This window comes from Pholis gunnellus (assembly GCF_910591455.1).
Source record: "Pholis gunnellus genome assembly, chromosome: 22".
Taxonomy (NCBI): Eukaryota; Metazoa; Chordata; class Actinopteri; order Perciformes; family Pholidae; genus Pholis; species Pholis gunnellus.
In genome coordinates this window covers 17,103,666-17,247,844 of record NC_136549.1, presented here as the reverse complement: position 1 = coordinate 17,247,844, position 144,179 = coordinate 17,103,666, and the positions used below count along the sequence as shown (strand labels likewise).

General features: G+C 40.6%; 9 protein-coding genes across 9 annotated transcripts; 5 read left to right on the top strand and 4 right to left on the bottom strand.

The window, feature by feature from the left end:
* Positions 1 to 10,853: 10,853 nt before the first annotated feature.
* On the top strand, positions 10,854 to 13,630 carry LOC306714137 (uncharacterized protein). The gene is made up of 4 exons (XM_079184089.1): positions 10,854 to 10,953; positions 12,116 to 12,190; positions 12,989 to 13,192; positions 13,325 to 13,630. The coding sequence occupies exons 1-4, from the start codon at positions 10,918 to 10,920 to the stop codon at positions 13,439 to 13,441; spliced, it is 432 nt and encodes a 143-aa protein (XP_079040215.1). The 5' UTR covers positions 10,854 to 10,917; the 3' UTR covers positions 13,442 to 13,630.
* A 5,894-nt stretch (positions 13,631 to 19,524) lies between these two features.
* On the top strand, positions 19,525 to 24,037 carry ifng1r (interferon gamma related; the record flags this gene model as incomplete). Its single annotated transcript, XM_079184192.1, has 4 exons — positions 19,525 to 19,644; positions 20,388 to 20,459; positions 23,036 to 23,308; positions 23,894 to 24,037. The coding sequence occupies 4 exons, from the start codon at positions 19,525 to 19,527 to the stop codon at positions 24,035 to 24,037; spliced, it is 609 nt and encodes a 202-aa protein (XP_079040318.1).
* Positions 24,038 to 34,241: 10,204 nt separating this feature from the next.
* Positions 34,242 to 50,787, bottom strand: dyrk2 (dual-specificity tyrosine-(Y)-phosphorylation regulated kinase 2). Its single transcript, XM_079183869.1, has 7 exons — positions 50,670 to 50,787; positions 44,659 to 44,762; positions 42,469 to 42,808; positions 42,200 to 42,363; positions 41,467 to 41,856; positions 41,298 to 41,388; positions 34,242 to 40,670 (listed from the first exon to the last, which is right to left on the bottom strand). The coding sequence occupies exons 1-7, from the start codon at positions 50,707 to 50,709 to the stop codon at positions 40,018 to 40,020; spliced, it is 1,782 nt and encodes a 593-aa protein (XP_079039995.1). The 5' UTR covers positions 50,710 to 50,787; the 3' UTR covers positions 34,242 to 40,017.
* Positions 50,788 to 53,047: 2,260 nt separating this feature from the next.
* LOC306713872 (F-box only protein 15-like) lies at positions 53,048 to 59,480 on the top strand (the record flags this gene model as incomplete). Its single annotated transcript, XM_079183712.1, has 9 exons — positions 53,048 to 53,271; positions 55,213 to 55,317; positions 56,199 to 56,423; positions 56,869 to 57,069; positions 57,299 to 57,422; positions 57,504 to 57,586; positions 58,014 to 58,159; positions 58,458 to 58,582; positions 59,214 to 59,480. 9 exons carry the CDS (start codon positions 53,048 to 53,050, stop codon positions 59,478 to 59,480), a joined length of 1,500 nt encoding a protein of 499 aa, XP_079039838.1.
* Positions 59,481 to 59,856: 376 nt separating this feature from the next.
* On the bottom strand, positions 59,857 to 72,637 carry LOC306713871 (uncharacterized protein). Its single transcript, XM_079183711.1, has 7 exons — positions 72,523 to 72,637; positions 71,417 to 71,506; positions 70,760 to 71,045; positions 69,264 to 70,348; positions 64,065 to 64,344; positions 61,675 to 62,891; positions 59,857 to 61,643 (listed from the first exon to the last, which is right to left on the bottom strand). Exons 3-7 carry the CDS (start codon positions 71,034 to 71,036, stop codon positions 61,062 to 61,064), a joined length of 3,441 nt encoding a protein of 1,146 aa, XP_079039837.1. The 5' UTR covers positions 71,037 to 71,045; positions 71,417 to 71,506; positions 72,523 to 72,637; the 3' UTR covers positions 59,857 to 61,061.
* Positions 72,638 to 75,517: 2,880 nt separating this feature from the next.
* On the top strand, positions 75,518 to 88,505 carry LOC306714187 (tetraspanin-8-like). The gene is made up of 8 exons (XM_079184144.1): positions 75,518 to 75,661; positions 82,751 to 82,813; positions 82,987 to 83,106; positions 85,440 to 85,514; positions 85,619 to 85,714; positions 86,475 to 86,585; positions 86,767 to 86,850; positions 87,658 to 88,505. The coding sequence occupies exons 1-8, from the start codon at positions 75,605 to 75,607 to the stop codon at positions 87,727 to 87,729; spliced, it is 678 nt and encodes a 225-aa protein (XP_079040270.1). The 5' UTR covers positions 75,518 to 75,604; the 3' UTR covers positions 87,730 to 88,505.
* A 315-nt stretch (positions 88,506 to 88,820) lies between these two features.
* On the bottom strand, positions 88,821 to 95,576 carry tmem19 (transmembrane protein 19). Its single transcript, XM_079183578.1, has 8 exons — positions 95,366 to 95,576; positions 94,352 to 94,504; positions 93,863 to 93,976; positions 90,799 to 90,936; positions 90,640 to 90,716; positions 90,315 to 90,492; positions 89,405 to 89,614; positions 88,821 to 89,194 (listed from the first exon to the last, which is right to left on the bottom strand). Exons 2-8 carry the CDS (start codon positions 94,479 to 94,481, stop codon positions 89,034 to 89,036), a joined length of 1,008 nt encoding a protein of 335 aa, XP_079039704.1. The 5' UTR covers positions 94,482 to 94,504; positions 95,366 to 95,576; the 3' UTR covers positions 88,821 to 89,033.
* A 3,210-nt stretch (positions 95,577 to 98,786) lies between these two features.
* kics2 (KICSTOR subunit 2) lies at positions 98,787 to 101,187 on the top strand. Its single transcript, XM_079183581.1, has 3 exons — positions 98,787 to 99,226; positions 99,861 to 100,149; positions 100,249 to 101,187. Exons 1-3 carry the CDS (start codon positions 98,986 to 98,988, stop codon positions 101,066 to 101,068), a joined length of 1,350 nt encoding a protein of 449 aa, XP_079039707.1. The 5' UTR covers positions 98,787 to 98,985; the 3' UTR covers positions 101,069 to 101,187.
* Positions 101,188 to 103,267: 2,080 nt separating this feature from the next.
* On the bottom strand, positions 103,268 to 127,154 carry LOC306714162 (SLIT-ROBO Rho GTPase-activating protein 1-like; the record flags this gene model as incomplete). Its single annotated transcript, XM_079184117.1, has 23 exons — positions 103,268 to 103,690; positions 103,780 to 104,194; positions 104,294 to 104,434; positions 105,260 to 105,440; positions 105,806 to 105,885; positions 106,862 to 107,086; positions 108,308 to 108,413; positions 109,650 to 109,784; positions 109,864 to 109,941; positions 110,297 to 110,357; positions 111,115 to 111,148; positions 111,246 to 111,273; positions 112,642 to 112,726; positions 112,856 to 113,053; positions 114,656 to 114,757; positions 115,270 to 115,491; positions 115,764 to 115,892; positions 116,027 to 116,224; positions 116,311 to 116,373; positions 118,728 to 118,835; positions 118,944 to 118,998; positions 119,081 to 119,276; positions 127,088 to 127,154. The coding sequence occupies 23 exons, from the start codon at positions 127,152 to 127,154 to the stop codon at positions 103,268 to 103,270; spliced, it is 3,330 nt and encodes a 1,109-aa protein (XP_079040243.1).
* Positions 127,155 to 144,179: the final 17,025 nt, after the last annotated feature.

The following is a 144,179-nucleotide window of genomic DNA, read 5'->3' as shown; positions in this document are numbered from 1 at the left end:
ATCAGCTGTTCAGTGTCAGACAGGAAGTGAACGTGTGAAAAACAGCAGTTTTTAAACCAGATCAAAGCTTTTGATCAGATCAAAGACTTTCTGATTGAAGCTCTTTTATTTCACTACCAGAGGAAAAAGAACATCATTTAAATATTGTAATACTACTAATGTTATTACTGCTACTACTATGGCCACTAAGACTAATACTACCACTGCTCCAAAGTACATTACGGTACTCACAAAGTACTGTGTTTCAGTGTAATTTGAGCTAGTTTTTATTCTTGTACTACATTTGCAGTTTTTCTTCCTCTCCTGTAACATTATGCATAATGTGTGATTTCAAAGTACATTTTGCTGATAGTACTTCTGTACTTTAACTTGTACTGGAGTACTTTTACCAAAGGAACTCAGTATTTCTTCCATTGATTAATAACCATTACTTCAAAAACTACTACTACTAATATAACTAATAATGAACATTAGTTCATTAGAATAAAAATCTATTTAACCATAAAATATTTTTTATAAAAAGTAAATTATGTTTAAGGACAAAAAAAGTTGTTTATTTACTTTTCCTGAGCTTTCAACTACATCTCACAGTCTTCATCAGTGTCCTCATCAAGAGCTTTATTTTATGTATAATGGTGAAAATATACCTTATTTTACCGTTTGTGTATTTTATGGATGAAGTTGTATTTTTATTGTGATATTCTAAATATTGCGGCCTCCCTGTTTGGTCTTATTAATATTGTGTAAATGTTTCTTATTATTTTCAAGGCTCTTTGTTAAAGGGTGATTATAATTGTATTTGTCATGTTTCTCTCTCTTACACTTAGATACCAAAAACAGTCAGTAACTCATGATTTAAATATTTATATCTGCAGAAAGAAGAGAAATTCTCCAGAAGACAAAGACTTCTGCCCAAGTTCTGCACCAACTGTCCTGAGGTCAGTAAAGCTGTCTGTCTGTCTGTTAACCTGTCTGTCTGTTAACCTGTCTGTCTGCTAACCTGTCTGTCTGCTAACCTGTCTGTCTGTCTGTTAACCTGTCTGTCTGTTAACCTGTCTGTCTGTTAAACCTGTCTGTCTGTTAAACCTGTCTGTCTGTTAACCTGTCTGTCTGTCTGTTAACCTGTCTGTCTGTCTGTTAACCTGTCTGTCTGTTGACCTGTCTGTCTGCTAACCTGTCTGTCTGCTAACCTGTCTGTCTGCTAACCTGTCTGTCTGCTAACCTGTCTGTCTGTCTGTTAACCTGTCTGTCTGTCTGTTAACCTGTCTGTCTGTTAACCTGTCTGTCTGAACTAGAACACGTCTTTAGAGAGAATAACACAGTTATGATGACATCAATTATTACAAATATAACATTACAAATGGAATTTCTTTGATAATTTCTTTTACAAAAGTTGGTGAACAATAGATGATAGTTTCACAATTTAATGTTTTTACACAATCTGGTTAAAGTAAACGGTTCATTTGATGCAGACCTGTAGAATGAAATGTTGTGATGAAGTATCTCAGTTCTAAGCTTCGTTTCGTTGCGTTTCTCTGACGGAGGCTCAACGAAAGACTTCAAACCTGATGATTATGACCGTTCTTAGCTTAGCTTAGCTTGTGGCTGCAATAAACGGTGTAGTGTTTGGTGATTGTTTAAATGCTTTCCCATCCATCCGGTGGGTTTTGGGGGTTCAGAACCTTGTCTTTGTATTTTGTGTAAAATATAACTTTTTAATGGAATCTGGTGCTGGAGAGCAAAAGTGGAAGTAAATCTTTCGGCCTGCAGCCATAATAGAACCTGCTCGGTTTACCTCGACCTCAACCACAACCGCATGTTCACCATCACCGATCTACTGCTGAACCAAGTCTAACCAAGACCCTGTAGCACCAGCTCTCCCTCTGCAGTCCTCTTCTTCATGTCTGTCTCAGGCAGCAGTGGAACAAGTGAACTACTAACCGCGCTGCCAAGCAAACAGCGCCTTGTTCCTCCTGCGATGTTTGCACATTATTTATTTGGGTGATATGCAGACGTTTGGCGCAAAATTGTCCCGTTTCTGTGCAAATGAGCATCATTGCTAATTTACACGTTTGCACACCGATGGCATTTTCTTTCACTCGTCAAAATAGTTGTTTTTGTCACAACAGAACGTGAATATTACGCACCGACTAAGTACAGGAGGGAACACGGTTGATCTCATCTCTCATGTTGTGTTTTACTTCATTTTATTATCTTTTATTTTATTTTATTTGTTAACCCCTACTGATGACGCTGTGTGCTCTCTCTCCTCAGCGTATGATTGGCTGGCTGGAGATGCGGGAGTTGATTGACGTCTACCAGACGACCGTGTTCAGCAGAGGAGTCGTCCAGAAGCTCCTCCCCCTCCACTACAACGACCTGCTGTACCGCATCCAACACACACTGCAGCACTGTGTGAGTACACAAGTACACACTCCAACACACACACACACACAGATTACTTATGTACACGGACTAATGTGTTTTGTGTACTTTGTGTACCTTGCAGGTTTCTACCTCTAAACCTTCAAAATGGTTCAAAAGCATCAAGAAACTGGAAAGAAAAATTAAAAAGGTAAATATTTACAGATTGTACAACAACTCCTACTACTACTACTACTACTACTACTACTACTACTACTACTACTACTACTACTACTACTCCTACTACTACTACTACTACTACTACTACTACTACTACTACTACTCCTACTACTACTACTACTACTACTACTACTACTACTCCTACTACTACTACTACTACTACTACTACTACTACTACTACTACTACTTTTTATAATATAGTAACTGCCATTGCTATTACTATTACTACCAATAACACATTTACTACTACTACTGCATCTACTGCTACAGATATTGCATGTACTACTACTGCTACTACTAATATTGCTACAATTAATACTTCTCTGCAAATGATTGTATTACTACTGGCACTATTAATACTGCTAATACTACTAGCATTACTACTTGTATCAGTAGTGGCACTAATACTACTACTGTTGCTACGAATACTGTATGTATTTATAAGTATACCACTAATACTACCTGTACCTGTCTGCTGCAGAGGAGGAGAGACGAAGGAGCGCTGAAGGCCGTCGGAGAGTTCACCTTCATCCTCCGGTGGATTGATGAGCTGACTCAGCACCACATCCTGTAGAGCATCTTCATCATCTTCATCATTGTTATTACCAACCTCATCATCGTCACCATATTACCAATCTCATCTTCATCATTAATAACAACCTCATCATCATCATCATCGTTATCAACAACTTCATCATCGTCTTCATCATCTTCATCATCGTTAACAGCCTCATCTTCATCATGGTTATTACCAACCTCATCATCGTCACCATATTACCAATCTCATCTTCATCATTAATAACAACCGCATCATCATCATCATCGTTATTAACAACCTCATCGTCTTCATCTTCATCGTTATCAACAACCTCATCATCATCATCATCATCATCATCGTTATCAACAACCTCATCATCATCATCATCATCATCATCGTTATCAACAACCTCATCATCATCATCTTCATCGTTATCAACAACCTCATCATCATCATCTTCATCATTATTATTGACCTCAGAGATCTTGAATCGTAGTATTTTAAAGTATTGATCCGTCGTTTGAATGTTTTATTTTGTATTAATATAGTTTATTTTCAAAATAAGTTATTTTTTCAGAAAATATTTATTGTATCTGTGTATTCACTGAAGAAGTGTTAAAAGTACTTGAAACTTGTGTGTATTGAGTTTGGATGACGTAAGATATTTTTATATGAATTATTGTTGCTTTATTTTTGTACATTTTTCAAAATAAAACTAGATTTTAATCTTCATCACTGTTGACTGGTGTTGATTTCTAATCTCTGAAATAATCTGTAAATCTGGAGTGTTGTCTCCCTCTGCTGGTCGAGATCAGGCACAACATGTGAATATAAAGTGGGTGTCGTAACGAGGGAAGGAAGGAAGGAAAGAAGGAAGGAAGGGAAGGACGCAATGAGTGTAATAAAAGAGTGAATGAAGAAGAGTGGAAAAGAAAGAGAGCAAACGAGAAGGACAAATTAAAGGAAAGAAAAGATACAGAACCAAAGATGAGTGAAGAAAAGGAAAGTTTCATAAAAGGTGAGCAGAAGAAATGAAAGGAATGCGGAAAGCTAGAATGGGAAACATTTAAAGAAAAGAAACGGTGTTTGGAGTTTGAGGTTTCGGGTTAGTGGAAGAATTAAGAATTCAAATAACGGTTTTACCCCAAAAGCAAAACTGAGTCACGATCCGCTCCCTCAGCGGTCAGTGGAAACTCCGCCCCCACAGCGATGACGCAGCGCTGAACCGAATGCATCAGCAACGCTGAGTCTGCTCGACGACAGCCGAGTCATTTTATTACTGTGCGATAAAATAACATAAAAATGAGTTAAAAGCATGCAAAATACAGATTAATGCAACAGAAAGATCGGATATAATAAGAAAACATTTTACTGATCAATCAATACTTTTACTTATTTAAAGTGACAGCGAGGAACTTCTACCTGGTCCTGAACCAGTCTCAGCATAGTCCTGATCCTCTATATGAACCAGTCTCAGTGTAGTCCTGATCCTCTATATGAACCAGTCTCAGTGTAGTCCTGATCCTCTATATGAACGAGTCTCAGTGTAGTCCTGATCCTCTATATGAACCAGTCTCAGTGTAGTCCTGATCCTCTATATGAACGAGTCTCAGTGTAGTCCTGATCCTCTATATGAACGAGTCTCAGTGTAGTCCTGATCCTCTATATGAACCAGGCTCAGTGTAGTCCTGATCCTCTATCAGACCTCCATCAGTAAAGAGACCATCAGAGAGAAGATGGTCTGTTTCTATAGAGTTATTCTTGATGCTCGTCATCGGAGCCACCGGGTCAGATTCTGGTGAAACCAGATGAACTCATGCAGGTTCACCAGAAAGACTCCAGCAGAGACCGGTCCACCGTGGACAGATCCAGATCCGGCTTCACCTGCAGCCTCGGACCCGCTGGAGGGAAGGGAGGCAAAAAAAAAACAGAACCAGGACTGATCAGGGCAGATTGTCAGACCCTGCTGCAGTACTCTGGTGCTCGGAAACACTACTTTGGTGCACAGGGACCACCAGAATCAACATAAAAAAGAAAGCCCCTCATAGTAACTTTAACTACTTTAAGTACATTTTGCTGATACTTTTACTACAGTAAGGCTTTAAATGCAGGACTCATTCTTGTAGTGGAGCATTTTCACAGCACTTTTACTGCAGTAAAGGATCTGAATAGCTGTTTGTGAACAATTAGCTCTAATGCTAACTGCTGCTAAAAGCACAATATCTCTGTTTTGCTATTTATTTTTTTATTTCTATACATGTTGTCCCCATGTTACCTCAACGGGATCAGAGGTCAGGGGTTAGTGAGGCTCATGGATAATCCAATCTGAGGGTGTGCTGCGTTTGCTGTAGGTGGGAAATTCAACCCTCCACCACATTGAAGAGGATGTGGTGTGTGTGTGTGTGTGTGTGTGTGTGTGTGTGTGTGTGTGTGTGTGTGTGTGTGTGTGTGTGTGTGGTGTTTATGTTGACGGTTGGCCCAGAGGAAAAAAACTGTCTGGTTAAGACTTCTAGGAAACATAGAGGAGATTTAAATGTAGGAGACCACCAGTTAATTCCAGTTGATTAACATTTACTTAGAAAGCCAACCGCCGGTGTGTGTGTGTGTGTGTGTGTGTGTGTGTGTGTGTGAGTGAAAGACTGGCAGAAATTATTCTGCTGGTATAAAAACAAAGCCCTCAAGCATTTTAGCATTATTTAGTTATTTAAGTTATTCAATGTATGCAATAAATGTTTGGTTATGTTTAAATAAAAGCATAAATATATATAAATAATAATACAGCTGACGGCTGAGTGGTGCGCTCTCTTTTAAGTCTTTGGTGATGTTACAGGAACTCTCCTGAGTTCAGGTGGACCTGGTCCAATGGGAGACCAGGATCTGAATTCAAACCAAATCTCACACTCAGGTGAGACCTGCAAGATCTGACCGGGTTTTTGTTCCTTTGTTTTTAAATTCTCAGGCTTTAGATTCTCCACCTAAATAATACTACAAATGAACATTACTGTTAATGCAAAAGATCTGCATGCACAAACTAAATCAAAATCAGGTGCAAACATGAACACTGATCCACGTATTTGTATTTAATCACCGGATATATTACAATATGCAGATGACACACAATTTTACATTTGTGTTTAGCCAGAAGACCCCAGATTGTTAAAGTTGCAATAGACCAGTTTACGACACAAAGAGAGTGCGTCAACCATTGTTCGACCAAACGTTGAAGAGGATAGCGCTTTTGTTTTCCCCCCGGTAGCTATGAGTAGCTATGGGTAGCCATGGGTAGCTATGAGTAGCCATGGGTAGCTATGAGTAGCCATGGGTAGCTATGAGTAGCCATGGGTAGCTATGAGTAGCTATGAGTAGCTATGGGTAGCTATGAGTAGCTATGGGTAGCCATGAGTAGCCATGCGTAGCCATGAGTAGCCATGGGTAGCCATGAGTAGCCATGGGTAGCCATGAGTAGCCATGGGTAGGTAGCTATGGGTAGCCATGGGTAGCCATGAGTAGCCATGGGTAGCTATGAGTAGCTATGGGTAGCTATGGGTAGCTATGGGTAGCTATGAGTAGCCATGGGTAGCTATGAGTAGCCATGGGTAGCTATGAGTAGCCATGGGTAGCTATGAGTAGCTATGAGTAGCTATGGGTAGCTATGAGTAGCTATGGGTAGCCATGAGTAGCCATGCGTAGCCATGAGTAGCCATGGGTAGCCATGAGTAGCCATGGGTAGCCATGAGTAGCCATGGGTAGGTAGCTATGGGTAGCCATGGGTAGCCATGAGTAGCCATGGGTAGCTATGAGTAGCTATGGGTAGCTATGGGTAGCTATGAGTAGCCATGGGTAGCTATGAGTAGCCATGCGTAGCTATGGGTAGCTATGGGTAGCTATGGGTAGCTATGAGTAGCTATGAGTAGCTATGAGTAGCTATGAGTAGCTATCCCCAATAACCAAAAAGTCTCAATGTAAGTTCTTAAGTTAGTATGTAGTGTTGACAACTCTTTTCCAGTGAAAGCAGCTAGCGCTAACTCCAAAAGTTGCTAAAAGAGGCCAAATGATAGATACACTAATTTGCATATTGGTGAGGTCATTGTGCGGTCATTTGCATAAACTTAGTGGTTGTGTTTGTTGCAGCGAGGGAGAGACACACAAGCTGTTGGACCATAGACTGTATAGAAGAAATGGACGTAGTAACCAGATAGCGACGGCGATTTTGCCGTCGCTATCTGGTTACTACTACTGGCCCTCAAGCATACCCTGCTTTATAATGAGTAATGTGTTAAATAATAGTAATATCAATATTGACCAACATAGTCGGATTATGATTGTTGCCACAATCGAGGAGCTCTAACTACTACTACTCTGAGCAGAATTGGGAATAATATGATATTTTTAAACATCTCGGTTCTGATGGTCTGAGTAAGTTGCTAAATTGGTCGCCAATGATAATACAACTTGGAAACTTTAGAGAGGGTGGAAGTTGAAACCTTGTCTTGCTATTTCAAATGCCTTTATAAAGACTATTGTTTACTTTAATGAAACATATATTTATAATGATGTCCTGTAACTTAGGGACATTTAAAAACCACAGACAGAGATGAGCCTCTTGCTTATATTCTGTGGTGTCGTTAGTTTTACTTGAACTGTGCATTGTGCAGCTGCATGATGTTGGAAAATAAAAATATAAAAGATATACTCATGTTGAGTCTGAATTAGTTTATCGGGGGAAACCCTAGGAATATGCTTTCTACTCATAGTGATGGCATTTCTACCCGCAGTGATGATTCAGGTTTCGCTGAACGCCTCGTGGTGGCGTTTCCACGAGCAGCGGTGATGCAGGGATGGTTCTTCTTCTTCCTGCTGTGATGACATTTCTACTCTCAGCAGTATCACTTTTACCTAAAGCCATCACATTTCCACCTGTGTCCCCAACGGTGAACGCACTTCTACCGCCTACGGGCGTGATTCAACCCGCCATGTTTCTACAGCTCAAGATTACCAAAAAGCATGCGGACCAACGAACAATACGTTTGTATGTGACAGTCGAACATTTCATTGCACTGCTACGACAGCCTCCGCTCTGCTGGTGTCAGGCTTCCCACCAGGTGTTGAACCTGACATCGGGGATTTTCCAGCCAAGCTCTGACCAGTTGGCGTATGAAAGTCACGACAATTTGTAAATCGTTATGTATGCAATAAGAACACCTTTTTGCGTGTCATTTGCACGCCATGTAGTCTGGGCTGACTACGATGCCAACTTCTTATGACCTCTTATGGTGGCTGGGGGGGGGGGGGCTGGGGAACAAACCAGGAGACCTAAAGTGTTGTAATTTTTATGTATATTTGAAGTTACGTGAGCGTCGTTTGTGTGTTTTTCTTACTTAGTTTACAGACTTATTTTAAGTCCATCCATAATGTCTTTTCTGAACCTAACTCAGGGTTTTTCGGCCTATAAGCATAACCGCAACTGTTTCACAACAAGGTGGTGTTAAATGACAATGTGTAACAATGACACGTGGAAATGTTGGAAATGTGGTTCTATTTATACGTCTTCTTCTGTGAGATCGGGTGTGGATTTCCTCCCGTTGAGCCTCAAGAGCGTCATTGAGGTCCAGCTGATGTTGGAGATCGGCTCTGGCTCACAGTTGATGTACCGCTTCATCCCCCAAATAGTGTTGGACGGTGTTGAGGTGACAACTGTGCAGACCAGTCAAGTTCTTCAGCACCAAACTGGGAAAAACATTTGGTTTAGAGCTGGTTTTGTGTTGTGTTGGAACAGGAAAGGGACAAACACCAACTGTTGGTATAAGGATGGAAGAACACTTGTCTTAAACTGTGGTTCCCAAACGTTTTCACTTGTGACCTCCAGGTTGGGACGCACTGGTCTAAAGTCCTCACACGTTTGGCCGTATAATGAGGGTACAGCGATGCAACCTGCTTTTAACGTGGATTGCTACCGTCAACCAAAGCTGATTATGGAAAATAAGATATTAATACCAATATAATAAAACCAATGATACATACAACTATATTCCACAAAAATAACGTTAAAAAGGGAATTCAAACAAAACATTACAAAAATCAGTTTCATCTCTGTACATCCATTACAAAGAGTCCAGCATGTGTTTAGCCTAGCTTAGCACAAAGACTGGAAGCAGTAGCCTATCTCCATCCAAACAGGAAGCAACAGGCACTAAATCTGTCTGATTTATTTGTTGTTTATTGAACAGGTGTAGATAAAGAACTGACTCAGCATCCCTCTATTACAGCTTGTAGAGATCATATCTTTGGGGTCCACAGGGTGGGCTGCGTCTCCCCCTCTTACTGCATCGGTTGTGCAGAGATGACTGTGCACTCAAAGACGTTTTGACGTGGTGACACACTTTCATTATTCAGGAAATGCTGCAGCGTTGGTTTTAAATGGTGCGATAAGGCCTCTGCAGCTTAACCTGCTGAAAACAAATGACACGGTATTATAAGAAGAGCTCGACCAGCTGTAATAACATCAGTAATAACAAACCTTTAAAATGATGTAAGATAATAGTAATAATACACGAGGCAGTCTGGTGCATAATGAGTACTTTAAGTATGTGATCCTGATAAAACCTCTAGATTTAAATAGAAATGAGCATGCAGGCCATTAACGTCTATTGGAGGATATTTATTTTGGGGTATTGCTACTAATACTTAAGTAAACGATCTGAATACTTCTTGCACTACTTTAAGCCATCATTCCAATTTTGGGAATAATAATAATAATAATAATAATAATAATAATAATAATAATAATAATAATAATAATAATAATAATAATAATAATAATAATGGGATTTCAAATACATGCAGATGTTAAACACTGCAAGCTGCTAATTATTTTCTCCTTTCATTAGTTAATGATTTGTTCAATAAAATGTCATAAAATAGTGAAAAATGGCAATTTACTATTGGACAGACATTTTCAAATCTTGTTTTGTTCAATCAAAGCCAAAGATGTTCATCTTACACTAATAAAATACAGTGACAAGCTGCAAATCCTCTTCTAGGCCTGTATACTTGCAGACACCGCAAGAATGTAAATGCAGAAAAGCTTGCATACAAAATGCAAACAGGACTGTAAAGTTTCATTAAGTTAGATGTGGTTTTCATGCACTCCTTGAACCACACACACACACACACACACACACACACACACACACACACACATCATTGATGTTACTTGCACATTTGGTTAAACTAAGGGTAGCTTGTTCTGCACTACTACACACTGAATTCTATGTGAAGTGTGACTGGTCTTCCTCCAGTTAAACCACTCTGACCATAGAGTCTCCCCCCTCTGTACATGTGTGTGTGTTCAGTGAATGGAAGTGAATGGAAACCTGACCAGGGAGACTCCTGTGTGTGAGAGTTTAGCAGCAGCAGAGTGACTTTTAGAGGAAAACTGTCGTCGATGCTGCTGTTTGTGATGCTGCTGCTGAAAGCCCACAGACCACAACGATGCACAACCACACCGACACATAATGAGACAGGCAGGGATGCAGACAGCTATATATATAGACCCACAGGTCAACAGATAGCATCATTGACTTGACATCACTTCATCAAACTCTTTAACTCAGCCTTCCCTCGGAGGACGCTCTTTTTTTGCAGAACAATCGACTTTTAGTTTGCGTTGAAGTTAGCGGTCCATCATGTCTTGGTGCTGTGGTTCACTGTGTCTACTGGTCCTACTGGGAGTTGCGGTGGCGTCTACGATTCCTCACAAGTTTGTTTCTGAAACAATGCAACAAAAACACGAGTCCATCGCAGACCTGCTGGTGAGTTTACCTGGCGGTGTCCCACAGGGCGCAGCTTTAGATCCTCTTTAGTTTTCTAGACTCTGCTTCTGACTGAAGGGTTTAAATGCCAAATTGTAGCTTTATTTAAGGAACCTGTCTGTTAAGATAACACAGAAGTTGACATTTGGGTTCTTATGAAGGGTTATGTGCACAAATTCATAGGTGAAAATGGCATTTTTAAAGTGATACTACAAGGCCTCTATGACCTTCTATGTGTAATCACATACATCCTCTGCACTGATAGATGCTTTTGCTTTCATTTATATACTTATGATAACAAATGACTTCACCTTTTGCCAGTTTCATTATTTGCATGCGTTACTTAAACTGATAAGATATTAAAAACAGACCGAAGTGACTGAACGTTGACTGTGATGGTTCAGATCTCAAACAGGTTGAATTTAAAGCAGTTAGTTGGTGGTTTGGTCTGATGTGATGCTCCATCTCTGACTGCAGGTATCACCATCAATTATTCTGAACCTTTAGGAGATGCAACTGTCTCTGTAATAATCATATAGAGAGTGATGGTGTGTCTGTGGTTGGCAACAGCTCAGAGTGACCAAATGATTACCGTAACATTTCTACACATTTATATCACAACTTCATATTTCATATTCAGTGATTACAATAAGACACTGGTAACAATTACAACTAACTCATCCTAAATGCATTATATATATATATATAAAAAACAAAACGTAGTACAAAATGTATTTATTATTCTTCTGTTAAAACCTTAAATCCCACTAGGTGTCCTGGTAATCATGATGCGTGCAGCTGGGCAAATCTTTGAAACTCTTTGGGTCCTTGTATCATTAAAGTACCTTCATTTTAATATAGATTCTGTTATTTACCTAAGAAAGACATAAATACAAAAAAGACTAAAGCTAAGCCAAACCCCTCAAATGCTTATAAAAGATCCGACATGTTTTATTATTAAAATAAGAAGTAAAACTCTGAATAAAATGAAGATAAATCAAAAGAATACGTAAACGTAAAGTGTTCACTGCCAACTTTCAGTATTTGACAGTTTTCCTTATTTCCAGATACTACAGGTACTTTAACGAGTAACACAGTTTGTGTCAGTGGTCGTGTTGTGCTGTTAACCCTTCGAACAATGTGTTTCTTCTTTGTGTTTTAGGGGTTGAAGGAGCAGGAGATCGGCAGTTATCCTCTCTTCGATTCAGTCATCAAGAGCATCAACACCTCCTGCCAGGTACACAAACCTGTCTCTACTACCTCTACTGTACTTCTATTAGTATTCATACCTTAGGAAAATGTTAGAAAAGCATCCGTCGACACACGTGGTGATTTTGAATCTTTTTAACTCAATTGAAGGGTTCCTTAAAGGGTTTGTGAAAAGTTCTCATTGCGGAGATACATGTTCTTCACAGGTCACCGATAATATGTGAGTTCACACTAAAGACACGCAGCAATTTAATAAAAGTATTCCGTGTTGATGCCGATGAACGAGGCAGAGAGGAATCCTCTAAAGGGGGAAAAGAACAGGACCCAGAACGGAGCCTTGAGGAACTCCAGACCCGACTGTCGACAGTGATGAAGGCAACGCTTTAGCTGTCAAATCAAAAATCAATATATATATATATATATATTGTTTTATATTGTAATACACTAAACTATCTGGAAAATCACATGAGAAACTATTTTATTATAAATAGAATAGCGACACAGGAATGTTCGCGCTGAAGTCAATACATGAAATATCAAGATATCACATGGATGCAAAATCATATAAAAATGCAATATTGCCATGAAACGCTCATTAATGACCGACGTATCATAAAATGGCATTCTATGCAGTATATAATATATCCCTTTATGTATCGTCAAATTAGACAAGGTTATATTCAATTTTAGACTTTTTGGACTAATTTGACTTTCTATATTTTGTCCAAGAATCCCGACTGAAGACCAGAGTTGCTGTTAGAAAAGTTCATTTTATTACAACAAGACCGAATCATTTCAGTGAACCGTTCCCTCCTCTCGTCCACAGAGAAATGTTCACGTGGTGAACGCCACTCTGGACGTCTACATCCGAATCTGCTCCAGCTTCCTGCAGAGCAACCAGCACCACGCCGACAAGACCGTGGAGTCGGTCGTGACGTTGTATAAGGAAAAGATGGAGGAGCTGAGGAGACACCTGTGCCCGGTGAACGTCGACAGAGACGACGTGCTCCGCAAGCTGAGGGAAATAAAGGTGAGCGTCCGTCTGCCTCGTAGAATTAACAGCATTTAGGGTCATTTCAAGACTTTTAAATCATCATGACAGAGGGTTTTTATTTCACTTTTATTTTATTTCATTATTAATGAACTGTCTCTCTCTCTGCAGGTGGACAAGCCCTTGGTTCAGAAACGGGCTCTGGCTCAGTTTAAAGAGGTCTTCCAGGCGGCCTCTGTGATTGCCTCCCCCCAATGTGGACACGCCCACTCCTCCTCCGCTGAATGACGTCACCGTCATCAATAGCTCTGACTAAATTAGGTGCTGGGAATTAGTTTTCATGTCAAGTCAAATTGTCTGTCATTAGCATAATGTCATGTTTTTTTTGTGTTTATTTTCTTTTATCTTCAATTCATCAGTCACACTTTTACAGTTTCAGATATTTATTTTGTTATTTAAAGGGTTTACTTAAGGTCAGTTCCCAATCCAGTCACTTCACTGAGTTATATGTATTTTGTAATCATTTAATGTATTCTTTAATTTATGATTAATTTAACTTAATTTATTTTTCTTGTTGTTGTTTTAAAGGTTTTATCTTGTTCAATTGAATAAAAGCAGAAATCAGCACCAAATAAAAGCTTCATTTCTCATTTTTTTACACTTTAAAATACTTTTATTTTTGCTTACAACAGAAGAACATCACGGCCTCCCCTGTTGAGTTTTCACGGTGAACAGCATTTCCAAAAAGCTTCGTATTGCACAGTTTCTTACCTTTTACGCCAAACATACAGGCTGCCTTCTGCTGTAATCTGGTACCAGTGATGAAGATGATGAAGATGATGGTGATGACGCCATTCTTTTTCATCATCTCTTTATTTCCAAAAAGCGTACAATAATCAGCAACTCTCATTTTGTGGTGGTTCTGGCGCCCCCTATGGTCTAAAGTGGTTGTGTCTCTGAGCACCAGAGTCTCTTTAGGAGCAGGTCTGACAGTCTGAACCCTCTCAGTCCTGGTTCTGGTGCTCCCGTGCCTCCCTTCCCTCCATCGGGTCCAGCAATACGTCCTGGGTCTCCAGCAGCGTGGTGTCGGTGTTGACTCCCAGAATGGAGAAGCTCTGCTCCTGCAGGTGAAGCCGGATCTGGGTCTGTCCACGGTGGACCGGTCTCTGGTGGAGGATCCGGGTCTGTCCACGGTGGACCGGTCTCTGCTGGAGGATCTGGGTCTATCCACGGTGGACCGGTCTCTGCTGGAGGATCTGGGTCTGTCCACGGTGGACCAGTCTCTGCTGGAGGATCTGGGTCTGTCCACGGTGGACCGGTCTCTGCTGGAGTCTGAGCTGAAGGAGGTTCTGGTGAACCTGCATGATGTCATCTGGTTTCAGAATCTGACCCGGTGGACCTTCACGTACAAGAATACATCATGATTTGGGCCTCTATGTTGATTATCTTTTAAATTAATAATCTGTAAAGTGAAGTAAAATGTTTAATGTTTGGATGCTTTTGAAGAGAGAAAATAAAGAGAACGAAAGAAAAAGACACAGAAGAAATAAAGAAAGAAAAACTGAAAGAAAGAATTAAAGAAAGAAAGAAATGCAGAAACAAAAGGAACACAAAGAAAGAAAGAAAGAAAGAAAGATTTTCTGTGTGGTAATTCCTGTGACATCACTGTGACATCACCGTGTTCCCCGTCTCCTGCACCAATCACACGGAGGGACTTCCCCTCAGTGATGCAATGAGACACTCGCAGGACGTTTGGTCATTATTTGTTGTAGAAAATGTCACAAATCTCCACATTTGAAAAAAAACAGATAAACTAAAAGTTTAAGTCTCCAACATGTTGAGTTATTCAAAGTTTAAAACTTTCCTTATTTAATGAAAACGGGCACATTTTACAGTTTTCTGTATCACACGTATGTTACATATATTTAAAGCTGTCGGTGTGTTTTATGATTCCACAAGTCGCCTTGTGCCTCATTTTAGGCACATTTTACCAAAATGTAGCCGTCAGAATATCTGTATATTTGTTCTCTGTCAATTTGTCTCCTTTGTGTTCCACAATGTGTTCAATAAAATCTCAGCAATATGGATATAAATGACATTTTATCAAGCAAATATACAAACGAGAAGAAATGAAATGACAAAAGAGGAAAACAGCATTTCAGAAAACACTAAATATTTAGATTTCTGATGTTTTTCTCAGATGTTTAAAAGCTTTTAATTTTCTTCAAACATTCACTTTTGATGCTTTTCTTTACCTGCTGAGTGGATTTGTGTTTGTGACTCAGGTGTGATGTGTCGAGGGGTTTCCCCCCCAAACCAAGACCAGAGGACGGGGCTTTTCTCACAAAAAGGTGACGTCAGATAAGAAAAGGGTCGAGGTTTCTCCAAAAGTTTAGAAGAACTGAATCATCAGTGAAGTTTGGAAAAGTCAGTTTTGAGTCAAGTTTATTCCACTTTGTTTACACACCAACTCAGAAACTACAATAATCATGAACACAGCTGGAAATAGAGCTTTATTTGGGAACTATTTTCAGCAGCGGATTAATCCACATTAAGTCGATCTGTCTGTGAGTTCCAGTATTCAAACTACCAAATATTTAGTGTGTGTTTAAATACACAGTATGTCAAAAATACCAGGATGTTCTGCTACATCCTGTCGCATTTTGAAGTTTGCAAATCAGCAAGCTTTTCCGACCCACAATCCTTTGCGTTACCGAGCAGTTAAATGAGTAGTAAGTCCCAATCAGACGGCAACCTCCGGTTCTTTAAAGAGAAGTCAAAGCATCATGTGTTAAAGCTGCATTCTCTCTAGTGTCCACCAGGGGGCGACTCCTCTGGTTGTATAGAAGTCTATGAGAAAATGACTCTACTTCTCTCTTGATTTATTACCTCAGTAAACATTGTAAACATGAGTTTATGGTCTCAATCTCTAGTTTCAAGTCTTCTTCAATACAGCATGATGTTCATTTAGTAAATGATGGTCCATTTAGAGTCACACAGACCATAAAGCAGGGGATGCTTTAGGGGCGGGGCTACACAGTGATTGACAGGTCTCTACCAGAGACGTATACGCCGTCTCTACGTCACTCCTCCTCAGTCCAGATATGGTCACTTCCTGTTCACTGGTCAAACTACAGTGTGTAAAACCAACGTAAACCCAATTAATTTCACAATTTTTTTTATCAAAACTCATTTGCTTTGAATTTGACAAATCCCTTTTAACGTGTCACTTTAAAAACATTAAATATGGAGTTAAATAACTTTTAAAATAACAAACAAACTCAATGTTGTGTTGTCTATAGTTCAGAAGAAAGAAGGTTAGATTGATTAGTTCACCACTGAAAGCACCACCCGGTCAGGATGCAAAGTGACACAAATCAAACACACCTAAAGATGATGCGCGAGCAACAGGTGATCTGCATGAGGCTAATTTACCTTTTACCTGGTAGACTGTGAGGCCTCACTGCTGGGACCAGAGAGGACCAGAGGACTGGTTCTACTGGGACCAGAGAGGACCAGAGGACTGGTTCTACTGGGACCAGAGAGGACCAGAGGACTGGTTCTACTGGGACTAGAGAGGACCATAGAAGACAAGTGGCCTGGAAGAGGACTTCAGGATGATGTGAGGTGAGTGCAACTACACACCTACACACCTAGTGTGTGTGTGTGTGTGTGTGTGTGTGTGTGTGTGTGTGTGTGTGTGTGTGTGTGTGTGTGTGTGTGTGTGTGTGTGTGTGTGTGTGTGTGTGTGTGTGTGTGTGGCTGGCTGTTGTGGAGTTTATTGTACTTACATGTTGTGCTTCTGTATATTTCTACTACTTTAGTTACTTTCTAACAGATGTTCATAAGAACACTGACGATGGCTTTGTGTGGTCCAGAGCCAATGAACATTTTAAACTGAAATACAAGAACCTGAAAGTTGACGAGGACAAAGACTCTTACAATAACTGATATTTTTTTTGAAGTTCAGACTGATGTTTAAGAAGAAACTGCTGTAAATTCCTCAAAACAGAAACAGAAATCCACGTGTGAAACCTCTTCCTGTTTGTATGTGTGAGTGGGGGATTCCAACTAATGTACAACACCTGAATCTACCTGCCTGTCTTCCTGCTGAGCTCAGCACTAAATTCACTTTCTCTTTTTTTAAGCTGAAGAAAAGTTAAATGAAGACAAATAGAGGATTGGAAAGGAGAGTTTTATATGTTTTATAGTATTTAACTTTCTTTGTGTCCTGACAGCAGTGATGGAAGAAGTATTCAGACTCTTTACTGCCGTAAAAGTACTAGTACCACACTCTGAAAATACTCCACGACGAGTAAAAGTATTATCAGGTAAATATATTTAATTAAAAGTACTGATAGTTCCCCGTCAGTGTTTTGCTTGCTTGCTTCAAACATGACGATAACAATAGAAATCAACAAAAAGACAATAAACTTTGTAGTAGGGGTGAGCTGGAAAATAAGGTTTTTAGTTTTTTGGGTAATTTGGGTGAAAAGAGTCTTTAATTCCTGCATCCAGGTCTGAAAAGTGAAGTCAAAGCTTCATGTGTTAAAGCTGCATTCTCTCTAGTGTCCACCAGGGGGCGACTCCTCTGGTTGTATAGAAGTCTATGAGAAAATGACTCTACTTCTCTCTTGATTTATTACCTCAGTAAACATTGTAAACATGAGTTTATGGTCTCAATCTCTAGTTTCAAGTCTTCTTCAATACAGCATGATGTTCATTTAGTAAATTATGGTCCATTTAGAGTCACACAGACCATAAAGCAGGGTATGCTTTAGGCTACTGCCAAAAAGACTGAATGATTGTGGCCCAAGAAACCAAGATGGCGACCGTCCCGCAGTGTCTCTTTGTTATCTGGTCAGATGGACGAATGACGTTCGTCCAGATTTCTCTCGTTTACTATAAAACTTTTTCTCTGAAGTTCAGACCCTCTGGTTTCACTTTCTTCTTGTCTTTCCTTTCATGCAGCTTGCTGAAGGTTCATCCTCCTCCTGTCTGCTGCCCTGCAGTTCATTTCTAACTGTTTCCAGATAATTACATCACTCTCTCACTCCGTATGTATATATGCGTATAAATAGTTACGTGTAGCTGACAAGAAAAGTCTCATATTTAGTTTCCTATAAACTAAACTGGGGACTGTTCTGGGCATTAAACACTTCACACCCAGCCAGGGTGTCGGCTTCATGGCATCATTTCCTGTCCTCGTCTGGCCTTTCAGTCTCTGCAGTGCTATCATTCATTTTACACCATATAGTTCAATATCTTCTACAATTCAGGCTGTTGTCATGCAGCGTTCACAGCTGTGCCTACGAAAAGGTCAATGAACTGGAACTTGTAGATATCTCACGTAAACAAATCATTCGTAATCCTGAAGGAGGAAGTCTGAAGACCACAAAACCCTCAGCGGGTCAGTGGAAGGTGAGGTGGATGGTTCAGACACAGGTCTGTCACCCAGGAGACCAATGATGAAGTATTTCATCATGTCAATATCAAGACTTAAGGTTTACTTTTAGTACATCTTTAGCATCTATTACTTTTCGCTACTAACTGATTCAAAAGCTCACTTGCTGAGTAGTTTCATTTATTTTTCTGTGGCTCAGTGGGTAGAGCGGTTTGATCCCCGTGCTCCGCTTGTCCGAGTGTCCTTAAGCGAGACTCTGAGCCCCAAGTTGCTTCCTTTGCACTTCCTTCCTTTGCAGCAGCTCTCTGCTGCTGAGGCTGAAGGGTTGGACACAGAGGTAAAAGGTCATGTGTGTGTGTGTGTGTGTGTGTGACGATGAATTAATATAATAAAGGCTTCGTAACGGTTTCCGTTGCGTCTCTGCTGGATGGAATGATTTCCGACGCCGGCTGCGGCATCACTTCCACTCAAACTTCTCTACGCTACGCTGAGGGAAAAAGCAGGCCTCCAATCAGAAACCATTCGTGTTCCCAGTGTGACCAGTAAACCATTAATTACATTAAAAAACATTGAGTGATGTGCATTTCTGCAGGGAGCAGATGATTGGTGTTTGACATGCATGAGTGGGAGACCCCTCACCCTCTTCTATGAAGTTTGGTGATTTAAAGGAAACTGCACGACCACATTTTCACACCTAGATCATCGCTGCATCACACGCTCTCTCGCCGCGGCTCGTCTCTCTCCTGAGTTATAAATACAAGGTTTCACGTCAAGTCAAACAGTTTGAGACAACTTCAGGGTGAGAGACACTCGACTGTGAGACCATCAGACCGTCAGACAGTGAGACAGTCAGACAGTCAGACAGTCAGACAGGTGTTTTCGTCAGGGATTCAGAAAAGGGCTACAGCCAGGCTTGGGAATCGAACCAGCGAGCAGCGAGCAGGAGTGTCACTGAACAAGCGATACGATGGTTGCCACAGCGAAGGCGGTGGTCAGTCTGTCCCTCTGGTTGATCGTCTGTCAGGTCCGAGGCTCCTACATCCCTCCAAAGATGAACAGGACCATCAATAACCTCCTGCAGCACTATGTGAGTATTGCAAGCCCTGAGAGTACTAGTACTACTAGTACTACTACTTGTACTACATCAGTACTTTGCAGGACTTCAAAACGTGTTTCCTCCTGCTGCTTTCACACTCACCACAAACTTTTTGTTCCATTTACTTTATGCACGTTTTAAGGACCTCGTAACGACAAGCAGTCATTATTTTTATTATTATAAATTATCCAACTGTGCACTTCAGGACCAGGGATACTGTTCCTTGATGGTGCATTCAAGGACACTCCGACTTCTGAGATTTAACAGACAAACGCTGAAGGCAAACCTTTTTTTTTAAGTGCAGGAAACGACCGCATTTCCGTTGTATTTGAGGGTCGATTTTTTTTCTTTGTTTTGCAACAGATGTCACATAAATCTCAGATGTCGGATTGTCCTTGAACGCACAAATAAAAACAATAGAAAACCACTAAAATCCATTTTTCTAACGTGTTTGGTTATTATTTGTCTTGTTTTTGATCATCATTACCTTGAATGTCTCTTAAATCTGAAATGTCAGACTGTCCTTGAACTCACCGTATGATGCTTTTAACATTAATGTTTATGATATTTTTGGGATTGGAAATTCAATATACTTTAGCTCATCAATTTAACGCTTTGCAACACACGGCTTTGACGGGTCCAATGTCTGACTGTCCTTGAACTCACCAGTAATTACAATAATTTGTCTTTATCAACATGAAACTTGACCCGAACATGTTTTCTTTTTTTTGCAGAAAATTCCACCGAGAGAGAGATTTGACGGGAAGCCGGTCTTCTCCAGAGATCCACTCGCCGGCCAAATGGAGGTAAATAAAAGTCAATTAAACAATTTAACTTCTATACATCTACAAATATGAACATAAAGACTAGATGGGGTTTTGGATCCATGATTCATCTGTGCACCTTTTAAGCTCACAGTCTCTTTAAACGTCCAAAGAAATGTCCATAAAATATATCAGATATCGTTCGTGGTTCATAGAAAGTTAACGGGAACGTCGACTCAACTGCAACCTTCAAAGCAATAGTTCAATATTTTGGGAGATGCGTTCTGTGTTTCCGAGATCAGAGGATTGAAAGCGCTCGTTAAGTACAAGCTTTAGTTGCTTAGCTTAGCTTAGCATAAAGACTGGATGCAACAGCATAGGTCAGTCCAGCTCCACAGCTGACTAATTAACAGGTATTTGTACACAAAAAGAAGTATATGTGATTTCATGGAAAACATTTCTTAAACAACAACCTTCCGCTCCGTACTTCTGTCCACCAAACAAGACTTTTAAAGGCGTTTGTTGGTGTATTTTTCATTTCATGCTAAGCTAGGCTAATCGCCACTTGACTCCAGCTCTGTTCTTAACACACAGACATGAGATTGATCTTCTCTCTGGAATCTCAAAAAGAAGGCTTCTCAACTGAAATTCAATTAAAATCAGGTTCTCCCGTCGAGCTCCGCCATCTTTATTTCACCAATGATATGAGTCAGCAGCTGGCTGGTTCTTCCTTTTAGGTTTTTCTGTCTTTTGCAATGCAGTCTGACACCGAACAGTTTCTCTATCACACCGTTGAGGTTTCCTTTGTTCCCTGCTTGCTCTGCATTGTGTGCAACACTATGTGTTCAGCTATTCTCGGGGCTCAGAATGAAACTTTCACTCTTCACCAACAATTATAAAAAGCCACTTCATGGTCGGTTTCGAGTGCTGAGCTCCAACACAACAGAGTCTTTCCCTGTTCATGTCTGCAGCACTTCAGTCGGTTGTTTCCTGCTTGTTGTGTGGTTACGAGATAAGATCTAGATAAGATTGATGCTTTGCAGACTCGGCTGCGGTATTTGGGTCATGCTGTTTGCTTGTCCCTATGAAGACAAACAAGATAGAAATCAGATCTAGATATGACGCTTTTAAACTGGACCTAAACCTGTTTGTCCTCAGCTAAACAGAACACGAGATAACCATTTAAAGATAATCAATAATTAGATTGTTCATATAGAGGAACATTTTGTTGCAACAAGATTTTGACTTTTTTGGATCAGCTTATTGTCCCGATTTTGGAACCGGCAACGTGACGTCGTTGCCGGTTGTTATTTAGAAATAAGGTTGTGCAAGTGTCAAAAGAATGTCATAAAAGTCGGAAACATGTTGATGTGAGGATGACTTTTAATCATATTTAGGTATTCGTGGGGGTACAGAAACCATTTTAGCATAAAGGTCACCCACCCAGCACTCCCTTCTGGGTTTTTCCATTTAGTTTTTCCCTCACCACGAAAACACAGGTGTCACCTTTTGAATTTTTTCCAATCCAGCCTCCTCAGTATCTCATCTGAGGTGAAACACTGCTTTAGGCAACAATGAACCTGTTGGGGGAAGATCTCATATGTGCATGCTTTAAGGATTACATGCCTCCATGTAGACTTAAGAGATCCTCAAAAGTCTGATACTCATTGAAGAGAAATAGTCTTAAATCAAAACAACCCGTTCTTACTGCCAGCTCGTCGAATAGAAAAGTGAAAAACTAAGTTGTTTTGTTGTCTCAACTTAACTAAGTTGTTTTGTTGTCTCAACTTTACTAAGTTGTTTTGTTGTCTCAACTTAACTAAGTTGTTTTGTTGGACTTTTGTAGGAAAACGCACAAAAAATGGGGAGTAACTTTACGTAAGATTTCATACGAACCCTGATATGAGGGTACGTTGATATGTTGACTTAAATTACGCCACATACATAACGTAACGCTACAAAAGTCTATTGGACTACCCTCAATGTTGAAAATGTACACTATTATGCCGCTGCGGTGCTTTAAGTGACGGCAATAGCTCCAGAGCAAAGAGCTGGGTTGGTGGTAAGAATGTGAGACCAACTTGTTTTGGCTTCTGGCCTTTTGAAAAACAATTAATAAATACATATATGACAAAGTTTAACACTTGGCTTCTGCAATTTGACAAAGTTTGAACCTGCACGGGTCGGACATTTAATGAGTCTTCAACTTGCGTCTTCACTGATAAATAAAATGTCAGACTTTGTTGACCTTTGACCGCTTTCAGTTGTTGCATCCTAATGAGTTTAAAACCTGTGATGTTGGAGGATGACATTCATGTTTACCAGTCAATGAGTGGCTTTCCCCTTCAAGCCCACCCTGCTCTTAATTTAACTCCTGTGTGGGAAGCCACAGAGCTTCTTTCCACTGTGTAGAAAGGTTTTCAGCACCTTGAGGCTGTCAAGTCAGAGAACACCAGCTTTGTTTTGTTTAAAGGACTATACCACTGATTTTATATGGTTTAGGAAAATAACTACAAATATATACTTTTATATTTCATACCATCTGTTTTAATGTTCCCTCTTTTTTTAAGACATTCGGGATGCTTAAACTATCAAACCAATATTTGTTTCTCTCTCAGGCAAAGAGGGTGTTTATGGGTGGCGTTTTGGAGACGTACGAAAAGCTGCTTGGCCAGATGTTGAAGGAGCTGCCCACCCCGACTCCCCAGACGGCCGGGAGCAACGAGATTCCCGCCGTTGCCGTCACCGCCAGTGGTGGTGAGGTGGGAGCGGGCGAAGACGTCAGGACGGAGCTGAGCTACATCCTGAAGAAGGTCCAGGAGCTGAGGAAACACCGTTACCAGGAGCAGGAGAAGCTTCTGCAGGAACTGAGGGCTCTCAAACACATCCAGGTAGAGTGGCAAATACTCACACTGAGCAAGAGAGACTGTTGGGTTAATGGCGGGTTTATGTAGAGCATACAAAGGCCTTAAAGTCAGGCTTATGGAAGGTGTATGTAGACCGTACTAAGGCATTAAAGTCAGGCTTATTGAAGGTCTATGTAGAGTGTACAAAGCTCTTAAAGTCAGGCTTATTGAAGGTTTATGTAGAGTGTACTAAGGCCTTAAAGTCAGGCTTATTGAAGGTTTATGTAGAGCGTACTAAGGCGAAAACCTTCTGTAGGTTTTAATGTTTGTTTAAAAAGTCTATGTAGGGTTCATTAGAAAATGTATGAATGGATTAAATGAGTCTTAATTGCTAATGCAAGGTTTACGGAGAGGTCTAAATAAGTCATATCACAGGCTGATCCATGAATCTCACATGAGCTTTTGCTAAGTCCTTTGAAAGCCTATATAAACCTTCCTTCCACCTTACTTATTTAAAAGGTTTACTTGAGGTTTTATGGTGCTTTTAATGGGATGCTGTTTAGGGAATTACGTTGTTTCTGACTGTGTGGTTGAAATAATTTAAATAAAATGTCTCTCCGCTTTCTCCAGATGGATAACCTTAAAGTCCAGAGCAAAGCATTGTGGGAGCTGCCGTGGCTGTACGAGGAGGCGAGCTCATTATATGACATCAAGATGGAGAGGAGGCGCCGCCGGCGGCAAACACGGAGGGTCAAGACCCGTCCGAGTGCCTAAAGCACCAACAAGATGTCAACAATAACAGCAACAAGCATATTTAATGACATTTTGAAAATGGATAAAATATGTTACAAAACCAAAAAATATTCTATTTAAACCAGCTTGCAAAGTTTTAACTGTTTTTCTGTATTAAGAGGTTATTTATAAAAAGATAGATATTTATTACAGTGACAATAAACCAGCAGCCTAAGCCTAATATAGATATTGTAATTTTGTAAAATTCATATATTTTCTAAAGAGGTTCGGAGATTCATACTTGAAAGAAGAGAGTGGCGGTTTGATCCTGTGAAATGTTTATAGAAACTAATTGTATTCAACATGGAGTTTAACTCACTTAATCAATCAATTATCACCTGGAAATACTTGATTTCTTGATTTCTACTTATTTAAAAACTGCAGATGATTTAATGCTCAGAGAATTTGCCTAATAGAATTATAATTTATTTGATTGTCGGTGGTGTCATTACTCATATGGTACAGAAGAGTTAAATACTGACATACTTAAATGTACTACAAGTCCTCTGAACATTCAAGTGAAGTACTTCACTGCAGTACAGGTACTCTGCAGCTGTAATAGAACTATTGTACTCTTCAGGGATTTCTGTATTTTACTGACATGTCGTAGTTTTCTACATTTATTTTTGTATTTAATGTATCTATTTAATAATCATTCTGCTGTGACTGTTTATTTATTAATTGTATTTATTGATTGGCACATGCAGAGCAATGCAACTGAATTAAACAGAATTAACTTCACTTTCTGATTGGTGTGATGATTTTAAAGGATAAGATGCACTTATTAACTCTGACTCTGATTACGCCAACATTTAACACTTGTTTTTTGTTTTCTAAGACGGAGAATCAAGTGAGTGATTCTTAGTCTGAATGACGTTCAGGCGATCATTGATTCTGCTCAAGAATCTCGCCTCAACGTTCTACTCAAAGAAACTCACGATCACGTCGCACAATTGTTTTTCTTAATTGTCCGTCGTTGTGAAATTGTAGATGCCATTCACAGATAAAAGGTTCATGAAGGGCACATCAACATCATCTACGCCAACTGGTCTTGTGGTACGATCGAAAGCTACTTGGACCTCGAGTTGCGATTGTTTCGTCAAAGTTCAAATCGTTGGCTTCGTTCAGCTTGCAAGATTGCAAGACCTTGCATGGGTTTCTGTGGTAGCGACGTAGGCGTCGGTAACTATGACATGACTTTCTGACGGGGAAGCGCGAGAAGGAGCTCCATCGTTTCGCCCTCCGTGCAACCAGAACTCCAGGAGGCTGGTGTACATTGAGGTGAATGTATGACGATGGATTGTTGTATCCTCCACAAAGCACTCCACTAGTAGCACCTTTGGATTCTGGTCAGCACTTCCATCCCGCCAGCGCGTCTGTTTGTCGCGTAGAGGGGGGTGCGAAAGACACTTTGAAATCCACCGTCTAGTGTGGTTTGGATCAGATTTGCAGAAACCACATCTCATTTTTTACAGTCCAGATATTATAAAATGAATCTGGATATGCCAAAAACTCATTTCAGCTGGCGGTCTGAAGAAGGCCGTTCAGTTTGTTACATTCCGAGGCCTGTAGTTCTTTGTCAACCCTGCTAGGTATATGAGAGTGTCATCTGCATAAAAGATGATCTCATTGTGTCTTTAACAAATGTATTTCATTTATTCTACAAAACAAAAGAGGCCCAATAATTGAGCCTTGCGGAACTCCGCATGTCATTCTGGTCTGCTTGGAGGCAGAGATGCTTAAGACTAATAATGATTGCAGCATGTCGTCCACTGCGTTCATTCCGTAGATGAAACTCTCAAATGTTCAGTTAGCGGATTTAGTATTATTTCCTAATTTCCAACGTCAACACTAAACATTCAAGCTGAAAACAGCTCCCGTCCTGCAGACAGCATGTAAATCACAGAAGTAAAAGTATAATGAAAACATGTAATGTTGCATTATAAGTCACTTTACTAGCAGACCTAAAGGGAGAGTCAACTATTAGAATAATATATCTTTAATATTCTGTTGCTTCCCAGTGCTTTTCTGTATGTGGTTTGTTTTAGAGTCAAAATGCTCAAACTGTTGTACTACTGGATACATCGTTAACATTGTGTTGTAGTTTATAATCTTATGTGTGATGCTGCTCCTGTTGTGTGGATAATCTTCTGCAGGCAGACAGGCAGGTCGGGGGTATTTCTGCAGAAATTCAACCCTCCCTCCAACCCACAGCTGTGATGTCACTTCCTGTGACATCCCTTCTGGTAAACGGCAGGTGGCCTTCTTTTACTGTAACTACATGCAGCCCCTTTACCCACAATGCACCCCGGTCGCTCTGCTTCTAAGAACCGGAGCTGTGCTTCCCCAGTCTGCAGAGCTGTGTGTTTGTGTGGTCAACAGAGAAACTGAAAGATGAAGAATGTTTTTATTTCATGCAACAATGAAGATGCAACTCTTTAAAAACACACAAATACGTCAATTTATGACTTTGTTATTGAACAGACAGGAGGAAATATACTGTGTGTTTAGCAGTGAAGTACTCCGATTCTTTACGTAACTTTACCAGCAAAAATCTGCATCAAAACTAAAGTACACATTATGCAGAATGGCTCCTTTGATACAATTATTATAATATTCTGTTTTCATCACTAACAAATAAAGGTGAAAGCATGCGAGAGCCACATTAAATACTTTATATACTACTGTGTGGATTAGTAGTAGTACTGCCTCATCATACAAGTATAGACTTACTTAGACTTAGAACACTTTACAGCATGTGAACAATATACGTATTATAGACACATTTAAACATGGAACAATAGAGACAACAGTCACTTATCAATCAGTTGGACATATTTTGCTGATTCACGCCTCAAATCTCTGCGTCCACATGACGTCCTGCTGCTCCTGTGCTGCACGTCGCCCGTACAGCTTCTAGTATATCGAGTTTATGAATGTAGAAAAATAAACTAAGTCACAATAAGTGTAGTAAAAAGTACAATATCCCCTCAGAGACGTAGTGAAGTAGCAGAAAAGAGCAAAGATAAGAACAAGTGATAGAAACCGTGAAGACACGGAGAGAAGCTGGGAGTCACCCCCCCCCCCCCCCTCACCTTTGTTTCTGTGGTTGCTCTGTTAGTGTGTGTGTGTGTGTGTGTGTGTGTGTGTGTGTGTGTGGAGGTTTCAGTGTGAGTCAGCATGTTGCAGAAGAAAGGAAACAAGTATTTGCATGTTTATGAGACAAAAGTATGAACTCACAACTCTGCTGCTGCTGCAACCTAACAACACCAACTGTATATATATATGTGTGTGTGTGTGTGTGTGCGTGTATACATGTGTGTGTGTATACATGTATGTGTGTGTGTGTGTGTGTGTGTGTACGTGTATACGTGTGTGTGTGTGTGTACGTGTATACGTGTGTGTGTAGGTGTATACGTGTGTGTGTGTGTGTGTGTATATGTGTGTGTATGTGTATAGGTGTGTGTGTGTGCATGTGTATACGTGTGTGTGTGTATATGTATACGTGTGTGTGTATACGTGTGTGTATGTGTATAGGTGTGTGTGTATGTGTATAGATGTGTATACATGTGTGTGTGTATGTGTATACGTGTGTGTGTGTATGTTTGTTTATTTTATATATATATATATGTATGTGTGTATGTGTATGTGTATAACTAAATATGTGTGTGTGTGTGTGTGTGTATAATTAGTACCACAGCTGTTTTAAATACATCACTATCTGCTGTATTTGGTGGTTTTTATAATAATATAACAATAATAACTTTATTTATGAAGCACCTTTCACCAGTTTTTTCTACGAGTAGCTTTTGAAAATTTTGAAATTTTGAAAAAAAAAAAGATGAAAAATCATTTAAAATCAAGAGACAAGCGAGATAAAAATCATTAAACGAATAATTAATCGATACAACAATCAACCACCAGCTAATGAAAAGCTAAAGCAGTGAGTCTGAAGACGATGCGGTTCTACTTTGTGTTTGTCAATGAGAGTTCTAAAAGACTGAAACGTTTCTAATAAAATGAACGAGAGTATATATTTTAGATGAAATCTAAATGTGTTCATATTGTGAGAGGGAAGTGAGTCTGTCTCACACACAGACGCTCAGATCGTCATCTCACCACTGAGAGAAGATGAAATGATGAGCGAGAGATAAGAGATGAAAGAAGAGAATACGTCTCAGGCTGCTCGTCTGGGACCTTTGACCTCTGACCTTTGGTTGTAGAGCTCTGAATACATAAATATATATCAATATTCAGAGCAACGGCAGTTTGAATACGATGCATTGATGTAGATTAAACGAGTTAAAAACATGCAGCAGAAACATCAGATAACAAGAAAACAATTCACTGATAATACTTTTACTTCAGTGAGGTTTTGAGTGCAGGGCTTTTACTTGCAGTGGAGTATTTTCGCAGGGCGATATTAGTACTTTTACTGCAATAAAAAGTCAGAATACTTCTTCCATCTCTGGGTGAAGTGAATCGGGGGAACTGGCCCTTTAAGAGAACCGTCATGTGAATAAAAAGATGATTCAGGCATTTTTTTTAAAGCGCATTTTAAGTAACGTTTGTTCTCCAGTGTTTTAAAGTTTCAGTGGAGATGCTGACTGTAGTGGCATGAAACACACACACACACACACACACACACACACACACGCTCGGCTCATTAACATGTCAGACAGAGATGCTCTGTGGCATTTCCACGAAGCTACGAGTTGTTTCCTGTTGCAGAGGAAGCTCTGAGTGGGTTCACAGCAGCCACACAGCGAGAGAAATAAAAGAGAAGAAGACGTTTATAGAGACAGAACAAAATATGTATTTAGACTAAATATTCATTTATTATTCATTATTAAACAAGAATCTTTTTTTTTTATTGATTTAACATTTTTCTCACTATTATTTCTTATAGATGAATATCAGAGATATGCAGAAACTAAACAGAAATTAGAATAATTCTCATTTATTTCATTAAATAATTTACATACAGATCGGATCTGAAAGTGAAGTCAAAGCTTCATGTGTTAAAGCTGCATTCTCTCTAGTGTCCACCAGGGGGCGACTCCTCTGGTTGTATAGAAGTCTATGAGAAAATGACTCTACTTCTCTCTTGATTTATTACCTCAGTAAACATTGTAAACATGAGTTTATGGTCTGGATGGAGGGGTCAATGTGATGCACTTTTTACTAAGAGAAGCAGTAAATAATAATAAAAGTGTTTTCATAATGCTTCACTATGAGGACGTTGAGTTTGTGTTCAAAAGGCTCCCAACTCATCCACAGTTCAAAGCTCTTAGAAGATATTATTAGATATATCACAAGACTAACCGTCATAATAACTTATTACAATAACTTAAAACGTATTTCATGCCTCTGCTCACATCTGGAGGACAAACTGTGCAACTACAAGCAGAACACAAAGGCTGATGGATCCATTTTAATCCAACAGTTTATTTATTAAACTATTCCACAACAATAATGAGAATAATAATAATACTCACGTATATTTATGTAGTTGATTTAGTTTTAACAGTGCTGTCAAGGTGCTTTACATAAACACACGCTGGATGTAGTGACTCCTTTTATTCACTAGGTGGCAGCAGAGTACTCAGATCAAATACAGAGAACAGAGTTCCAGCGGTGGCAGTACTTTGACTGTAGTACCCGAATACTTTAGTATTTAAAGTGCTCCTTCTGTAAAAGTACAATCAGGATGATGTAGTTAAAGACTGTGACTGTGCGTATATGTGAGGTGTAACGGAGTATAAAGTATAAAGTAACACGACAAGAAAATACTCATGTAATCATAATAAAAAAAATAATTATGATAATCATAATTATAATACAAATGATAAAAATGATAATAAAAAAAGAGTATGTAATGATAACAATGATAATAATATCAGTACAATTAATAATGGTAATGATAGTAATAATATTAATAATAAATAATAATGATAATATCTATAACACTGAGTGTGATGGCAGCGTTCTGCCACTAGGTGGCAGCAGAGCAGCTCCTGACGTGTACTGCAGCGCAATTAAACATACTTTTGTACTTTTTGTACTTTTATCTATGAATGGATCAACTCACTAAAGTAACTATAGCAGATCATTAAAGTCAATCTTTGTTTCCTGTATGAGGATGAGGTTAGTTTTACCTCCAACATTATTATTAACCATCACTGCTTATTAACGTGTTATTCATTCATTAAGACTCAAGTCCAGCAGCGAATGACGGACAGAGTGAAAGAGAGCGAGAGAGAGAGAGAGAGAGTGAAAGAGAGAGAGAGAGAGAGAGAGAGATTAAAAGAGAGAGAGAGAGAGAGAGAGAGAGAGAGAGAGAGAGTGAAAGAGAGAGAGAGAGAGAGAGAGAGAGTGAAAGAGAGAGAGAGAGAGAGAGAGAGAGAGAGAGTTGTGAGATGAAGAGAGACGCTGAAAATAAACTGACCTCTGCCCTGACAAATCTGACACCATCTGTACACACACACACGCGCACACACACACACACACACACACACACACACACACACACACACACACACACACACACACACACACACACACAGTTTTCCGTTGGTCCTGAACTCAGAGACCCTGAGAGCAGATCAGCGAGTGCTTGCTGGAGTCTATATTCATTTGTACAGTGAGAGAGACAGACAGGGAGACAGACAGACAGTTTCCATGACTGCTCTTATATTTAGGGTTTCAGATTGTCTGGAGAAGGTTTGACTGGAACAAAGAACCAACTCTGATCTTTCAAACTGGTTCCACTATCAGGCCGATCATTGATTAAGATCAGTTAGAAAAGACGAGAGTGAAAGTTCATTCTCCGTAAATAACTACATGCTGTGAAGCTATCAGAGGTTAAGTAAAAGTACTACTGTCACAGTTTAAAATACTTATAACTTAAAAATGACTGTAATGTTATAACTATTGATGCATTAATGGTAAAAGTGGACAGCCTGGTCTTTAAGATGTTTGTAGAAGGTTGAACCTGGGTTTAAGATGTTTAAACCTTAAAGTTTTAGTTTCTTGTTAAAGCAGCTCAGAAAGATCTGTATTATTATAACCTTTATTTAAATACCATTTTCTACATCTAGTTTTCCAGGATCTCCTACAGATCTGACTGGTTCATGGAGGTAAAGTAGTGTCTGAATTTATATTATACACAATAAATGTTGTGTAGAGGTTGTCATTTGAAAAGCTGCTCCGTTATAAAGTACACAGTCTGCACCGGCAACCTGAGTGAAGGCGGTTTAACATTTGGACAGTAAGTGGATATTAATTTGGACCCATAATCCCTTGCAGCAAGCCACACTCTATCAGGTTACCGGTGTGTGTGCATGTGTGTGTGTGTGTGTGAGACCGTCATGATCTCCTGCTGAGCTAGATCCAGATTTAAATAGAAACACACACACACACACACACACACACACACACACACACACACACACACACAGACATCAGAAGCCCAAACAGACGAGGATCCAGATTAACCTCCACAAGGAGACGTTCACTGACTCAGCAGCAATTGACAACTTTGTTCAGCTCATTTTCTGTAACACACACACACACACACACACACACACACACACACACACACACACACACCCACACACACACACACACACACACACACACACATATGTTCTGGTCACATTTTGGGCCGTAGGTTTTATTGCCTCGACTAAAATGTTTGTAAAACACATTGCTCCCAGTTCCATGTGTGCTTTAAAGTCGTAGTATTTACCTCGTTCTTCTCTCCTGAAACTAACTTTACAACCTGGATTAGAGACGACTTCTTGATCTATCTTTTATTTTATTTTACACACTGCATTATAATGTATGTGCTCCTTCTGTAATTCTTGGTGGGTTTAATGGAAAATCAACAAAAAATTGCCTAACATTTGTTTTTTGGTAGTTTTCCAAAGTGTGAAACGTTTGTTATCTTTAACGTCTCCTTCAAACAACAGACAGCACAGCTGAGGGACAATCGTTTCTCTGTTTGGGTCCACAGTTGTTTTGGAGACGAGGAGGAAGAAGAGAGGAAGTCGCTCACTATCGAATTAATCTCCAAAATAAACATTCCTTGTTTGTTTACACAGCTCCGCCCACTCCATCTCTGGTCAGCCAATCAGAGCGCGAGAGAGCCAGCGGAGGCACAGGTGAGTCAGCAGGTGTTTTTAAACTGCGTCATCGATACAGAACAAAACCTCTTATCTATCTGACATGTACTTGTGATGGAGTATTTGTGGTGTTGATACTTTAAGTGATATAGTTCTGATGTTTTAAAGTGTGATTTTATGAGGTACTCTACATCGTGTATTAGTACAGTAGATGTACTGCTGTGGACGTGTTAAAGACAACTAAAAGAATCAATATCGGTTTAAGTTTACGATATATTTAGAGTATGTTCCACTTCTTTACCTTGCTGACAGACCTTTCTGACGGGAACTGAAGCTGTTATCTAAAGACACCAGACTTCATTCACAAAAACACAAATTTGACCTCTCAGAACACAGGAGCTGCTAGGCTACCGCTGCTTCTATCGGTTAGTTAGTTTGTGTTATTGTGTGACTTTTGTGTTTTAACGAGTTAATTCAGATTCACTAAAGTCCCACAATAACACCAACAAACCAACCAATGGAGGCAGCAGTAGATCAGCAACTCCTGTGTTCTGAGAGGTAAAATTACTGATTTTGTGAATGGAGTCTGGTGGTACACATAAAAGTAAATTAACGTGATACTTCTTCACCACTAACCATGATGAATAAACGTCATGTGCAAAATCAACGTGTCGCCCATTAAATAGTTACATGAGCTGTAAGTTCAGGCGACCAGCTGTCAATCGCCCCACACTGCAGGACTGATGCATTATGGGTAGAACCCGCTGAACCAGCCGCCATTGAGCCAGGCAGCGGCTGCTCCTAAACAAGTTAGCCTGTTAGCTTCACGCTAGCTTCTATAATTAGCAGCCGTGTCCTTCCTGCTAATCCCCCGCCCCCTAATACGGAGCACAGCTGACATTTAATGCTTTAACCAGAACAAACATAGTTTATGTTGGTTGGTCAGTTACTAATTGATTAGTTAACCAACTGAAAATGTATCTGCAGCTATTTTGATTGATTAATCGCTTGAATCGTTTTACAACATGTATTGCTTTTCTGTTTTCTGTCACATTGTAACCATAGCTTGTTAGCTGTAAACGTAACCATAGCTTGTTAGCTGTAAACGTAACCATAGCTTGTTAGCTGTAAACGTTGTAACCATAGCTTGTTAGCTGTAAACGTTGTAACCGTAGCTTGTTAGCTGTAAACGTTGTAACCGTAGCGTGTTAGCTGTAAACGTTGTAACCGTAGCTTATCTGTAAACATTGTAACCGTAGCTTGTTATCTGTAAACATTGTAACCGTAGCTTGTTAGCTGTAAACATTTTAACTGTAGCTTGTTAGCTGTAAACGTTGTAACCGTAGCTTTTTAGCTGTAAACGTTGTAACCGAAGCTTGTTAGCTGTAAACGTTGTAACCGTAGCTTTTTAGCTGTAAACGTTGTAACCGAAGCTTGTTAGCTGTAAATGTTGTATCCATAGCTTGTTAGCTGTAAACATTGTAACCGTAGCTTGTTAGCTGTAAACATTGTAACCGTAGCTTGTTAGCTGTAAACGTTGTAACCGTAGCTTGTTAGCTGTAAACGTTCTATATTAATTTAGTTGCAAAAGAAAACTTGTTTAGTTGTAAAAACGGAACCTTCTCTTGGTAGCTAAAAACATTTTAACGCTGTAAACTTAGCTTGTTAGCTGTAAACATTGTAACGTTAGCTTGGTAGCTGAAAACCATGACTCATGAATGTAAAGTGAAAAATAAAAATGTATTATATTAAAATTAAAAATATATAATGAAATGGATTTAGATGAAATTTAAAAACTTCAAATTCTTGTGCTTTATGCGTTTATTTTAAGCATTGACTCCTTGAAAGAACAATACGCAAAGATGAACAATAAAATTGTTTTATTAATAATAATAATTTTTCCACCACAATAAAATTTAACAAAGGCTCACTAGAAAAGTGTTGACTTCTGTGTTCTGTACAGTAGATACAGTACATTGTAAAACTGGCCGCGGCGTGGCACAGCAGCGCATTCAACCCCCCCCCCCCCCTCCCCCAATATTATTCAAATTATTTTCCACATTATTTACAATTAAAATCCACAATAAAACCCAGCTGGCAAATGTCACAGAAATACAGCGCAGTTTCACGCTAACAGCGACCTCACGATAGAAGTGCGAAAAAATGAGCTAGTAGGCTACCTGGCTAGCATGGTAACGAGCTAGCAGGCTAGTTAGGCTACAGGTGCTTTCACACGTTTTTTGAATGCTACCAAGAGGTCAGTTAAAACCAGACTTCATGTTCCTGTGTGACTGCAGCCTGTTATAATAAACTTTAAAAAAAAACAAATAAAAACACTGTCGCGTGTTCTCCTTCCGTACTTATTGTGTGGAAGTTAGCTTTTCTTGTTGCCCTTCTGTTCACATGCTTTCTGCTTTCTGTCTCACCTTCTGACCCGTCTGTTTGAGCAGCTAGCTCTCAGCTAGCTTTGTAAAGGAATGCACTTTGGTAGATTCAAACCAAATGCCCTGGGTGTTAGTCACAACAATGACAACAGTAATAATCATAAAAACAATGATAACTGAGCAGTCTGAGGTACCAACATGAAAAAAGAAAGAAGTAGGGATGCACCGATTTGAGATTTGTTTATATATAAAAGTGAGATAAAATGTCGCAACGATGAACACAACGTTGTATTCTTTATGAAAAACACAACAGGTGAAAGTTAGCCCTATTTATATTTGTATTCGTTTTTACATTTACATTTAATTACATTTATGTGATAGAAAAAGAGAGTTTGTGTTGGGCTATGCAAGTACGGAAACATTCTTGTCATTAAAAGTTGTGTAGCATGTGAAAGAAGGTTATATTAAAGGTTGGTTTTATAAATTTGTGCTCACTCAAAGATAGTGTAATGAAGGACTGAATTACTTTTTTTTTTCCAATGATATCTTTGTTTCCCCGGCACAATAAGGGGAACAAAATAACAACAAAAACAAAATAAACAACATCAACACATCCCAGAATTTTACAATCGGTGCATCCCCTTGTTTTAAAAAAAACACATTAATGCTAACGGCTAGCAGGTTTAAACTTGTAACGTGCTACTAGCGGTCAGTTAGCAGTAGGCTAGTGTTAGCTTCACTGTAGAGAAAACAAACGTCAGTGCAGCAGCCAGCGGGCGGATGCTAGCGGTCGATCGGCTAGTGTTAGCTTAGCCCTGTCGTCAGCAGGCCCCGAGGCGACAGTTGGCTGATATGTGTCTGTACATTGTGCAGCCATGTTTTACAACCCCGCCCCCTCCAACACAAACGCGCACACACACACACACACACACTTTATGTCAGTGTTAATCAGTTTAAAGCTACAACATGTGGTTGGTGCGTTGGCCTGGTTCTGTAAACAATATGGAAGCACATTTCAACCAGGAAAATACAACATTAATTGTTATAGAGGACATTAAAAAATAATAATGGTAAATCAAAATTATGGGGAACTAAGTGAATATTTTAGGTATAAATGTCAATACATTTAGATTTTCTGACTAAACTATAAGATAGTGGATCAAAAATGATAATTTAGTAATTTATAGTGATGAATTTGTAAGTTAAAACAATTATTTAGTGAGTTGAAAAATCTAAATTTCAACTTATTTTGTACTATATTTTGTTTAATTATGTGTTTAGCATAAAGAGGCTACAACTTGCATCTAATCGTGCAGCCCCGTGTTGGAAACATTGTAATATCGTATCGTTTTATCCTTCCTAACTTCATTAATTTTTCTCTTGTCCTGGCAGTAATGGGCTTCCATACACACCCCCTCCAGCAGCCGCTACTTATGCTGCATTCAAGACAGCTGGGAAAATCAAGTCTCCAGCCTCTTGGCCTATATTGTTTTTATGTATTTTTATTCATATTACATCAACAGAAACAAAGCTTCAGATTTTCTATAATTAAATTCCTCCATTTTTTTATGCGTATTAGTTTGTGTTCAACTGTTTAAAACAGAACTAGATTTAGTCCAATTTTTTTGTATACTTTTGAATAATGAATTAGGTTTTTTTTGCTAACGTGGCAGTTTAAAATGAGCCGGCAGGCAACAAAAATCACTTAAATCATTGATTAACTTCATGGTCACACATGGGTGGGGGTTGGTGAGGTCAGAGGTCGCGAGGGGTTCACATGGTGTCTTTGGGCTTTTTGTCCGCCGAAAACTCACTTTTGACACGAGTTTCAATGACGTCATCGTGAAACGACACTAACTGACTTCACTGTAAATGTTGCTCTGTGTGTGTGTGTGTGTGTGTGTGTGTGTGTGTGTGCGTGCTGGGCGGGTTGTGTCATGGCGACGAGATACTGAAGGCACAAAGTTACGACTCTCAGCACTCTCTTTAAAAACAATTTAAAAAAAACACAATCAACCAATCAAAATCCTTAGAAAACAAACATAAAACGTCAGAGAAGGACCAGCAGGTAGTGTTTGTACATCATCAGGTCCTCCCGTCGTCCCATAGCTCCTCCTCCTCCTCTTCATCCTCCTCCTCCTCCTCCTAGTATGACTCGACTTCCTGTGGGTGCGTTCAGGTACAGTTGTTTTTTAATGTCGATATAGGTTTGTGTGTGAGGGAACAAGCTTTAAGAAAACCCTCTCGTTACGTCGACACACACACACACACACACACACACACACACACACACACACACACACACACACACACACACACACACACACACACACACACACACACACTGCTACATACAACACGCACACACATTCAAGTATACGGTATGAACTGCACATCATAGTAAATATGTAGACTAGATTAATAAATATTAAAATTGTTGTAAATAAATAACTCCCCACCCTCCCCGATCACATTGATAGCTCATCTAAACATTATGTATTTGTATCTCTGTCGTACACATAAACTGTGTGTACTTGTACTACTAGTACTTGTTGTGTGTAAATGGTATGTTTGATAGCATCAGGACCCAGTCACACCAGGAAGTGGCAGAGCGACTCCTTCATGTTGATGTTAGCGATAACGCTAGGAATACTGGCTCCTCCGGTTCAGTTTTCCTTTTGAAGGAGATGGGAGCGGTATCCCAGCATGCATTGCGCAAGACCCAGGCTAAGACAGGGTACAACAACAATGTTTTTTTGTTTACTGACTTCAGCGTTTCCTCTCGATGGTTGGTGAGTATTAATAATTAGGATAAACATTAAATATCTCTTTGCACCTACAATTGTTTAATGACAGCTGACTGGAGAATTAGCGCCATCAACTGGTATTAATATCTGCATGATGGTAGTGGATGCTCTTTTTCCAATTTCAATTAAAATTTGTGTGACATCTGGCTGCTGCTAACCAGCTCAATACGTTAACAAACTAAATAATTTAAGCACATTTGTATCACAACCAGGCGGCAACCTCCACGTCTGAAAAGTGAAGCCGATGCTTCATGTGTTAAAGCTGCATTCTCTCTAGTGTCCACCAGGGGGCGACTCCTCTGGTTGTATAGAAGTCTATGAGAAAATGACTCTACTTCTCTCTTGATTTATTACCTCAGTAAACATTGTAAACATGAGTTTATGGTCTCAATCTCTAGTTTCAAGTCTTCTTCAATACAGCATGATGTTCATTTAGTACATGATGGTCCATTTAGAGTCAAACAGACCATAAAGCAGGGGATGCTTTAGGGGCGGGGCTACACAGTGATTGACAGGTCTCTACCACGGCGTTGTCCCTGTTTTCATCTTTTTAACTTGAACTCTTTCACAGTGTGTTTTTTACTTCATCAAAGTTAATTGTAACATTTTGGTCGCTTAAAAAACGTCTTCATTCAGCGTTCGGTTGTACTAAGCTCCGCCCTCTCGTGTCACTAATGGTTGCAAAAAACCAAGATAAGTGACGGTTAAAAACCAAGATGGTGGACATCACGGTGACTACGTCCACTTCTTCTATACAGTCTGTTGTCACTAACTAACCGCAACACACACTGATGTGACTGGACCCTTTATTCATGATGTCATTATTTGTTAGTGTATTTTAGTGGATATGTTTAGTGTCTTAAATTCTCTCAGAAGTGTTTATTACGTTGAGAGAAACCCTGAATTGAAACTGAAGCACCGTCGACTATCAGTCACATGCTAACGTAGCGTTAGCTACAGAGGTTCTACCTCTATGTGACCGTAGATATTGTGAATGTGCTGCTCACGAGGCTGTAGTCCCAAAAAAAACTACAATATCTTCACCCTTGAAGTCTAAATGATCAAATCTTTGCACTCTTTATTTGAAGACATTCAGCTCTGGATGCTACGTCGCCTTTTTCCTCCTCATCTTACTTCATTCTTTTCTTTTCATTTAACAAGAATTCATGAAAGTAATCATTTAAAAATGGCTATAAATTGTCTTTAAAATTGTCCTGAATGGCCAGAAGTAGTCTGTCAATTACACAGACAACCATCATATTGTTATTTTAATCTTGTTTTTGCAGTCATGACCGGTCAAATACATCAGTGTTAACTTTCCTGAGTCAGAAAGTATTCACTTAGTTTAGCTAATTAAATACTAGCGGGCACACAGTTTAATTATTTCTGACTTTGGTTGCTTACATTTCTTTTCTTATCAAAGCCCTTTTGATTTTAACATGACTTATAACTTGTCCATAAAACTGCCTTTTGCTCGTCTCTATCTTCACAGCCATTTTGCATCCCTAATAATCAGATTTGTTTAGTTAAATAGGGAACAAAATGGTGTGACGTAACCCAAACATACTTTTTTCAGCTCCCTTCTCTTCCTGCTAACCTTCTGAAAACTAAAAAAACAAAAACGCTTAAAAACTCTAAATCTGTGCTTCGTAAGGCTGGGCAGTGCTAACAGGCTATGGCTAAAGAAAGGCTAAGGCTAGCCACCAGACTGCCAAAAAAAGGCAAATAGTTAGCCAGCTATGGCTAGCTGACTGATTTAAAACGTTTGTAAATTGGTAGCAAAGTGACACCTTAACACAAACAAATAAACTGTCTAACAACTAACCAGTGGTTATTAGCCAGCTAACAGTTAGCCAGCTGACAGGCACTAAGCTAGCATGGTAGCAAAGGCTAGCTACACACTGTAAAAACAACAGCTAGATAAGAAAGTTAGCCAGCTAACAGGTTGATGGTTCAGTTAGGATTGTGCCCCACCTATGTTCCCCTAAACTGAAACGTAACAATGATTTCATAGTGATACGAGACAAAGATTAATATGCTAATCTTTGCGTTTTTTTGCAGCTGTTACATAAGTATTACAAGGATATATCCGACTTGTTTGTCAGCAGATAAAACCTTGTAAGACTAAGATTATATAAGAAAGTTGTTTTTGGTGTCGATTTGTCAGCTTACACAAAAGATTCTGTGGTAAAAACATAAAAAAGAAGCTTTGTTCCCTCCGTCAGCACCATGTTTGTTGACGTGTTTTTGAGTGTTTGGAGCTACAGAGTGGAGTGAGCTGATTGTCTGAGCAGCCTCACAATCATTTAAAAACCTGCGTGGTCACTTCCTGTCTCGCTGCTCTTGTTTTGTCTGAGAATTTGAGGAGGCTGAACGCGTCCCACTCTGTCAATAAAAGTTTTCCTTCAGCTCGGCTTTACATCCCAGCCCTGGAACACCCCGTCGCTACGTTTTCCACGTTCGTGTCCTGAACGCACCCCCCCCCCCACCCCCCAACAACAACGACGCCACGAAGACCAGCGTGAAACAAACAAAGCACTCCTTTAAAACCGGACGAACCAGGTTTTATTCCGGCTGGTTTGCTCACAGCTTTCACCAACTCCCACCACAGCGAGCGTGGAGGGGGGGGGGGGGTGCGGTCACTCTCAGCTGACCAGTTTGGGCAGCACCGTCCTGGGCTGGATGTTTCCGTTGGCGTCGGTGATCGCTGCCAAGTTAGTCCTGGTTTTGGAGGAGGAGGAGGACATGGTGGTTGAGGAGGAGGTGGCGAGCTTGGATATGGAGGTGACGGCGCCGTCGGTGGTGGCGCGTTTGGAGGAGGATGAGGAGGTCTTTTCCACTGCGGTGGTGCCTGTCGGCGGCTTGGGGAGTCGCCTCCTCAGCCACAGGTGGCGCAGCGCCTGACTGGGCGTCATCCTGAGCGCCGGGTCCCACTCCAGACACTGCTTGAGGAAGTCCAAGAACAGCGGGTCGTCGCCGCCCTTCAGCGCCACGCTCCAGTCCTTGCTGCCCGGCGCGCCGCGTACCTTCCCGCGCCGCGAGCGGCCGGCGTTCAGCACGGTGGTGCCGTCGGGCAGCGTGGTGACGGTGCAGTACCGCGGGTAGCCTTTAGACGACACAAAGTTCTTGGCTCTCTTGGAGGCGTCCAGGAGCTTCTGGCCGGGCATGCCCACCAGCTCGATGATGCACGCCAGCTGGTCGGCTTCGTCTTCGCCCGGCAACAGCGGGTAACCGGTCAGCAGCTCGGCCAGGATGCAGCCCAGAGACCACATGTCGATGGGCATCCCGTACCTGGAGCCTGGAGGGCAACGATTGAACAGTTAAATCTGGATTCATCAAAAGTGATTAATTAATACTTAACATTCCCACCGATCATTTCTCAATCACTTCGTTAGGTTTAATAAAAGATCGTGAAATACTTGGTTAGGTTTAATAAAAGATGATGAAATACTTAGTTAGGTTTAATAAAAGATCGTGAAATACGTAAGTTAGGTTTAGAAAAAGATCGTGAAATACTTAGTTAGGTTCAGGAAAAGATCGTGAAATACTTAGTTAGGTTTAATAAAAGATCGTGAAATACTTAGTTAGGTTCAGGAAAAGATCGTGAAATACTTAGTAAGGTTTAATAAAAGATGATGAAATACTTAGTAAGGTTTAGGAAAAAATTGTGCTTTGGGTTGAAATAACTGCAGAAGTGCTGTAACAACAACAACAACAACAACAATTGCGCAAGTTACGTGAAAAATAAATCAACGTTGACTTCTCGTTTCACACGGAGAACGAACAACGTCCTCCTGGCTTAAAGATCACTGTTTTTTAAGTGGATGACATACAAAATAATTTAGTGGAATATCAACGGATTACATTATTATGATTATCTTGTTGTTTTAGCTGCGAATGCTGGAGAACATCCTGGTAAACTTACCTAGAATGACCTCCGGCGCTCTGTAGAACCTGGACTGGATGTAGGTGTAAACTCTCTGATGTTCATAACAGCTGGAACCAAAATCTATGACCTGGAGACAGAAATGACTGTTTTAACAGAAGGATTATAATAGACACAAAGAGGTAAAAACACCATTTCGCCGTCCCACCTTGATGCCGCTGCGTCCCTGCTGCTTCAGCAGGATGTTCTCCGGCTTCAGGTCGCAGTGGATGATGCGGTTCTTGTGCAGCGAGTCCAGACACTGTAGGATGGAGTGGGCGAACTTCCTGACCAGCGGGAGGCTGAAGCCCTGGAACTTGTTCTTCTTGATGAGCTCGTACAGGTTCATGCTGAGCAGCTCGAAGGTCATGCAGATGTGGTTGCGGAAGGTGAAGTTCTCCAGCATGTGGATCACGTTCATGCTGGAGTCCTTGTCCTGCTTCCTCAGGTGCTCCAGGATGCGGATCTCCTCCGCCGCCTGCCGGTGGAAGCGCTTCTCGTTGCGGACCATCTTCAGGGCCACGTGGGTCTGAGACCGGTGGTCGAAGGCCTTCACCACCTGGGGACGAGCAACACGGCCGTCGGTCATTCAACACATGCTACAGAATAAACTATTAATCTAATGCTGTGGTCAATTCTACGGATGATGGTATTCAGATGAGAGGAGAGGAGGAACAACAGGAGAGGAATGGAGGAGGAGGAGGATTGACAGGAAAGGAGATGAGGACCATCAGAGGAGGAGAAGAGCAGGAGGGGGAGGAGAGGAGGACCACAAGAAGAGAGGAGAGGAGGAGGATAAGAGAAAATCAAGAGAAGACAGACGAAGAGGACCATCAGAGGAGAGTAGTAGTACATCACTAGTAGTACTACTAGTAGTACACCAGTAGTAGTACTGTTACTACCTGTCCGAAGCTGCCCTTGCCGATGACTTTAAGGACTTCGTAGCGGTAGGAGATGTGGTCGTGAGGAATGTGGATGTAGGATCCCTGATCGTCGTCGTAGCCGCCGTTGTTGGCTCCGCCCATGACCCCCGACCTCTTCTTAGCATTGGGACCCACGAAATACACTGAAGGGAAGAAGAAGAAGAAGAAGAAGAAGAAGAAGAAGAGCGTGATGACTCACCGATCACATTACTGATTAGTTATCTGTTGGGAGGTTCAGCGCTGCTCACCTTCCGGGTAGCTGAACACCTCGTGGTGCTCCAGAGACGACATCTTGGACATGAACTGCTTCATGGCCTGCTCCGGGGACAGGAAGGACGGCTTCGGCTTCACCTCCGCCGACTTGGTGGAGGAGGCGCTGCCCTGCCGGCAGTGGTGGGGGGACTCGGGGGCCAGGGGGGGCTGCTGCCTGTCTGTCTGCCTGTCCGGCAGAGGGAGGCCCGGCCTGGTGGAGCCCAGAGGAGCCAGACCGTTGGGCTGGGAGGTCAGAACGGGACGCTTGTTGGTGTTCTCCTCGTACAGATGAGAGGCCGACTGGACGGACTCAGACATGCTGGCTTTAGAGCCTCCCTGAGGAGGAGGAGGAGGAGGAGGAGGAGAGTGGTTATAGGAAGAGGAGGAGGAGGAGAGACTTCAAGAGGAGGAGCAAGGAGACACATGAGGAAAGACATGTGAAATTCAAACCTGAAGAACAAACTATGAACGGTTTGGTGAACGATGTTCTTGAACACAACACCAGAGCCTCTCTGATCATTAATAAATAAACAATGTGTCACCTGGTTCACTCTAATCAACAATAACAGACAGACAGACAGACAGACAGCTGTCTCTCTGTCTCATTGTGTCATCTCACTCAGTGAGTCACTCCCTGTCGCTGTGGTGACCAGCACACCTGGGTCCTTTCAGATAAGACACACACACACACACACACACACACACACACACACACACACACACACACACACACACACACACACACACACACACACACACACACACACACACACACACACACACACACACACACACACACACACAGCAGGTCTTTGAACTGGGCGGCGCTGTGTGTACGAATGGCTACAACAGAGTATTATTTTAGATTATTATTGATTAATCTACCAATAATTTTCTACACTAAAATAAAATATTTGAATAAAAAAAAAGAATATAGAATAATATCAAAATTATAAATAGATATTGTGGAGTAAAGAAAAAATGAATTCATACATAAAAATATTTAAAAAAATGTTTAAGTCTGATTAATCAACACTTCAAATTGCGTCTTTTATCCAAAAAACTGCGAAAAATCTAAATATATTCAGTTTAAAGTTTTAATAAACAGGAAAGCAACAAATACTTTTGTTATTATTTAAGCTTTATTAGATTCATTTATCATGATTATTATTAAATTGTTTCCTTTCTGTTGCTTCAGCTGTAAAACGGACAAACAGTCCTTTTATAATCATTTATTAATCGTACTAAAGGTACTAAATGTACTAAATATTTGATTTGATGGATTGGTCACATTGTGCTTTCTCTTTACAGTAATTAATCAAAAAATAACTGATAAAGAAGATATAATAAATAAATAACATCTTACGGGAAAAAAGCCTGCTAATGCTAACAGTCACTCTGGAGTTAATGGAGTAAACAAATGCTGCATCAGTTCCTTTAAACCATTAGTCCGCTGTGTGTGTGTGTGTGTGTGTGTGTGTGTGTGTGTGTGTGTGTGTGTGTGTGTGTGTGTGTGTGTGTGTGTGTGTGTGTGTGTCCGTCCTTCACGCCACCCTATAAACCAATCAGCTGTTTAAAGCCTCCCGGAGCAGAGGGCTATTATTAGCCGCGTGGCTACAGCCGACTGTTCCTGCTGCTCAGGCTCATATACAGGAGTTTCACCACGCTAACGGCATGCTAACACGCTAACGGCAGAACAAAAAAAACAAAAAAAACAGACTTAAATCAGCGGAGCAGACGGCAGTGAAATGTCTAAAGATGCTGAGTTTGAAAAATGAAGGAGCTACGTGGAGCTCGGCTTCCCTGAAAGCTGTATTTATACGTGTATTTATATGTGTATTCATACGTGTATTTATACGTGTATTCATACGTGTATTTATACGTGTATTTATACGTGTATTCATACGTGTATATTTTGCTGGACCCGCTGGAGGGAAGGGAGGCACGGGAGAACCAGAACCAGGACTGAGAGGGTTCAGACTGTCAGACCTGCTGCAGTAAAATGAGGTGTTTTCTAAAGCGCTCAGAGACACTACCACTTTAGTCCACAGGGGGCGACAGAAACAACACAACATGAAAGCTCTTTGTGGTAGCTTTAATCTAAAATTTCTCTTTAGATCCTTTGTATTTTGGGGACTCGGTCGGTTACAAACGACTGAGGACGACAGAGTGAAACGTGTTCGTACCGTCAGGACGTTGTGGTTGTTGTTACGAAGTCGCGGCAGCGCGACAGGCGTCGTCGTCTGAGAGCCACCGTGACCCGGAGAGAAGACCGGCTCGCCCGCTTTGCCTGGAAACAAAACAGAAGAAATCATTCAGAGGAGCAGAACACCAAAGTAAAAGAATCAACTACAATACAACAACAAACACAAGAGTAAAAATACAAAGTGTATAAGAAGTGAAACTAACACCAGAAACTAAATATAGTCGTACTGGTATTGTGTGTTTTTCAGTAGAAGAAAGTAACTAAGTACATCTACTCAAGTGTACTTAATTGCAATTTTGAGGTACTTGTACTTCCATAATATGCTATTTTATACTTCTACTCCACTACATCTCATAGTATTTTTTACTGCACCACATATATTTCACAGGTTTAGTTCCTTTGTTTTTACAAACAACATATGATCGACTTATCAAATATGTTGTTACAGATCAAAACATCCCAGAATAGTGAGTACTTTTGCTACTTTAAGTACATCTTACTAGTAATACTTTTACTCAAGCAGAATAGTGAATAGTAACAGTAAGTAACAGTATTTTCACAGTGTGGTACGGTTCTTCTTCTCAGCATCTTAACTGCTAATTCAAACCCGGCGTTTAGCGTAGCTTAGCACAAAGACTGGAAGCGGGGGGAAACCGCTAGCGTGTTCTTGATACATTTCTTATACATCGAACAGAAGAGATCTAAAAAGAGCTCCGAGTAGCAGACGACATGACGGAGAGTGTCAGCCTCTCAGAGGACATGATGTGTCCGTCGATTGCCTGCCCCCCCCCCCCCCCCCCCCCCCAACATACCAAATATCACATGACATGAACACCACCTAAAGAGGTTAGTGTTTCGTAACAGGCATATCAGGAACGCCCTCGTCAAGCTCCCAAAATACTGGAAAGTGTCTGGAATCCTCCGACAGACGGCTGTGTTTTCATAGAGAGACGTGAGACCAGATTTAGACCGTTATGTTAGAAATGTGTCGGCATAACGTGGCCTCTGGAACTCTATTTCTACTGAAACGAGTGCGTAGAAGCAGGTTGTTTGAACACTGGGAAACCTGAAGGCTACAGACGTCCTTCACGCTGCCAGTAGACGAGTGTGTCTTCATGTTTTTATGTTTTCACGAAGAAAATAGATAAATACAAGACGGTATTTATTATTCCTGTGTAGTTTGAATGCGTGCGGGTTTAACAGGTGTACCTAATAAAGTGGCCGCTGGCTGTTCATCTTAACTGAAATGAGGTGAACCGGCCACAGACCCCCTTATGGACCAGACTGACCCGGTCTACGGAGGAGTTCTAACAGCCTGATAATCCTCCACGTCTGCGCCTCGCTTCCTTTGTCCTTCGACCGCGACGTGACAACACCGCGAAGGGTTAAAGATCTGATTAGCGATGATTAGTTTTGTACTTTAAACCGTTCTTATCGGGTTCGGCCTCACAATCGCAACCCGACACAAAACAACACAACACCACTTCAGAGAAAAAGAACATTCTCCGTTCTCCGTTCTGCAGAGCAGAAAGTGACTTCTTCCAAAAGTTAATCGTATTTGTTAATTATTTCCTACTTCAAAGGACTCTCAACACTTTTGAACGCCGCCTCTAAAAATTCTATTAAACTGAATTTAAAATGAATTTCCAGCACAATTTGACTCCTCGTCAGGTACATAGTTATTAACATATAATCTATAATATTTTGGAGCATTTATGCATCAGATCAAACTCGTTTTTTTCTTTCTTTTGAATGTTAAAATTCTTACGTTTGACTCTAAGCTAGAGTCCGATGTTAAACTGGGTCTTTAAAATGTAAAATCTTAAATCTTAAATGCATATTGAGACACAAAACATCAGCCATGCATAACAAAAAGACAAAATACACAAATAGACCACAACAAGCTAATAATAAAACGCGTTCCATCACGTCTTTGTGGTTGGATATTTGTCCCGCCCCTCCTCCACTGTGATTGGACGGCTGGGAAACATGTGACAGTGACGAGCTCAGCGTTTTAACATCACAAACAAACGTCAAACATGCACCCCTTAAGGATGAGTATCAGTTCAAAAATGTTATTATTATTATAAATTATTAATTATCAATTCAAATAGTTAATAGTATAAACACTTTATTTTCTTAAATGTTGACTTTTGAGAGCCGTGGTTTGGAGTTTTCTCTTAAAAACGGATTTAATTGACTAATCGATGAACCGAACGACGGATGAAGCTTTAAGACCTCTGACGACTACAGAACCGTCTTCACCTGCTGCTCATGTGCACAGACACACCTGAACCTGAATGAATATAAAACCCTCACAGGCCACCGTCCAGCTGACGCTCTCTGCTCTCTAATCTCTAATCTCACATTAATCCCGCTAACGAGCGCTAACGAGCTGGAACACCGTGACGCAGCAAACTGCTGCATCAGCACAAAACAACACGCGCCGTAATCTGACCGACGAGCAATACGTCGATATAGCATATATATATATTAGTTATTAATAAGTCTATACAGTATATTATATTAGTTATTAATACGTCTATACAGTATATTATATTAGTTATTAATACGTCTCAATACATTCTGATGGTTATATGTTCTTATATGTTATTATTATTATTATTAAACGTTCTATAAAACGTTATAAAACGTTTTCTCTCCGTAACTCAGAAATATTCAGTTTACTGTCAAAGACGACTAAAGAAACCAACAATATTCACAATAAAGAAGCTCGTGTTAGATCATTTTTACTTGTTTTTCCTTAAAGAATTACTCAAAACAGTTTGCGATTAATTTAATATTTGATAATTAATCGTTGCGGCCAAATACAACAGTGGTACGATCTCATTGTCGTGTTTTTAGCTCTAAAAGTGACACGGAAACACATTTAAACTGCTGTTATCACAAACAATCAGCTGATGTTTGCAGATAAACAAGTTGTATTCTCTCCATTGTTATGTATACTTGACCTCCTTCAAATATTCATATTTTAGTTGCATTATCATTATTATATCGTCACCGACTCATCTTATGTTTAGTAAGAATACCAAACATAAACTAATATTGTAGTTATTATAATAAAAATGAGATCAGCCTGAAAACCGGTTGTGCAGTATTTTAACGACAGTGTACTCTGTACTACTGTACTCTGTACTACTGTACAGTACATGCTGATAAAGTACCAGGAATCCGTGCTGCAGAGAGCACGTTGCAGTACCCCCCACCCCGACAGTTGCACGCCAACAGGGTGGAAACGCGGCGCGCTGAATGTGAACTCGACACCGAGCTGGGAATGCCAGAGCGCCCGGAGAGCTCGCCCGGCATGCTGCTCGACAGGACGGGCGGGTAGAAAAAAAATGTGCAGCAACGTGACTGCACACACATGCAGCGGGGTCACAAACTCACTGAAAGGAATGAACTACAGAGTCTAGAAAGTCAACGCTTCATGTGTTAAAGCTGCATTCTCTCTAATGTCCACCAGGGGGCGACTCCTCTGGTTGTATAGAAGTCTATGAGAAAATGACTCTACTTCTCTCTTGATTTATTACCTCAGTAAACATTGTAAACATGAGTTTATGGTCTCAATCTCTAGTTTCAAGTCTTCTTCAATACAGCATGATGTTCATTTAGTAAATGATGGTCCATTTAGAGTCAAACAGACCATAAAGCAGGGGATGCTTTAGGGGCGGGGCTACAGAGTGATTGACAGGTCTCTACCAGAGACGTATACGGCGTCTCTACGTCACTCCTCCTCAGTCCAGACATGGTCACTTCCTGTTCACTGGTTGCAAAAAAACAAGATGGCAACGGCCAAATAACCGAACTGAAGGCTTCAAAACATCCACAAACCACATCTACTAAACTCAAACTAAAGATGCACCGATTTAAAAAACAAAATGTAATGATTCAGATTTTTTCAGATTGAGATCTACAAACTATAAACGACAGCAAGGTTTCAAACTAACTTCTTCATTAACCACAGCAAGAAAACATGTTTCAACTGTCGTGAAATCAGCGTAAACTGTCAAAAAAGCCTCGATGTCATCCTTCTGCTTTGTTATCGTCATAGTGGTAGTTTGCATTAAACATCTACAATAAACGTAGACAGCCGGTGAATGATGTCGTCTGTGTTTAAATAAATACGTTTGTCTACAATGAGACACACATAATACTACGTAGTGGACTAGTGGTGGTCACATGGTAACCTCTGGCAGTAGCCGCGTTTACATGATAATAAAATACATTTACATTAACGTTCAGGGTAAATAAAACGGGGTAGAAGTGACAACATGGCTTCTTTTTATGATGAGGAGTAAAAATATACATTTGTGTCTGAAATACTGTAAGAATACTAATGATTAAAATTACAGTCGACCACCAGAGGCAGAACTCGTTTTGAGGATATATATTACAGGATATTCACCCTTTGTTTCTTCATAACACATGTAATACTTGACTTGTTTCTTTACAGGGTTTGTATAAAGGTGATAAAGAAAGCCATGAAAATGAGAGATGGGTTTTTGCCATTTGGAAGAGTCGGTTGTGTACGAAGACATTCACGCCAGATGTAACGTGTGATTGCAAAGTTTAACCGCGGCGTTAAACGCCGGGGCGTCATGGTGGCCATGCGGTTTAAATAACAAGTTACCGTAACGTCCACAATGCAAAGGATCTTTGCTGCGTTTGTGGACTGCCATGAAATTCGGTGATTCCGCCATCGCTATCATGGATTACAGTCATCGCCATGTTGTTTTTTTGGTAACCAGTGAACAGGAAGTGACCATATCTGTACTGAGGAGGAATGACGTAGAGACCTGTCAGTCACTGTGTAGCCCCGCCCTAAAGCATCCTCTGCTTTATGGTCTGTGTGACTCTAAATGGACCATCATTTACTAAATGAACATCATGCTGTATTGAAGAAGACTTGAAACTAGAGATTGAGACCATAAACTCATGTTTACAATGTTTACTGAGGTAATAAATCAAGAGAGAAGTAGAGTCATTTTCTCATAGACTTCTATACAACCAGAGGAGTCGCCCCCTGGTGGACATTAGAGAGAATGCAGCTTACTGCAGTTTCTTACAAGTTATAGCTCGATACATATGGTAATACAGATAAGCTAAAAACTAGCCAATGATACTGACAAAGCTAATATATATATATATATATATATATATATATATATATATATCGATCCGGCTCTAATCGCTATCAACTATTAAACTATCATAAGCATGAATACTAATGTACGGCCTAATAATAAGCTCCCTAACAGCATTAGCACGTGTTTGTCAAGCTACTACAATAATAAATATATAATAATATAACAATATATATATTATCTATAATATAATATAAATATAAATAAAATAAATAATATAATATATTATAATATATAAAATATATATATTATAATAAAATAAAATCATTATGCTGACTTTAAAAAACAGAAAACAACTGACTGAACTGAGCCTTGAATCTGTCTCTCTGTGGAGCTGGAGGCCAGAAACCAACAACACACGCTGAAAAACCACCAAATATCACCAGAAACCGTCGCTTTACGCACAAAAACAGCTAGAAAACATCGACGGCTATTCTACAGCCACCAAACACAGTTATAACACAGTTATTAAGGCGTGATAAACCGAACATAATAAACACACACACGGTGTAAAAGCTGTTTCTGCTGTTGTAGCTGTCACTTCTATAAATAAACCCGACAGACGTTTGGAGCTACTTCCACAGGATCATTAACAGCTTCTCCTCTTAGCCATTACACACCAAAAGATTAAAGATGATTTAATGAGCAGATAAAAGAAAGGCTGTTTCTATTCTGTTAGCTAGTGTTTTGTTTTAATCCGTCTTCAGTTATTACGTTTAAGTTAACGCTAGGTTAAATGAGAACCGGAGGACGAGATCAGCGGTGTGTCCTCGCTACACTGGCCGGGCTCAGACGCCCTCAGGCCGGCTACAGAGGCTGTGCTCACCCGTTGGGAGGACCGAGGTTCCGGGCTTCTTGGTTAACATGGCGGCCGCTCCTCTCCTCTGGACACAGACGGACGGGGACGGGACGCCTCCTCTTCAGCTCCTCCTCTTCCTCCTCCCTCCTCTTCCTCCTCTTCTTCTTCTTTCAGTTCATTGGCGGACTACAAACCAACGTTTAAGGTGCATACCGCCCCCTACTGGTCCGGAGTGTGTACCGTCATGACTTTATGACATCATTTCAGCACAATAATAATGTGATTGAGTCCTGTATGTCCCAACCTTAATCTACTGAAAGTAGCATCTGCTTTTCTACTTCTATCACTTCTCACTCTGACTGACGTCTGAATGTTGTTATCATTTATACCCTTATTGTCATTATTCAAAATTTGCTGCCAAGATGTCATAATTCTTCGCCGTATGACTGGTTTTGCTTCTGACCTCCCAAAACAAATGTCTAAAAATATCATTGTTGTTTAATGCTCATTTGGCAAGTTTATCTGAAACCTCATTTCCCTCTATTCCACCGTGAGCCGGTGCCCAACAGAGACGTGCATCTATTCCTAAATGTTGCGAGTTCAGTAATGACGCGTAAACTTCAGTTAAACATACTCTCGTTCTGTTCTTTGTGTTGCAGCTGCAGAATGTGAACATACAACTACGTCCATTGGTTTAACTGAAGACTGATGATTACTGCTGTGTACACGGATAACCTGTTTGTAATTATTTTAACAATTCCTTTGATGAATTCTGGAATGTATACGCCCACTCCTACATGATTATCATCTCCCCCTCCTTCTCCTCGTTCTTCTTCTTCTTCTACTTCTTCTTCTCCTTCTCCATATTCTTTTGTTTTCTTCTTCTTCTTCTTCTAATATTGCTAATGGTACAATTATAGCATATTCTACCGCTATAGTACAAGTATAAGATAAAGTATAGAATAGTATAGTACTATTGTATAATATAGAATAGTAATTTACAGTATAATGCAAGTATTATATAGTATAGTATAATATACTGTAGTATAGTTTAATATAGTAGTAGAGTATAGTAAACAGGATAATATAGTACTGTTGTATACTATAGAATAGTAAAGTACAGTATAGTATTAGTAGAGAAGTAGAGTCATTTTCTCATAGACTTCTATACAACCAGAGGAGTCGCCCCCTGGTGGACACTAGAGAGAATGCAGCTTTCAGAATAAGCTTCATTCTGCAGAACCGGAGGTTGCCGCCTGATGCAACATTTTTATACATTTTTTTAATTACAATTCTGCCCAGATCGTACACATTGCACTTATTAAAGCTATTTTCAGCAACAGTAATGTATTAGCATCTGTAGCAATAAGTAGTCAAAGGCTTTGTCAAACTATTAACATTAATCAAACTGCAGGAAACCATGTCAACAATACTGATTCTTCTCAGTACATTACCAATAACACCAGTGATACTCACCACCGTGTGCCGTTTGAACCACAGAGACAATGATGCTCAAGCTGTTCTTCATCTCCAGTATTTCCCGTATGAGGACATCATCACTTACACAAACTGTGTGATTGTTTATTTGGCTGCTTGGAGACCAACAGTGTGTTTACATCAGAGACACAAGAGAGCGGTCTCTGTGTAAAGTGTGCGTGGTCTCAGGTTTCACAGCTTTTAGTGAAATTACAAAGAGACTTATGTAACACGTACACATTCAGGGCAGCAGAAATGAATACAGAATGAAGCACAGAACATGACCTCACCTTCTTTTTAGGTGATAAAACAGGATGGTTTACTGAGAGATTTGAGATGGTTTTACTCTGCAAAGTTACCCAGAAAACCATGCATGGACCACCAAAAGTGGGCCAACCAGGCATAGGGACTCAATGGAGGGTCTAAGTTTGCATTAAAAAAATAAATAAAACTTTTACACGCTTGCTTGCTTAGTTTCCAATAATATTTGTCATCTCCATTGTTTACTAAATGATAGAAAACTGGTTTCTTAATGAAATAAAAGGTTGGAAACCACTGAACTATTGGTGACCAACCCCTCACATGCATGTAGGGATTTATTTTATTTTCTGACTGATATTGAATGCATCAGTCTTTTTTTATTCAGCAATTAACTATCCTGAAAATGATAAACAAAGAGCATTAAAATCCTTTAATCACTGGATCTTTTAAAAATAAAAGACGTATACAAATATGGACCTTTTAAGCTGTGGATGATGTCAGGTGAATGATTGTTATTTTAATGGGGGAATGAAAAAGTGATAAAATACCGTCATTTAGACTGAACTAGACTGCCAGCGGTTTGGATGCGCTAAAACCAATTATTTATTTCTATTATTGTGAAAAAGAAAGCTGACCGGAAGTCGGTAAGCTTTTCAAGAAGTTCAAAGATGGCGGCGGGACGAGGGACGTTTTTACCGAGTTACCTGGAGGGTCTGAGGAGGAACCCCAACGCGAACTGCGGCCAAACGGCTCCGGCGAGACCACTAACGTTTCGTAAACCGGGTCCGGGCGAAGGAGAGTCCGGGACGGGTGGTAACAGTCAAACGGACGGAAAGAGGAAGAAGAACCAGCCAACGGCAGCGCCATGTTCGTTTAGCGGGAACGGTCTCAGGTGACAGCAACCAATTAAGGACGAATTTACATATCTTTGAATAATTACATTATTTTATATATATATATATATATATATATATATATATATATATATATATATATATATATATATTCTTTTTTTTGTATTTTTAACCCAGATGGCCAGAAACGAGAATAAAGGGATATAAATTTCGCCAAATTGTAACTTCTCAATCTGAAGAAAACTTAATGGAAAGGTAAGATACGTTTATTTATTTATTTATATAAATAACTTAAGTATGAACATTAATACTTCACTGTATCGTTACACAGGTACATAGGTGACTACACCTTTTGCTTTCATATATATTCACCTATAAATACACTGATAGCGGAGGAATCCGAGCTAGGCTAGCGGCTAATCCAACTCGCCCAGCCATACCATCCATTATCATGGCTAATGTGCGATCCTCGGACAATACAATGGATCACATACGACTGCTGAGGGCGGCGCAGCGCGACGTGAGGAACTGCTGTGTGCTTCTTTTCACGGGAACATGGCTAAATGACAACATCCCCGACTCCGCTGTGCAACTGGAGCAGCTAGCATGCTACCGAGCAGACGGAGCCCTTGTTACAGGAGGAACGACGCGCGGCGGCGGGGTTTGTGTTTACATCCGCGATGCGTGGTGTCGGGACGCTGCTGTGGTATGTAAACACTGCTCACCACGTGCTGTCCTTTCTATCTGCCGAGGGAATTTACAGCGACTCTGACCAGCATACAGACCAAGAGTGAAAGTCTCCAGACCGGTTCTGAAGCAGGTACGGGTGTGGCCAGAGGGGGGCCTCCTCCGCTCTCCAAGACTGCTTTGACACAACAGACTGGGGAATGTTCAAGCAGGCAGCCACATACAACAACCACACAGACACTGAGGAGTACACAGACGCTGTTACTTCTTACATGAGTAAGTGCGTTGATGATGTGACCCATATAAAAAACATCATCACTCGGGCTAATGGCTGACGGGGGAAGTGCATCGGCTGCTGAGGGCCAGAAACAACGCCTTCAGAGCCGGGCATGAAACCGGCCTGAGAAGAGCGAGAGCCAGCCTGTCCCTCGGCATCAGGAACGCAAAGCAGGAATACTCCGTTTGTTCAACTCCTCCGTATGTTCGGTACTGAGAAATTGACAATAAAGCTGACTTTGACTTTGATACATGGGTGATAGTGTGTTAAAGATAAAGATGGGATAAACATTTATTTAAATGAGATAAAACATGCTAAGGCTCAATTTAAATAAATATAATGTAAGTTAAGTAAAAACAAACTAGGGAGCAGTCTCAAAGTTGTATTAGTAGTAGTTATATATTTTATTTTTTTATCTTTCTTGAAAACATGAAATTGAAGTTTTACTTTGGTAAATTGTACATGTATTGATGTAAAACTTTGCAGAAATATGAAATTAATTAGAAAATACTATTTTTCATATATTTTTTTGTGAACCTTATGAGAAGAAACATTAGCCAGTAGAAGTTTATATAAGCTCAGCTTAAATCTTTTATTTTTCTAAATGTTCCAGATTTATAGACTTAATGTAAAGTTTTACTGACGATGTTTCTCCAATATTCAGTAGAATTTGTGTTTCTAGTCTCTGATCGTGTTTCATTGTAAACAACCAATCAGAGGAGAGCTAGTAACGTTAGCAGCACCGCTAACGGCTAGCCAACAAGGTTCACTTCAGTTACACTATGATGCCTTCAGGCTCTGCTCAGTGAACATGAGTACTGGCTGAAGGTACATTATAACGTTATCATGATGTGTTCACGTGTAATCTGTAAAATGTATTTTTGGTGATAAACTTGAATAAATGCAGTAGTTTGAAGGAAATGTCTATTTTGTGGGAGTTTGACTGAATTTACTAGGAAATGAACTGCATTCTATCCAGTAATACTGTTTAACGTTGAGATGACTTTCTCTCCAGGCTGCCGTCTGAGATTCTACTAAAGATTCTGTCGTACCTGGACGCCTCCTCGCTGTCCTGCATCAGCCACGTCAGTAAAACCTTCCACCAGCTCGCCGACGATGAGTAAGTCAAACAGTTCATATGGTGTCACCGTTTTATCCCGTCAATTGTATAAATATATATGTAAATAATTTTTATTAGGAAGGTTTCAAATCAAACTATAATGTTTCTACTGTGGCTTCTTCACAGTAAACACACAAGATTCCCCTGTTTCATGCCTTACTTTGAAAAGATCAGGTAAAGGGCTTTTACTGTGAAGGCGCTGGATGTTTTTTACTGTGAAGGAGCTGGAGGACTTTTACTGTGAAGGAGCTGGAGGGCTTTTACTGTGAAGGAGCTGGACGGCTTTTACTGTGAAGGAGCTGGACGGCTTTTACTGTGAAGGAGCTGGACGGCTTTTACTGTGAAGGAGCTGGACGGCTTTTACTGTGAAGGAGCTGGAGGACTTTTACTGTGAAGGAGCTGGATGTTTCTTACTGTGAAGGAGCTGGAGGACTTTTACTGTGAAGGAGCTGGAGGACTTTTACTGTGAAGGAGTCTGATGGTTTTTACTGTTTTTAAAATACGATTTGAAACTGTAAAAGAACAAGATCTGAATCTGAAAATATTAAATCTGCAACTGAAAAATATAAGACCTCAAATATCAAAATATATACATGAAAGTATAATATAACAATTCCAGAACTGTTATATTTAACCCCCAAAACACTTTTCCTTCACTTATTTATTTAGTTTGAATGCGTTTTTTCTCAAAGTTCAAGACCAAAATTTGAACTTTCAGTTTCAAATTTTTCTCAAAACTATTTATATTTTTCAGGAGTTTTTTTTTCTTCAGCAGATCAGAACAGGATGTAACTTATTACAACAATAATAATTATAAACTTGTGTTTACTTCCCTGCAGCCAATTTCCTACGTTTGTTCCCTGTAGTGTCATATGGCATAGGTTTTACATGTCAGATTTTGGGAATACAACATGGAGGCCAAAGCCGGCGGCAGGTGACGGCGCGCTGGAGGTCGACTCGGTGTCGGTGGAATGTCGGTTGTCGGGTCACTGGAAGAAGATGTACTTTAGGACCGCCACCGTACAGGATGTGAACAAGTGGAGAAGAGAGATGAGAGACGTCTGCCCGATCACCGGTTTACCCTGGAGGACGGAGTGGGTCCTCAGGTACGACAGGAAGTAGACCAAGGCCATGTCGTATATCTCTACGTTAACCAAAGGGAAAAATCATGAATCTCGCCGTCAAATAAACATTTTACTATAAATTAGGTGAGATAATTTGCACTAATTGGCAGCTATTTTGATAATAGACTAATAATAATATGACAATTGTGATAATAATAATGTATTAATAGGCACAAAGTGCTATACAGATTTCCCACGAACTCGAGGTGAAGTCTGAGAAAAGGTAATAACCACATATATAAAAATGAAGTGGTCTCATCTAATGCAGAACCATGTAGAACCTTGTTCAACAACCAACATTCTTGTGAACTTGAGTTAGTCACATCTGAAATTAGTGTTTCAAGGCTCTGAATGAAAGTAGCTCCTTATTTAAATAGATAAGACTATAAACCCCTAAACCTCAGAGATATCTGGTTCTTCTCCCCAGGAACCTGAACGTGAGCTGGGAGCTGACGGTGTGTTGTTGTACGGGGCTGGAGATCACGTTGGAGCCGAGTAGAGTGTACTTCTTCGAGTCCTGCGCCATCGTCCACTTCAGTGGAGAACGCTTCCTCAAATACCTTCAGATCACAAGCATCCAGCTGTACGGAGTCAGGAAGGAGACGGAGAAGAGCCCCAAAGCCAGGAGGTGAGACACGACTGGTGGTGTCACGGACCGTTAACCATCACAGTGTCAATAAAGTTTTACTGACCATCGTTCTCCTCCAATATTCAGTAAAACATGTGATCAGGACATCATTGATCTGTGATAATGTTACTTTGTAAACTTGATCATTAAAAGTTCTATTTGCTCCACGTTTTGTTCTGATCCTCCCACCGCCTCACCTTCACCTCTTCTACCTCCTCCTCTTCATCAGACCTGGATGGCGCTCTCTGATCTTGAAGCTGGACCTGAGTGCTCATAATGGTTGGAACTTCGGTAACGACAACCTGATCAGATTGATTCATATACAGCCCGGCGTCACCATCGGCACCTGGAGGGTAAAGTGATCAACACTCTATTTTATTAAATGTATATCAATACATGTTATGATCAATTTATAAATGTATGTGTGTGTTTAGAGTGAAGACACCATCGCCTTCATCATGATCACCCTTCACTTCCACAAGCTGGTGGAGAAAAGTCTGCTGGGATCTCCAGCCTGGTGAGTTCACATGTTTCTGGTTCAGTGACGTTTGAGCGCTCCCTCTGCTGCTCACAACACATCACTGCAGCTTTATTTGGTCAAATGTTAAATAATTAACAGATTTGTTTAGTTCTGTCTTACCTTTAGTTAATTGATACATTTAAAACCTAATAACCTTCTTACTTTGTTGTTTAGATTCTCTTTGTAGTATATTTTGTATTATTATTTATTATGACCAAACGGTACTGTAGGGGGCGCAACAAAGCATTTCACTAAAGATAATAGATTTTAGTAAACTATTGATTCTCAAATAAATACATTTCAAAGAATCAGTTCAGTTACACTTTCACAAGCTTTGTTTTTATCTAATATTTTTGTTGCGTTCCTGGTTATGATCGTCTCTGAGGTGCTTTGCTTCATTCGTCCTTTTTGTCCCTTCCTGCAGCCCGTACTCTGAGCCGGTCGCCCTTCCTCGTGTGGATAACTCGGACCCTGAGTTTGGTCTGCACGGCTACTCGCTGCACTTTGTCCTCCACAACACCGGCACCGAGATCATGTCGGGAAACTTCCGCCAGCTCTGCTGTCGCAAAGGTACTCTGATTACATAATGTAACCTGATTAACAGGTAATCTGATTACCTGATCATTTAATTTAATCTGAGTAACATGTCATCTGGCTGGGTTACATTTTTTACGACGTTAATTCGTGGAAATTACATCAATTAGAGGGTTGTAGCGTTTGAGATTAAAAATAAGTAATCTGATCGCTATTTTCAATATTTATAGAAGTTCTACCGTCTGACTTTAACCTCAGATTAAATAAAATACCTGGAACTGTCCTGACAGAAGACGGTTTAAATCTCTAACACCTGATGTGTTGCTTCCATCAGATCAGATCCAGGACGGTCTGGTGGCGCTGAGGGTCATCAACTTGAACAACTTGTCTCGGCACAGATCGCTTTCGGGGAACATCACGCTGCCCTGGAAGAGCGAGACCCTGGAGGGCTCAGTGGAGGTACGTCTGATAGTAAACTAAAGACCCTGGAGGGCTCAGTGGAGGTACGTCTGATAGTAAAGTAGTGAACTAAAGACCCTAGAGGGCTCAGTGGAGGTACGTCTGATAGTAAACTAAAGACCCTGGAGGGCTCAGTGGAGATACGTCTGATGTAAAGTAGTAAACTAAAGACCCTGAAGGGATCAGTGGAGGTACGTCTGATGTAAAGTAGTAAACTAAAGACCCTGAAGGGCTCAGTGGAGGTACGTCTGATGTAAAGTAGTAAACTAAAGACCCTGAAGGGATCAGTGGAGGTACGTCTGATGTAAAGTAGTAAACTAAAGACCCTGAAGGGATCAGTGGAGGTACGTCTGATGTAAAGTAGTAAACTAAAGACCCTGAAGGGCTCAGTGGAGGTACGTCTGATGTAAAGTAGTGAACTAAAGACCCTGAAGAAGAACACACACCTCACCATCTAGCTCGTGGTCGCGACTTCTCCGTCCACCTTCACTGATTTTGGAAGACAGGGATTCAGACCTGACCACGGCCGTCGACGTCTGTTTCAGTTTTGTTTTCTAGCTCAGCCGTTCGGTGGGGGGGGGGCAAAGGGTTCGCATCCCTTTTTATTTCAGCTGTGACGGTTCTTCCGTAGAACTGCTGCATCATGACTCTGACTCTGCTGGACGAGTTCCAGAAACCCTTCTGGTGCGTCAGCTCGTCCATTTTCATCGTGGGGACCAAGTGGCCGCTGGCCGTGGACTACGGCGGCGAGCACTTCCTGATGCACTTCTACAGCCCCGAGGGTCACGTGAAGATGAAGCTGGTCTGGCTGGAGGAGCAGAAGCAGTTCTTCGTCGTCAGCCTCGTCGTCTACGTTCCTGTCGCCAAAGTCAACAAGCGCTTCAGCAGAGCGTACTGAAGCGGAAGATGTTTTACGGTTCTGATGCAGCGGCTGAGTTCTTCAGTCGTCTACAACAACAACAAATCCCATCGTAGTTTATCTCAAGCTCATGCGGCTGCAGCTGCATTCGTTCATTTTTGTATTTTGTTCACAATGCAGATCGTGTGTCACTGTTTTTGTTTCTATTACATTTATAGAGTAAAGGTACAAAATGTAATGTGTAAATATATCAGTGACTGGATCCTGGAAAAGCATTTAGTGCCACATTTCATTTTGAATTTCAGTAACGTATATTAGTTTGTTGTACAAAAAGCTAGTTACATTCTGTGAGAATGGAAATAAAGAAGATGTATTCATTAGTCGGAGGAGTTTGGACGGTTTTTTAGTAGAAAAATACACATTTTATGTTACGTTAAGAGAAGCCTCTAAAATGGGTTTATTGTTAAATTGTTACCGATACAGGAAGTGAGTCACTGTTGTTTTTCTTTCTATTACACTTGTTGAATAAATGTAAAAAGTGGAAAATGTAATTTGTAAATAATATCAGTGAGGAGATAAAACAGACTAGATATTATGTTTATTTTGAATTTCAGGATTTACTCTTTTATTATTTTCAAAAACAAACAAATGGAAGAATTTCATGTGAAGAATAAACTGCTTCTATAAATGGAAGAAAATTTTTTTTTTTTTATTTAAAATGCTCAGAAAATAGTGAAGATTTTTGTAAGGATCATAAATATCAATAAAACATTGAGGTGCAAATCCAAAATACCCAACTGAACAGATCACATCATGTCAAACATTGAGAGCATATTGATTAGTGTGATTGTTGTAAACTTGCATTGATTTTCTTATTGACAACTGTTGTATTTTTAAACTAATCTTACAGTGAACCACTGTATTTATATCCCAAAGTCCAACATTTCAAAATAAGAAAAATAAAAAAATGGATTATATTTATTACATCTGATAGCATTACATTGTAATAAAAAAAGTGCCCACATAAATGAAGTATCAGTTCGTCAACACAACTTAAATCAAAAATCATTCAAACCATCCGTCAATTTTATTTATTAAATACCCATTTATGTCCATATACAAGTCTCAAAGATAAAATAAAGATTACGTTCTTCATTTGTAGCCACTTTCAATTTTGTATTGTATTATTATTCTATTTATTAGTGGCCAGACAACACTGGTTTACAGTTCATTTAGAGCACATGTTGGACTTGTTTAACAAAATCAAAAGATATAAATGAATAAAGCAAAAATAAACAAATAAAGCAACAAATTACCACACATTCTATTATAAAGTTGTTCACACCCATTGGACATTCAAAGATATGTTTTCACTTTCACTTTCTTTTGTTAGTAGACCTTTAACTCTAAAAGGAGTTTTCTTGCCAACAAAAACTGCATTAGTACTGATGAAGTACAAGATACAAGAGTCCAACCTGCTCATCAAACATATCACTGCAAGTGGTTAATAACTCCACTGGTGACTTTAAGGTGAGACGATATAGACAATTATTCTTATAGGGACAGGATGCACAGCACAACTCTGGCCAAGCTTATCAGAACTCTGATCAATTAGAATGATTAATCGTTTTGATTGACAGGACAAACGATCAGCGGGGCAGAGTTTCTACCATTGTCGTTAGGACTGGGACCGAAGTATGGAAGGAGTTTCTCAGTGAAGGAGCAGCCGGTGAAGGAGTAGAGAAGATCTGCAGTATCTACATCATAAAAGGAGACCAGACCCTCCTCATAATCCACAAACACACCCGCCTTCTGAGGATGGTGACTCAGAGAGAGATGCACTGGCAGGTTATCATTAGCCACATACTCTTTATTCCTCAACCACACCGTCCAGAAACCCTTTTTGGGACTCAATGTGACAACTCCCTTCCTTTCAATCGACTCTTTGGCAACTCCTAAGGTCCAGGCAGTCTTGTCTTCAACCTGAACCTCGTAGTAAAATCTTCCAGAAGAGAAACCCTGCTCCCCTAAGACGTTCACACATCTGTAGAATCTCTTAGGGTTGTCCAGTAGTGGCTTCCTCACATCACCGTGATGTACTTGTTTTGCATCACCAGACAGGATGAGATGAGGATGAGCTGTATCAGGATCCAGAGTCACCTCCACTGCAAACTGCTGGATCGTCATCAGCTCCGCCTTCTTTCTTTCATTCTTCTTTTTGACCACCAGGATTGACAGGTGAGATAATCAGAGGGACAGAGTTTATACCACCGTTGTTAGTAGCGGGACTAAAGAATGGGTAGAGCTTCTCAGTGAAGGAGCAGCCGGTGAAGGAGTAGAGAAGATCTGCAGCATTTACGTCATGAAAGGAGACCAGACCCTCCTCGTAATCCACAAACACTCCCACCTTCTGAGGATGGTGACTCAAAGAGAGATGCACTCCCGGGTTATCAATAGCCAGATACTCATCTGCATTCTTCAACCTCATCATCCAGTAGCCAATTTCAGGACTCAGTATGAAGTTTTTTCCTCTGTTGATCGACTCTTTGGCCACGCCTACAGTCCAGGCAGTCTTCCCTTTAACCTGAACCTCAAAGTAAGATTTTCCTGAAGAGAAACTCTGCTTTCCTAAAATATTAACGCATTTCGTAAACCTCTTAGCGTTGTCTGGGAGGTTCTTGTATACATCGCCACAACTTACTTGCTTTCTATCCTCCCACAGGATGAGAGCAGGATGAGCTGTATCAGGATCCAGAGTCACTTCCACTGCACACTGCTGGACTCTCATCAGCTCAGCCTTCTTTCTTTCATATTTTGTCTGGTCACCAAATTCATGCTTATTAAGGTTCAGTTGGCAATTGACAGGAGAGATAATCAGAGGGGCAGAGTTTATACCACCGTTGTTAGTAGAGGGACTGAAGAATGGGTAGAGCTTCTCAGTGAAGGAGCAGCCACTAAAGGAGTAGAGAAGATCTGCAGTATCTACATCATAGAAGGAGACCAGACCCTCATCGTAATCTACAAACACTCCCACCTTCTGAGGATAGCGATTCAGAGAGAGATGGACTGACGGGTCATCAATAGCCACATACTCATCTTCATTCCTCAACCACAGCGTCCAGTAGCCATGTTCAGGACACAGTGAGCTGTTTTTCCCTCTGTTGATCGACTCTTTGGCCACGCCTACAGTCCAGTCAGTCTTTCCTTTAACCTGAACCTCAAAGTAAGATTTTCCTGATGAGAAACTCTGATCCCCTAAGACGTTCACATAGCTGGTAAATCTCTTAGGGTTGTCCGGTAGTGGCTTCCTCACATCACTGTGATGTACTTGTTTTCCATCAGCAGACAGGATGAGAGCAGGATGAGCTGTATCAGGATCCAGAGTCACCTCCACTGCGAATTGCTGGACCCACTTTAGTCGTGGGTTCTTTCTTTGAATCTTAGCAACATCTAAAACAAGACAGAGAACACACAGACTTTAATCATTGAGTCAATGTAGTGTGTGTCAAAATGTAACAAACAAAGGTTTGACCTCATCATACCGTGTACTGCAGAGCTCAAAAGAGGAAACAGATTGAAATTCAGTTGGTCGGCCTGCCTCAAAAAATAGGACTGCAATGCGTTTTGTTCTCACAAAGCAATTTCAGGAAAAAGGGCACTCGAGTGGTGTCAGTATGTTTAGGTTCACGTGTATACTTAGTTTTGAGTACCCATCTGTCTTTAAGGGGTCTTTTTACCTGTGGACTCAGCAGGTCCACTTGATTAGCAAAGCTGTCAGCTGATCATCTATAAGATGGATCAGATGTATGGGAAAGTTGACAGAGTGACCACGGACTTCCTCCGAGAATCACCACCTTATCATCATGGTAGGTTTTGTATGTCTCTGTGACCATGAGAACTATGTTGTTAGGCTAAGGTCTTCCATGAGCCAGACCCTGAGTTATATAAGAGACTTCATTGATTGGCCAAAAAGGAACACAACAATCATTTAAAACCAGGGTCCCCCTCCTGGAGCAAGGCCTCGGAGAGGTCTGGAAACTAGGCCTGAACCCACCCACGTGGGCTGGTCTTGGTCAGACTCGGCTCGAAAAAAACCCACATGGGGCCACCACCATGCATGCTAACGACCCACAAAACGGAGCGTAAGGGTTTGGTGCATTGCTGGTCGATTGGCGAATGTAAAGCCCTTGGCATGCAGACCCCCTGCTTTGTAAATTGTGCAATGCGGAATGTAACCTGTTTGGTGGGGAAGGACCTGGACTCAGAGGTGTTGCTTTGTTATTGGACTTCTGTGCAAACCTCAGACTAGACCATAACAAACACCACGATCGGTCAGAAGGCCAGTTCATAAGTCTACGTGGTATCAGTGCACCTTAAACCAAAGATTGATGAGAATTAATTGTTTCGTCATATCTGCTGCCATATATGTTGTGAGAGCTGATCGCCATCTCACCTTACCTCTGATCATGACTATATGGTGGCGTAATAAATGATGAATTTATCTTTACATTTTTTAGTTTGGACATTTCTATCAATAGATTGTTCATAACTCATGTAGTCATTTATGAGTGTGACACTCCTCTACTTTTCAGATGTTTCTATTCTTACATACCACCAACTTACCAATGCTGACATTTTTGAGACGCTGCACCAGATCATTCCTGCTGATCCTTCCTAAAATCTCCGTGGTTATCTTCGTAGCTCCAGGACCCTGATATTTCTGGACCATTAGATCCACCACATCATGCCTTTTTGCTTTCTCCAGATGAGCCACTGGGATGCCTAAAAAGCCTTCCAGGACGTCATCCTCCTTTAAGAACCACTTGAATTTATCAAAGTCGTCTTCTTTTAAGTCCTCCAGATATTTCAAGAGCTCCTCTTTAAGTTTTGCCGTCATGGCTGCCTGCTAAAAATAAAGGACAATTCTGAATCTCTGAGGGTTATGTTTTTAAAAACATAGAAAAAATATAAAAATATGAATCCCCTCCGCTGCAACTTCAGCAGAACTGTTGTAAATGTGAATCATAAATGAAACATGTTGTTTGGACCCAAGTTCTATTTTTATAGTTTAAGTCTTATCTTGACTGTTTTTTTCTTTCCACACATAAAGTCAAGCCGAATACATTTTATTACATTCATTTGATAAACGCTTTTGTCCAAAACGACGTACAATTATTGGATTAAAAAAAAATGGAAGAGCAACCCTTCTAACTAATTAGCTATGAACAGAAATTAAAACAGATATTCTAGTGGCACAAATTTGTCTGTCATATGAAATAATTTTGTCTAATTTATAATGTTGCTCCATGTTTTTATAAATTACAACAGCCAGTACAATAAAGTGCTGCTCTCTTCTTGTATTTCAGCATCATTTACTTTTATACAGGAAAGCAATAAATGGGGCTCAAACAATAAACTTTTAAAACACTTTTACCTCACATACCTCTACAGGAGTTCATGAACGGTAAATATTATGATTGTACTCTTTAATAACTAAAGGTTGTGCTTGGTACTTAAGATATATCTCTCACACACACATCAAATTTACTTTTAAAATGATCACTAACAAATCAAAGTTTTCTAGATTATGGGTCAATTAACTATGTCAACACACGTCTCTCTCTCCTTTCATCGGTTTCGTTGTCTGTTCTCTCACTCGTAGCTCTGCCGGGTGGCTCAAGTCCCTGTCTCACTGGAGAGCATTTATGCTTTTGTTTGTTTACAGTTTCTTTGTGAACTTTACAATAGTTGTGCAGAACAAAATAAACATTAATAAGAAAAGGAAAGTCCTCAGTTTTGTGTCCATCGTCCCCCTCTAAGCCTCAAACCGTGACTTCAGACGTCCGCTCCGTAGGACTGATAATTTGCTCACTAATTGCTCAAATAACAGCTGCTTCCTCGTCATGTCAGCAGTAGTAGAATTATAAAATACAGAATTTAACTACCCAAACGCTGTTAGTATAGACAACAAGATCAGCAACACCTGTAATCCGTTATCCATGTTGAAATAACCACTGGTAGTCCATCGATAATCAAGGCTGCTGTTGTGACGAATCAGAGAAGGAAAAGTCGTGACTACTAGACCCAATTACCCAAATGTCCCCGTTTCTGCCCGTCCACACTGCAACACAACCCTGGAGTTTTCAAACTAAAACTGCGTCGGTAGTGTTTTCAAACATCTCTGTTTAAGGGTCTCTAAAACGTAGTAAAAGTTTTAAAACGAAACGTTAGAGTGTGAATGTATGGAGCCAAATAGTTTTGATCATTTGAAAAAAACCTACGTTTCCTGAAGGCAACGTGGTTGAGGAAGCTCCTCAGACTTCTTTCTTATGCTGTCATTCATGAGTAAACGCCCCTCTCAGTTAATGCCTCGCCCCCAAATCCAGATCAAGGCCTTGAATCTGAATTATCAAAATATATATGAAAGTGAAAAATTCAAATAAATATTTTATTCAAAACAATTCCAGAACTAAATCAAAGTTATATTTAACCCAAAAAACCTTTCCTTCACTTAGTTTTTAATTTGAACTTTCAGTTTACATTTTTTTTTAAATGATCAAACTATTGTCTGAAACAATGGGATCTGACTGAGGCCTGTATGTTCATCCGAAGGCCTGATCTGAGTTTGTTGATAAGAGCAAGCTCCAAGGAATGTTTATTAAGAAAGCAATAAAACATCAACACTGCGATCTAATTGGCCGAGTGCCACAGACACCCCAGGACCCCCTGTGGCTCAGCCCTGCTATAAAAGTTTGCTTCACCCCCAGCTCTCTGCCGTTCCATGCGATTCAATTCACAAGAAAGGAGGTATTGTTCTGACTGTGACTATCGTTTAAAAACCAGAACCGCCGGTTTCTGTGTGACAAGTTAACAGTTTCTCTGCCTTGATTTGAGTGAAACTACCCCTCCCTTTTCTTTTATCAACCTCTCGCCTCTCCCCAAACACATGCACGCGCACGCACACACACACACACACACACACACACACACACATATTCTGCCTCTTACCACAGTTAGCATGCTCATGAATGTATAGTAGTTGTTAGTTTAGATATTAGTTGACTAGATCATTATTATTGGAACTTAATAAACTCTGTTATACTTTAAAGAGCAGCTGTCTGTGATTACTTTGTGCATGTATTGTGATAACAGCTGATATGTGGCCTGTTGCTCGAACTCAAACCTTCACTTTCACTCTGAATGAGTAATAGTACTCAGACTGTTGACAGTGTGAGTGAACACTAATTATTAGACTTAGTTTATTGTTTTATCGGTCCCTGTTCGCAGGGTGGTGCCCCGTAATTATTAATTATCGGTAATAATCTTACTGAAATTAATAATTCTATTGATTTCAATAATATAGTTTTTCATTTATGCTGATAACTCAAACACGCTCTTTTTCATTCCCAACACTATGACAAGATAAACTTTAATTTATCCCAAGAAGGAAACTAGGTCATGGCTTGAGAATGATCATCTCAGAGGGCCAAAAAAATATATGATTGCACAGCTGGATACCCACTGCAGGGCTTAATGATGGGCCTAAACAATATTTAACATGAATTCTGGGCTTCCATAGGAGCGCTCACCCAACTTTTATCACACTTTACTGTGTGTCTTTTCTGCTCTAATCTCCTCAAAACCATCATCTCATGCTGAATCATTGTGTATTTACACTGTTATTCTTGTTCTGTAGCTCATCTTTTTGCTGAGAACAATATAACAGTCACACTATAGTATAGTATTGATCATTTTAGAGGCTGGGTTAATTTAACCCAGTCATCCCTCCAAAATACTAAGTAGACAGCAGAGACAATGAGTAGACACCTTAAAAAAGAAACTAGACATGTAATATACATTCAAACAATGCACCATTCAGCACAGAAAATAACTCACCTTGCTAGATTCAGCACCTCCTTTGAGTCCTTCAGCTTTATTAAGGTGAACAACACATCTAGAATATTCCACCCATCAGTTCTTGTGAGCTATTTTAACACTGACCATACAGGTTTATCAGTCGGTGCTCACCATCTTCCTGTTAAAGAAAGTAGAGCGTGTCTCCTCCCCCTTTAAAAAGCTGGCTCACATCAGATACACAGGAAGCTCACAGCTTCAGACCAGCTGCAACAAGAGGAGAGAATACAGTATGTAGCACGTAGCAACTCTCCATCTAACATATTTATTTCATCCATCCCATCAACAATCCACAAGTACACTCAATACTTGGGTAGCTCTGTTGCACATTGGTCCTGATGGTGGCGCTACTGCAACCAAATAAAGCTTAACGTTTTGAAAAATCCTAACAAATCAGTCGTACAGGCCGGCCATAGAAATAGAATAAGAGCAGAACTGTATGATTTAATGCAAAAACATGAAGGTATCAAACACGCATTACTACTTTGCAGTTAAATATTGAACATTTATTCCAACATGAAAAAAGCAGTAAATACCACTTAAACAAACACGTCAGGACAGTTTGTTGCATAATCTGAATGAATTTGTTAATATTTGACATCAAACTACATTGCCCGGACTGTGCCGGGGCAAATTCCATGTATCAACATAATACAATTCATAATACCTGGTGATAAAGTCTTTATGACTTTTCTTCCTGCTGTGATCCAGAGTGGAGACTTGTGACAGTTTCCTTACTTCCTCCACTGCGGGGACGTGCACAGACATCTTTAAAGGGCTGTTGCTCTAAATTAAAGGAAGTCATCCGCTTACAGATACAAAGAAATACATTTATTGGATTCCAGGACTTTTGGGGCTTTTGTGAACTCTGGCACATTATTTTCATGCAAAGTACAAATCTTAATCATTAACAAAATGTAGTCGTGTACCTCACAAACTGTTGTTTACTTTCCAGATTTATTATGAATTGTGATGTTAAACGTATTAGTAGTTGTTACAATTTGCATTAGTTATTAGCTATTAAATATGTTGTAGTGTAAGAAAGTACATTTATTAAAGTACTGTACTAAAGGGCAATATTGAAGTACTTGAGCTAGTTTATTCTTCTACTCCACATCATCTCATGTTAAAGTTGTACTTTTTGCTGCTCTACATTTATTTGATATCTTTGATTACTTTACAGATTCCGAATAACAATAAAACAAATCAACTAGTAAATGATGATGTATTATTATAGATTAAACTAGCCAGCAGTATATAAAGTAACACAATGAGATCCACCTTCACCAGCTGCAACATTAAAATGATGAACACATTAATGCATCAATGACTATAATCCAATAACAAAGTAGATATTTTCCTGCATCATGAGAACCTTTACTTTTGATATTTTAAGTATATTTGGATGCTAATACTTTTGTACTTTTACTTGAGTAATATTTTGAATGCAGGACTTTTATAGTAACAGAGGATTTTACACTGTAGATCAGTTCTGAACCCCTTGCTGGATGGCTTACTTTCTCAGACCAACCCTCTGTGTGAAAGCTCACCGTGTACCAGTATACCATTAAAACATTCTACTACAGTAAACAGCTGAACAGGACTTTGCATGAGTTCTTCAACACTAGCTAACTGGGAAAGCCAGTAGGCAAATACGAGGAAGAGATTTCCACACAATGACATCAAAGACATTTATTCAAAGACACACATCTCTAACTCCATTTCAACAAAGAGGGCGTGGCTCCATCTAGTGCTCCATTCGGCTACTAAAACCAAATCCTGATACATTTTCACTCATCTCCTACACTGTTGTAGATCATTAACTTGTTTAATCACAAACATCACAGTTGCTATAATTTGCGATGTTTCTTAAATTGCTTAGTTGATCTGTCAAATCTAATCGTTGTAATTGACAGTAGAGATGATCAGAGGGGTGATGTTTTTACCATCGTAATAACGACCGGTACTGAAGAATGGGTAGAGTTTCTCAGTGAAGGAGCAGTCAGTAAAGCTGTGGATAAGGTCTGCAGAGTCTACGTCATAAAAGGAGACTGAACCCTTCTCATAATCCACAAACACGCCCACCTTCTCAGGCGGAGTTTTTACACTAAGATTGATAGCAGGAGCTTTGTGCTTATCTCCTTTCCTTAAACATATAGTCCAGAAGCCATTCTCGGGGCTTGCTGAGATTGACCCCTTCCTGTTGATAGACTCTTTGACGACGCCCAAATCCCAGGAAGTCTTCCCTTTAACCTGAACCGCGTAGTAAAACCTCCCCGAAGAGAAACTCTGCTTCCCTAAGACATTTATAGCATGATTAAATCTTTCTGGGTTGTCTGGGAGGTTTTGTGTTGCATCACCAGAGTAAACCTTTTTCCCATCATCAGACAAAATGAGATTGGCATTTGCTGTATCGGGATCCAAAGTCACATCCTTTGCAAACTGCTGGACCCTTTTCAGCTTGACTTTAGCAATCAATTTCTCCTTCTCTGTTTTGAGTGTTTCCTCCAGCTGATTCACGGCGACCCCCACACTGCTCCCATATGACGGTGGAGGGACGCTGACTTCTGTCCAGTTCTTGGTGGGTGGAATAGCATTAAGGGACGAGACTCTTTGCAGAAAGTCAGGGTGGTCTGCGGTGCGTGAGAGCTGCTCCACCTCAGCGCCTTTCTTTCTCAGCTCAGAGATTTCCTCCTCCAGCTCTTGGATGAATCCTTTGGACTGTTTCTTTGTCGTTTCCCGCTTTTCTTTGATTGCCTCAATGAGATTACCCAGAATTCTCTTGACAGACTGCTGCAAAACAGTAAAGACCTGCTCACTGTCTGCGATATGTGTGTCTGCAAATTTACTGCTGATCTCTGCTGAGCGGTTGATTTCCAAAATCTTCATCTCTCTCTTCTGGATCATCAGCTTAATTTCAGCCGTTGTCTCCACAAGCTTGGACTTCATTCTTCCATTTTCACATTTGAGAGGAGAGTCATGATTCTTAAGGTCTAAAATAAAGCAGAACACAAACACATCTGGTCAATCTTACAGAACGGATCTCTGTATTGTTTGTCAATTGTTTAATTTTATAAATTGCTCTTTTGAGTAAGGATGATCAAGTTATTTTTTTTCCTGAACCTGATCCAAGTCCTTTAATATTGGGTACCTGATTATACCGAGTCTGATCCGATACTTTTATTTACCTAAATGTTCATTAAATATGTATCTAAAACATTTAAATTATAGCTGTGAGAAAAAGAGACCAGAGGTGCTTAGGACCAACTCGACAACTATGATTTAAATAAAATGTTATTACTGTTTGAAGACTATACATATTCCATAATGATATAATAATTTATGCGATGCATGAGAAAGTTCTTAGTTTTTCATCATTATTTTTTCACCTTCCCTTAACTTACCTTTTGGTCTGGAGCTAACGGTGTTGAACAAACACTGCTTCAGATCATTCCTGCTGATCATCCCTAGAATGCTCATGGTTATCTCCAGAGCTCCAGGGCAGCCATATTTTTGCACCATCAGATCGACCGTGTCTTGCCTGTCTGCCCTCTCCAGCTGGGCCACTGAGATGGCTGAGAAGCCCTCAGGGATGTCTTCCAGCTTCAGGAACCACTTGAACTCCTTGAACTGTTCTTCTGACAGGTTCGCCATAGTTTTCAAAAGATCGTGTGCTGTCATCGTGGTTCCCTAGCAAAACAAAGAATGCTAATAATTGCAGGTTTTCTAATTGGATGATCAATAGCCCCTCTTTGACCAAATAGTTCCACAAGCTAGGCGTTTTTGGACTGGAGGAACTTTTTCTCCCATCAGGAGGCGACTCCTCTGGTTGTACAGAAGTTCTGTGAGGCCAGTTGTGACATGTCGAGTCTCACCCATGATAAATAGTTATGATGAAATCTGGGAGCATTTCAGATCATATCTTTACTTCACATACTTTTTAATTAATACAATTCATAATTTTTTTAATATATACGAGTACATTCTACATTGTTACACTATAATAATTTATGACGGACAATAATTCATTAATCACACGTGTTTCCAGAAGGTGAACTTACCTGTTAAACTCCTCCAGATGAAGTTACAGCGACTTGCTGCTTCTCAGCCGTTCGTGTCGGACTGCAGCCAAATCCTCAAACCTTCCCAACCTAATAAAAAAACGTCAGTGTGACATCACATCTTCTCAACGAATCAGCTGTGCTTCAATGCTACAAAGAGACATTACAGTTTGGATACAACATGGATAGAAATGCTTGGTTTTGAGTCAACTGTTGTTGGATTTTTGAGGTTCATAACATTATTGACAGAGTGAATAATCAGATAATTATATTAAATTAAACTGTCACAATTCAAGTAGAAAAGACAACAGGCCAGAGGAACCACAGCTCAGTGTGAAGGCAGAGCAGGTTGAAATAAAGAGACTATGGTAAAATAAAGTCATTATCATTATCATTTTCTGTACATATAGGTATTGTTTTAAAAAAGACATGAAAAAAGCTTTAATTAGGAAAATAGAGATTCAAAGCGAAACTGAAACTTTGAGGTTCTGTTCCAGAAGTAAGGAAACGTCATTCAAAGTCATGTTGACATTTCTAATAATGAAACGTAAGCCTTTGAACACAACCGTAATATCTTTTGGTTAACTCCACATATCTAAAGATGGTAACTTTAGACAAAACAAATTCTATTTTATGGAGTTTCTAACTTTGCAGGAAGCGTACAGTTTGTTTATCAGAGATTTTTGGCTAAAACCGATGATGTTGATGAGAGCGGATGAGACTCAACCAAAACAGTAAAGTTTAAAAAAAAAACAATGAGTTTAAAGATGCAAAAATGTTCTGTACAGCTGAGAGCAACTGCAGAAGTGGTGGCCTCCAGTTAGACTGCTAATCCAAGAAAAAACAATCATACAACATTATTTTTTTATTTTCTCTATTTCAAAACCAGATTATAACTTCACACGACCTGGACCACTCGGAACAAGACATCAGCGAGCGCTTCAACAAGCTTCCCGTCACGAACAAAGACAAAACAGACGTTCAAAGAAACAACCAACAAAGAAGGGCAAAGCTCAAATACGGATACGACGCCATCCACATCTCAGAAGCCACCATGCTGCACAGGAGGTGAGCCACTCACTCATTTCCATAAACAATAAACTTACCAGACTTTATCGCACAGCACATGGAATTCCAGGCACCGCGCCAAAGTCTTGAATTCAGTCAGGACCTCATAGAGACTCACTGAGGTTAAACACATCCCACTCTGTTGGCTCTCTAAAACAAACCCACGAAAGAGACAATTCTGGACTCTCAAGCACCCGACATGAGAGACAAATAGGTTTTTTCCTCAAACAAAACTCTGACGAACACAATAAATCAGCCAAGAAAAGAGCTCACTCTACCTGCAGAGACCGCCAACAACAGCGTCACATGTTCACTACAAGCGAGCACGGTGAAATTCGAGCTCTACAAACACAGAGAACTAGACAAGGGAAACAGCTGAAAGGAACAACTCAATTACCTGTATCCTACAAAGAGGTACAACTCTGAAAAACGGCTGACGGAGGAAGGAAAAAAAGACGTTTTATATATACATATACAGGCTGTTGTTCAGCAGATAAGGACGTTAACCATTAGCTGGTTCTTCTAGACCTCCACATCCCTCATCTGCTACACAAACACACACTCTAACACTGGCTTCACTCTCTGCCACGTAGACACATGCTCTTTATCCCTCTTTCTCTCTTTCACTCTATTAAAGACACGTGTATCAGCTGTTACGCCCACCAAAGATTATTATGCATAATTATATGTTTCTCTGTGCCTCGATGTTCTGTTTTATGTGGATTTTGTTGCTTGTATTTTTGCATCTATACTTCTTTGACAAGTCAGTGTTCATTTTATTTATAAAGCCCAAGATCACACATTTTCCTTAAAGGGGCTTTACAAATCTGTACGGTATTTTATTAACCCTTTTGTGTTCGGGTCATAGTTACACTACATTCTTGTAAACACATTAACGGGAATGCCCGGAAGGAATTTGTTAAAATGTTCTCACAAAACACTTTTTTGTTTAGCCATAACTCAAGAATTCACACGACAATCATGACAATTTCACAACAGTATCTAACAGGTTAAAAAGGAAGTGATGGAAACAATTTGACTGGTTAGCATTATGATTGTTACTTTTCTCTCAATACTCTCATTACCAGTACCGTTTTTTAAATAGAAAAATAAACATTTTCTTTCTTTTGGAGATCTGTAATTGGTCTTAAATTGGCTTTTATTACCTTCATGTAGGAGTCAGTCTTCTCTTGCAGCTCGTTCAACTTGCAGCTTCACTGGTTTCCAGTCAAAAATATAATGATTTTAAGATTCTTTTATTAGTTTTTAAAGCTCTGCATGGCCAATCCATCCGGACTCTGATCTCCTCAGAACATATTCGACATCCAGACTTCTCCATCTATCAGCACTTTTAAACCCCGGCTAAAGTCCCAATCTATTTATTTTTCTTTTCTATGAAGCAGTTGAACACCTGCGGTTTCTAAATCAACACACTAGCGAAGACGAGCAAACAAAGAACTGCCTTTCAGACCAGTTTTTACAATCACCAGCTTGACAAACAATTATTTGAATTTTTAAGTTTAATATTAACCAGCTGGACTCATTTAGTCTCGGGTCTAATCTCTCTGCAGCCGTCTGTGAGCTAACTGGTGAGCAGGAACATTTGTAAGTTAATTAAAAACAGTGTTTGCTGCTTGTAGTTTCATACAGCTGATACTAGATGGTAGTACAGAGTCATATTTCACTGATTCTGCCTTTAAGGACCATGTTGTAGTGTCAGTGCTGTTCTTTTACTACTTCAGCTACACTGCATGTGTTTATGTGAAAAATTAAAAGATACATTTAGAGTCTGTGATCAGGTTAAAATGATCCTAGTGTCATGATCAACAATTATTTAGAGTTAAGTAAAACCAAAGAGTTCTGTTAAAGAAATTAAATCTGTTATTTACTTTCTGTTACTATTCATTCGAGCTGATTTTCCAACATGAGATCTTCTTACTGAGGAAACACCATCCAGCCAGTTTGTGATTAACGACTTTATACTGTAAGAAATGTGTAGTTTTCAACAAAACATACTGCATTGATGAATGAATAGATGTGTTAGAATACACTATAAATACACAAAACTACAACTCCTAAAATACAGACATAAGATAACATATTATACACATTAGACATGAGTGCAAATTTGTTGCAGTTATAAAGTGGGAGGAGCCAGTGTGGGCCACATCAGCTCTGCCTCGTTCAAAAGTCAGTGAAGTTAATGGTTGATGGCTGATGTTGAATATGTCTTTAGGCAAATGTGATGAATAATAATCATTGTTCAGTTTGTGGAAAATCCCTCATCCACTGACAGAGTATAAACTCAGTGTTCAAAACATCTCATAGGTTTAAAACAAATATCTCTTCTCAAGCAACAATCGCTTAAAATCACTGTAAAATACATTGGCTTGATGTAAATGATAAAGTTAAGTTGACTTGACATAAAAAAGATCATTTTTAAGTACAAAAATGAACTAGTTTGATCTACTCAATAATATGCATTTATTTTAAGTAGATCAAGCAGGATTTTTTTTTAATCAGTGTGTAATTTATAAAGAAATATGCTCGTCATATTCTAATATTTAATAGAAAAGTAATCACAGGCCATTTCAAACTTATTTTGTGATTATTCTTACATCCTTTTAGGGAAGAAGTATTTTCTGTAGTGGACTTTTACTAGTAGCAAAGTATTTTCACAGCGTGGTATTAGTACTTCTACTTGAGTACATCTGAACTCTTCCTCCACCACTGACGATAAGAACACCAAATTGTTCTTGCATCACACTTTTGGGGGGATTAGATTCCAGAAATATTCTGTATTTTCAGATGACGAGAGATTTGCAATCTGTCGGTTTCGAGCCCAACAGAAATTTATTTGGTAGGAAAGAAGGATGCAAAGAAGGAAAGGAGCAGGAAGGGGAAAGGAGATAAGGGGGTGTAATAAAGAAGAGGAGGGACCAGGAAAGGGAAGGAGGATGGGCAAAAAAAGGGACGCACCCTCAGGGAAGAGTAAACAGGTAGAGCAGGCTGCTCTGTTTACCAGCCTGAGGGAGTCTCTCCGTTCTGAAGGAAGCTAGTGTTTGTCGAGAGTCAAGAGTCAGATAAGAAGCCGCTGAGGACGAAAAGAAAGATAAAGCCATGGCTGTGAATAAATGCATCAAATTCCTCCTCTTCTTCTTCAACCTCCTTTTCTGGGTGAGTCTGAAAAACAAAACATTGTCATTTAAGAATTTTCTTTCACATCATCACATCTTAATAATGTCTTTAAATCATGTTATTCTTGTTTCCGAGAGTTTTCTAAGTCTCTGTCATTGGGGGTTTATTTGGTTTTCTCACTTTAATTGTTTGGATTTTGTGATGCAGGATTCATTTTATGGATGTGTTACTGTTAGACTTATATTATATTTTTTACTCAACTCAAGTTGAGCAGAAGTTTGAAGTCTTATTTCCTCTTTTGTATTTTAACTTTTTATCTGTCTACCTGTCTGTCTACCTGTCTGTCTGTCTGTCTGTCTGTCTGTCTGTCTGTCTAATTTCATCTATTTTCAATCTATGTGTTTAGTTTTGTTCATTAAACCTTTAATTGTTCAGTTGTTTCTGTGCAGAGCAGTTCCTCTCTCTTCTTTTTGTTCCTCCATTCAACCGTTCAGTAGAGTCAAACAGGTTGTGTGGGCTCTCCATTGTGTGTCTGCCTCCCCCAATGAACAAAAAGGTTGCTCAGTTTCAGGGCGTGGACTCGCCGCTCGGCCTCATATCACGTCTGACATCTGCAGCCTCATGTTACTCCTCGGCCCACGTTAACATTTTACGTGTCAACAAGTTGGACTAAAAACCCACAAACATTAGCTAACGTATCCGTATTTCCCCACATTCTCTGCTCGAGACTTCCCCCATTAAACACCAAACGGTCGGTTAATCTAAAACTATGTTCTTGCTCAACACAAACCTGTCAACACTTGTTGTACCAGTGCTGTAGAAATGCACTTGTTATCATTCACATTATTATAGGCGGTGGTTGGGGGGCAGTTAGACAGACAAAGATTATCAATCAGACGACTTTGGATTTTAATTTAATTGCATTATATTTGTGAGTATAGACGAGCAGCTTCCCCTTCCTTCAAGTCCGTATGCTAAGCTACAAGGTTAAAAAGAGGAAGCTTCCAAAACAGCAATAACTAGCTTTGTTTAGCATGATAATGAAAAAGGTATCATATCATATTTTGGAGGGAGGTTGGCTTCCTCCAAGTTTTAACACATAGTCATCACTTTTTTATTTTAAAATGTTTAAATTGATTAAATATAAAGACACAGCATGTTGATTTACAAACATTACCGTGTTAGTTTTACTCCCGCTTCCTCAATGATTATCTTACAAGAAGACAAGCTAGCAATGCTACTTTAATGTAGCATTTGAACAATTTCGGCTTCTTCAGCCGTCTCGTAAACCCTCTTCGTTCTCACATATGTTTCATTATTTGTGTCTTAACCACTAGTTGTCTTGATTTAGAGGAATATTTGGGGACAAGTGTTTTCTTTGGTCTCTCAGCCAATCACGTTGCTTGTTGTTGGTCCACTTGACTCTCTCTCTCTCTCTCTCTCTCTCTCTCTCTCTTTCTGCTTGAATTGTGATTAATATCTAACAATAACGGTACGGGTGCTACGATGAGGATTTCTGGGGCCGATCGCTGATCATTGATCTCCGATATGATCACCGATATGATCACCGATCACTGTGTCTATTTAAAGCCTATTGGATTTAAGAGAGTAGAAAGTATCACAGATTTACAACATATTCCATTCTCTTTTAGCGGCGCATAAAGTCTTGCACGTTTTTGCGCCATTTGATCGACTCTTCTGATCGGCTTTTATAAAGACCACCGATCAAACTATTTGGAACGAATATCATCTCGTCCTTGTTTTTCTGTCAACTGTCAGAAATATTATTTGGCCTTTAGCTGTTTAAAATAAACCTCCTGCTGTTTGAGCGTCAGTCCGGCTGCCTGCCGAGTTTATTTCAGTCCATGTTCCCAGAAATGATGTTCAATCAATGTTAACTTGATTTGACCCACTCAGCGGACATGGTGGACATGATGTGTTTACCTAATGATGATGGTGATGATGGTAAGGGTGGGGCAGGGCTCTTATTAAAGTGTTTAACTAGTGGCTCTGCTGTAGCTTTTAGATGCTAAGTGATGCTTCCTGAAGGCTAAAAAAAGAGGAACAAACATGGACACTGTTGGAAAAGATCTATTTATCTCCACTTATTTGCTGTTATATTGATGTTTCTCTTCTTTCCTCCAATAATAACTATTCTAACAGATAAAATAACTATATTTCAAACACCAGATGATTTATTTACATTGATATTCCAACAACTCTAGACTAACCTTCTATTTCTACTGTGAAGAAGAGCTTTGCTAAAGTTAATTCCAGCTTGTTCCAGGCTGCTTTTATTGTGAAACTGTGAAACAGGAAGCTGTTCCTGTTTAAATCTAAACTTCCAGTTTATTTCACCAATGACTGCTGATTTCTTCTCTTCTTATTCAACTGTTGCTCAGAGGATCTTTGTCTCTTTCAGTTGAACCATTGAGCATCGTTTTGTTCTCCATCTACTAAACTAAATAACATCTATTCGTAGAGAGACTTTCTACACTATAAAAGCAGAAGAGACTATTCAGACATAAAGAGTAGTCCTCTCAGACATCTGACTATCAACTGGTATAACTGTTGACTTTTTCTTGCTCCTCTTGGCATCTTTAAGTCTTCATCTGCTGTTGTTCCTGTGGCTGAACTCTCCACAGATAAAGTAAAGTGCTCTAACCATGCGGACGTCTTGTCACACAGCAGAGCTTTTATGGCCTTTAATGGTCAGGAAATAACCAATTATCTGCTGCTCTGTCTCTGTACATTAACGCCTTGCAGCAGAGTGCTCATATACTCCATGAATAATAGATGCTGCGTTCACCGACCATTCCCGCGCAGGAAATAGATGATCTTAACAGAGAGAAAACATGTTTAGCACTGCAGCAAAACACAGGTGGACCGTGACTAAATGCATACAAACTAAATGTATTCAGTCAAAGTACTGCTGTGGTCTGCTTATTTTACTCTCAGAAACACATTTAAACTGGTTCTTTGATTTAATTACAAGAGATGAAAAAGTCAAAATATGTGAGCAGAAATGAGCAATTAAGCAAATTTATTTCAAAAATGAAAACTATCAACTTCAGCATTTCCAGCATTTACTTACAACCAAGATGGTGACGACCAAAAACCAAGATGGTGACGGCCAAAAACCAAGATGGTGACGGCCAAAAACCAAGATGGTGACGACCAAAAACCAAGATGGTGACGACCAAAAACCAAGATGGTGACGGCCAAAAACCAAGATGGTGACGGCCAAAAACCAAGATGGTGACGACCAAAAACCAAGATGGTGACGGCCAAAAACCAAGATGGCGACGGCCAAAAACCAAGATGGCGACGGCCAAAATGCCGAACTCGTGGCTTCAAAACAGCAGTCTACAAACTAATGGGTGACGTTATGGTGGCTATGTCCACTTCTTATATACGGTCTATGGTTCCAGTCTGGTTCATATTGATGTCCAACTGTCAACCATGAGTTTTACAACCTTCTAAAAATAGTGTCTGAATTAAATGTAATGCTTGTTGAGCCAGGGAGACCTCAACCAGGGCCCAACCCCAGTGGGTTGTCTTTTACAGGCTCAGTGGGCTCATGACTGTACACACCTGCCTGTTATTGGTTGCATCACTTCTGTAATTCAGTGTGTGTGTTTTTTGTGTAATGACACCGTCTCGTCTGCTCGCTGGTCTGATGGATTTACAACAAATCCAGCAGATCAGTTTGCATCTCGGTTACACAATGACTTGTTACTACCATGTTACCCGCTGCCTCTGAGTCACTGCTGAGGAATGAGTCTATCTCAACGGACAGAACGAGCACCTTGTAATTACTATTATTATCACAAAGTTTATTAGTTATTACCCAAGAAGGAGAAACAATTGGTGTGCGGTGAACAACATTGATCTCAACAGTGCATCTACAGGAACCCAGCAGGGACATAAAGGCTCAGGGAACATCTGTACAATCAGACACAAACATGTAAAATGTATTTCTATAGTCTGAGTTATACACAAGGCAAGAAAAACAAACAATAAGAGACAAGTTAAAGAGACAGGAAGAAGATACTGGAGCGGTAATCCTTCTAAACTCTTAAAGTAATTAACTGTAATCGAGATTCGTCAATATCCAAATTAACTTTTAATGCTTATCAACTGTGATCAACCGTATTCCTGATTAATCGTATTCCTAAATATCTTTTATCCTCAATCTGTTGACTCAGCAGTTGTAATCCTGCTCCGGTAGATTCCTAATCGGCTCAAATCCTGAATAACTGTTTCCAAATCAATTAAAATCCCAACTATCTACATTCCTGATCAACTGTCATCCAAACCTACTACAGTCTGGATTGGATGTAATCCTGATTAACTGATACTTTAATCTCAATCCTGTCAGCTGTATCCATAATTAACCAATCCAATCAATCCCAATTGACTGTAATCCCAATCAGGTGTAATCCTAATCAACTGTAATCCTAATCAACTGTAATCCTAATCAACTGTAATATTGATCGTTTTCTCATCCCGAGGATCAGAGGGTGTGTTTGTTTTACAGACCTGCTGAGGGCTGTGCTGCTATGTTGCTCTGCAGGTTCACTCTCAACTCTGTGTGTGTTCATGTTGCTGTTACAGTGACGCAGGTTTGAATCGCACAGCTTTGACTATGCAGATGTTTAGGTGATAACAACGATCCACAACTCTGTACGGAGGCTTTTCATTCAGTGTTTGTTTGGCCTGTGACTGTTGGCAACCACCTGTAAATGAAAACACCGGCTTCGTATGGGTGGTGTTCTGTTCCAGTGATGAAACAGAAGAGAAGCGATGAATCACTCCTCAACAGGGCAATCTCATATCCAGTGATTGAGGTTGGAGGAAGTATTTAGATCCTGTACTTAGCTCAATGTACTAATACCACACATTACAAATACTCTGTTACTGTAAAATGTTCCTTCAGTAAAAGTGTGTCGATGTGTGATTATCATTAATCACACATTGATGTTAAAGCAGGATTTTACTGATGTCGTCGGCTGACTATTAACTAATTGAAAAAGAAAGAAAGACAAAGACGAAGCAACCAAAGAGTAAAGAGTAAAGCAGAATATAAGCAGTTATTTTAAATCTGTTGTGAAACCGGTATGATCCGAAACAGTCGGAGCAGTTTTGGTTTATTTCATGAGGGCCGATGTGTCAACAACAAACCAGCAGAGTCGGCAGAATAATGGAGGACTTTTCTTCAAGCTCAGTGTTTCCACCAGCAGGCTTGTTTGTTATTCAAACACTCTGAACTGTCCAACTGACACCAACTAATAACTCTGTTTGGTTGTTTCTGGAGCTGAACAACAAAATGTGAATGAGACATTTTTAGGCGATCAAAATGTTACAATTAATTTGTCATGAAGTGAAAACACATTAAAAAGGATTCAAGTTTTAGACGAAAACACGAACAACCGCCAGACCAGACAACGCTCTGGTAGAGACCTGTCAATCACTGTGTAGCCCCGCCCCTAAAGCATCCCCTGCTTTATGGTCTGTTTGACTCTAAATGGACCATCATTTACTAAATGAACATCATGCTGTATTGAAGAAGACTTGAAACTAGAGATTGAGACCATAAACTCATGTTTACAATGTTTACTGAGGTAATAAATCAAGAGAGAAGTAGAGTCATTTTCTCATAGACTTCTATACAACCAGAGGAGTCGCCCCCTGGTGGACACTAGAGAGAATGCAGCTTTAACACGTGAAGCAGCCAGAGCGTTTGATTTATTGATTGCTGTCAGGATGTATAGAGCGTTTCAATATATATGAAAATACATTTCCAACCTGAGCTTTAGGTAAAACACCGGAATACTTCTTCCATTACTGCTGAAGCTGTTGCTGGTCAAACAAGAACAAATCACAGTGGCGTCAGTGGTTTCACTGGTTTCACTGGTCAGGTGTGTGCTGTGTGGATGTGACTCAGTAAATCCTGGTAACGCTGTTATTTATTCAGCCTGAGAGTACAACTTGGCTCAGGGTGTGGTGGCAGTGTGTGTGTGTGTGTGTGTGTGTGTTTGTGTGTGCACTACTATTGTGAGCACAGAGGTGACGTACTCTTTCTTTTTGTCATGTCTGTTTCCGTTCATTCAGAAGTTGAATGAATCATCCATCATACTTTCCTTTACTGTAGACTTTAGTGTTTATTTATAGCATTAAAATAATATCATTCAGAAATATAAAACAATGGCATAAACATTGGAAAATAATGGAAAATATGAACATTAAATTAAATCAAGTATGGAAGCTTAGAAGTGCAACTAATGAATATTTTCATTAAAAAAATGTAAAATCTAATATTTTTTTTAGGTTTAGCCCACGATTTTACTTAATTTGAATATAAGGTTTTGCTTAATTTAATACGTAACTTAAGGACACTTTACATGAAGGAAACATGCCATTAAAAGACTTAAAATGAATTCTTTGTTCAGTCATTATGGGGTGGAGCAGCGTCTCGTGCGTTAACGTTTAATGAACATAAATCAGCTGCTGTTTGTCTCCGTGGTGACGATGTGGTCTGGTTTCTGGTTTCTGGTTTCTGGTTCCGGCTCTGTCTTCTCTCTGCTGATGATTCACAGCAGCAGCGTGTTTGTGTCGGCTAATTGATGGCTGATGGTCAGTGTTGAATAATTCATGTCATGCTCGTCAGTCCTCAGCCTCCACCATGTAGTCCTCAGGGAGTCCTGATCCTCCTGATCCAGATCCCCGATACTGAGCTGCTTGTTCTGCCTCTGGTCCAGTCTGATGGACTTTGATTTATTGATCAACAGAACAGATCAGAGACGAGTACGGACATATAATACACAAGATACCTTAATAAAGGATGAAAGATGTTCATGTTTCCTTCCAGACTTCTTCATCTACAGACCTGGTAGAAGATAAATATCTGTATCTTGAGTTTTTAGAGTGCACGGAGGAGTAAAAACTCACCCAGAAGAAGACATGAATGCTTTTAGTTCCATTGAGAATATGAGGTAGTGGTGCAGCCTCTTGTGGCCAGAATGAGTATTACAACAACAATGACTGGTAGAAAGAAAACACACACATATTTATTGATTTAACTTAATAATGCTGAACTTTTTGTATTTCATCTCTTTCTCTCTCCAGCTGAGCGGTTGCATCATCCTCGGCGTCGCCATCTACCTGAAAGTCAGCAAAGATGGAAACCTGGTGAGACTCTCAGTTTACTGACGTCATCACTGAAACAGTGCAGAAGTTTAGATATGAGGATGAAACAAATGTTCAGAAATATAGTGACTGTGACTTCCTGAGACGTAGCATTAGCATCAGTTTACCTCCATACGATCAGAATGGTATTCAGTAGATGATGTCTCTCTCTCCAGATCACCAGTGAAGCGATTCCCGGCATCGACTTCATGATCGCCATCGGGGTGATCATCATGGTGCTCGGCTTCCTGGGCTGCTGGGGAGCCATCAGAGAGAACCGCTGCATGCTGCTGATGGTACCAGTTATATTTCATCCATTCAACCGTATAGATATATATATTTTACATACTGTATAATGTTACGTTTTATGATTTATGTATTTTGTTTACATACGACTTTGATTACTTTTTTTATGACTTTTTAAACTATATTCTGGCTTTTTATGAGTTTTTATAACTTTTGGACAGACTAATATTAAATTTAATGACTTTTTTGACAAATGACTTTTTATGAAAGTTTAATGTCCTTTTTTTTTACATACTATACTATATCTTTTTACGAATTTTTTGCGGCTTTTTTACGTCTTTTTTGCAACTTTTTTACGACTTTTTTGCGACTGTTTTACGACTTTCTTACGACTTTCTTACGACTTTCTTACGACTTTTTGAACAAAATATATTATGGCTTTTTATGACATATATTATTTTTATGACTTTTTTGACATATTATTTTACGACTTTTTTGAGACTTTTTAACGACTTTTTTAACAAATGACAAATTTGTATGGCTTTTTGTGACATAATATTTTATTTTAATGACTTTTTTGCTACTATTTGATGTAAGATTTATGAACTTTTTAATGATTTTTTGGAACACTACAGTGTGATATTTGTTATAGTATGCCTATGTAACTATTTTTTTGTGACTCTTTTACGACTTTTTTAACAAAATATATTATGGCTTTTTATGACATATATTATTTTTATGACTTTTTTTGACATATTATTTTATGACTTTTTTGAGACTTTTTAACGACTTTTTGAACAAAATATATTATGGCTTTTTATTACATAATATTTATTTGAATGACTTTTTTGACATTATTTTTACGTCTTTTTTATGACCTTTTTGTGATTTCTTTTTGACATACTATGCTATTACTTTTTATGACTTTTTTACGGCTTTTTTGCGACTTTTTAACTATTTTTTTGTGACTCTTTTACGACTTTTTTAACAAAATATATTATGGCTTTTTATGACATATATTATTTTTATGACTTTTTTTGACATATTATTTTACGACTTTTTTGAGACTTTTTAACGACTTTTTGAACAAAATATATTATGGCTTTTTATTACATAATATTTATTTGAATGACTTTTTTGACATTATTTTTACGTCTTTTTTATGACCTTTTTTGTGATTTCTTTTTGACATACTATGCTATTACTTTTTATGACTTTTTTGCTACTTTTTACGGCTTTTTTTGCGACTTTTTAACTATTTTTTTGTGACTCTTTTACGACTTTTTGAACAAAATATATAATGGCTTTTTATGACATATATTATTTTTATGACTTTTTTGACATATTATTTTACGACTTTTTTACGACTTTTTAACGACTTTTTTAACAAAATATATTATGGCTTTTTATGACATATATTATTTTTATGACTTTTTTTGACATATTATTTTACGACTTTTTTGAGACTTTTAAACAACTTTTTGAACAAAATATATTATGGCTTTTTATTACATAATATTTATTTTAATGACTTTTTTGACATTATTTTTACGTCTTTTTTATGACCTTTTTGTGATTTCCTTTTTGACATACTATGCTATTACTTTTTATGACTTTTTTGCTACTTTTTTACGGCTTTTTTTGCGACTTTTTAACTATTTTTTTGTGACTCTTTTACGACTTTTTGAACAAAATATATTATGGCTTTTTATGACATATATTATTTTTATGACTTTTTTGACATATTATTTTACGACTTTTTTGAGACTTTTTAACGACTTTTTGAACAAAATATATTATGGCTTTTTATGACATATATTATTTTTATGACTTTTTTGACATATTATTTTATGACTTTTTTGAGACTTTTTAACGACTTTTTGAACAAAATATATTATGGCTTTTTATTACATAATATTTATTTGAATGACTTTTTTGACATTATTTTTACGTCTTTTTTATGACCTTTTTGTGATTTCTTTTTGACATAGTATGCTATTACTTTTTATGACTTTTTTACGACTTTTTTACAACTTTTTTGCAACTTTTTTACGACTTTTTTACAGCTTTTTTGCGACTTTTTAACGACTTTTTTAACAAATGACAAATTTGTATGGCTTTTTGTGACATAATATTTTATTTTAATGACTTTTTTGCTACTATTTGATGTAAGATTTATGAACTTTTTAATGATTTTTTGGAACACTACAGTGTGATATTTGTTATAGTATGCCATCAGAAGAATCCTGGTAAAGAGTTTTAATATGGAGTTATGATGTAAATAAAGCTTTTTCAAATGAATGCCAATAAATTAGCTTTAACTCATCTTGATACAGAAGTATTTATCATCTTCATGTAACAACACGTTTTTCTTCATCCTCAGTTCTTCATCAGCCTCCTCGTCATCTTCATCCTCCTGCTGGCGCTCGGCATCCTGGGAGCCGTGGAGGAGAAGAAGGTAAAACAGGAAGTGATGCGCTCCTCGTGTTTCCTGTTTCCTGTAGGTTTGTCAGGAGGATCACACTTTATGTTTATGTTTATTCATATTTTGTCTGTGTGCAGGTGAAGGACTGGGTGAAGGAGCGTCTGGAAAAGTTCACCCCGCTGTCAACACAACCTGAGAATGTGAAGGAAGACCTGGAGAAACTACAGACGGAGGTAACACACACACACACACAGAGACACACACACGCACACACACACAGAGAGACACACACACTCACACACACACACACAGAGAGACACACGCACTCACACACGCACAAACAGAGAGACACAGTTTATGTCAGAGGAAACTTTAAATTTCCTCAAAATCATAGTTATTTGAGCAGGTATAAAATACCAATATTGAGCACAGGAATGATTGAAATCAGTGATTAAATTATTGTTTGAGGGTAAAAATCAGCAACGTGTGAGAATGATTCATCAAGATCACAGGTCCTATATGAACTACTTACGTTTTTAATACAATATTGTATCACTTCCCTCTCAAAGACCAGAGAACAGCAACTCTAACTTGTCTCCAAAAATGTGTTTCTGTTTATTATGTAGACGTTAGGAGAACTTTAAATAACTTGAACTGATCTTTGTGGATGGAGACGCACTAGAGGGGTCTCCATCCACAGAGCAGGATGGAGACCCCAAGACAAAGAAAAAATGTACTAATGAATAAAGCAATTGTTATTTAAGGCAAATGAATCACTTAAAACTAGAATAACTGGAGTTGAAACAGGATCAAGTTTGAACGTTTGATGCCCTGAAGATGAAGTGCGGAAGCTTCAGATTGCTCTGCGTGTTCTTCCTGAATAAACTGAATGTTGTGGTCTGGACTGAGCTGTGGAGAAGCTGCTCCGTGTAGAAGAGCTGCTGATGATCAGTGAGCAAACAGCCGAGATCTCACGTTGTGTTTCCGCTGCAGCTCAAGTGTTGCGGTCTCGTGAACGGACCGTCAGACTGGACCAAAGTTCCCGACTCGTGCCGCTGCAACGCCACCGAGTCGGACTGCAAGTCCGCCGCCATTTACCAAACGGTGAGACCAGAACTTCACTTAAACCTGTGAATATTCATCACTGAAGAGTTTCTAAGATGTAGATATTTAATATCAAAGTGTAATTACAGTAAAACATACAGTATGTATGATTACAGTGTTGGTGCGAGTGCATCAGTTACATAGAAACGCGTGACGATGATTTCCTGCTTCGTTCCTGCAGCCCTGCTCCACCAAAATCGTCGAGCTGATGGAGAAAAACATGGAGGTGGTGCTGGGAATCGCCTTCTCCATCGCCATTCTGCTGGTGAGCACACACACACACACACTCACACACACACACACACCAGAAACTGCTGCTCAAAGTTCAAATATATTTCCTGGAGCCACAACCACAACTCAGAAGATGCAATACAAAGTACTCCACAAAACATTAGAAATACACGTTTAACGAGTGTATTTATACGCTAAATAGCCATATTTGTGGATGAGGTGAAATATAATAAAACGTTCTGTGTAAAAACAACATTAGCTCGTCATTTTGAGGTACTTTACTGAAGTATTTCCATTTTATGCTATTTTATACTTCTACTCCACTTCATCTCAGGATGTGAATATTTATCTGACAGATTATTAACAAAAACACATAAAGAACAAATATAAAGTATGATGTGTTGTTATAGATTAACTCCACCTTGTGTGCAACATTTAAAGAATTTTACTCCAATATCATTTATATCCTTCGGGAATGGGCCGAGTGCTTTTGATGCTAATACTTTTGTACCTTTACGTGACAAGTTTAATGCAGCATAGTATTTATACATCGTATTATTGCTGCTTGTACTTAGGTAAAACATCCTTTTTATTTTAGGGGAATAGAATCTAATTATGGAAAAGCAGGGGGCCCGGGGTCGACCCCTGGGGTACTCCATGTTTAATATTTACTCTTTATGAACAGAACTAAGACCTGAAGCTGCACAGAACGCTGCCGAGCCGCGATAGGATACAACATTTAATAATATATTACAAATAGAGTGTTTTCACTAAAGACAAAACTTAACTAAATTACATTTCAGTGGTCTTTAATATGGTTCCTCTCTCTCTCTCTCTCCAGATTTTCGGGATGGTCTTCGCCATGATTCTTTATTGCCAGATTGGCAGGAAGGAGAGCGCCACCACCGCCTGAGCGCCCACACGTGGCCCCGCCCCCCATCCCATCGCTGCCTGGCAGAGGCCAATCAGCAGCGCCCATTAGCCCAGCGCTGTGTAACCTCAGCTGAGCTTTTATTGTGGAGGGACACGCTGATGCTTTGGTGACGTTTGATGCCATTAACACACAGCCTGGTGCAAACATCTAAAACTCTGTAAAATGAACCAATGAGAGTAAATCTATTTATAATTAACTGAATGAATAACATAGAATTAGAAAAAAACAATTCCCAAAATATCAGCGTGTTCTTTGAACTTTAACTTCTATTTTGTATTTTTTTTGTCAAAACGAAGCTAAACAAGCTAAACAATAGTTAATGTTTCCATCCCCATTGTGGCCTAAAAGAACAACAGTTTAGAAAATGTGTTGTCTTATGTATGGAAGCCCATTATATAAAAACAAATAAGGTTATATATGATTACAAATATAGAAATGTCATTAGTATCTCACATGAATGATTTACGCGCAATCTAAAATTTTAGCCAAACTTTGTACTAAATTATTTTTATTGCTGTTTTCTGTCCTTTAGTCACATGAAATATGCCTGAAATCAAACGTGTTGTTCCAGTGAAATGTAAGGATTTGTGTTTTAATCTGTTTTGGAAGCTTCCACAGAACATAGAGTTCCGTCTGTCGGTGTGTCTGCTGCTCTGTGACCCTCAGCAGGTCGACGTTGTGTTCCTGTTTTAACGCGACTCCATCGTGAATACTCGATGTGAGAATAAAATCATTCAGCCTGTGTGAAACAATAAGCCTCGAATTTCATATCTTACTCCATTTTGTTCAATGAATTATTACCTTTTGATTGTTTTTATTATAAAAAGCCTTTAAGTGGTTTAATGTCGCTGCTGCTTTTTTTTACTGGCACCTGATTACTGTAAGAATTCAATTATTTTGTGTCCTAAACATCAAGTATCCCGTCATCACGAGGTGCTGCTGTACAGTCTGCAGCTTCCAGGTCAGAGCTGGGATATTCTAGAGTAGATTTCTTATGGCTTTTTTAATAACATTCTATACTTTGACTTTTCTCGACCAACAGATTCACACAAAACAGCCGTGACTGAGAATGAACCAGTTTATTGACGAACCAGTCAGTGGAAGGAAAGAGCTGTTTAAATGCACGAGAAGTCGTTTTAAACTGTAGACTGAGGATCATTTGAAACATTACGCCGTATAAATTATTGCTGTGACAATACTAGAAGTATATAAAAACCAGCCTAAATGTTCGGAGTCTCTTCAGCGTCCGACACGCATCGACACACGGACGAGCGTCCGAGTCTCTACTGAGGCCACATCCCCCACGCCAGCCCGGGCAGGACGAGCGCCACCAGCACGGAGGAGAACAGGTTCACCGCGTTGTTGTCCAAGATCGGCTTCCCACAGATCCGCCGGGTCGTGGCCGACTGGTAGCTCACCACCTTCCCGATGCTCGAGTCAAAGCCTGAAGACGAGAGGACGGTCACCGAGTTCACAGAAGAAGAAGAAGAAGAAGAAGAAGCTAATCAACAGACGACTCACACGGAGCTCAATTATCTTTGAAAAGTCAGATTATATAAAAGACATCGTCACAATATTTTAAGTTTTTTAACCAACAAACCAACATTTTTCTGAATATCTTTATCGATTATAAAGACGAATAACGTGTTCCTACCCGAGTATTGCATGTGAGCCCCCAGGAAGGAGTCCAGCATCGACCCCAGCAGCCCGGCCACGCCCCCGTACACCATGATCGGCCACTGGGGGTTCACCAGGTTCAGGTCGTCCACCAGCAGCAGCTGCGTTACGTAATAAGCCACGCCCACCACCAGCCCGCCCAGGAAGCTGGCGACCAGTCCGACGGTGGTGACGCCTCCGTTCGTTCCTGGAGCGGAGAGAAAGTAGACCCCGCTGAGCAAACGCACATTTACAAAGCATTCATTCTGAACATAAGAAAACCTGCAGCTTTAGGTCACTTGAACGCATCACAGGCTGTGAAGAAGTTAAACTGATGACACAGCGGATTGTGTGTCGTAAACAGCTTGATGCGGTTTGTTTGTATCGGTTACATTGTGTGGCTGTAAACAGCATGAAGAGATCTTCTAACGAGATAAATTAACTCTTGTTGACTCTCAGCTGAATATTAAATCACAAACGTTACAAAAGATATCCTGAAACAACCTTCAAACAAAACTAGAAGCTGTATAAACCGTCATTATCAACAGATCTTCATCTTTCCTACGGTCCTTTAACACACCACGTGTGACAAACGCTTTCATCTAAATAAAGAAAAATCAACCAAAACGAAGCTTAAAATTATAATATTTCATCAAAAGCCTTTTTATTCTACAAGTCGAATTTAAAATCTCGCCCCAAATAAACCGCTCAAAACTTAATTTTTACAATCTTACTTTTAAATATTTCCCCCTTTTTAAAAGCGTATTTATTTAACATTAGTGTTTTTATACTTCTTGTGTTTTTGATTGATTTGTTTATCTTGTAAAGCTTTTTTAAATAAATAAATCTCGTTTCTATTATGATTAAATAAAGTCTGTATTCAGCAGCGGCTGCACACTCGTCTTCACCTGCCGGGACTTCCTTCCAGGTGGTGATGAGTCTGGGCTGTGATTGGCTGAGAACAGGCCCCACCTCCGACGCCCAGGTGTCCCCGTTGCTGCAGGCCAGAGCTCCCAGCAGAGACAGACACATCCAGGAGGCCGTGTACTGTTTGCTGAAGTCGACGGGCATCTCACCGGGACCCACCTGAGACACAAGTCCTCAGTTATTAACATGTAATAACCACCACCTGCATCAGCAGAAGCTCCGCTTACAAACTAACTCAAGCTACTTCTACTGTACGTTCTCCTTCACTACATCTCAGAGGTACATATTGTACTTATACACAGTTACCTCGATCATGTAGAGCAGAGCCAGCTCTGTGGGGACTCCTCCGTTACAGAACACCTGGATCCAGTTCCTCTGACCCCCTGAACACAAACGGGAATATTCAAACTTTGAATGGATTAAAAAAACATAAAAACCGCGAGCACGGCTTCCCCCGTCTCTCACCTTCTTTGTAGTCGGCGTCTAGTTTCCTCTTCTGCGCTCCTCCCCAGCGGGTCAGTCTGGAGGAGGTGATGAAGAACGCCAGCAGAGCGGAGAAGAAGCTGTAGTTCGCCATCGTCAGCACGAATCCTACGAGCAGAGCTGAGACACGAGTTCAACACGTTAGAGGACTAAACAAAAACATTCTACAAGCACACAACAGTCTCATTTCATGCCTCCTTGATTCCTTTCCTTGTCTCGCCCGTACGAGGTACGAGCGGAGGAGACGAGAAAAGATCTGTTTTAGAATAATCTTCTTTATTCTAACGTCTCGTGTTAATCTCGCTGCATTGAAACAACTTCACGTTGCTGCACATTTTGTGCAGGTTTTTCTTGTGTTGCTTTGATTCCAGCGGCGTCACATGAAGCAGTTATTCTGCATCATTTATAGAATAAATATAAAATATCAGCTCGAGCTGCTTTCACATCGTCCGGAGTCTCAAGGTTCAGACTTAAAGAAGATGAAGTCACATTTCCAGCGTCACGGAATCAAAGAGCGGACTTGAAGGAGAGATTTTAAATGAACTTTATCTGTTTTCAGGGAAACAGTGAAACGCTCTTAATGTCAAATGAAATGTTAGATGTAATCAGAGCGGATGAAGAAGAAGAAGAGCTGCTGTAGAGTGAAAACACTCATCTAGTGTCCAGTGAGAACGTCACAGTGAGAACATTCATTTCATTCATCTGCCCGTTAAATAGCCGACTCTTAACGTTAACGTTAACGGTGAATAGTTCTCTTCACAGCAGTGATGTCAGCTTTTAGTCCCAGACATTCAAGTTCAGATTCAGAAGACAAAAGCAGAAGTGAAGAGTTCTCTTTACTGGAGAGACCAGCTGGGCCGAGACCACAGAGACTCAGCTCTTATAACAGAACGATATTTAAACAGTCGGACCGATGAAGCCAAGAAACGCTTCCTGCTGACCCGACGTCAGAGCGTCAGTCTGCTGCTTTAAACACTGAGTTCTGGGTTCTTGCAGCGTTTATTATTTATCTTTTGCTCTTAATTTAAATATTTGTATGTTGACATTTGTTGTGCATCCTCCGTAGGACGACTTTGATAACTGCTCTTTATTCTCATTCTATTAGCTCCACTGTGTTGTTATTATTAGTATCGGTTTCTCTGTTGACTCTGATATTATTACTGCTCTCATTATGTATCAGTCATTTGGATAAATAAGGTAAACGTGTGACGTTCAGAGATCCAGAACACTGACGTGTGTTTAATAACAGAAACATCTCGTCACTGAACTTTGTCCAAATTAAGACTTTTTCCCACAAACACGACGACCAAACAAATCAATTCATGTTATTAACGTCACAGACTCAATAAAACACGAATAGATTGAAGAAGTTCTGGGAACTCAAACTCTCCTCACGGTTCAGAGTTAACGAGTTTAAACTCATCAGCTGACGAGAAAAACGCCCGAAGACCAACGAAGACCAACAAAGACCAACAAAGACCAGCGAAGACCAACAAAGACCAACAAAGACCAGCGAAGACCAACAAAGACCAACAAAGACCAGCGAAGACCAACAAAGACCAACAAAGACCAACGAAGACCAACAAAGACCAACAAAGACCAACGAAGACCAACAAAGACCAACAAAGACCAGCGAAGACCAACAAAGACCAACAAAGACCAACGAAGACCAACGAAGACCAACAAAGACCAACAAAGACCAGCGAAGACAACGAAGACCAACGAAGACCAACAAAGACCAACAAAGACCAACGAAGACAACGAAGACCAACGAAGACCAACAAAGACCAACAAAGACCAACAAAGACCAGCGAAGACAACGAAGACCAACGAAGACCAACAAAGACCAACAAAGACCAACAAAGACCAGCGAAGACAACGAAGACCAACAAAGACCAACAAAGACCAACGAAGACAACGAAGACCAACGAAGACCAACGTAGACCAACGAAGACCAACGGAGACCAACGAAGACAACGTAGACCAACGAAGACCAACGGAGACCAACGAAGACAACGTAGACCAACGAAGACCAACAAAGACCAACAAAGACCAACGAAGACAACGAAGACCAACGAAGACCAACGTAGACCAACGAAGACCAACGGAGACCAACGAAGACAACGTAGACCAACGCTGGTCTGAGCTCACAGAACCACAAACACTCCAGTTATGAACTAAAAGAATAAAAAGAATAGAGTTTATTTATTATCTCTTCAGATTCAGGGAGCAGCTAAAGTAAAGTATTATATATTATTCATTTATACTATATTATGACGTTTATTTGTTTCCCTGTCATTGTCATTACTGACAATATTATATTTTATTATATTTTTTTCCTTTCTGTTATTTTTATGTTTTGCCAAATCGTATTTAATTATTTTTGCATATTTGTCGAGAACTAAATCTTCTGTTTTGTTTTCTCTTTTATGTCCTAAATTGTTTTATATTTGTTGTTTTGATTATTTATTAATCTTTCTTCCTCCAAACACTAACCACCTTTAAAATGAATAAATTAAATCAGATATTATTATTAAAAGATGAAACATAAGCCGTTAGTCGTGCTGCAGCGAGTTCAGCCGCTCGTCTTAGTTTAAACACTTAAAGTCGTTTCTTGGCACAGAAACAATATTTCACTATTTCTGTTAAATAATATTAATATATAATATTATATATTAATATTATATATTAATATATAATATTAATATATTAATATTATATATTATATATTAATATTATATATTAATATATAATATTAATATATAATATTATATATTAATATTATATATTAATATATAATATTATATATTAATATATTTTAAACGTCTCTAAGTCGTGAACAGAAACACGAGTGTTACTTCTGTAATGCGGTGACAGCAGTAAACGTCTACCGGTGTTTCATGATGTGTGGATAGAGAACTTCTCTTTTTCTTTATCTGCTTTTCTTCTCGTTGTTTCTATGAACACTGAACGTCTTTAGTGCAAAAAGCTTCTTTAGGATGAGAGAAACACGAGGTTTCCTCTGTTCACACTAAGCGTCTCTCACCTCCCGCCGCTCCGGTGGAGCTCAGACTTCCTCTCTTCGACGCTCGGATCGTCAGCATGAGGGGAACCAAGATGGAGAACAACCATCGCCACGGCGACACAGGCTGCAGAGTCCCTGAGAACAAACAAACAAACAAACAAACAAACAAACAAACAAACTCAGAACGACGTAGTTATAGAGTTCAGACATTTTGCGATGTTCAATAAGCTTCTCAAACCGTTTCCTTACAAACAGACAACTTCTCCTTTAACTCCAGCGATATTATTTACATCTGTGACACCGACACCTCGCTGCTGGAGACCAGGACGTAGAGAAGGGAGGCACGGGAGAACCAGAACCAGGACTGAGAGGGGTCAGACTGTCAGACCTGCTGCAGTAACATGAGAGCTTTCCTAAAGACTCTGGTGCTCAGAGACACTACCGCTGTAGACCACAGGGGGCGACAGAGTCACCGCTGAACAAAGCGCAGCGTTAGCGGACCGGACTCACCGGAGTAGCTGCTGATGATGATGGAGGTCACCCAGAAGGAGAGCGAGAGAGCCAGAGTGGCGCACAGCACGATCATATCGGTCATCATGTTGATGTACTCTTTCATCAGCACGTCGCTCTCAGAGTTCATGGTGACGGACGGTCAGAGCGGAGCTGCAGGACACAGATACAAAGATACAAAGATACATCAGCGGGCGAGTTCCAGACAGTAAAGGGAATCTCTTCATCTCATGTTTGTTCATCTCGTTATCTTCCTCCTTGTTTCATTGAACCAGACGCCTTTTAAAAGCTGCTAGAAGTTATATTCGCTCTGCAGAGTTTTCCTCGTTATGTCATGAAGGCCGGAGTGACGAGTGGTTCTTGTTTATTTCCTCGTAGGAAACACGGCTCCATTTCAGATTGGTTCCACATAAAGAGGGTGAATCTGCCTCAATGCAACTGGTTGTCTTTAATCTGCTTCCACTGTGTCTCATTCACACGGAGCAGTAAGAGACACCGTCCTAGTGGAGTCATGGGGCCAAATATCCAGTTCTGTCTGCAAAAGAATCATCTGAGACTTATGAGCACAAAACTCTCTTTTGAGCCTGAACCACAGCAAACAGTGTTTACTACAGAGAGCAACACACACACTGCATGTAAACCTTCACTTTATACCTATGTAAAGTATGTTATATTATGTGTATATCTATATATATTACATATCTACACACGTTTACTTTAGTCAAAGTATCAGAATAACATTCATTGCCAAAAAGGTTTTTCCTGGCGTTTGCTGCAGAATGTTAAGATATTAATAATAAAAAATGCATACAAAGTATTGCATTAGAAGTCCGGAACATACAGAATAAACTACAATAACAACTAGACACCGTAAATAGTAGTTATGGTATTAATAGTGCAGTAAGATGTTATGTTTATGTTGCATTAATGTGTATGTAGCAGTTAACCTAGTTTAGTCTACAGCACATTAACAGGTACAACTTTAAATAAAACACGCGTGTGTGTTGAACTCACCGGAGCCATCGTTGCATAGCTTTAGCTAACGTCCGTTAACGTTACGTTGCGAGCTAACTTAGCTAACACTTTGTTTATTTTGTATTTTTCAGTTCGGCTGATTGAATCTTCTCCAAGAGTTCGTGTTTCGTTATTAACTATATTCACTAAAACAATCAAATCTTTAGTACGAAGTAGAACGAGACGACTGAGGCTCCATGTCACGTGACAGAGCCGCGCCCCCCAGAAGAGATTTCTAAACACAACTTCCGGGTACATCACGTGACGCGAGGTGCCCATCTTCTTCTTTGGTGTTTATTGGCGGTCGGCAAAGCAGCTCAGAGGCGCATTTCCGCCACCTGCTGGAGTGTGGAGCAGCAGATTAAAAGGAGGAAAATAATAATTAAATGAGCTATTATTATTATCTATAAAATAAATAAAAATATATAAATAAATACATTACTGGTACATTACATTTGGTTTTGTGTAGATCCAAACTATACCGCTTTAAAGTGAAGGAAACACATTTGTGTATATGTTATATGACCTTTTGATGGCTTATTTAACTAAATACTCATTTCTTGTGTGGCACTGAACATTGTTTGAATAAAGATAATGTGTGGAGGCATCACTCTGTATGGAGGACCAAAGCTCGCATTACAATAATACAAAAATATTTAAAAAAAGAAGAAACAAAAGTAGAAAAAAGCCTCAATTATCAAATAAATGTAGACGTTAATTTAAAAATGAATAAATATGCACAAAAATAATTAAATACCATCAATTTATTTATTTGTCAAATTAGTTCTTCTCTTTATATAAAAGCGGTAGTTATTTGATGTTATCGGGGATATGAATGGAGACATCTCATCCATTTATATTGAAGCGTAGGGCTCACCATTCTATGAGGAGCAGAGAGGAGAAGCTCTGCTCCTGGAGGAGGAGGAGGAGACGCTGCTGCTGGAGGATCTGGGTCTGTCCACGGTGGACCGGTCTCTGCTGGACTCTGAGCTGAAGGAGGTTCTGGTGAACCTGTATGAGTTCATCTGGTTTCACCAGAATCCGACCCGGTGGCTCCGATGACGAGCATCAAGAATAACTCTATAGAAACAGACCATCTTCTCTCTGATGGTCTCTTTACTGATGGAGGTCTGATAGAGGATCAGGACTACACTGAGACTGGTTCAGGACCAGGTAAAAGCTCCTCACATTCACATTAAACATGTAGTACTGTGTGTACCGCTCGGCCTACAAGTGTGAGAATCACCAAAAAGATATACGAGCTGCAGCCGACATCATGAGGGTTTTAATGTTCACACTTTACTTTTATGACCAAAGCAACAAGCAGAGCTCTGTCAACACAACCGTCCCTCATCCCACAGTGGAGCCATCTCATCCCCTCAGGACCACTGAGGATCATTCTTCTTCTTCTGCTTCAGCTAAATAAACTCTTTAAAAAGCCTCTCGCTGGAAAACGCATCGTCACAAAGCTGAAAACTGATCTGTTATTTAGAGATACGAGGTTCTCAGAGGAACATGTGACGATCTTATAGAATATACAACGTTGTCTCCAATAAACTGAGCTTCACCAGACAACAGCACTACATCACTGTCGCAGTAATAACGTAGCTAACGGTGTAACTTAAAATAAAAAACGTAACTACTTGGTTATGTTTAATAAAACATCATAGTTTGGCTTAAAATAAGTATATTATGTTTGCAACCAGTGCACAGGAAGTGACCATATCTGGACTGAGGAGGAGTGACGTAGAGACGCCGTATACGTCTCTGGTAGAGACAAAACCAGAATGAAGATTTATTTTAATTGAAAACATTGTTTTACTCAATGAAGTTGGTCTTTAGTGGTTGATATCAGACTTTGCAGATTTAAGTAAGTTTACATCTCGTGTTTCATGACCTGAAATGTGTTACCAGGTAGAGAAATGATTATAAATGACCACTAATAATTCAGGTCAAATTAAATTACTCACAAAAAAACATGAAGACACACATGAGAGGTGAGGAAAGAGAGGATTCCACCTACCGAGCAGACGAGAGGACGAGAGGAAATATGATGTGAGCTCATTATGAAGACACTTTTAATAAGGGGAGCAGAGATCCACCCCTACAGAGAGAGAGAGAGAGAGAGAGAGAGAGAGAGAGAGAGAGACAGAGACAGAGAGAGAGAGACAGAGAGAGAGAGAGAGAGAGAGAGAGAGAGAGAGAGAGAGAGAGACAGAGAGAGAGAGAGAGAGACAGAGAGAGAGAGAGAGAGAGAGAGAGAGAGAGAGAATAGCATGCATCTCTCAAAGACTCATGGGAAATGTAGTTGCATAAATAATCCCCATGAGATCTGCAGACCTCCACCAACACTCTGTGTATTGCAGGTTGCTTCATTCTGCTGCCGTTACATCACTCAGCTCTGACCTCACTGGGTTCTTGCAGCACGAACACATTCGGACGCTTTAAAATCATTTTATAAATAAAAAATGACTGATCGGTTAATCAGAATTCATGATAAATAAATCGTTGGCTGCAGTTAAACTTGCAAGAGATGTCAGGGGTTCATGTTAAGTGATTAACTGAAGATATAATGAGCGTCTGTTCAGAATGTCATTGAGATGAATCGACTGCTTGTTGCTGCTGAAGCGGATAAATCAAGCGTCACTGCTGATTTGGTTTGAGAGCCGGAGCTGAAACATCATCTGATAATGTAGAAAGTATACGTTCCTGGAAAGATGTGATTCAGAACTTGATTTTGGGTTCAAAGCCTTTTTACTCAGAAATGGTCTCGGTGAAAAAACGCCTCCGGGCAAAGTCAGAAAACCACAAATGTTCAGGGATCCAATAAAAAGACACAGAACACATTGTGTAGAGCGCTGAGGATGTAAAGGAGGGGATTATGTGGAATGAATATAATATTCAGACAGAAGAGCTGCACAACTTTATCTCAATAGATTTGTTTCATGTGTTCAGATACTTGTCTGTCGGTAGATATTCCTTTTTTAATGTTGGTATTTAGATATAGATCAGTATATGTGTATGTTTGTACTGAGATTCATGAGTTTTCATTCATTAATAAATGCACATTCAGTTGTTTAGTGCATATACCTAATTTTTGAGCTTTGTGAACACATTTAAACAAATGTAGTTTCACTTCTCTACACACATTAGAAAATAATATTGCTGCATACAATTTGTTTTTGACGTATTTATTATATTATATTAATATTATATACATTTTCTGTTTGACTACTTATTTGTTAGACTTGTTTTTATTTATTTTGTAATACTTATGTCTCTTGTTAGTCTGGATTATCCACTCTGCTGCGGTTATTCTGCATATTTCCCCGCTGTGGGATTCATACATTTAATCGAAACGCATTTATTTTGGTACTCTTGGATCGCCGTAGTATTTACATCCACTGTTTCCAACATGGCGTCGTGCAGTTAGCCGGTTAGCTTGGACACAGACAGTTTCTTATCAAACGTTGTCATTTTAAGTACATATTGAAGTATTTGTTCACGTCTTAATCACGAAGAGACATACGTTTCTATCCATACTGTAACAGATGTCGGTAAAACGCGTGTTTTCGTGGTCTTTTCTTACCTTAGACCAGGCTAGCCGTTAGCTCTCCTCGATGACGTCATCGGAGGCCGTGGAGGAGCTGCGGCCCGTTCCTCGCGAGCGCGCCACCCTGGAGAGCTTCTTCACGCAGCTCGGCATGTTCTCCTTCGACCGAGCGAAGGACTACGTGGAGAAGGAGAAGGACGGCAGCAGGAGCGGCGGGGCCACGTGGACCGCGCTGCTCGCGGCTCTGGCTCACCTGGCCGCCGCGGAGAAGGTGTACCACCACATGACGTTCCTCGGGCAGAAAATGGGTAATAATAAATATAAATGATGATAATAATAGAAGTACTTCTACTTAAATCAAAATAAAAATCAAAAAGTAAAATAATATATATTATTATATTGTACTTAATTTATTTATATAAATTATATATATATATATAAATTATATTATTAAATTATATATAATATAAATTATATTATTAAATTATATATTATATTTATATACATTTATTTATTGTATAGTATATTAAGAAGTACTTTTACTTAAATAAAAATACTAGTTCTGAAAAAAGTAAATTATTTATTATTTTATTGTACTTATATATTTATATAAATATATTATTTATATACATTAATAAATGTATTCTATATTATACTTATTAATATAAAGAAGTAATTTTACTTAAGTAAAAAAGATAGCAATACCATTGATGTTATCTCTACGGCTCTATTTATTTTTTATGGCTTAAATATAATTTAAAATATATATTTATATCAAAATAATTAAATATTGGAATGGAAATATATTTATTTTCATCCTAAAAGACAAAACTCGACAACTTTTAATAACAGAGGAGGAAAAATAAAAATACATATGTCCAACACCAGACGGCGCTGTAGCACACGAATGCTGGAGGATGTGAACTGTCTCCTCTCCTCCAGGAGGCCAGAGCTTCTTCAGCCGTAAGGACTCCATCCGAACCGTCTACACGTCTCTGTACAACGAGCTGAGGAAGGTGATGACGGCGGGGCGTCACAGCCAGCCAGGCTCCGCCTCCTACCTGGAGGACCTGCTGTCTCACCTGTCGGAGCAGCTCTGCCACTTCACGCAGGCGCGCACCGAGATGGCCGACCTGTACGAGAAGATGCACTCGCTGGGCAGCCAGAAGAGCATCAACTCTGAGGAGCTGGTGACCACGCTGGAGGCCGTGCTGCACAAATACAGCTCCAAGTATACTATTGTTATTTGTGTGCAGCAGTTTGACACCAAACATCTGGAGCCTTAGTGTTTGTGTTGCTGACCTCCTCTTCTTCCTCTTCCTCCCTCCAGGTTCCACCACCCGATCCTGGGCCGGGTGGAGGAGGGCTTCCAGACGGAGGTGGACGTGGTGACCCAGCTGCTGCGCTGCCAGGTCCAGGTGTCCGAGTGGCGCTTCCTGCCGGCTCTGCTCAGCCTGCACGGCGCCAGCTCCAAGCTCACCGCCTGGGGCCAGCTGTTCCAGCGGCAGAAGGAGACCCGCAAGCACCTGTTCGGCGGCCAGTCCCAGAAGGCCACGCAGCCGCCGCACCTGTACGCGTGGCTGCAGCGCTTCCAGGCGGCGCTGCTCGCCAAGTTCAGCTTCTACTTCCACGAAGCCCTGAGCCGGCAGGCGGCGCCGGCGGACATGCGGGCGCTGACCGCGCGCACCGCGCCGGACTACCACGGCAAGATCTGCTCCTTCGTCCGCAAGCACGACGCCAGCAACGTGTCGCTGGTGTTCGACAACCGCGGCTCGGAGAGCTTCCAGGGCCACGGATACCACCACCCGCACTCCTACCGGGAGGCGCCGAAGGGCGTGGAGCAGTTCCCCGCCGTGGTGTCGCTGCCGACGGGCGAGCGGCCGCTGACGCACTGGCCCAACGTCATCATGATGATGGGCGACCGCGCCGCGGAGCTCAACGCGCTGGACAAGGTGGTGCACTTCTACGACGACAAGGTGCAGAGCACGTACTACCTGACGCGGCCCGAGCCGCACTTCACGCTGGTGGTCATCTTCGACGGCAGGAAGTCCGAGAAGGACGTGCACATCGCGGGCTTTCTGCAGGAGATCTCCGGCTCGCTGCGGAACTCCAAACCCTTCAGCACCCTCAAGCCGGGGTCCAAAGGCTGAGGCGAACAAAACAAGTGCACCTCGAATCACTTTGGTTTCCTTTTATGTTGCATTCCAGACCAAAGAGATGCACCAACACACGCGCACCTCTATTTAAAGTTCATTTTAATGTTTTAACTGTGTTTTATTTGCTGAACAATTTCAATAAAGCTTTGAGATGATTGTGTCTGAAATGTCGTGTTGTGTTCAGGGTCCTGTGTTCATCTCAGCTGAATCTGCACCGAGGTACTAAATGAATTATTACTGTTTCATGAGAACATGTTTGAGGCTTCAGCTGTAAAAACAGACTTTTATGAGTTTAATATCTCTGATTGGTGTAAAAACAGACTTTATAACGCAGCAACTTCTCAAAATCCCACATTTAGACTTTGAACTCTTTTAAAGAGACAAAGTGAAGCTCGATGACATTTAGTAACGTTTAAGGAAACCACATGTTTACAGAACACATCTGGAGGTTTATCATTTTTATATTTTTAAAGAGGAAAAAAAACCTGTTTCACGACTTGAATGCTAATTTATTCCGGTTTATTTATAATATAAATACAACACATTGATACAATCCAGTTGGCTATATGAGCTCGTCTTTTCAGGGGAAGCTCAGGTTTCAAATACGGCGACACCGAACAGACAAAACGGCTTTTTCCTGTTTTTAAATGGTGAAACACGTTCGAAGAAGAAGAAAAGCAAAACCTCCCGACTTTGAGCTTTAAGATGCACCAACATGTTCTGATGCTTCATGCCGAGTACAGCATCCTATTAGACATCAAAGTGCAGAGTCACAACGGGTTAATGCTAGAATTCATAATTCAGTAATCTACTAAACACTTTATGCTTATTTCATTCAGAGTGCTGCTGCTCCTCGTTCAGGACATGCGTGAGTGGATTTACCCCCCCCCCCCCCCCCCACACAAACAAAGACACGGATTAAAAAAAAGAAAAGGCACTTTCACATACACACACACACACCTCAGCACGTCTCACACACACACGTTACCAGCCCGTTGGAGGCCACATTCAGTGTGCTGTTCAAGTGTTTTTGTTATTTTTTGGGGGCGTTTACACACAAAGCCCCACCCTGTTAGCTTATTGTGATAGTTTAAGGTTAACTAGTGACTTCATAAGCAGGTAAACCAGTACACACACACACACACACACACGCGCTTTTTGCACTTTTCCCCAACTTGCACTTGGCGTGTTGTGGCATTCAAGGCGGGCATGAATTATCCATCACACTTCACTATTCTAGTGCTGCTGCACTTACAAGCAGAACAAGCAGGAACAGACACACTTCTTCTACACACACGCACACCAACGAACAAGAACAAAATCATACATCCATCCCAGAAATTGTGTCCAAGCTCCGCCCCCCCCCCCCCCCCCCCCCCCCCCCCTTTATATAAAAACAACTAAAACACAAGAAGGCTGTTTAAACAGTCGAGCGCGTCCGCTCGCCTCACATTCAGTAGATGAACAGTCGCAGGACATTCGTTAACAGCTGGACGTGTTCCAGCTGTTCGTGAGCTTAGCAGCAGAAGAAACGATAGAAAGAAATGACAGCGGTGGTTAGAATCCTCTTCCTCCCGCACAGCAGCGGTGGTTAGAATCCTCTTCCTCCCGCACAGCAGCGGAGGTTAGAATCCTCTTCCTCCCGCACAGCAGCGGTGGTTAGAATCCTCTTCCTCCCGCACAGCAGCGGAGGTTAGAATCCTCTTCCTCCCGTACAGCAGCGGTGGTTAGAATCCTCTTCCTCCCGTACAGCAGGTCTGGACTTCTGTTTTTACAGGTTTTTATAAACAGCAGCTTTTTTTAATTTATTTTTTTTGGCACATCAGCCTATCGCCGTGACAGCACAGCCAACATTCACGTCACTGAAAACTACATTTTAACTGGAGCTGAACTACACTCCCCCCCCCCCCCCCCCCACCAGCTCGCTCCTGTGTCTCTTCATATCTGCACTTCTTTTAGCTAAACCTCTGATAAATGCTTCAACACATGGAGAAAGTAAACTCCTACACACCAAGAGAGTACACACCAACCTGACAACACGTAGAATATCATATCATAGGTCATGTCATATATTATAGTGTATTACTACATTTAACCCTTTGTCCTCTGTCCTACTCTTCGACCCTCATGTTGATTAGAAACCCTGATCTCCTCTTCTGGCCCAGTTTGGGCCCGGGTAGGCCTGATTTTGGCTCACATGGTGCAGGATTTGTCCAGCGGCGGGGGCAGCGGCGGGGTGCTGCTCTTGGGCGGGACCGTGGGTTTGGGCTTAAGGGCGGGGGGCCGCAGCGGAGCCCCCATGCGGGCACCCGCCACCGGCTTAAAGGAGCCCAGGGAGTCGGGGGAAGGGTTTGCCGGTCTGGGAGGTCCCGGCGGAGGTCCGGGGAGCGGGCTCATGGGGCTCAGAGGACTGAGGGGGCTCGGGGTCCCGGGGGTCCCGGGGGTGCTGGGGGTGCTGTGGGGGCTGGGGGACTCGGAGGAGCAGCTGGTGACGGAGGAGCAGCTGGTGGTGGGGCCGTTCTTCACCTGCTCCAGAGTGTCCAGCACCACGTCGGGGGCCGGCCGGCAGCCATGCCTCAACTCCCCCAGAGCCACCGTCACCGTCTCCTCGATGTCCTGCAGGACGAGACAAAAGCAGTCGAGTACAGAGTACCTGAGTGATGAATGATGACAAGTGTTCTGTGTGTGTGTGTGTGTGTGTGTACCTGAGCCAGTGTGTCTGGGTCCAGGCCTCTGGAGCGATGGGAGTCACTGAAGCCGTGCTGCCCGCTGCTCGAGCGGCGGATGGGCGTGTCCTCCGGCCTCCGCAGCGAATCGTGTCGGCTCACCGTCATGGTCACGGCGGCCGCGGAGCGGCGGCGGCGCTCGGGGCTGTCGAGGGGCGGAGTCATGCCCTGACTCCGCCCCAGCAGCAGCTCCCGGGGGCTGAAGTGACCCGTCACCGGCGGCGAGCTGCGCTCCATCACCCCCCCGTTACCGTGGCAGTGGCTGTCGTTGGAGCGGCCGAGGGGGCGGCGGAACAAACCGTCGGTCCGCTTCCTCCTGTGACTGTGAACAGGAAGTAGAATCAGCTGCTCGGTAGATTCTTTGATATGAAGTAATGGTACTTGTGAGGAGTGACTGAAGGAGTGATGACAGCGTGATGAGGTTCACGAGGTATTTCTAGAGGCGAGAGGACAGCTCAGCGCTCTCTGCGGTGATGATGGAGCTCTGTCTTACATGACGGACCTGTTGTAGGTCTCTGGCGGTCTGATGTCGGTCGGGGAGCTCAGCTCGCTCCTGGACCGCTTGTCGTCGGTGCTGCTGCTTCCTCCGTCGCTGTCGGCCTTCTGGCTGAGCGTCTCCGACACCACGTCGGCCCTGAAGACACAAAACACACCAATTAATCAATGAAGAGATCGATACCGCGGAGGGTTAGTGACTCCCTCGGTCCGGTGAGGCCGGTAATGAAACGAGGAGCTTCAGTACGGTTCAATAAATATAATACAAATACATCACAATGAAATAAAGGGTCCTTTTAAAGCTAGCATGTATATATATACAACTATAATGTATATAAATATTAAACTGATCTTTACATTTTAAATACACGTATACTCAAAACAGTATGGATCTATTAGCATTATTGCATTATTCTAAATTAAGTTTAAGAACCTCAAAAACACTATTTGTACTGTTTGTGCAATGCTTTAATTATATTATATTATATATATTATAATATTAAACTGAAGGTCAGATAAAAACTCGGTGGAACAACATACATTTTGAGATATATCTATCTATCTATCTATATAGAGAGATATCTATCTTATGTTATTGCATTATAGAATATGTGTTATTACACAATAATGATCGACTTTCTGTTTAACAGTTTTCATTTTGTTGTATTTTCACAAACAACACAATTCTGAAAATCAACCAGGACGGAAATCTTACCGACTGACACTTTAAATCTAAAATAACTAATAATGTTAGTGCATCTATTCTTCTCTTTGGGTATAGGATTCATTATATATATATATATATATATATATATATATAAAATACTTAATACTTTAAAGGTAAAATACCACAAAACTCATACTTTAATCCACCAAACCTGCACAGAAACCAACTCAAGTGAAATAAAAATGTACGCGATATAGAAACAGCAGCATGTGGCGGCGCGGTGGAGCCGGCACTCGCCTGTCCTTCAGCACGATGTACTGGTGAGGCACCAGGCCGCGGTTGCCGTTGAGCCGCCCCTCCCACCAGTCATGTGACGCCCGCTGGAAGAGCTGCAGCGACGCTCCCTTCTTGAAGGAGAGCTCGCGGCCCGACCGGCCCACGTAGTCGAACCTCGCCACCGCCTCCACGCCCTCGCCCTCTGCCAGAGAGAGAGAGAAGGGGGAGAGAGGAGGAGGGGGAGGAGGAGGAGGAAGATAAGAGCCAGACATTGGGAAATAGAGGTGAACCTCAGCTTGTCAATCAGCCGTCTCCATGCGGCTTTGTTCCTCCCACAGATCCACCAATCAGAGGAGAGCATGGAAACAAGTCTTTTCTATAAATCGGAGAGAGAGGGAGGAGGAGGGAGGGAGGGAGGCGTCGCCATGGCTGCTGTTGCCGTAGCAACCCCTCTCCACCAGGACACACACAGAGGGATTGGGAGTGTGTGTGTGTGTGTGTGTGTGTGTGTGTGTGTGTGTGTGTGTGTGGGCGAACTGTGCGTGAGGGTCAGGGGGTCACGCGTACCCTCGTCGCTGGTCTGGGTCTCGGTGCCGCCGTCGGGCTCGGCCTCCTCCAGCGCCCCCGGCTCGCTGAACGGACTCTCGCTGCAGGAGGAGGAAGAGGAGGAGGAAGAGGAAGAAGATGAGCACATATCGACACGCTGTCCGTTCAACATGGGAACAAAAGGGAAGGACGCACAGATGGAGACGAGGCTGCTCACCGAGAGTCTGAGGGAACGGCACACACACACACACTGTGTTCACAGTGTCGGGCGTTCTGCACAGATTAACTCAGGAACAAATGTGAATGTGACACCGTGGGACACTTTGTTTTGGGGATTCTAAGAAGGAAATGTTTTCAGCCTAAATTTGAAAATTTTAAAATATGCAGAATTAGCTATTAGCAGCTCCTCCAGACTGTCACTGCATTACTCCAAAACTGAAGAAACTATAAAACGTTCTCAACATGTTCTGCGTCTTTCTTTCTACCATTTCAAAGCGGATTCTCGGACGTTTATCTTTGATGGACATCAGAGATAAAGATATCCTCGGTTAGTGTGAGTCACACTGAGTGATATCAAAGAGTGTTTCATGTCTGTGTGTTGAGATTAAGTCCAATATTCTCTTTTAGCTCCTTTTTTGGTCTCCACCACTAATCTGTAGCTGCTAAATGCTCCTCTATGTCCACCAGCTGGTCTCTACCGGAGTCAGTCTGCTGTTTGAAGCTGAGCTGGTAGTGTTTAGTGGCTTTGTTAAGTGTATAAGTGTATTTTTAACCTATATTTTTTTTACCATTTTAGCTAATTAACACCATCAAAAGTGCGACGAAGTCTCTATTTTCAGCTCTTGTTTGCAGTGAATCCGTGGCTGTGCAGAGAACAGGATGTAATGGACTCTCTGGCGCCCCCTAGTGGAGGCTCATTCTGTCTGTCCTGCTGAACGTCCACGAGTGTATTCTGTAATAACCCTTTAGTAAAAACATGTAATTACCGAGCAGCAAATAGTTCATTCCTGTAATGTTGACGAGGCTTCACTTGAAGCTACCGAACGGTTCAGAAGGTTCATCTCAATGGAGACTCACCAGTACTGGTCTCCGGTCATACACTTCTCATAAACCGGGCCGGGCAGCTCCTTGGTGTCCGGGAAGATGTTGTCGTGGTTCAGGATGACGGTCTTGACGACCTCGTTGACGTGCGCCTGACAGGCCACCTGGTCCAGCGTGTCCGGCGTGGGCAGCAGGGTGGGGCCGAACACGATGGCCAGGTTCCCAGCATCCATCATGTTCTCATCGCTGTACTGGGAGAGGCTGTGGGGGGGGGGCAGAGCGGGAACGCTCCAATTATTATAATTAGTTATAATCCTGTTTTTGATCCTATTTATGATCGATATTTTTTCCAGCAATCGGTGTATTTCCATTCTTTAATGGTCCCTCTACAGTAGTGTTAAGTGGCGGAGTCCGCCATCGCTGTGCTGGATTTAATCCTTAAAGAACAGAGTTTGCGTGATGCTGTTTTAAAAACAATCTGAATATTTAAAGCATTTATTGTGTTTGCAGCAGAAAGATGAAGCTCCTGTCTGTCACAGTGTACGTGAGGAGAAACAATCAACATATAAAGATTAGCATAATGTCCAAAAATATAAGATGCACATAGTTCTAATAATGTTAGTTGTGTTGACAAACATTTCGTTCATGTTTAAGAAAAATGTGTTTTGTGTTAATTTATTAAAATTTTACTAAAACACATTTGAAATTTTTTGTATTTTTCACAATTTATGACACAATTTCAATACTTTTATCAACTATTATGGTTTATTATCTCACGCAGCCTTCCGGCTGAGGTTGAACAGATCGTATTCACGGCGCAGGAAAGAAATCCTCGACAATAAATATACGACGTACAGCTGAACTCTGAAAACAACTCAGTCTTTCTCTCTTGTGCTGTAAAACAACGTCAGCGGACTTCCTGCCAATTCATTAGCATTTAACAAATGTAATTATTGCTTCGTAGCGCTGATGTTAAAATACACGGAACATTTCCACATTCAGCCTCGTTTTCCTGTGTCGTTGCCACCGGCGTTCTCGGGGACCAGGAAGTCAAACGCTGAAGAGAAATGTTTTCCGTCTCCTCGACAGTGAAGCTGCCGGTTTGATAACACTGAAGCTAAAAGCACTTCACGGGGCTGCTGACGGGAGCAGCGATACGTTCAAACGGGTCCATCACACTCCAGTTCTATCATCTCTACGAGCTTCAAGTGTGCACTTCTATAGCCTCTCCCACCCAGCCTCAGCTTTAACACCGCGTGGGAACAATTCTGGGAAATGGAGGGAAATTATCATTAATGGAACGGGTGTTTTGTTTCTAAGTACACAAGTAAGCAAGTTAGCAAGGGCGTAAGTAAGCAAGCAAGCAAGTAAGGGAGTAAATAAGCATGTATTTGGGACATTTGGGAACAATTGTGTGAAATGGAAGTAAATGATCATAAACGTAACGTTTTTTTATTTTGTATTATTAAAGCGGATACTCACTGGTTGAGGAAGGCGAACAGGTAACGCATCACCACCAGCGTCGCCCTCGGGACGCCCAGCAGGATCTTCCGGACGCACTGCGCCCTCTCGTACATGTTCTCGATCCCTGAAGGGAAACATCACCAGAACCATCAGAATCAATCGGTGCAGAGACGGAGACGTGTGAAACACAACGACCGCTCTGCTGAGGAGACGAGTTTAACAACAGACTAAGAGAAGCTGAGACAAAGAGGCTGAGAGGGAAAGTGAGTCTTTCCACATCAGAGGAACGCTCATTTATATTTAAGGTCACATAAAAGAGACTTAGCTGCATGAGCTGCTTTAGCTACACGACGATGGAAGCGTTTAGATGTTAGAGCTCTCAATGGTTCGGGAGCGCTCTACATTACAGACTCTGCTCTACATTACAGACTCTGCTCTACATTACAGACTCTATTGTTTAGTAATCCTTCAGCAGCCCAAGGATCTCCTACTGCTGGGCTTTATACACACACAAGTATGCAAGTAAGGAAGTAAATAAGTACGTTTGTAGAAGAAGCAAGTAACTAAGTAAGTAAGTGAGTGAGGGAGTGAGTGAGTGAGTGAATAAGAAAGCAAGTCAGCAAATCAAGGAGTAAATAAGTAAGTAAGCAAGTAAGTGAGTAAGTAACCAAGTTAGCAAGTAAACAAGTAAGCAAGTAAGTGAGCGAATAAGTAAATGAGCAAGTGAGTAAATAAGTATGTAAGCAAGCAAGTGAGTAAGTAACCAAGTTAGCAAGGGAATAAGTAAGCAAGCAAGTAAACAAGTAAGCAAGTAAGTAAGCAAATAAGTAAGTGAGTAAATAAGTACTTCTGTAAAAGAAGCAAGTAACTAAGTAAGTGTGTAAGTGAGTGAGTGAGTGAGTGAATAAGAAAGTGAGCAAGTGAGTAAATAAGTATGTAAGTGAGGAAGTAAGCAAGTAAGCAAGGGAGTAAGTTAGCAAGTTAGTAAGTGAGGAAGTAAGGAGCAAGCAAGTGAGTAAATAAGTAAGTAAGTGGGTAAGTAAGTAAGGGAGTAAATAAGCAATCAAGCAAGTAAATTAGTATGCAAGCAAGCAAGTAAGTAAGTGGGTAAGCACGTGAGTAAATGTACGTTCTATATTAGAGAATTTAAAAACTCCAGTAGCGTATAATGACATAACATCAGATTTTTGATAAAGGCCCCTTAAACCTTTAAAGAATGATGTCATACATAAGCTACAACAGTCGGCTGCATTAATAGTAAGCTTTTAGTCAGATTTAGATACTGAGTGTAGAAACATGTGCATCGTGTGTGTGTGTGTGTGTGTGTGTGTGTGTGTGTTCAGATCTGCTGCAGACTCACGGACGCAGGAGATGAGGTCATTAAACCTCTCCTTGGGAAACAGCGGGTTCTCCAAACCCCTGAAGTAAAGCTTCAACACTCCGGCCACCGAGTTGATGTCGTGGTTGCTCTCCTCGTCAATCAGCGGGTCGTTACCTGGACGACGACAACAACAACGAGTCAAAACCGCATCCTCACCCACCCGAAGCCGTCGGTCTGCCGGTGACCTTCTCACCTCTCTCGAAGGAGTTCTTGATGTCGTTGACCTCCACCTGAGATCCCGACACCCGGAAGATGCCTTGATGCTGAAGCCCTGTTGGGAACAGACGGTCGTCTTTAGCGTCTGTAGCGTCGGTCAGTTTAACTCAGACTAAAGAGACGCAATCTTTAGAGCAAAGCAGTGTTCTATCACTGATATAGTGTTCTATATCAGTTTAATCTCCGCTCTCTTCACCTCCACACTCCGTTCACAAATCAGTGATTCTACCCGAGATCACAGGAGCTGCTGATCTTTGTTGTGTTGTTGTGTTGTTGTTGTAAATCTATACATTACATTCTTATACTCAAAAGGTTTTCAGGGAGTCTGCAGAGTTGACAAGGTTACATTTAACACCATAAAACAAATGCAATTAAAATCCATAATATATTATTTATATATTTAAACTCACCGTGTAGGTTGATGTAGCGGATGCAGCTCTCCACAAGCAGCGGTATGGCTTTAGTTGAATCCTATAAATAAAGTCATCAAGGACACAATTAAGGATCCTTATTGTTTAGATTTGATTCGTTGTGATTATTAAGTTCTTATCGTCTCCTCGTCCTCGTTGTTCTCAGCAGGTTCACACAGAAGTAGAGAATATTTTGTCATTAATGACGATAACGATAGTTGAAGGACAGAACTTAAACTTAAAAATAAAAAAACTAACTTAAACAAAAGCCTTAAGCTAAAAAAAAAAAAGGCATTTTCTATCTTTCCCTGTACAAGTTAAAGGGTTAAAGGATAGCAGTTAAACATTTAACTTTAAACAAACATATTACATTTAATACTTAAGAAAAAAAAACTTAAGTTTAAGAAAAATGTAAAATAAAAACGTGTATAATCTGTAGATTAAGCAGTTTACTTCCATTTGTGCCAAACATACGTGGATGTCGCACTGATTTGGAGATAAAATCTCCAGCATACATTGAACCGGTCTACCTCGCCTGATGTATCCCACAATGCAAAGCGCTGGAACGGTCAGCGGTCACAACAACAGCGACCCACAACGGCAAGTTCTTGCCATTTCATCACTAAATTCACTTCTGAGATTTTTTTAGGCGAGAAATCAACTGTTTAGATTGTGAATATCGGCAGTTTTTACCAAATAAATCGAATCAATGATTTCCTTTAATGTGTGTGGAGTGTGCGGCTCTAAATGAACTATAGAAGCGTAAATAAATGACGTCAGCTGTTCCCAGAAACAACCTGACAGCAGTGGAGCTCTACCTGGTGTTTGCTGTGGGAGTTCTTCCGCCCACGGCTGAAAATGAGCAGAAAGAAAAACAAAGTTTTCATAAAAACAAGAATAAAAAGTGAAAACGTGAAGATAGAATATGAACTGAGACATGAAATCATACCTGGTGGTCAAGAGTTCAGCTTTATATCCTGTAAGAGAAACAGAGACAGGGAGCAACGTTAACCATCACAGTGTAAATAAAGTTTAACGTTAACCGTCAGAGTGTAAATAAAGTTTAACGTTAACCGTCAGAGTGTAAATAAAGTTTAACGTTAACCGTCAGAGTGTAAATAAAGTTTAACGTTAACCGTCAGAGTGTAAATAAAGTTTAACGTTAACCATCAGAGTGTAAATAAAGTTCAACGTTAACCGTCAGAGTGTAAATAAAGTTTAACGTTAACCGTCAGAGTGTAAATAAAGTTTAACGTTAACCGTCAGAGTGTAAATAAAGTGTAACGTTAACCGTCAGAGTGTAAATAAAGTTTAACGTTAACCGTCAGAGTGTAAATAAAGTTTAATGTTAACCATCAGAGTGTAAATAAAGTTTAACGTTAACCTTCAGAGTGTAAATAAAGTTTAACGTTAACCGTCAGAGTGTAAATAAAGTGTAACGTTAACCGTCAGAGTGTAAATAAAGTTTAACGTTAACCGTCAGAGTGTAAATAAAGTTTAATGTTAACCATCAGAGTGTAAATAAAGTTTAACGTTAACCATCAGAGTGTAAATAAAGTTTAACGTTAACCGTCAGAGTGTAAATAAAGTTTAACGTTAACCGTCAGAGTGTAAATAAAGTTTAACGTTAACCGTCAGAGTGTAAATAAAGTTTAACGTTAACCGTCAGAGTGTAAATAAAGTTTAACGTTAACCGTCAGAGTGTAAATAAAGTGTAACGTTAACCGTCAGAGTGTAAATAAAGTTTAACGTTAACCGTCAGAGTGTAAATAAAGTTTAACGTTAACCGTCAGAGTGTAAATAAAGTTTAACGTTAACCATCAGAGTGTAAATAAAGTTTAACGTTAACCGTCAGAGTGTAAATAAAGTGTAACGTTAACCGTCAGAGTGTAAATAAAGTGTAACGTTAATCATCAGAGTGTAAATAAAGTTTCACTGTGTTTCTAGTCTCTGATCATGTTTCATTATAAACAACCAATCAGTGTTTAGACCAGCAGGAGGAGAGCTAGTAACGTTAGCAGCACCGCTAACGGAGGTTCACTTCAGTGACATCATGATGCCTTCAGGCTCTGCTCAGTGAACATGAGTACTGGATGAAGCTACATTATAACGTCATCATGATGTGTTCACATGTCGTCTGTAAAATGTAGTTTTGGTGATAAACTTGAATGAATCCAGTAGTTTGAAGGAGATGTTTTCACGTGAATATAAAACAGATATTAGAGATGAATTATGAGATGTTTACCTTCTAACACGAGCTCTGAACACATTATAACACATCATTAATGATAATAATGAGTAGATATCAATGGTATGAACTTGATGAGCGCTCCTGTTGCTCTCACCTTCTGCTAAAGCTTTCTTCAGGATGTCGTGTTTGGCCTGAAGCTTAGAAATGAGATTACTTCCCTCCAGATACTCGCGGAACTTCTGAGGATTTAGAAAATAAAACACACAAAATAAAAATATCATTCAATATTTACAACGAACAAATAATCAGATCACTTTAATCTGAAGTTAGCTGCAAACATGCGTGTGACAGGATGAAAGTGTCCTCACGGTGAAGTAGAAGAGCTCCGTCTCCTGCTGGTTGGCTCGCTTCTTGGCCAGACTCGGTTTGTTCAAGTATCCGTCCGACACGCTGGACTTCACGGACTCGGAGGACGGGCTGTGGGTGAAGCTCTGGGACACGTCGAAGTCCTCCAGCACCGTCATGTCCTGCAGGGTCGTCAGAGTCGCTCCCCAGGTCTTCTTCACCTGCAGGGGGGGGGGGGCAAAAACCGAACCGCTTTAAGGAAACCCGACAAGTCAAGATGCAAAGATCCTGCAGATTTCTAGAGGAATGTCAACAGTCGTGTGTTAATAACGTCGTCTTAAGATCTAAATCTTTACCGGATTATCTTTATTTTCTCATCTTTTTGTTCTTTCATGTCTCATATTTTCATAAAACCGAGTTTTACGGCTGCAGTAAATAGTTTTAGCTTCTTGTTTCATATCCGTTCATTATATTTAAAGCTGATATTTGATTACATTGTCAGATAAATATTCGGCTACGCTCACATTAGTAGTATTAACCTGTTTGTAGACTTCTATTCTAACGTGATCCAAACATGTCGGATCATTCCAGTGTGTTAACAGAGATTCATCAGTTACAACGTGTTCAAATCTACAGAAATATTCTGCTTTAATCCGTATTTGTTGGTGTTTGAGGCAGCAGTGACGAGATAAATGGAGAATGTATTTAATCCAATGAATCACTTTATTAAGAATATATTTATTATTTTAGTTAAAAACCTTTTTTCTTTTCTTCGTCTTTAGCTCATGAATCAGAACATTCAGAGGATCTCCTCCACTGAACCATAGATGATGTTAAACATATGAGCGGTAATGAAACACATGATCAGGGATCAAAGCTGAACGTATCAGATCTGCTGCTGCAGAGCACGGCGGACGTTTGCTTTCTGCAGAGAGACGCTCGATCAGCCGCCGGCTCTCCTGCTGAGACTCAGAGCCGTGGAGCTCAAGGTCACAACGTTCAGATGAGATGTTCTGCTTCTAGAACACGTCTAGTGGAAAGAAAACATCCACAATACACACATATACGTGTTTATTTTACTACTTTGTCTGTTTGTGTTTGTAGAGTTCTGCTAAATTCACCAGAAGTCACCATTAGATAATGCCTCATTTGCATATTTAAACACAATTCAGAAAACTTGTTCAAAAAAGAATCATCTTAGTGTGAGTGATGAACTGCTGACGTCTCCTGGTGATATGTACGAGTTAAACATGTTTCCCTGTTCACATTTATATCTTCACAGCTTCATGGATCACGAGTTACAGATTGTTTCCTCTTCTACAACGTGTGTGTGTGTGTGTGTGTGTGTTTAGGTATGTGTGTGTGTTGAAGCACAACTTGCTGTTTAAGCATTCTACATATGCAAAGTGTGTTTGTACTTACAGTGTTATGTGTTGCTGATACCAGGGTGTGTGTGTGTGTGTGTGTGTGTGTGTGTGAGCTGCTGAGACGTGCAGACGCAGCTCATTAATCTGGACTCCTTCAGCATATTTTATGCCCTTCAGGGCGCGTTAACAGCAGCGAGTCGCGGCTTTATTTTTAGAGGCTACATCTGCTCCATAAAAACGTCGTAAATTAACGCAACTTTGTTCATCACGAGTCTCGCCGTCAGACGAACGTTTTGAGTCGTTTCCAGCGATCGGTGCAGACGTTAAAGGTCTCTGAGGGGACGGAGAGGGACGGACATTCTGAGCATTGTCCTGAGTGTGTTTGTCCTGAGTGTGTTTGTCCTGAGTGCGTTTGTCCTGAGTGCGTTCGTCCTGAGTGCGTTTGCGTGTCCCAACCTCTTCGTTCTCGATCTTCAGGGACGCCAGGCGCGTCTGCAGCTGCGTGAGGCGGAGGGTGAGCTCCGCCTGGAGCTGAGGCTGGGAGGCAATCTGGGTCACCTGACAGGAAGTGAGGACAACAACGACAGGATGAAATCGGACAGGACGGAGAAGAAGAGGTTGTGCAATGTAATTCCAGTGACACGCGTGTGTGTGTGTGTGTGTGTCGTGTGTTCCACCACTGTTCTGTGACCCAAAAATACATTTATATGAATAATTCGTGAGGAGCTCTAGATCACAGAACATGTCGAGTCATTTCTGTCTCTGGTAACCGACTCGTTGATGTAGATCTTAAAGGAAAGACGAATATCAAATTCAGCGTTTTTCAGCTGAACTTTTGTCCACATCAGAATTTTTGGACTGTTTTGCTAAAAGCTTTTATTTTGAAAAAAGGAAGTCAGCGTGTGTCACAAAAATATTGATATTCTGGCTGAAAAAAAGTTTCATAAAAAACATAAAAAACAGAGTTAAAATACTAATAAATATTTAAGAAATGTATGTAGTAATACTAATTCATTAGCATCAGTCTAAAGAAAGAATCCAGAACCGTGTGGTCGGTGCGGGGTACTGACTGCGTCGCCCATGTGAGCCTGGAAGCTGAAGCGGAGGGGGGGGCAGAAGGCGGTGGGGTAGAGGCCCAGCAGACGCTGCCGGTCCCGGGCCGGGTCCAGGCCCTCCACGGCCCCCTCCAGCACCTCCAGACCGGCCCTCCTGGAGGCCTCGAGGCTCAGTTCGGCCGACAGGTAGGTCCTCAGAGCCCGGCTCAGACTGGAGTGGTACCCTAGGTCACAGCACTGAGACCCCCGAGGACACGAGGACACGAGGACACGAGGACGGAGGAAACGATAGAAGGCATCACACAATCATTATGCACCTTAAATAATAATACAACACCGTTAAAGCTGCTTCACACAGAAAAACAGGACGATGTTTAAATAAAAAGAAACAACTTTAAGTAACTATTCAAATGAGTTATAGTAGAGTAATGTGTATGTATCTTCATCATAATCAACAGGTGACTCCTCCTCATCCAATGAGGTTAAAGCTGCTGAACAGGAACACTCACGTCGATGATGTCGGGCAGGTCGTGGATGTAGTATTTGAACACGGAGGCGTTGGTGGCCTCCAGCGTCAGCAGGTACTCGTTCCTGGCTTTGAGAGTCTTCAGCTTGTTCTCGGAGTACTTCGCCTTCCTCTGATGAAGAAAGAAACAACGTTAAGATCCTCACAACTCATCATTCCTCAGAGAGATTTACACGAGGAAGCTATTAAGCTGTCTCCTTGGTTCCTTAACTAGAAGGACACACGACCCTCGACATGGAGACGTACCTTCTCCCTCATCTTCTCCATCTTGCGGGCGGCGTTGCGTCTCTGGTGGCGCTCTTCTATCCGCAGGCCGAACACCGGCTCCACGCCTCCGCCCGACCCCGTCAGGCCCTTCACGCGGCCCTCCTGGCGCTCCGCGTCCCGCAGCTTGGTCTCCGCGCTGATCGTCTCCACGTGGTACATGTGGTACGTCTTCATCACCTAGGGAACAGACACGTCCACCTTCTATTCGATGCTTTTGTCTTGAGTGTAAAACACTTTTCAAAGACCTGCTGACGTCCACTTACGGTGTAAAGCTCGTTCAGAAGCTTCATGAGGTCTTCCTGAAGCTGGAAGATGATCTCTTTACTCTAACAGAGGAGTCGAAGCACAGGACGGACATCTTTACTACATGCATTCACACACGCTGAGGTACTTGTACTGGAGTGTTTCTGTTTTAAAGCCTCTTAAAGCACATTTCAAGGGGAAAAGATGTATTTATCTGAAAGCTTTAGTTAATTTTCAGATCACGATATTATTTTAAAATCAAGTTTACAAATAGTTGAAGATTAAACAAAGTGTTTTTCATCTCTCGTCACGTTTCAGTTCCACTCTGAACTGTTTGAGGCTGAAAGAGGTGGAATCAAACGGCGACGAGCGTGTTTTCAGAGCATTAAAAGTTCATTTCGGTCGCCTAAAATGTCTTAACGTGCGTTCGGTTGTACTTAGCTCCGCCCTCTAATGTCACGTTTGGTTACAAAGAAAAAACAAGATGGCGACGGGCAAAAACAAACCAACGTGTGACGTCACGGTGACGGCGTCCACTTGTTACATACAGTCTCAACGAGTACTTTAAGTACGTTACATTTTGGATATTTCGCCTTTTATTGGACAGAGACGGATGTTGTGACAAACGTCCCCGGCTGGAAGCGAACCTGCGTGTCGCTCTAGCATTACTGTAGTATTACTGTAGTATTACTGTAGTATTACAGTAGTATTACTGTAGTATTACTGTAGTATTACAGTATTATTACTGTGGTATTACAGTGGTATTACTGTAGTATTACAGTAGTATTACTATGGTATTACTGTAGTATTACAGTATTATTACTGTGGTATTACAGTGGTATTACTGTAGTATTACAGTAGTATTACTGTGGTATTACTGTAGTATTACTGTAGTATTACTGTAGTATTACTGTGGTATTACTGTGGTATTACTGTGGTATTACAGTAGTATTACTGTGGTATTACTGTGGTATTACAGTAGTATTACTGTGGTATTACTGTGGTATTACGCTCACGCTGGAGATTTAACATCTCTCCGCCACTTTTGGGGAGTTATGTGGCGGCACATTAACATTATATTATAATATTAAGGCTCCTTTAAGAGTTTGACTGTTTATAGCTGCTGGCAGCCGCTGCACTTTAGTCAGTATGAATAAAAGACGAGAGATTAATAATGAACAAGCTGAGCTAAAGTTAGAGGCGCTTTCCTGTGTGTGTGTGTGTGTGTGTGTGTGTGTGTGTGTGTGTGTGTGTGTGTGTGTGTGTGTGTGTGTGTGTGTGTGTGTGTGATTAGTTAAACTGGGAGGAAGCATGACGAACCTCGGGGGGGAAACTGACTTTACTTTTCATTAGAATCAACTCTGGTACTTAAAGAAGCCGGAGGACGAAATAAATAACAAGAGAGGAAGAGAAGTACATTCAAGGTACTAAGTAGTACTTCCATTTTACTACATATTCAAGGTACTTAAAGTAGTATTTCCACTTCATACAGTATTTAAGAGCTTTAGTTTTCATGATCCAGTGTTACAGATTACAGTCCTTAAAGTCTTATTTTATTTAAAAAAAAGGACTAAATGTACCATTTCTGTATATTATAAAATATATATAATATAATGTAAAAAGCTTGTTTCACGTTGTTTGAATTCATCATAATTCTACAAATTAATTTAAAATAAAGAATCAGTTGAACAGTTTCCAACTGCAGGAAAAACTACGTTTTTAGGACAAATTAAATACAGAAATGTGATTTTTTTAAATATCTTTTTGTGTTTTGTTGAGTAGATTATGAGGGAAAGTTTTTAATACATTGATTCAAAACTAACAAAAATATCTTCAATCTGTAATGTAAGATTTTAAGAAAGTATACTAAATACTTCAGTACTTTCAGATTCTGCTTCTCGACCGCACGTTAATGAACGAAGACTCGTTTTCTTCTACGTGAGGTTAACAAGCGAAGAGCGACTCCAGGATCGATCACGTTCTCTCTCGTTTATCAGCGCTCGGCCTCACGGCCCATTACTGAGCTCTGCTGCTGGAACGCTTACAGAGATTTACAGGAACACGTTTGGGTTTTATTGGCAGTAAAACATCCTCTTAATTACGGGTTGTTGGAGGCGCCACGATGTGTCAGAAGCTCCTCCCTCCTGAGAACAAGACGACAGAGTTTACACATTGAACCGACAGAAAGACACTCGATCGGAGCCTGAAAACCATCCAAACGGTCAAAAAAGCATCGATCTCTGTTTACGACTCGGAGCTCAAAGACCCGAATCTTTAAAAAACACGTAAAAAAATTAATAGTTTCAATTTAAAAACGATGCTGATGTCATCATGTTGTCTCCTGAAGTAGGTTTTAAGTGCTCGGAGATAATGAAACAGGAGGAAATAGAGCGCTGCTTTAAGTGGATGAACTGGTCCAGTGAGTGACGGGTCTCACCCTCTTCAGAAGTCGGGCGGAGTCCTCGCTGATGTGAGTGAGGCGAGAGATGACGTTGTTCAGGTAGAGATCACTGAGGGTGGCGTGGTCCTTACTCTCCCTCCTCACCTGGAGAGAGAGAGAGAGAGGGGGGGAGAGAGAGAGAGAGGGAGAGTGATGGAGGGATGTACATGTTTCACATATGTATTATGATAACAGGGTCTTAAAGGAACCCACCTGGTTTAACAGCAGGTACCAGCAGTTTACAGGAGAGAGCAGGTTCTGGTCTTTTCTGGAGGAGAGAAAAATACACTTTGAATTACTTCTGTTGTTTTAAACATCGAACGTGTTCCGCTTTGGTTTCTCGGTCCTACTTGTATTGCTGATGGTCTTTCGTGCTGCGTGTTTTGGCCATGAACCTCTCCGCCAGCTTCTCCAGGTTTCGGGAATATTCGGTCTCGATCTCGGACTTCTTCCTGAAGAAGTCCTGCAGGTCCTGAAGCAGCTGGACCCGCATCTCCGTCTGCTGCTCCAGACATCGCTGCTGCTCCACCAGCTGGGCCCGAACATCTACACAAACACACAAACACACAAATACATGGAGGTCATTGTGCACTAACACACTTTGGACAGTTTGGTTATCCATGGCAGCAAAATAGCTGCAATATTTATGTTTAATTGTACCGCCACAAAGAGAGGAATGAGTCCTACAACCAGGAAATGAGTCCTACAACCAGACAATGAGTCCTACAACCAGGAAATGAGTCCTACAACCAGACAATGAGTCCTACAACCAGGAAATGAGTCCTACAACCAGGAAATGAGTCCTACAGCCAGGAAATGAGTCCTACAACCAGACAATGAGTCCTACAGCCAGGAAATGAGTCCTACAACCAGGAAATGAGTCCTACAACCAGACAATGAGTCCTACAGCCAGGAAATGAGTCCTACAGCCAGGAAATGAGTCCTACAGCCAGGAAATGAGTCCTACAACCAGACAATGAGTCATACAGCCAGGAAATGAGTCCTACAACCAGACAATGAGTCCTACAGCCAGGAAATGAGTCCTACAACCAGACAATGAGTCCTACAGCCAGGAAATGAGTCCTACAACCAGACATTGAGTCCTACAACCAGAAAATGAGTCCTACAGCCAAGAACTGAGTCCTACAACCAGACAATGAGTCATACAACCAGACAATGAGTCCTACAACCAGGAACTGAGTCCTTCAACCAGACAATAAGTCCTACAACCAGACATTGAGTCCTACAGCTAGAAAATGAGTCCTACAACCAGACATTGAGTCCTACAACCAGACAATGAGTCCTTCAACCAGACAATGAGTCCTACAACCAGACATTGAGTCCTACAACCAGGAAATGAGTCCTACAACCAGGAAATGAGTCCTACAGCCAGGAAATGAGTCCTACAACCAGACAATGAGTCCTACAGCCAGGAACTGAGTCCTACAACCAGGAAAGTCTACAGACACTGTAGACAGGTCTGTTCCACACAGTGTATTGATTAAACGCTGGTATCTGATCGGCTCTCCGGATCGGGAGTGAAGAAGTTGAATCGGTGAATCTTTATTAGTCGTGTCTGCTGAGTGACAGCGGCTCTCTAACCTCCACCAGGAGGATGACTGACGGCAGACATTTACTGAACCACAAAGTCAGCTCCATGAGAACAAATAAACAGTGCTTCTATTGATTGGTTGGTTTTATTTCCTCGAATCTGTCTTTAGTGAAACAGACAGACTTGATCAATCAATATAGATCCAGTTAATGAGTTCATATATACATACAAACTGCAGGATATCTTTGCGATTTAAACAGTTATCGATGTGCGAGTGACTAACAATAGTGAACAATGTTCATCACGACCTCTCAGAGCTCGTTTTGTCCAAAACCCAAAGACATTCAGTTCACACATAAAACAGAGATTCTTCTCTTGTGTGAGGAACTGGAAACAGAACGAATGTTTAACGTGTTTCAAATATAAATTATTTTAAATCAATGTTTCATTTTCTGTCAGTGGACGAATCCATTAAATCAGCTGTTCAGCGCCGCACGTCCTCGCTCTATTTTTAATCCTTTATAATTACTGATGAAGACGGCCCGTCTTTTTCTCTCCGAGGAGTCACCTTGGAAGACATCCTCTGACCGCATTACAACACACACACACACACACACACACACACACACACACACACACACACACACACACACACACACACACACACACACACACACACACACACACACACACACACACACACACACACACACACACGGTAATGCCTGGCTGCACGCTTCGCTGGTTGTGCTGTTTCAGAGCTGGATCTATCTGCAGCAGCAGGGAGAGAGAGCGGGTACAGAATACACAATGATAACACACACACACACACACACACACACACACACACAGACACACACACACCAATCCCTGAGGGGACCCTATCCACTCCACTACCTGTTGTCTAGGCAACCACACACTGCGTGCGAAGCATGTGATGAGGAAGGTGAAGACGATCTCGGATCTGCCGCATCGACACACACACACACACACACACACACGCACGCACACACACGCACACACACACACAAGCATACGCACACACAGGATATGCTTCATAGATCTCTATGGAACAAATGTCACAGCCTTTGGTCCCCACAAGTCTATGAAACTCTCTCTCTTCTACTACTGTACGTGTGTGTGTGTGTGTGTGTGTTTATTGATTCTAATTTAAAATGGCTGCTCGTTTCATGTCGCTCACACACACACACACACACACACACACACACACACACACACAGTGTGAATGTGCAACACTTTCATATTAAATGAACGACTGCTCTGCTTCCTCCGAAACACATACAAAAAAAAAAGAAATACTCGTTTCTGATTGGCTGTCGGGACCACACGGGACATCCCACATATGGTCTGTGGCGTCCCAGCGGTCAGAGGTTTAATCATTTCTGTAAAATTGGTGTCGAGCCTTTCAGCGTTGGGCTGCAAGTAACCTCGGATTGACTCTCCAATGTCTGCTGCTACGGCGTTAGCTTAGCTTAGCATAAAGACTGGAAACAGGGGGGGACAGCTAGCCTGGCAGCAACAAAAAGGGGCAAAAAGATCAATAAACAATATTTATCCGTTTGAAGGATTATCAGGGTGTCAAAGTGATTCAGCAGTAAAAAACAGTTTAAAAAGATAAAGATAGAAGTAGCATGGGTTAGCATAGCGTAGCATAGAGGCGCTAACACTACGATGTGCTAACGTAGTCTGCTCACTCTCAATCACTGCTCTAGTACTAGTACCTTAGATAGTACTTTAACTTGTACATTGTGGTTCTTAACAAGGTCATTGGCTCTTTTAAATGTCCGGTTTCTGGAACATTTGTCTCTTTATTAGAGAAGTTTAATGTTTTACTTACATGCTCCTCTTTATATGCACATATTTATTGGTACAACTCGCTGTTTGACGAGGTTTTCTTAATATTCCACTGCAGCATATTTAACATATTTATATGTGCTAATAACAGTGTATCATTTTACTTGCATCAGCCAATATAAAGTAACTAAAGAGCATCTATTCTCTACGGTGATGTATTTGTTCTGTATTTAATCTGGTGGACTAAAACAAACTAGAGTCTTTTTCTTGCCTTTCTCGCAAAAAGTCCCACTCATGATCTCCGTGGGGGATTGCAGACACAACATCAAAGAGACGTTAACTTCACTGTCGACAAAATGATGTGAGACTTCCTCTTTAGAGGAACACCCACCACCAGAGGCAAGAGCTGCTCCAGAGGCACAGACTGAAACATATATATTTTAGTAACCATCAAAAGGATTGCCAAGAAATCTTGTACACACATTCATGTCGCCCTCGTGATGAGTTATAGTAACTGTTCCTCGAGCGCTACCAGCAGGACAACTATTCAATTACGTTCAGCCTGTAGCTCGTTTACGCTACACAACATCAACAACATGTCGCTCGCTAACCGATCGCTACATGTGCAGGATTGTTCACTCGTTAGCTACGGAGCTTGTGGCCGGTTCTGCCGATGCTTCATGTGTTAAAGCGGCATTCTCTCTAGTGTCCACCAGGGGGCGACTCCTCTGGTTGTATAGAAGTCTATGAGAAAATGACTCTACTTCTCTCTTGATTTATTACCTCAGTAAACATTGTAAACATGAGTTTATGGTCTCAATCTCTAGTTTCAAGTCTTCTTCAATACAGCATGATGTTCATTTAGTAAATGATGGTCCATTTAGAGTCAAACAGACCATAAAGCAGGGGATGCTTTAGGGCGGGGCTACACAGTGATTGACACTCCTCAGTCCAGATATGGTCACTTCCTGTAATCAAAGATGGCGATGGCGAAGTCGCTCATACGGCCAATAACGGCGTCCTCCGACCCCCCCCCCAAGGTTTACACTTCTAGCTCTGCCGGCACTGTTGCCTTTGTTAGCGCTGTTAGCTGCTAAACACCAGCTCAACCATCTCCATGTTGAAAGCCGTGTACAGAAAGGTAAGAAAATCTCATAAAATCACTTGCGGTGATTGACTTCAAGCTAAAACCATACCAACGTCACCTTGGGTGTTAGGACACCATGATTTATATTATTTCACCATTCATAAATCAAACAATCCCTCAACTAATGAAGAAAATAATCAGATTGACTGTCTGATTGACTGATAGTGAACACAATGGCCGGCTGCAGCAGAGCAGCGCGTGAAACAAAGGTTTGCCGTTTGCAGAAAAAGGAGGTTTATTGAAGCAAACCCACCGCGGAGGAGAGATTCTATCAGCGGAGCTCCTCTTCTTGGATCACAAGCGATTGAAAGTGAAAGGAGGACATCCGCCGCACTTAAACTTTTTGATGTCTGAAACGCTGCTTCTTAGAAACCTCCTTGTGTGTCCTCGTAACATCCTCTCAAGACAAGAGACTCAAACCCTTTGATCAGAGCAGCTCCAGTCGGCTTCGGCACAATGTAGCACGGTGGGAAAAGTACGCAGACAATAAAAGCCAGCAGAAGGAATTTGTCTGGTGAAATCTCCGGGCTGATTGGATCTGAGAGCTCTACAAAGCTCCACTTGTTGCTTTAGCTGGACCACCGCAAAGGTTGGACCGTGAAGCCGGAGGAGGAGGAAGATGCACAATCATCAATTTCAAGGTGATTTTTTGGTGAGCAAAGAGACATTTTTGCAACATTTTCATACAAATAAAAGCACATTTTTGCTGCTTTTTGAACACATGAAATCTTTTGATATTTGCAGCTCCATCAACGGATTAAATCTGGATCCGTTACGTCTTCACTGGTGTGACAAAGTCGAATGAGATTTATTTCAATCGCCTCTGTAGCTTCACATTAGTGAGATTATGTGCAGCTCTGGGACGGATCCCAAAAAAGGCTCCGCGTTGTAAAGATAAAGACAACAAACCATTTAAAGCAGGAAAAATGAATTCAATGCCAAGAACCGAACAGTGATCAGCACCTGGAGACTACCGGCGTCTAGACCTTCCTCTTCAAAGAGTCTGAGCTCCAGCAATGAAACGATTTCAACTGTGTGCTCATTATACGTCTAGAAAGACTCCCAGAAATGGACCATTAATCCACATTTAACTTGTCTGGGCTGAGAGATATGACAATGAAATAAAAACTAAGTCTGCTGGATTAAGTCCAGTTTAATTATCAGTTTTAGCAGAAAACAGGAGTGAATCAGAGCGTTAAACTAATTTGAATTCAAGGACAAAACATGATGCTGCAATTCGTCTTAAAGCTGCATTCTCTCTAGTGTCCACCAGGGGGCGACTCCTCTGGTTGTATAGAAGTCTATGAGAAAATGACTCTACTTCTCTCTTGATTTATTACCTCAGTAAACATGTCTCTACGTCACTCCTCCTCAGTCCAGAAATGGTCACTTCCTGTTCACTGGTTGCAAAAAAAACAAGATGGCGACGGCGAAATCGTCGAACTCGAGGCTTCAAAACCTCCACAAACTAATAAATGACGTTGTGATGACTACGTCCACGTCTGTGGAGAAATAACGTTCTCAGTATCACTTCCAGCTGGTGACTCCTTCATCAACTGTCGTTAACTCGTTCATCATTATGGCAACGAACCATCAAAACCCTCGACTAACGAGAGAAAGCGTTCACTGTGTGTGTGTGTGTGTGACATCACAGGAACAGGAAGCTCCGCAACCTCATCCCCAGGTGACCGTTACCATGCCGACCAGGTCCAAGGACACGGGGGGGGGGGGGGGGGTTAGAGTACCGCTGGATCATCAAGAAACACACACACACACACACTGTTTGGGGGGCCTTTTTTTAACTTGGCCCTTCAGAAACATTTCACACGATGAAGAGTCACTTCATCGTCTTTCCATCCCTCAGTTTGTCCTGCAGGTGTGCAGATGTGAGGTCACTAAACACCTGCATGCACACGCAGGCAAAAAAACCAGAGCAGCAGCCGCCGCATGCAGCAGGAAGCTGTTCTTCATCTCTTCCTCTTCCTCGCTCTCTCTCTCCTGCAGAGCTCTGTTCTTTCCTCTTTTCTTTCTATTTGCATTTTCTCATTAAGGCGCTCCTCGTCTCCTTCAGACAGAGGAGGAGGAGTCACACACACACGCACACACACACACACACACACCGGCGAGGTGACGCTCCAAAATATCAGGAGCACACAAATATGTATCGTCAGCGTTCTGCATGATGCTACCTTTTTCTTTTTTTTTTCAGCGAGGCTCACCTCACCTCAGCGAGCGGACCCCACCTCCTCATCCTCCTCCTCCTCTTCTTCCTCCTCCTCCTCCTCCTGTGTATACATTACACACCACCTCCTGCACGGACCAATCAGGAGCCAGAGCAGAGAGGCAGACTTGGAAAGCACATAGTTACAACGCAAGGATCTATACGCTGGGCTCCCGGCGGAGAAGGGCCCCGTTAGGGCTCCATGTGAGCGGTCACCTCCATGTGTGTGTGTGTGGGCAGAGCGCCAGAGCAAGGGCCACACACACACACACACACACACACACACACACACACACACACACACACACACACACACACACACACACACACACACACACACACACACACACACACACACACACAGGTATGAGTGTGTAAACAAGACGCACACATGGGAGCTGTAACGCTCTCCTTTAAATGTAATCACTCAAACTGTCGATTTCATTGTGTGTGTTGCACTGACGAGGAAGAAGCACAGCAGGGGTGAAGAGGAATGAGGAAGGGAAGGAAAGGAGATGAGGAGGCAGAGTAATTGTGCAATGCGAGATTTTATTTCTGAATGGAGCAGCTCGAATTTTGGGCGATTTGAACTGGAGAGTGCCGTAAGAACACGCCTCTCTCACTCAGAAGTGGATTTTAGGCGTTTTAGATGATGGTGGTGATGGTGATGGTGGTGATGGTGATGGTGATGGTGGTGGTGGTGATGGTGATGGTGGTGATGGTGGTGATGGTGGTGGTGATGTGTGGGCGGAGGTGACAAGTGAATATGGAGGTGTGAGGAGCCATGTGGAGAGGGAAGAGCGAGCGCCTGCACAGGAATGACAGACTGAAGAAGGGATGAATCTGAGATCTGCGGGCGTCCGGACATTTTGAAGCGAGCCCTCTGCAGCAGGTAGACAGCGGGCGGCTCTCACCACAAAGAACCAGGCAGCCGGCTACGAGTTGTGCTAAAAAGGTCATTTGACTCGTGCCAGTCGCCACTCCTACCGAAGCAGGGATGGTGGTAACCATGGCGCCAGAGGGAGGAGGAAGAGGAGAGAAGGGGAGGGGTGGGGGGGGGGGTCCCACGGTCATGATGGCAACCACTACTTCAGGACTGAGTTCGTCATCGTTAGCACCTTTAAAACAGGTCCCCAGTTTAGCATCATGCCCCCAGGTAGTCTATGGGGACCACACACACACACACACACACACACACTGCTGCAGTCACAGCCTCAGAGGAATACCAATAGAAAGACTCCCAGACGGTCAAGAGACACAAAAAAAACCTGCACACATGGACGAAGATCAAGAGGCTTTGCAGAATAAATACCCCCCCCCCCCTTCACACACACACACACACACACATACATATATATATATATATACCCCCCCCCCCCCAGGCGCCATGCAGCACTCAGGATGAACCCAGAAATCCTGACGTCTCACGGTGAGGTGTCAGCTCCCATACACACCCTGAATGATCAGCGCATGAGCATGCAGGCAGACAGGTGTGTGTGTGTGCGCGCGTGCTGGCTGGTTTATGTGAGCGTGCATAGGTGAGAAAAAGGTGGGTGTGACCGCGCGGATGCCGTGCAAAAAAAAAGGTATAAATGTTACAAAATGTTTCTAAATAATCTCACCTTTCACTTGGCTCTCGTATTCTGCGAGGATTTCTTTGTCCTTCTTGGTTTTGTTTGAGTTTGACATGTCGTCACTGTAAAGGTGACCGACCGGCAGGTGAGAAGAAGAAGAAGAAGAAGAATTAGAAGAAGAAAAAATCCCTGTTTATTTCCCTCCGCGTGCACCACCCGAGGCTTCACCCGCAAACACGCTAGTTAGATCCATCCAGTGCCGCAACAACACAGCCAGTAGTGGCCCCGCACCTCCACGCTGAGGAGCAAGAGGAGGAGGAGGAGGAGGAAGAGGAGGGGGGCACGCGCGTGAAAAATCACGCACACTCAGTGAGAAATTACCCACACGTGACCGCAGCCGCCACTGTCGCGAGGACCCGCAGAAACCATAAAAAAATGAAGAATCAAATAAAATGCTGCAAAATAATTTGCGGTTTCTTTCCGTGAAGCTCGTGCAAACATGCAATCACACCCGCGCGCATGCACACGCATGCACCGGTCTGCAGGGAGGCGAGGAGAGCCGGGAACACGCCCACACACACACACACACACACACACACACACACACACACACACACACACACACACACACACACACCTCGCTGGTGTTTGATGTTATCTTTCACCTCGCCATAACCTTTCATGCATGCAGCCGCGCACAGGCGTACGTGCACGCGCGCGCACACTTGGGCTGAGCAGACTGAACGCGCGTGAGGATAGAACGACCGGTAAATGAAATGCCGGTGAGGAAATGGGTGTGTACGCGCTGGAGGCGGGATCAGAGACGTGATTGACAGCTGAGGTTGACCAGTGAGTCACAGAGCATCGTGGATATTAATGAATGGAAGGATGAGTGAGATCAGCTGACTTTGAATAATGTCGGTAACAAGTAAAATAAAAATCTGTTTTTGAATAAAGAATGTAATCAATACAATAAGAACATGTACAACATGTTGTACACAGGCCTGCTGGTCCCAAACATTTTAACTGTTTATGACCATTTAGGTCTTAGAGGGGCAAGTCTAAGTCAACACTCAAGAGTCCTAGTCAAGTCTAAAGCCTTTGAGCAAGAGTCCAAGTCAACACTCAAGAGTCCTAGTCAAGTCTCAAGTCTTTGAGCTAGAGTCTAAGTCAACACTCAAGAGCAGTCAAGTCTCAAGAGTCCAAGTCAAGTCTCAAGTCTTTGAGCGAGTCCAAGAGTCCAACTCAGTGAAATTGCAGCCTATGAAGTTTGAAATAGATCAGATACTTTAAATGAGACCAATGGAAACATTGTATCTATCACATTACAATCAGACTGATTCCTCATCAGCTCAAAAGACATTTTTAAAAACGAGTTGAGTTTCCATTCGTGGCTATTTGTCTCCACCTAGTGGTTCGATGTGAGGACCTTCACCTGATGGATCTTCTACATTCAAAGTGTGACTCTTGTGTTATGTTGATATCCTCATTGTTTACATTTATTTCATACTGAAAATGTATAAAATAATAACTGTGTGTGACTGTAAAATAATCTTCAAAGTAAGTTATCAACTAATGTAGTGGAGTACAATATACAATATTTCCCTCTGAGAGGTATTAAGGTAGAAATATGAAGTAGAATAAGTAAAGTACAAGTAAAGTACAAGCACCTTTAAAATTGTACAGTACTTGAGTAAATGTACTTCTATTTCCACCTCGGCTGCTCACAGGAACATCAGGAACAAATTAAATTAGATTTTATTAAAAATATTTTTGTAAATTTTTTAAACACAGATTTTACACATGAAACAAAGTAAAATATTGTCTACTTAATAAATTGTATCTGATATCAAATATCAGTACACAGTTGGGGGAGGGGTCAGATAAAAGGTACTACGTTGAGGTCGTAACTTTACAAGAAAAATATGTTTTGAAATTATTCTCTGAGATTATAAAGTCATAAATTTGGGGAGAAAACAATCAGAAATTCTCTTAAATTAAAGTCACAAATGTGTTCCAACAGTAGAGTTCTTACACCTTTAATAAAAGGTCCTGAAAGTTTCGATCATGAAAATAAATAAATACTAATATAATTAAATATTTTTGCAGTCAGCGGCTCAAGTTACTGCGATGTTTAACTGGCCTTTGACAAAAAACTCTCCCACAAATTTTCTGAATTTATTTTTTTTGTGACTTTAATCTCTTTTTTCTCTTAATTTTTTTATTTTCACCACTAAATATGCCGTTGTGTTTATCAGCTGACAAAACAAATAACCACTATTTGATTTGATAATTCTACATTTAGCCCCAACTTTAAAGGATAATCCATCAATTGCAGTAAAATCCTCTTTATTTAGAGTCAGGGTTACGTTACATTTGTTGAACATCAGTCTGATTGGCTGACGTCTCTGAGCTACTTTAAGCTTTTAAACACTTCATGAATTCATCTTAAATCAGAAACATCCACATGTTTCCTTCGTTGTCAGCAGCTGCTTCAGGAGCCTTTTAAAAAAAAATGTTCACATGTTTTGGGAATCCGACACAGCTCACTGACAGACGCACAAAAGTTATGATCAACCTGACTTTATTATATTTATCTAGAGGCCACGAGGAAGTCAAATGATCCATAATTCACTAAAAGCCAGCGTTAAAGGAAAACCAAGAAAATAAACACATTCTGTGTTTATTTCCTGCTTTTACTATCGTGTTAATCAGGACTTTGAATGGAAGTGAATCACTACAACGTGGATGAATCCCTTTGTTGTATTCTCTTAATCCAAACCAGACAGCAGAGGAACAGTGTGTTGTTAATGTGTAAGGAATGTGTTTACAGAGATGGAACATCCCAGTACTTCCAGCTGTAGTTTGAAGGAACACGAATGAATCACTGCTGCTTTATTTTTCTGTTTAGAAGTCGGAGTTATCTCCGTCAGCCGCAGGAATGTACGGTAATCTTAGAGCCTTCAGCAGGTGGAGATTGAACGTATATATGTGTGAGACTTTTAGTTCTGTTGTCCGGAGAAGAGCCAGCAGCTTCTCTTAAAGTCTGAGGCTCGGACATTTATTTTATTGTTTTGTGCTGCAGGAAAACATAAGACACACACCGTCAAAGAAATAGTTCAACATTAAAGATAGACGACAGGAAGATCGAGATGCCTGCGTGATAAATATGTTAGCGTAGCTTAGCACAAACACTGGAAACAGGTAGAAACAGCTAGCAGTTAAAACTCGTTTTGTTTCACCTGAACAAAAACTGAGGAGTGAAACATCTTCACTCTGAGCAGTTGATTATCAACAGAAATAGCCACAAAAATAATATATAAAAAGGTGATTAACGACAGAATCTTAAAGATGAAACAAGCGGTGGAATCGTGGAAAAGGTCTCAACATCGCAGAATTAAACCTTAAGGAATGTGCCACTTCAAATACTTTTGAGAGAGCACAAACTGGAAAAATCCTCCAAGAATCAGCCGCTAGCACGAAGACAGAACTCATCCTGCAAAAAGTGGAAACTAATTAACAGGAAAGGTCTCATCGGCTCAGCCTGACCCGGAGAAATAGACCTCTGAAGATACAAGAAGTCTTTTATTCATCAAGCCATCAGCCTGAAGAACATGCAGATTATTCAACAGGGACCTGATTCATGGAGAATATGTGAGAAAATTCTTAGAATGACGTTTTCTAAGAATTTCCCCTTCCTGGTAAAAGGAGAAGTTATTTACAAAACGTCTTCTGAGCTCTTTACGAACTGAGGATTTTTAAGAAGCTTAAGTTTCACGTGAACATCAACATTACCGTGTTGTTAATGATTTTGTTTTGAAACTGTATTCTCATTTACATTTAGGCAAAAAACATCCTTGCTTAGGTTGAGCAAAAAGATCATGTTTGAGTTCAAATAAATACGTTAGTCGAAGAAGTAGAAGTACGGCTGTGAAAATGTACACATGTACTCGTGAAATATTGGTGGAATCTTGTTTTAGAAAACAAAAAGAGGGTCATGTAATGCAGTGCTTAAGCTTAAAATATCTTGGTTTTTGGATGGAACCATAATTGTATTTGGCAGTCACCATCTTGGTTTTTCGCCGTCGCCATCTTGGTTTCTGGCCATCGCCATTTTGGTTTTTCGCCGTTGCCATCTTGGTTTTTGGCCATCGCCATTTTGGTTTTTGTCCGTCGCCATCTTGGTTTTTTGGCTGTAGCCATCTTGGTTTTTTTTTGCAAACAGAAGTGATTCAAGAGGGTGGAGCTAAGTACAACCAAACATTAAATAAGACATGTTTAGGCTACCAAAATGATACAATTAACTTTGATGAAGTGAAAACACACTGTGAAAGAGTTAAAGTTAAAAAGACAAAAACACGGACAACCTCGTGGTAGAGACCTGTCAATCACCGTGTAGCCCCGCCCCTAAAGCATCCCCTGCTTTATGGTCTGTTTGACTCTAAATGGACCATCATGTACTAAATGAACATCATGCTGTATTGAAGAAGACTTGAAACTAGAGATTGAGACCATAAACTTTAATTGGAAAACAAACATTTATTAACACGTTGAGTATAAAATCAAATCAAACCAAACTAAATAAATAAAAATAAGCTTGATTGCGCTCTCATATCTGTTTGGTAAATAATTAATCAGTGAGCTTTAGGGGAGCAGGTAGGTGGTTTCCTGTCTTTGTGCAATAAAAGATCAGTTGCAGAGGTTGCAATCAGCTGATTACTCAATTATACAGTAAATACTTGATGCACACTGACGGCAGAAGATTAATTATAATATATTCTGCATGAACGTGATATTTCATGTTCAGATCCAGTTGCTTGAATCCCCATTTTCAGATTTCCCCGGTAGATTCTGCTCAGTATTTTGTATAAATAAAAGCTTTAGTATTATTATTTTTTAAAGTACAGAGCTGACTCATGTTGTACTACGTTGGCCTGTGACTCACCTGTGGCCTCCTGTATCTGCTGCATGTAGTGATTCATGGTCCAGCTCTATGAAAAAGCACTGGAGGGATTCTCCAATGCATGAAAACTAAATGAATGACGATGATCTTTCTTCACAGGAAAGTGAAGAAATACTCGCGGCTCTGAGCTCCGACTGTACAAACAACATAACTAGCAATTACTTATGTTTAAAGGTCCTCTAAACTTCCTTTCAGCAAACAGAAAGAGAGTTGGCGGAGGCGTTTATGAAGGCAAACATGTTTTCACAGTGAAAACACGAACTTCTCCGCTGTCTTTGCTCCTTCACTCAAACATAACTATGCCTCTGAATGTTGTGATCCTCCAAAGAGCTTCAGAAATCTCTCTCTTTTCTTCAGACTTTGTTCTTTTTCACCTTGAAGGCCACTCACACCCACATAAGAGTCAACCGCTTCACATTTGCAGGCATTGTCTGAGCCGACAGCAGAATCAGAGGGTGTTAAAGATGTTATACCTGCAGCCGGGGACGTATAAAAGAGGAGTTAAATGACGGAGAATATCTCATTCCTCACCTCAGCCTCGGATACAGATCAAGGACACTCAACATAAAACCCATCAGGCTTTGGTGCTTCTCTCATAATACACATGTCAGGCAGCAATGGAGGCATGTAAACATCATTATGTTCATGTTTGAACGAGGTCTGTAGGTTAAGTCCATTCAAATGTCATGAATACAATATGACGTGATTAGCATATTGTGACCGGCAGGCTAATTATTATAATGAGATGATTATACAACAACAATAGCAAATAGTTCCTACTTCTTTAATGTGAAGATTTGTTCCGTTTTATCATCCTTGTAAATTGAATATATTTGTTTTGGATTGTTTCTAGTCTTTAGTGCTAAGCTAAGCTAACCAGCTGCTAGAGGATGAGGTGGCAACCTCCGGTTCTTTAAAGTGAAGCCAAAGCTTCACGTGTTAAAGCTGCATTCTCTCTAGTGTCCACCAGGGGGCGACTCCTCTGGTTGTATAGAAGTCTATGAGAAAATGACTCTACTTCTCTCTTGATTTATTACCTCAGTAAACATTGTAAACATGAGTTTATGGTCTCAATCTCTAGTTTCAAGTCTTCTTCAATACAGCATGATGTTCATTTAGTACATGATGGTCCATTTAGAGTCACACAGACCATAAAGCAGGGGATGCTTTAGGGGCGGGGCTACACCGTGATTGACAGGTCACTCCTCCTCAGTCCAGATACGGTCACTTCCTGTTCACTGGTTGCAAAAAAAACAAAGCGCCGACGGCCATATTCCAAGATGGCGACACTGTGAGTGTTTACTGTAACTTTTGATACTTTAAGCACATTTTGCTGATAATAGTTTTACATTTTGAATGCAGCACTTTTACTTGTAATGGAGTATTCTTTGACTGCGATATCTTTACTTTCACAAAAGGATCCGAGTACTTCTTCCACAGCAAACATGCGAGTGGTTTCAAACAAAGTAATGTTTTGTTGATCCTTTTAGTTGTATCTCGTGGCTGCTGCAGGTAGAACACAGAGTATCTCAGGCTGTACTATCGGGCAGCGCTTCGTTGGCGTGCAGCAGAGATCCTTTACAAGACTTCCCGGAGGCGGCTGCTTTGAGTCCGCTGACACAGAGCCACTGTAATAAAACACGGATCAAACACGGATCATATCTGGAGTGAAGGGGTTTAAGAGCATTAGTGCTGATCCATCACAGAAATCCTGCAGTTCCTCCAAAGCGCACATTACACACTTAATCACTATCAGAGGCTTTGGGCAGAAGAGCAGGCAGTGTGTGTGTGTGTGTGCACGTTCAGCCACTTTAGATGTAATTTACAGCTCCACTCACGGAGATAATGACCACTAAGAAGTCACAGAAAGTTCAAAGTGAGAGGGATCGTAAAGAAGAATAAAAGACATCTGACAACGCTGCACCGTGAAACTTCTTCTGTCAGAATAACTGCCTTTAAAAAAACAAGTCTGACAGTTCAGGTAGTATAAAAAAAACTGATCTGTAATGGCAGTCTTTAGGGAAATACCATGAGGTCAACAGTTTAAGTTTTAAACCTGCAAATGTGAGCGTGCTAGCAGGCTAAAATAAGTTGCTAAACGTAGCAACTGCTTAAAGGAATAGTTCACCCAAAAGTAATATAAATTGTACATAGTACTCAGCTCCCTCTCTCTCTATGGTCAAGTTCAACAAGACTTTTATGGAGGCCGAACGAAAGACGGCAAAAAAAGGTTATAAAACGTCTGGAAAACGTTGTGCAAGTTCCTGTGCAGCATTATCTTAAATGATAGCATCACTTTTGGATTATCTACAAGCATATGGCCAAAAAAGAAAACAAGATGGGGACGGCCTGAAACCAACATGGCGACGGCCTAAAACCAAGATGGCGACGGCCTAAAACCAACATGGCGACGGCCTAAAACCAACATGGCGACGGCCTAAAACCAACATGGCGACGGCCAAAAAAGAAACCAAGATGGGGACGGACAAAAACCAAGATGGCGACAGCCTGAAACCAACATGGCGACGGCCTAAAACCAAGATGGCGACGGCCTAAAACCAACATGGCGACGGCCTAAAACCAACATGGCGACGGCCTAAAACCAACATGGCGACGGCCAAAAAACCAACATGGCGACGGCTAAAAACCAAGACGGGGACGGATATAAACAACCAAGATGGGGACGGACAAAAACCAACATAGCGACAGCTAAAAACCAAGACGGGGACGGATATAAACAACCAAGACGGGGACGGATATAAACAACCAAGACGGGGACGGATATAAACAACCAAGACGGGGACGGCAAAAATGCTGAACTGGAGGCTTCAAAACGTCAGTCCACAAACCAATGACATTACGGTGACTACATCCATTTCTTATACACAGTTTATAATAATAATAATAATAATAATAATAATAATAATAATAATAATAATAATAATAATAATAATAGACTTAAAAAGTAGTCCAACAAAATATAAAACTGAATTTAAAAGAACAATGTAATAGAAAGAATATGGCCCCAGAAACACTTTGTTTTTGAACATATTACACTAATGAGATATAACGTGTATATAACTATTCCTTTAAGTGAGGTTTGAGGAGAAATCTGTATATTGACCAGTACATACAAAAGCACATCTCATGTCTCTGACGTGGAACTTTGTCTGTTGGGAAAATGATCACATTTCCTACTTTGTGTGTCTGAGTACAAACTGTTTTGTGTAACTCTACATATTCGCTGAACAAACCAACCGGGGCTTAAAGAGATTATTGCAGCTCTGCTCAAACAAACAGAATAGATTGTCCCTGAGGCGAGCGCATCCTGAAACACAAACACAGGCAGCACACAGGTTCAAGGCCAGAAATGAGGCTTTTTTTGCATGTGGGTGGTATATGGTCTTATTTGTGTGGTTTAATTTTTAAATGCTCAGTTAGAGTCGTTTATCACCAGCACACAACCTCAAAGACACATAAGGTACAGCTGCTCGTGTGTTCATTCTGGGATTCACAACCTTTTAAAAATAATAATAGTAAAATAAGCCAAAGTCTGGGAGAGACAGCACCATCCTCCTCACCTCAACAGACCATTAATTCAGCCGGAGATCAGCTGTAAATCTCTGCTACACACTAAACTCCCAATAAACACGATTGAAAAGAAGCCGCTGGTTCTGCTTGTAGAAAAATGATTGATGCAAACAGAAAACAGCCATTCACAAAAACAATCCGCGTAGACAAAAGAGTGAAGAGGAACGCATTTCACAAAGAGATTATTAAACGAGAAAACGCTTTGAGTGAAAAACAAATGACTCATAAAACAAACCACATTCTGAGTTCTGCTGTTGTTAATGTTCTCCGAGTCGTTGCATCTATTTGGTGTAAAATTAACACATTTTCAGTCGTGCTTTGGCCCTCGGGGGCTCCAGATGGATTTCTGTCTCTGAAGACGGAGGAGGCCAGGAGGAGGTGCAGGACGTGATGGAGGAAAACGTCAACGCAAACAACCAGAAGGCAACCGATGACTTTACTTTCTTATTAGACAAGAGTTACAGTTATTCTACTCCAGCTGGACGTCTTTACATTTAGTCATGCTGATCCTGATCTTTACCCGAGTCTTTTAATACTGAGTATCGGCCGACCACATCCAATCCAACATTTGTTTATTTGTTAATAATAGAGAAGGAAAAGGGCCAAAGAGACGCAACAACTACAAAGAGCTGCCAAAGACTAATAAGAGCTAAAACCTCCACAAAGAGAAGTTCAAAATGAATACAAAGACACGCAAGACATTCACAGCCACAGAAATGACTAAAAAGAGACACAAAACTACTACAAACGGATGCAAAACAACTACAAAGAGACTAATACCGCCTACAAAAGACACAAAACTACTACAAACAGATGCAAAACAACTACAGAGACATATAAAGATGTATAAGAGACATAGTACAAGAGATGCAAACAAACTACAAAGAGATAAAACAGCAACAAATTGACACAAAATGAAGGTATGCCAACAACTACAAAGAGACACAATGACTAAAAAGAGACTTGAAATGACTATAAAAGATGTAAAATGACTACAAAGAGACTCAAAACGACTCGGAAGACTAATTAATAGGACTACGAAATTAAAAAGATGCAAACTGACTTTGAAAATAGTTAGTTTTGTGTCTCTTGTACATTGGCTGTACACAAGGGTCCATGTCGGACTCCGTCCATGCGAGTGTGTGTTTGTGTTTCACTTCCAGGTGAGAAGCTCTGAGCTGGGGAAAGTCGGACATCTTTACTGCAGGTGATTCCCATGACATTTGATTTCCTGAGAGCTTTACTGTCCTAAAAGTGTTTTCACAGTTGGGAAGAAACGTCTCTGACAGAAACATAGCCCGACTTCAAAGTGTCTTTTCACTTCACCGTGGTTCAGAGCCATTTCAACCGCTAGCTTAACGTTAGCTTAGCGAGGCTTCAGCGGAGGCAGTGGAGAGAGACAGAAACAAAAACACGACCGGCATCGTGGATCAACGCTGTAAACGGCTCGTTAAAAAGCAGCGAGGAAGTATTTACAAGTTACACGGTTCATTTATCGTCAGTCCCATTTTGCTCCATAAGAAAAACACAAAACTACATCACATGGTGGAGGATGAAGTCTCAGTCTGAGGAGAGAAGCTGCTCTGAAGTCTGGTGGTTCTGTATCTCCTTCTAGACGGCGGCAGGGTGAACATATTGTGGCATATTTTTGTCTTTTAATACAATTTGAGCTCTTTGCAGGCACCTCACGTCACCAATATCACATTGTGTAATAAACAATAGTAATCAACTGTACTACTGTACTGTGTCTAGTACTGTACTGTGTTAGGTATTTGCTCTTTACTTGAGTCTTTTTTTCTTTCAGCTTTAGTTACTTTACAGATTAAGATGTTTACAAGCAAAACATATGAAGAGTTTATAAAATGTGATGTTTAGATATGAATTAAACGACCCAAGATTATACAACTATTTTAATTGTTTAGCCATTTTTCATTTTAAAACATCAGATGGCTCCAGATGTTATAATGTTAATGTATTCTTTATAATGTTAATGTATAGTTATAATGTTAATAATGTAAATATTTTAGTAATAATGTTGAAGTTTGGTCTAAACAGACATTATGAAGGTGTCACTTTTAGTAATTGTGACGACATTTCTCACTATTTTAATAAACCAATCAATCAATCAATCAATTAATTAATGGAGAACATAATCAGCAGATGCATCCACAATGAGAATAATCATTAATTAAGAGTTGAAAATGAGTTCCAGCTCAACCGACTACAACAGTAAAATCCTGCTTTTACATTAGTGCATGAGTAATGATAATCTAATCATAGAATATATAATAGTTAGTAGAACAGTCAAAGTTTGAATATTACTTTTTAATGATTATACTGACATCATTTTACTGAAGAAACATTTACAAGCAGAACTTTCACATGTGACAAGTTCCAGTTCCAGTTATAAATAGTGTCGAAACATAAGTCGGCTCCAGCTTTATAATAAGTCGGTTCTAAGTCAAAGTCCTTGTTTCTCATGTCAGAGAGAATAAAGCGCTGCCTCGTGAGTTCTCTGGGATCTGCACACATCAATAAATCTTTGCACCGTACGACGACAGGAAACAAATCTGGAGCCACCGCCGTGACCTCCATCTTTGAACTACATCCATCTTGAAGTGAGGACTAACCGCTGGTTTAGCTTCAGCAGATAGAAAAAAAAGAGTTTAAACGTAATCAGAGCGTGACGGCGTTACACTGAGAGGGTGGGAGAGCACTTGACTTTATGAAGAACAGGATGTGACCCCCTGATGGTCCACATGTAAACATCCCGTGCACACAGTGCTGCTCCAACGCACTGCTTTCCATACCATAAACACAACACGGCTGGGAAAATGTACTGGAGTTATTGACAGTGAGAGATTTAAATACCGACCCAGCAGGGATGAGCAAAACCCTTCAAAGAGAAGCAGTGATCGACTGATCGGCCACAGCTCTCAAACCTCAAAGATCTCCCCAAAAACCAATGAGGTCAAAGTGTAAAGAAACAGGTCCCCAACAGATATACATGTTTACTAAAGCTCATTATTATGGATCCCCGGTATGAGCTGCTGTTGAGGAAGAGAAACACTTTGCTGTAAAAATATTGGTTTTCACTCAGGTATCAATACTCACCTCTCATGGCCGTGTCATAGTATATCAAAAGTGCACTAAGCATCATCAAAATGTAAAATAATAAATAAAAAATGTGTAAAAAGAAAGCCGAGATGTTTTTCTGTTTACCGTCTCCGATTCAAGATTCCTTTCTTATCTATTGAACATCTTACATTCCAACTATCCCTCCAGTGTCTCTCCTAGCAACGCAATATAATACATCATGAATAAACTCAGCCCAACACTTTATGGAAAAAGTCATCTTTGCACTGAAGGATGCAGCTTATTTTATTCCATTGAGAGACAGCAAGAGGTTTCGTTCAGCCATTGACGTGTTGGATGCCTGCTACCAATTAGACGTCTTGCTGGCACATATTAAGGAATGTGTATGTCTCTGAGGTACGCTCCCGAAATAACAAAAACATTTGGGTCAAGGGGTAACTCAATCTCATCAATAACGTTGTCTAACAGGCAAAGACACGTTTGATGCATGTATCCGGATTTCTATATCAAATTCCCGTCGTGTAGCATGAGGAGCATCAGCCAGTTATATCGTGTTTCTACAGATTGAGTTAAGGTCTCAATACGAGCATCCTGCCATCCATCAAGAGTGATCTCCACTCGTAAATCCTCCCTTCAGGCATTTAACCTGGGTTCATAAGGTAGCAGGATTCAGTACAGCCAGAGACTAACAGCTCATATATTATAGACGCTTGGCCTTCACCGCAGCAGCTTTGCATTATTGTTTTCTCTAAAGCAGAAAGAGGGGAGCTGTTCTCCACCAGCTACAATAAAACTGCCAATCTGTAGATATTAGCGTCTTGGTGGACTTTGTTGCCTCCATGTTGTTTTATAATCCTCATAAATAAAAAGTCGTAACTCAACTGCTTCTGCACAACAGTTATTAGTTGATGTCTTTATTTGTTGTGCTTTTTTGCCGCGTAATATTTGCGTTCCTTGACGTGCGAATTAACTGCACAAAAGAACCCCTCCTCCAGTGGGTAAAGGCCTCAAGTGTAAGTATAAGATTTTACTTTAAGGAGTAAAATATACTTTATTACTGGTTCTCATAAATCATCGTTTGTTCATGTGAGTTTGGCATCATGGTTAAGTTTCTCCAACCGGCGAGTACGCTCACAGGAAGTGATGTTGTAGTTACAGTTCAGTACTTCCAAAAAGATGTACAATACTGTTTATTCACACAAAAGTGTGAACGATAGTACACACATATATTTTGTGAGTATGTAGAACATAGTATGTGATGTTGGACCCAGTAAATGTCTTCTCAGGCTTAGAAAAATGATGTGATTGGGAACCAAAGCTGGAGTGGTGGTGCATTAAGTTCTAGTGGTAAATAGCGTCATCCTTCTATCCATCTATGTAGTTCTGGGTCCTGCTGGGGGTCTGGAGCCTCGTATTCAGTGTTGTTTTCTTTGTCAGTCCGCTCATAAAACTCCTCTCTCACTGCCACATTCTTGAAAATAAACACCCCCTTCTCCCACATTCCAGTATTCCCAGTGCAGGGATCAGACTGGGGCAGTGTAGGCACGTCAGTGTGGAATCTATTGGACTGTGACAATATACATCGGACGGAGTGATTAAAAATCCTGATATGAGCGTGTGCAGTACATCAGGAAAATGGACACATTCCTCTCTTTATCTGAAATACAAAAGATGTATAGAGATATTTGGTCACATCGATCACTAATTAGCTCCTTCACAGAGTTTCTGTGTTGCTCATCATCAACTCGACACAGGCATCAGAAGAACTATTTCCTTTGGGCGTGGGTATTGCCAGAGTGAATCATCACATAACACGAGTGCAGACAGTGCAGAACATGCCTTAGAATGATGATGTTTTTAAGGTTTCTTCAGTCTCACAGTAATCCAGTGATAGTTGTCCGTACATCCACGAGTACACTACAAACAGAGGCTGCTAGGAGGCCATTTGGCATATCTTTGTTGGAAACTAAATGTAAACAATTTGGGCTAAAACAGGCTCAAAAGAACACGATGACCTTTTACGTCAAAATATTTTGTATTTTCTCCATTTCACCCTGAGCTGATAGTAAAAAAGGACAAGCAGCTCTTTGTATAGAGACTTTAATAAACAAGGACGCTGCTCCGGATGGGATTTAAATGACCGGCGAGTTTGCAGAAGAACTTGAGGTAATTGCGTTAAAAAATGACCCACATGTGCTCCAGAGAATCCCTCACCAGGACAGGAAACGCTACCTCACCTCCCGTCTGAATGAAGCATTACTTTGACTTTGTCCTGCAAATTTGATCCAATCTTCAATCAGATTGAGTGCATGATGTTGATGCTGAATGACAGTGGTGGAATTTAAAAGGATAAAAGTACAATTAATCAAATACTGTTCCTAGTACAAACATTTTAAGTATTTTTCTCTCATGCCACATTCTACTTCTGCTCCACTACATCTCAGGGGGTAATATTGTACATTCTTTTTTACTTCACTACATTTACCTGACAGCTTTAGTTACAAATTCAGTCACAAAACGTATGAAAATGTAGGAGAGCTACAGGTGAACCGATTAGTTCATTTCTAAACTAGTTATTTCTTTGATGTAAAAACATTTAATTGTTCCAGCTTCGCAATTGTGAAGATTTGCGGCTTTTCTTTCTAATAATGTTAATGTATTTGTAACAATGTTAATAATGTTAATGTATTAGTATTAATGTTAATGATGTTAATGTATTTGTAACAATGTAAATGATGTTAATGTGTTAGTGTTAATGTTAATAATGTTAAGTTAGTTTTAATGTTAATGTATTTGTAACAATGTAAATGATGTTAATGTGTTAGTATTAATGTTAATGATGTTAATGTAGTAGACTACAACATTTACATTTATTTCTAAAACAGTTTTAGCAATAAATGTAAATGTTTACATTAGTATTAATGTTAATGTATGAGTTATAATTTGAATAATGTTAATGTGTTGGTTATAATGTTAATAACGTTAATGTATTAGTATAAATGTTAGTTTACATTAGTAATAATGTTAATGTATTAGTATTAATGTTAATAACGTTAATGTATTAGTTATGTTAATAACGTTAATGTATTAGTTATGTTAATAACGTTAATGTATTAGTATAAATGTTAATAACGTTAATGTATTAGTTATGTTAACAACGTTAATGTATTAGTATAAATGTTAATAATAATAATAATAATAATAATAATCTCAACTTGGGCAAGAGGACATTTGTTCAAAGCTAAAGAATTCATCACATTTCAGAGCCAGAAGAGGTAAAAGTGAAACCTGGTGAAGGGAACATACCACCTCTGGTATGAATTATTGTGAGGACGCAGTGAAAGAAAATTCATATATTTATATGAACCACCTTTCATCTCCATGGAAACCATTCTAAGTTGCTGACAAATACCTGCAGCTTCTCTGAAATGTGTTTTTTCATCTTCTTTGCTCTTTCACATCAAATTGCTTTCATGGAAGAGTTTGACTGCCCCATCAAAGCTCGGGCTGTTATTTTCATCGCTGACATTTAGACCAGTTTGCAGATTCAGCAGACGAACCCGGGGAAAGTGCCATTTTAAATGCATTAAAAGTCCAACATCTTTCCCTCCCTCAGTGTCCTCTCTCCTCATCTCCCGCCTCCTAAATTAAATTGTCTCCGTGTTAACGAACCCAGAGTCGTTATTAGTCCTCCACGCAAGAATTAATCCGATTTCATATTCATTGTCTTCGTCTAAATGAATGAGGCTGTGGTCGGGAAAAAAAAACAAGACGGTCAGACAAACCAGATGTATAGATATTACTCTCATTTTAGCCACAGGTTAGCTTAGCTTAGCATAAAAGCCTGGAATTGGCTCTGTCTGATGGTGACGAAAGTTCACATACCAGCACTTTGATATCTCACTATTTGTGTCCCAAACTGTTTCTTGGCAAATCAAAAACATGCATATTTTTTGGTAAATTACTTTGTAACGTCTTCCCGATATTTTCACACCAAACGCGATGAATTAAGGGTTACATTTTCACAAAACAAGAGTTGATGATTGTATATCAGAGAGTTTAATCAAATAATTGAGGCTTTTTCACACTTCAGATTATCAGCTGTGAGGCGTTCTCACAAAGTCTTCTTCAGTGTATCGATAGTTTCATAAGGTTCATTTAAAGGCTCTGCTACAATCAGCTAAAAGTGCTAGCGGCACCAATTATATCCACTAAGGATTCTCAGAAAGGTCCTTTTGTGTGTGATAATGTTTGTGTGTGTGTGTCAGAGACTAATTTATCCTCCTGTTGGACGTGTGTTTCCGGCTTTGTGAGGACCCAGACCTTGAAAGCGAGGACATTTGACTTCTTCACAAGGTTGTTTTAGGGTCTAGATGACATTTAAATGAGGTTTTTATTAAAACCAAAGTTACGTTTTTGGGTTAGATGTGTAGTTGGGATGGGTACAGTTAATGTAAGGGTACACAATATGTCAGTCAGAGTCCTCATATATCCTTAGATTATACCGTTATAAAAACGTAAACACAGCTGAAGTCTTCTGTTTCCAAAATATCACGAGTCCCACAAACCAGGAAGTGTCTGGTTTGTTTCCTCGTGTTGCAGCAACAGAACAAAATCTGTCAGTTACACTTAAACTCACAGATTCACTGAAATCAACCAAAACATCAACAGTCATAAAGAAATGTGTCTCTCGATGGAGCTGCTGAGAAAACACTGATCATAAAATATGAATGTGAGAAATTGAAGATAAAAAGTTGAACTTTTGTTGTTCTGTTTATGTTCTTCTGCAATCAAAGACTTTTCATGGAGGTTGAATGTTTAATAATCCATCATCAGCTGCCTGTTAACTGAAGTCCTGCGTCACAAAGTGTGGACGTACTTCACAAAAGGCTACGAAACAACTGACAGATGCAGTACTTGTAGGAGGGTACTCGCAACAAAGTACCTCCTTACATATATGTATCTACTGTACATCATGATAAACGAACATTCATTCAAATCAGACAATGCTAAACATTTTTGTATTTCGATCACTTGTACTTGATCACTTATTCTCGCAATTTATCGATTTATGAAAAATATTCCTCCAGCAACACGAGGCAATTTCCTCTCGTTAAATGATTTTCAAAATAAAGTGCTCACTTCACAGGAAACAACTCAGTTAAGTTTGGGCAACAAAACTTGACTTATTTTGAGGAAAAGGTCGTTGTTAAAATAACTATGGAAGTGCCGTTACAAATGAAACAAATAAAATTACAGATTTCTCTAGTTTGTGAACAGAAGTACACAACAATAAATAGAACACAGGTCTGGTCGTTTTTAGACATTTTAAAGCAAAACTTTTATATATATCTATATATATATAGATATATATACGTATAAATGTGAAATCCTGAACTTTAATGAAAACTCTAAAGTACTGCATCTCCCACTTTGGGCCTTTTTACAGCTCTTAAATACTTCTGCTACCTCTTTAATCTTAAATAGAGA

What these genes read in the sequence shown, in the direction of transcription:
- LOC306714137 (XM_079184089.1), top strand. Translation starts at nt 10,918, where the DNA reads ATGCAACAAAAACACGAGTCCATCGCAGACCTGCTG. An exon ending in GCATCAACACCTCCTGCCAG is followed by an intron (nt 12,191 to 12,988) that starts GTACACAAACCT and finishes TCTCGTCCACAG; the next exon opens with AGAAATGTTCACGTGGTGAA. An exon ending in GCAAGCTGAGGGAAATAAAG is followed by an intron (nt 13,193 to 13,324) that starts GTGAGCGTCCGT and finishes CTCTCTCTGCAG; the next exon opens with GTGGACAAGCCCTTGGTTCA.
- dyrk2 (XM_079183869.1), bottom strand. Translation starts at nt 50,709, where the DNA reads ATGTTAACCAAGAAGCCCGGAACCTCGGTCCTCCCAACGG. An exon ending in ACAACCACAACGTCCTGACG is followed by an intron (nt 42,809 to 44,658) that starts GTACGAACACGT and finishes CCTCCTCCTCAG; the next exon opens with GGAGGCTCTAAAGCCAGCAT. An exon ending in GGTGTTCAGCTACCCGGAAG is followed by an intron (nt 42,364 to 42,468) that starts GTGAGCAGCGCT and finishes TCTTCCCTTCAG; the next exon opens with TGTATTTCGTGGGTCCCAAT.
- LOC306713871 (XM_079183711.1), bottom strand. Translation starts at nt 71,036, where the DNA reads ATGACAGCACACGATCTTTTGAAAACTATGGCGAACCTGTCAGAAGAA. An exon ending in TGATCATCTCTACTGTCAAT is followed by an intron (nt 64,345 to 69,263) that starts TACAACGATTAG and finishes TATTTTTAGCAG; the next exon opens with GCAGCCATGACGGCAAAACT. An exon ending in TCTCAAAAATGTCAGCATTG is followed by an intron (nt 62,892 to 64,064) that starts GTAAGTTGGTGG and finishes GTCTTGTTTTAG; the next exon opens with ATGTTGCTAAGATTCAAAGA.
- LOC306714187 (XM_079184144.1), top strand. Translation starts at nt 75,605, where the DNA reads ATGGCTGTGAATAAATGCATCAAATTCCTCCTCTTCTTCTTCAACCTC. An exon ending in TGGAGAAACTACAGACGGAG is followed by an intron (nt 85,715 to 86,474) that starts GTAACACACACA and finishes TTTCCGCTGCAG; the next exon opens with CTCAAGTGTTGCGGTCTCGT. An exon ending in TCTCCATCGCCATTCTGCTG is followed by an intron (nt 86,851 to 87,657) that starts GTGAGCACACAC and finishes CTCTCTCTCCAG; the next exon opens with ATTTTCGGGATGGTCTTCGC.
- tmem19 (XM_079183578.1), bottom strand. Translation starts at nt 94,481, where the DNA reads ATGAACTCTGAGAGCGACGTGCTGATGAAAGAGTACATCAACATGATG. An exon ending in CTCTGCTCTACATGATCGAG is followed by an intron (nt 90,493 to 90,639) that starts GTAACTGTGTAT and finishes CTTGTGTCTCAG; the next exon opens with GTGGGTCCCGGTGAGATGCC. An exon ending in CTGGAAGGAAGTCCCGGCAG is followed by an intron (nt 89,615 to 90,314) that starts GTGAAGACGAGT and finishes TCTCCGCTCCAG; the next exon opens with GAACGAACGGAGGCGTCACC.
- kics2 (XM_079183581.1), top strand. Translation starts at nt 98,986, where the DNA reads ATGACGTCATCGGAGGCCGTGGAGGAGCTGCGGCCCGTTCCTCGCGAG. An exon ending in GTTCCTCGGGCAGAAAATGG is followed by an intron (nt 99,227 to 99,860) that starts GTAATAATAAAT and finishes CCTCTCCTCCAG; the next exon opens with GAGGCCAGAGCTTCTTCAGC. An exon ending in CTGCACAAATACAGCTCCAA is followed by an intron (nt 100,150 to 100,248) that starts GTATACTATTGT and finishes TCCTCCCTCCAG; the next exon opens with GTTCCACCACCCGATCCTGG.